This window comes from Dermacentor andersoni, chromosome 1 (assembly GCF_023375885.2).
Source record: "Dermacentor andersoni chromosome 1, qqDerAnde1_hic_scaffold, whole genome shotgun sequence".
Taxonomy (NCBI): Eukaryota; Metazoa; Arthropoda; class Arachnida; order Ixodida; family Ixodidae; genus Dermacentor; species Dermacentor andersoni.
Genome location: NC_092814.1, coordinates 95,708,491 through 95,852,669, shown reverse-complemented (window position 1 = coordinate 95,852,669; position 144,179 = coordinate 95,708,491). Strand labels below are relative to the sequence as shown.

The window sequence follows — 144,179 nt, the reverse complement described above, 5'->3', positions numbered from 1 at the left end:
CGTACGCCGCAACAGAGACTGCCGGGTAGCTGCTCGTAACAGCGCAAGAAAAATGCAGTGGCAAAAGAAGCCGCTGGTGCACGACAGCACTGGTGGTCACATCGAAACGTCGCCAGGATATTTGTGTAATTTCTGTTGAAAAGAAAGGAAGGCCGCCCACCCTCTCGCCCCATTGGAGCCGCCCACGGACATCGCAGCTCGGTGGCATTCAGTCCCCCTCTCCAGTTGCGTTAAGGCCATTGCAGGGGTTAGGTATATTAGCCTTTCAGCGATCCTTCATACATTAATTGTGAATGAGAATTATAGGTAGCCTCCACAATAGTAGTTACGGTTGCTGCAAGAAATCTAGTGCAACACCGGTGACGCACATTCATCCCATTCTGCGTCTACCTCAGATGTATTTCCCGTAAATTAAAAAAATAAAGACAGAAAAAGAAAAGAAAATGATTAAGGCAAGCTGCTTTGGAGCATAGGCGTCCCAATGAGCATCTATAAAGAAGGCGCCACTGATCAGTCATTATCAGTGTTGTCGTCAAGCGCGCGGAGGACGTGTCGAAGGGTGCACACACGCTTGTCGCTCGATATGGCGACGTATACGAAGAGGCCGGGAGTTCACGTACAATGCAGGGTAACGCTGTATAGAACTGCTCGTGGATGTGGCGCATCCGTCACAGGGAAACTGGTACGGGAAGATTCTATCTAGACAGTGACGCCTTTGTCCGCCAGGGTAAAAGGAATGACCGCTTTAACAATCACTGCTGCGACAGAATGGCAGCGGACCCGAGAAGATGGAAAGGTGGCTTTATTTGAATTTATTTATTTATTGATAACTTTTCCATATGTTCCGTTTAGTCAATGTTCGTTTGCCTCGCGCTCTGTATAGACGGTGACAACCTAAGAATGCAATGGTGAAGACAGCGCTGTTATACTCGCAGATAATCTGTATATAGATGCGCCAATCAATTACGCTCGCTCATTTCTGTGACGTCATGGAGGATGCGAAGTTCTTTTAATATCGGCGTCTCTCGGAGAACTACGTTTTGGAGCACGGTGTACAGTGCTGTCATCTCTCCTTACATCTCTTTGTTTTTTTTTCCTCCTCTCCTTGGCCGCGGAAATGTGCAGGTGCCCAAACGAAATGCGAGATAATTACGATGCCAGCAGTTTTTCTTTTCTTCCGCACTATCTCCCCCCTCCCCCTCATTTTTTTTGTTCCCTGGAACAATGAAATCGCCAAGCTTATCTTATATCCTTTGTTTCAAAAATGCAAAACGCGCGAGTGTAAAAGCAGCGATATGCGCCGCGGTGTTTGCATATGCGGATAATGTACTCATATGCTGGTGCTAATGGCACTGTTGATGACGTTAGCGTGAAATGTTGCCCAGGAGAATTTCTTTGACTGTGAACGACACCACGACAATTACGCTCACACCACCGTCTGGAAATCAAGCTTTCAGCCATGCAATCGGGCCAATGTCGTATTTTCCCTAAAGAGGCGGAGACTCCCGATTTATTGTGCCAAATAGGGACAACATGAACCTCTTGGTGAAAACTAGAGCGCCCCTCGCTTAATTATAAGGCGTGCTACTACATTACCGAGCTTCACTACCGACTATAGCTTCAGCTCCGGTAGGCTGCCAAATAAAGATTTTAAAAAAGCAAAGGAAATAAGTGTGTCCTCTTTATTCGGCCAGACGCATAAGGGCATACGCATCGCGGGTAATGAGCTGTACGAGAAGACGAAGCGAATCATTATGAAAACAGTGGAATGTGTATTTCCAATCAGCGGCGTGTTTGCGTTGCCAGGCAACGAAATGCATCCGCGCGGCGCTTGCGAGATTGCGTACGTGCCCGAGGGGCTCCAGCATACCCCGGCCTATACCCCGGAATGTGAGCAGACAGCCACTGCGGAATTGCGGCGTCCCGAGGGAATCGCATAACAAAACGTCGCTGCTTTCGAGCCAGCACCCATCGATTATTAGACTGTGGCTGACGACACAGGAGCAAGTATACTTATCAAGTGAAGTGACACCGACCGTGTTACAATTTTAAGCTATAGAGTGCACTTCAACGTTCAAGCTGTCAGTAGTCGTAGGTCCTCCTCCGAAGGTCCAAGGTTCATTGACTAAATGCAGGCGCATGGCAGGTGGTGATGATCTTGAAGAGGAAATTATGTATCTCGGCTATAGCTAAATGGAATGGGGGGGGGGGGGGGGGGGGGGCATGTTAGCCGAAGAGCGAATTGCAAGTTCTCTCCACTTTGTACGTTCCTGTAAACTTGCCCTGCCAACACTTCGGCTCTAAACGTATCCTCACCTGCTCTTAGAAGTCGGCTCCTGCGTGTCTGCATTCAGCCAGGTTACGTACGAGGGATCTTGATCCTTCTGATAGGAACCTACAACTTTACTCCGGCTGCGAGCCTCAGTGAAGCGTCACGGCACAGACCGTGCGCCGCGCAGCCATGTTCTGATAAGAGGTGCTCGTCCGCATACGGAAAACTAACCTTGATGCTGATGCGATCGCTCGGCCCGTAATAAGCTATGGCTACATGCATAACAATGCTCACCGTGACATTTAGTACACGTTATTCATGTATTAATTACTTGAAGATCTGCGCTTATACTAAATTTTGATTTCGAAGCAACTGTTACTGCATTAATGGGTTTCTTTTCGTTCACTCGCCCATGTTCCGATCACAGTGCACCGAGATTCGGCAACCGAAAAATGATCTGGCGCGGCAGATAAAGTAACTAAGGGAGCCCAATATTTTTCTCCCTGACACATTTAATGATCCGCTCAGCAGGTGGCTCCCACATGGCGCAGAAGGGCTTCGTTATAGGCATTTTTCGGCTTCGTTTACGCCAACGCGCCATGCAGAGCGGATTTCCCTTCGCTTGCTCCTTGTACGTGGGTTCAGGGACGGCCGTAGGCGGAAGTGTCTCCCGGTGCGGCCCCGCAAGGCTTCACACCCCTCTGAACGTGGCCCGCCACAAGCGCCAGTGCATCTTTACGCTGAACCGCAATAACCAATGGTCCGCGTGCGTTCCTCTAACCCAAGTAACCTGCTCCTAATTTGACCTCGCAGAACGGTTCCTCTGCTTTCCTTTCTACGGTGTTACATCTTCTCTCCTAATGAATTTATTTTTGCGACGCAGTGGTAGTAAGCCGTATAGCTCCCGTACCGAGTTAATCTTTTTGTGCCGCTTAGACAATGAAAAAAAAAGTGATTAATTACTCGTTTCGTATTCGGAGCAGTCAGATACAACTATCCATTCCTTCTGTGCCGAATAGGGCGGCAGCGAACAACAGGTTCCCGCGCGGCTCCGAACAGTGGTCCACTGTTGAGGCCGTGCATGCATGCTGGCTGGCGGAAGGTCACCGGCGGAGCGTGGCGCCTCAGAAGCCTTTTGTTTGCCGAAGGCGGCCCACGATTCTTTTCCGGGGGAGCGATACCAAACAGTCGCGACGCTTACCGTTGCTGCGGTGAGCGAGCGCCCTTCGGCCTCGACATTCTGCTACGGTCGCCACATCACGCGCGAACCGCTGCGGTTGGCCCGCACAGCCCCGAATGGAACGACGCGTGGGCTGCCATAAACGCTGCGCTCGGCTGCCCCGGATCGAAACGCCACTTCCTGCTCGCAAACTGAGGCTTTTTGTTGGGCCTCCTGCAACAAACTTGACGCCTGTTCATTTCTTTTCTTTTTTTTTTTATGCGCTTGTCGCAGAGAGACTTACGACTGGTGGGTTATCTCTATTTGTACTATCTCTGCCTCGGCTGCCGAAAGACAGGTGACATTGTATTATATCGTAATGTAAAAACGATATCGCGCAGACGCCTCCGCATTTCGTTGAAAGAGATACTCGACCACCGCTGCACGTAAATGAATGTGCCACTTCGGTTTATGTAATGTTACGTCGTACTGGCCCCGAGGCTGCTTCAACGTACGAAAACGGTGTCTGACACAAAAAAGAAAAAGAAAGGAGAAAGTGAGAGAGAACAAACAAAAATAGCAAAAACGAAATAAATGCCGCGCATATATCGTCCGACGCGCGCACAAAACTTGACTGGTTGGTCCCTGCCTACTTCGGCCAGTAGCACGAACACTTCCACGACCCACCCAGAGTTGCCATCGCATGCGTGACGAGAGGGAGTTGCTTTTCTACGTGTTTTCACTGGACGCAAAATTCCATACCTTGCTAGTCTTCACTCAATGCACTTAAGAAAAAAAAGTCTGACGGGAAATACACAATACTAAACTCGACGGGACGTCTCCATATATATATATATATATATATATATGTGTGTGTGTGTGTGTGTGTGTGTGTGTGTGTGTGTGTGTGTGTGTGTTTGTCGGTTATTGCTACATAAAACATCGCTCACTCACTGAGATCACGAGACCAAAATCGCGCTGCCGTAACTGTCAAATCATCGTCATTAAGCGTTTGATATTGGCCGATGCGGTGACGTCACCGCGAGGGAGTGGTCGTCACACGCGCGCCGGCGCGCGTTTCGGATCACTTCGGGGGCACTGCGAGTCTACGCGGAAACCAAGCCACCGCGCGGTTACTTGGTTTGCACGGATTCCCGCAGCAGAAAGCGCTCGCAACCTCCGCAGGGTCGCTGGACCGGAAGGTGGGCGCCTCTTCTCTGACAGGTGGTCGGCACACGCGCGTCTGCGCCGCCGGAGTAGCGAAATTTCACAGTGGACACCGACATTACAGTAATTTCCTCACCTTGGCGCCGATCTGGTTTCCGCACTGGCCGGCCTGGATGTGCACGATTTCTCGCATTTTGTTTCCTGTCTGTAATGGGCTCGCCGAACGACCTGCTGTACGTGTTGTCGGCCGACTACGGTCACCCAACTGAATCCAGCACCGCCTTCGAATCGCGCTTTTATGCCCTCCTTTCCCGCGGGCGCGCTCAGCGGCGCCACCGTCGGCTTTCCCAAACATGGGCGTCCGCTGAGGCCGGCCCCGCAAACCGGTCCCTGGGGCCCACACACGCCGGCCGGGGTGTCTGCGCCGCTGCTCCCATAGCGAGGCAGCGTGCGCCCTTGTTTTTGTTTTGCCCGTCTGCCTCGGCCCCCAGTCACAGAATGACAAACCAGCAGCTGAGGGTGCTTTCCCCACAAACAAGAATACGCCTGCTCCCGATACTCGCCTCCACTCCGCTCCTTATGAGCAGCATCATTACAATCCCGCTGCACATAGCTAGCCAGACTGGCGTACGAATAAGAAGACAGTCTTCTGACTCTGCGATATGAACTGCTCGAATTCGTACGAGTCAGCGTTGGCCGCTCGCATATGGCATTAAATTATTTACGATGTTCTTTCTTTCTTCCTTTCTTCTTCTTTTCAGAAGGCAGAGAAGAAGACGCGCTTTATGCGCTTTTTTAATTGATTTCAAACGGTAACGTTAGTGCAGCACTCGACTGGGATAACCACACACACACACACACACACACACACACACACACACACACACACACACACACATATATATATATATATATATATATATATATATATAAACGAGAAGAAAGGGGGTTAACCGAGGGGCCCGATTTTTATTAGTCATATCATAAGAAGCCAACAAACACTGACACCAAGGACAACATAGATAAAATTACTTGTGCTTAATAAATGAAATAACGAAACGACATATTAATGGCCATTAAAGTGGATGATAAAACAACTTGCCGCAGGTGGGAACCGAACCCACAAACCGCGAAATGTGAAGGTTGTCGGTTCGGTTCCTACCTGCGGCAAGTTGTTTTTTCATCCACTTTAATTTCCATTAATATATCGTTTCTTTACTTCATTTATTAAGCACAAGTAATTTCCCCTATGTTGTCCTTAGTGTCAGTGTTTGTTGTCTTCTTATGATATGACTATATATATATATATATAAGGTCTCAAGCATACTCCGCAAACACTATAACATTCTCACCCAAAGCGACAGATTAAAGGCCGTTTTTCCTGAGCCACATCGTGTCGTGTATACGCGTTCGAAAAACATAGGAGACATACTAACCTTTTCAAAAAATCGCCACTTCTAACCCGACCGGTTGCAGCCGCTGCAATAAACCACGTTGCAGAGTCTGCCCTCATATAACACCTACATTGACTGCTACCAGCACAGCCAGCCAATTCATGTTCACAATTAAAGGCAGTTTCAACTGTGATTCATGTAACGTAGTGTACTTGCTCGAGTGCGGCACTTGCCAGACTGAAACACACTGAAACACTTTTTAGGATCCGTTTTACCAACCCCAGATCGCATGCCAAATCCCAACCGAACCTACCACTATCGAAACATGTTAACATGCCGGGCCACTCATTTAACAATCTCAAAGTAACCATACTCGAATATTGAGTCCGCACCAGCCATGACCGCGAGCTTCGCGAATCTTACCTGATTCATAAATTTAACACTGTCTCGTCCGGAATAAATGAAAACAAAGGAACCCCCCCCCCTAACCTGTTTAACTTTAGATTGAGTACACATATACACCTCCCACACAGTGTACATGTATGATTTCACCGCTTTCTTTTTTTTTACATGTGGCTTTTTTTACGTATGTGGCTTGAAGTTGTACGCTCAACACCTCAATTTTTAGATAATTCGAGGTTGCACTTAGAGATGCCATGTGCTAAACCTCACGCCTTTGTATCTGCATATGTACGTCATTTTGTTTTCACTACACATAATCATGGTAACCGCTGGCACTTACCTGAGAGTCATGTTTGTATATAATGTATCCTAAACACACCTGCATTTCAGTTTTTGTATTCAAAAATGAGTGTCATTGATATTGGTTTATGATCCGCACTGTAAGGTCTAGTCAGCGCAGATAGTGCGCCCTCTGCTCTTGATACGGTGCTTTTAAAGCTGTGTATGTGTTGTTCATACGTTACTGTACTCTGACGAAGGCTGGTCTCCTTCCTGCGCGCTCACACGCACGCACGCACGCACCCACACACACACACACACACGCACACACACACACACGCACACACACACACACGCACACACACACACGCACACACACACGCGCGCGCACACACACACACACACACACACGCACACACGCACACACGCACAGACACACACACACACACACACACACACGCGCGCACAGTATATTTAAACTGACCACGTTGCGGGCGCCGGGCATACGCCATGCAACACACGTGCTATGTCTATTCGCATGAAATAATGCGTCATGCTCAATGGTAAGCTTCCAGTCAGGAGCTGACAATGTTTGCTGTATTCGATCCAACCCATTTTTATTCTTCTATGAATTTCCTTCTCATGATCAGGGTTCCCAGTAATTAATTGACCTAGGTAAATGTACTCCTCTAGAAGCTGACTGGCGATCCTCAACTCTTGTTCCCTTGCCCGGCTATTCATAATTCTCTTTGTCTTCTGCATATTAATCTTCCACCCAACTCTTGCACTCCCTCTGTTAGGGTCCTCAATCATATGTTCTGATTCGTTCCCAGTGTTGTTCAACACGACAATGTCATCCGCAAACCGAAGGTTGCTGAGTTATTCGCAGTTGATCCTCATTCCCAGCCTTCCCAGTTTAACAGCTTGAATACTTCTTCTAATACTGCAGTGAATCGCATCGGAGAGACTGTTTCATTGCCTGACTTGATAGGTGTCATCCTGCTTTTCTCGTCGAGAACCAAGGTAGCTGTGGAACATTTGTAAATACTTCCCAATATATTCACGTATGCGTCCTGCACTCCTTGATTACGTAATACCTATAGACTGCTGCTTTCTCTCTCTCTCTCTCTCTCCACAGACACACACACACACACACATACACACACACACATATATATATATCTATATATATATACTAGGTGTTTCAGAGGACACTTTGAAAAATCTTTAGAGGTTGCCTATGGCAGACAGATAGCACAATTCTAGTTCATGAGCTGGTCTACTCGAAAAGACGGACATTACTTGCACAAAAAACTTGAAATGCATAATCGACTAATTAACAAAAATCCACGACTTAAGTTTTCAGATATTTACCTTATGGCCCATATTGCAATTTACAAATTTTAGGCGTGAAGTTCGCAAGGCGGATCCACTTGGAACCAATTCTCAGGATGACACCAGTTTCGAGATATTAATTCCCGAACTATGCAGAGAAATGCATTAGCGTTCCAAGTAATTTTGTGCTCCAATGCATAAAATGACGTTATGTTAAGAAAGTGACTCGAAAGAAAGTGACTTGTTTTTTTTAAAGTGACTTGTTTTTTAAAGTGACTTTTAAAGTGGCTTGTTTTTTTTTTTTGAAACACCCTCTATATAGCGTAGGAATCACGCTGGCCTCGGTGGTACAATTTCAGAGAAAAGAGTATATATACCGGGGTTTTTTTTATAGGTCAAAAATTTAAAAAAATTGCCTGGGGCAGATATAGCACAATTTTACCACTTCATCGAAATTGCTCGATGAGGCGGCCATTGCTTCTACGAGAAATCAAAACACTTAATTGAATAATTAACATAATGACGCTAATGAACTTTTAAACAAATTTCGTCGGGCACCTTGAAAATTATTATTTCGAGACTGGTGCAGTCCAGAGAATTCGCTCCAAGTGGATCCGCTGTGTGAACTCAGCGGCTATAATTCGTAGATTGAAATATGTAGAGTAAATAAAGTAATTATAAAGTTAATTCACGTAATTACGTTTATTAATAAATTAACTATTTTGATTTCTCGTAGAAGTAACGGCCGCGTCAGCGAGTAATTTAGATCAAGGATTGTAATTGTATTATTATCTGCCACAGGCAATCTTCGGAAAAAAAAATAGGTGCAGTTAAAAAACCCTGTATGTATCAGGCTACTGACGTCACTCCCCACGTCGCAAGCTGCCGTCGCTGCGGCAGCTTGCGTAACAGTAATCTTTACCGCGAGGCGTATGCGAGGAACGCTACGTACTTCGCATTGTTATCAGGAGCACCTTATTAATGATATGGTTTCGATGCCTGCTTTGTGTTCTTTATTGAAACGAATGCCGTGCTGTATGTTGTATGCGTGATACCAAATGTATGTCCTTCTCGCTTTAGCTGAAGGTATCTCTTCAATCTCTAAAAGTGCTTCTTTTTTTCGCGAGGTCGACGCCGAGAGAAATCCCGACCAACTATAGAGGCTGACAGCTTCGCGGTAAAACATTTTCCTATACAGGGCGTCCCAGCTAACTTTAGCCAAGCTGTTCAACAAAAAGAAAAAGAAAGGAAAAAACGGGAAATATTTAAAAAAAAAACACGGCACAAGTTATTATTTCAAGATGTACGGTGTTCGGTAGTGAGACCTCTGACGACCGAACGCCATAGGTCTTACAATCGTGTCTTGCACTGTGTTTGTTGAATCTGCTGCTGCTGTTGTTGTTGTTGTTGAACAGCTTGGCTAAGTTAGCTTGGACACCATATATATATATATATATATATATACCGACAGTCAGTGTTTTCTCTGCCCATGTAATTATTTGAAGAAAACAACAACAACACAATAATGCATTGAACTTGATGATGCGACGTGCGGCGCCTCTGAAAGATAGGTGCTCGGACGTTGGAACCTGTGGCAACCTGTTGGAAATTTCTTGGATGTTGTTGCACTGTGGTTAACTTAATAAACCCTACGACGGATTGCGCGCTAAATCGTATCGTGTGTCTTCTGCTTTACTCACGAGAAGCCGCGAATCTGACGACAGATACCATGGTGATAGAGGAACGCTATTCTCAAATAATTAGTGACCAGAAACGCTATCGTAATGACGCTCCTTTATAAAAGATCTTGCTCATGTTGTTTTGTCGCTCGCTAGAAAGATTCCGAAATCTGTTCATCGCACAGAAAAAAAAGAAAGAACGGACAATAAGAAAAATACACGTCGGCGTTTTCTTTACGATAATATGCATGTTGCTCTGAATAAACGTTTTTTTTTTTTATTTAGGAGCCATTCCACTCTGTGAAGGTGGATGACCAGCGAAGCTGTAGCATATCTCAGAGAGTTATGCAAGGGTACATGTATTGATTTTCATCATTTTGCAATGGTAGTGACGACGGCTTTGTGAATACTGTGATGTACACTGATTGTTGATTGTGTCTGTTGTTATCAGCTTAATATCTGATACGGGTTGTATTTGGACCCAAGATATTAAACTTCTTTTGCAAGTTGGCGGAGTGTTTGAAGCCTGCTTCACCTCCACCGCGGGTCGGCCCGGTATTGCACTATCTTCGGGATCGGTCCACGGTTTTTGGTCTACGGACATCTGTCTGCTGGAAACTAGCCATATACAGCTTTGTTGTAAAAAAGTGACAGAATGCCTTACTTGCGTGGAATAAACGTGTGTTTAATTCCCGCAGTCTGCCTTCTATTGCATCCAATAATTAACTAAACACGCTTGTATTCGCCGACTCGGCCGTATATAAATTGTAGCGTTAAGAAAAGCGTTAAAGGGAAGCTGAAGCGGTTTTCAATTTCCATGAATTGCTGGGGTTGGGAAGAACAGACCTATTCATTTACGGTTCTGAATTTTTTTCTTTGTTTTGTTAATATAAGGGGCAGAAATAGCTTTCTATATCCCCCCCGCGGACACGCCCCCGTCGCTTCCCGGAGTGCCGGGTGAGGTGGTTGCCAGAGGAGAGAACCGGCGAGAGTGACGTCACTCGCGGGGACCGTACTGCCGGACCGGCGTGCTGGCTTGTGCTGGCATGTTTCTTCCCGTCCTGCGCTTTACTAAACGACGCTACGAGAAATATGCCGCCGCTGACGTTTGTTTTCTTTTGCAATTTTCGTGAACTGGGGGTGCTTCCTTTCTGTGCTGCGTGAGTGCCTACAGCCAAGGGCGCCTAACCTGCCCTCGTTCTGTGCACATTCGGCTGTGCGAACACAAACGGCCACGACGCTGTGGTGTTTCACATGTTCCCGAAGGACAAGAAACTTGCAGCGCAGTGGGTCCGTGCGGTGAGGAGAGATAATTTCGTGCCGACGAAATCAACTGTGCTGTGCTCGGAGCATTTCCGCGACAGTGGTTATCATCGGAGCTTGACAACGATGCGGGCAATCGGTATTCCAATTAAATCCGCGCGACTGAAGCCCGGCGTAGTTCCGTCTATATTCTCCCACAAGACAAACACCTCGCCACCTCCAAGAGCGGCCTTCGCCAAGAGGAGAAAGGGTGAGGTAAGGGTTTTAATGTGCACACGGGCAATGTTTTAAACAGATGATCACCTGAGTGTCGAACAAACGGCCTTACAGCGGCCTTTGACGAAGCGAGGTGGAGGCACAGCCGGGAATATGCACATGCGTGCAAACAGCTTGCCGTTTTCATCCTGTTTTTCCCCTCCGCTGTCACGGAACACTGCACTACGGCTGTTTGTTCGGTGCTGTTTTGATACGGTGAAATAACCGACCGGGGGTACGCTTGTGCATTACATGATATTTGCTATTCGTCCTACCACGCGGTGCCCGCAGGTTTAGCTGTTCAGCATTCGTGTTCAAATCGCACGACATGAGGCGTTACGGTAATACTTTCATGCTCGCGATACAGTAGTTGAACTCGGCGTGTAAAAACTTCGCTCCGTAGATTTCGCACTCACAGCTTGCTACCAGCAGCGAAATGCCGCAAAATCAAGCGTCGGCACAGCCGCGCCCGTGGCAAGGCGAACGGGCTCAAATAATGAAGTAACGTTGTGAGGTATTGAACTTGTCAGCGTTCGACGTCGTCTAGCCCAATACAGGCATCGCTGCTGCACAAAAAATGTTTTCTTGCCTTTGTACCTAGAGAACTAGCTATGTATCAGGCATGACAAAATTATTATTCGAAAGTAATTATATTACATTACTCATTACTTTCTTATTACAATCATCGATTCGAATAACATTACCGATTACCGCTTTCAAAAATGTTATTACTTTGCGACTGCTTCCAAAAAGTTTTCATGCATACAAGAAGCAAAAAGCAAAGTTTAAAGGGACGCCAACCTTTATTCAAGGTAACATACACTTGCCAACATTTCATGCCCCCCCCCCCCCATGTTCCTCCACGACACTTCACGACACTACCAACGTTCTGGCACCGTACACAACTTACTGGTGCATATTTAACGCAATTAATAAATTACTTCAGCCATGAAATTACAGACACCAAATAATTCACATTGCTAAATCACTAGACAACTAATCCATCACAAATTACTGAAAAAGTATTTCAATTACTGGAAGTAATCCAACTGTCGTCATGTTTGCTGATATGCATGATATGCTGAAATTCATGACATCCATGCCTTGCACTCTTTCAGGTTCTAGCAGAGCACCTAGAGAACCGAGCCCCTGATGAACCTGTTCCACTACCATCACCAATCGAAGAGTTTGAAGCAGCCAGTGTGACACACGCAGATAATGTTGAAGAGCTTGAAGTAGCCAAACGCGGCACTTATGTTCGCGATCGTGTATCAAAACGCAAAAAACCACGGGACTTTAGACAAGCAGCGGCAAGGTGCTTGACATCGCGTAATTGCACCCGTGTTTACAATCTAATGAGAAGTTAGTGCTTCGGCATTCTTCCAGCAGCAAGTTCCCAGTGACACTTTAGCGCATTTTTTCTCCCGTCATTGGAACGTGCAGCTACATGAAAAAAAAAAAGCATACATACCAGCTAAGATTTCCAACGCGCGAGAAGGTGCACACATCGCTCTCGCTGTTGGCACACTCAACATCGTCGTTGCCGCCGCTGCCGCCATCGTTTTCCGTATCGGCTGTCGGTTCGAACATGTACGGCGAAAATACAAGCTGTCCGAGAAAGCGAGAACGTTCCGTAATGCTTACAACTCAGCTATGAAGCCAGAACAGAACAGCGTGCTACGCTCTGAAACGGCGGCGCCGACCGGAGACTGCCGCGAAAGACGTCACAGCGGCCCCGACCAATCACGGGCAACAGCGGCGTTCGCGCGATGCCCTGAGGCGCTGGTGCGCGTTTTCTTGGAAAAACAGCCGCTTGCGTTTGTTTCCGCCCTTTTTGAACCAGATATTCGTGTTCAGGGGACTCAAAACTGTAGAATGCCGCAGAGAACTCATTTTTTTCGAAAAGTGTTTCAGCTTCCCTTTAAGAAGCACTCAACGTTAATTTGGTGCCGTAAAGGACGAGGAATCACGGAAGTCGGCGGCTAGGATAACGTTGCACGGCCACCGTCAGCAATGTTAAATATGTGTTGAAGTAACAATGCGGATTGACGCTCTGCTTTCGCCACCAGCATGTGACTTCATTTTTGTGAACCATATTACATCAAGATAGTATAGCCTCTGAAATGTAAGAGAAGAAAAAAGTTTTAAAAATATTACTGCGGGAACTCCCTAGTGGGACCAGTGCATACGCATTCTTTCCAGTCGCTCACCTTGCACACATACGTCTCTGACGCATCCGAACGCGTCTGGTCGAATGATGGCGACGTTTGCTCGGGTTGCTTTCTTCAGTAAAAACTTAATTGATCCTAATTAGGCTTAAGTCGGCTTAAGTCGATCATCTTAATTATGATTAATTAATCATGGTGAGCCTTAATCAGTTTAATGTTAATCAATCGAAATTACCACTGATGAATCTCAAGTACCCTTAATTGATATTGATTATGCTTAATTAATATAAGCTTAATTACCAATTCTTAGGCAAGTTAATTTAACCTAAACTAATCTTCATTAGACTTACTATTCTTAATTACCCTCAACCTTCTGACATTACGCTTAAGTAATTTCATCGTAATTAATCTCCATTAGGCTTCCTCACCCTTCATTAGTCTTAAGGAGTCTTATTTAGGCTTTATTAATTTCGTCGAAATTAATCTTGTTAGTATGTTACTAACTTTAATTACTCTTAATAACTTTTCAGTACTCACTATATACAGTCACGATCATAAATCTCAGTAATCATACATAGTCATAAGGTATTCTCACAAATACCCCCTGTTACGTTTCGCCTACAACGCGCGGTAATGCCGGCGCGGATGCAACGGACGCCGGGGCTTCGTTCAAAGCGGCGGACATTTTGGCCCGTTCGACGCCGCCGCAACGCCTCCCCGCCAAGCGTGTCCAGGCGTGTTTCAGTGCCACGTGTCTTCGTATGTGCGTGTGTGTGTGTGTGCCCACGCTTGTCAAAGCGCGGCAGCCGGGGAGCGGAGCTCCCCAAGTGAGGTGCCAGGAGGTCTGTCCGTCGGCGGGTTGGCGATGCGTCACTACACTCGGCTCACCATGTCTCTCGGCTCGACCGTGCGCGCCGTCGTGGGCTCATGCTCCGCCGTCGCGTGGGCTCATCCCGTGACCTTCCTTCTGGCCCGCGACGCCGAGAGTATAAGAGCAGCTGCCCCCGGACGCCAGGGGAGAGGCTCCGATTTGTACTGTTGAGTTACGTGCTCTCCCGTCTCTCCACTTCGGTCGAACTGACCGGCCGCTCTTTTGCTATGTTAGAATAAACAAGTTGTTCTGTTACCAGTCTTCTCATGCTTTGCCGGGACCTTCGGATGCTTCCAGTGCCCCAGGCCGCCAGGCCAACGCTACCCTTGGGGCTTGCGACCCATTCGCAATAACGGGCGCCAGCACCGAGTCCCCAACAACTGGTTGCCAGCGGTGAGATCGCGACAACGGAGGCCAGCAGCGAAGAGATGCGGTTGACTGTATGCTGAGCAGCACAAACGACCATCCGGGAGCAGTGCAACGAGCCCTGTGTGATGACTGGTTGCCTGCAGCGGAACGACTGCGCTGAAGTCTTGGCTGCGAGGTTTGGTGAGTGCGGGACTTTCTTCTTCTGAGTTTTGCCAGGCTTTTGTTAGTGTCAGAAACAGAGCTGGTAATTGTGGTTGTCGTTGCTGCCGGGTTAGTTTGCGGCAAGACAATAGTAGGCAGTAGAGAAAGCAGCATTCAGAGCAGCCATGGATTTGAAGTCGTTGCGCAAACCGAAATTGCTGGAGCTTGCAAGAGAGTTGGGTCTGGATGTCTCAGACAAACTCAGAAAACCAGAACTGCTAAGGGCTATTCTTGAGTTAGAAGCTGAGGATGACGAGCTGTCGGAATGCCTTGAGACCATTGAGGAGAGGGAGACGGCAAAAAGACAGGAGCGCGAACTTAAAGAGCAAAAAGAGAAAGAAAAAGAAGAGCGCGACCGTCAACACGCTTTGGAAATGAAGCGTCTCGAGTTAGAGATGGAACGCGCTCGTAATGGAAGTCAGGCACACGGTGCAGGAGAACGAGTATTGTTCAAAATGACTGACCTGATGCGGCCGTTTAAGCTTGGAGAGGACATTGGTTTGTTCCTGGTTAACTTTGAGCGAACGTGCGAGAAGCAGGGGTTCTCTCGGGAAACGTGGCCACAGCGCTTGCTCACTTTGCTACCCGGCGAGGCGGCCGACGTAGTCGCTCGCTTGGAGAGAGAGGAGGCAGAGGATTTCGACAAAGTGAAATCGAGTCTGCTAAAAAAGTACCGGCTGTCAGCGGAGGCGTTCCGTCGGAAGTTTCGGGAAAATGAGAAAGGCAAAAGTGAGTCATATACAGAGTTTGCGTACAGGCTTATGTCAAACATGCAGGAGTGGCTCAAAGAAGAGAAAGCGTTTGGTGACCACGAGAAAGTTCTGCAGTGTTTCGGGCTAGAACAGTTTTATAGTCGGTTACCTGAGAACGTGCGGTACTGGGTCTTGGATAGGCCAGACGTTAGTACGGTGGCTCGAGCCGCTGAGCTAGCCGAGGAGTTTGTGACGCGTCGGGCTCGTGGAGCTAAGGACGGTCAAAAGGGTGAATTTGGCTCCAAGTTTGAGAGGCCGAAGTTCACGCCCATGAGAAAGCGGTTCGAGACGAGGCAAGCGCGCGTTTGTTATACGTGCCAGAAGCCGGGTCACTTTTCGGCGCAGTGTCCGACCGAACGTGAGGAGACGGCGGCAGCCGAAGCCGAACGCAGAAAGCGGTTCGAGATGAGGCAAGTGCGCGTGTGTTATACGTGTCAGAAGCCGGGTCACTTTTCGGCGCAGTGTCCAGAAACAAAAACAAAAGTCGTGTTTTTGTCTTTATGCAGCACTGACGAGAACATGAAGCTTCTCGAGCCTTACATGCGAGACCTCCTCGTGAACGGGAAAGAGTGCCGAGTGCTTCGCGATTCCGCAGCTACGATGGATGTCGTTCACCCCTCTTACGTAGAACCTGATATGTTCACGGGCGAGTGCGCATGGATCCAGCAAGCAGTGGAAGCTCATAGCGTGTGTCTGCCGGTAGCAAAAGTGCTTATTGAAGGACCTTTCGGAGCACTTGAGACGGAGGCCGCAGTGTCATCTATGCTGCCCCCCCAGTACCCGTACTTATTTTCGAACAGGTCCGATCACCTCCTGCGCGAGAAGGGGCTTTTGTTTGGTGAGGCTAGCGTTCAGGCCTTAACCAGATCGAAGGTTCGGGAGCTCGCTGCAAAGGCGGTAGTTGCGGGGCCGACGTTGTTGAACGATGAGAAAGGGTCAGAGGCGCAGCAAGCTGGTATTCAGAGCACGCCCGAACTGAATAAAATTGAGCCTGTAGCGTTAAAGGCACCAGATACTGGAGAGGAAATTCCCGATGCGGGAAAGTTAGAAGAGCTTCCGGTCGAGCTTCCGGGACTAGGCTCAGTGACGAACAGGAAAGACACCGATCAAGTCATTAGTGACTTAATAAGTAAAGCATCGCTGTCGCCTGAGCAGAAAACCGAACTACACCAGCTCTTACAAGAGTTTCAAGGTCTGTTCTCTGAGAGGCCTGGTAGGACTTCTGTCCTTACTCATGACATAGAGCTTACCTCCCCAGAGCCAGTACGATCCAAGGCGTACCGGGTGTCACCCCGCCAGAGCGATATTATGGAGGCTGAGGTAAAGAAAATGCTACAGCTCGGTGTTATTGAAGCGGGTGAGAGTGATTATACCTCCCCTTTGATTTTAGTTGAGGTACCGGGCAAGGAACCTCGTCCTTGCGTCGACTACCGCAGGCTTAATTCCATCACTAAGGATCAAATTTATCCGATCCCTAACATCGAGGAGCGCCTTGAGAGAGTGAGTAGCGCTCAGTTTATTTCCACCCTAGATCTTGTCAGGGGTTATTGGCAGGTTCCACTTACAGAAGAGGCTAGTAGGTATGCGGCATTCATTTCACCAATGGGGACATTCCGTCCTAAAGTTTTGAGTTTTGGTTTGAAGAACGCGCCATACTGCTTTTCAAGCCTCATGGATAAAGTGTTGCGGGGACAGCAAGAATTCGCTTTACCGTATCTAGACGACGTAGCGATATTCTCCGCATCCTGGCCTGAGCATATGGCGCACTTGCGGGCAGTGCTAACCCGCCTGCGCGATGCGGGCTTGACAGTCAAGGCTCCCAAGTGCCAGTTAGCACAGGCCGAGGTTGTCTACCTCGGACACGTGATTGGTCGGGGTCGTCGCCGCCCCTCTGAAATAAAGGTGGCCGCTGTGCGAGACTTCCCGCAACCGCGATCGAAGACCGATATTCGGTCGTTCTTAGGTGTCGCCGGCTACTATCAGAGGTACATCCCCAGGTACTCTGATATCGCGTCTCCCCTAACGGATGCTCTAAGAAAGACAGAGCCGCAAACAGTCGTCTGGGATGAGACAAAGGAAAGAGCTTTTAGCGCCCTAAAGAGCGCCCTAACAAGCCAGCCTGTGCTACGATCGCCCGACTACACAAAAGGGTTCGTTGTTCAGTGTGATGCTAGTGAGCGAGGCATGGGCGTTGTACTGTGCCAACGGGAAAATGGAGAAGTAGAACACCCCGTCCTGTATGCTAGTCGTAAGCTGACGAGTCGTGAGCAGGCGTATAGCGCCACCGAGAAAGAGTGTGCGTGTATCGTGTGGGCCGTTCAGAAATTGTCATGTTACCTAGCTGGCTCGAGGTTTATCATTGAAACGGATCACTGCCCTCTCCAATGGCTGCAGACCATCTCTCCCAAAAATGGCCGCCTCCTGCGCTGGAGCCTCGCTTTGCAACAATATTTCTTTGAGGTACGTTACAAAAAGGGGAGTCTAAACGGTAACGCCGATGGCTTAAGTCGAAGCCCCTAACGTGGGAATCAGCCTCAAAATTGCTTGTTACTGATGTTTTTCTTCCTGAGGCAGGATTTTTAACCTATTGCTTTTGTGTAGTGTTTCAAAGTGATGATGTGCTTTCTAGTGCAATTTTCCGATTTGTGGACGCGTTCTGAGTGCTGCTAAACTACTGTAAGGAACTAGGCAGCAGTATAAAAGGGGAAAGAGCCTGGCAGGGCTTAGTGAGGGTTGTGCCGTGCTTGCTGACTGAGCGGTTGACTTTCGGCGTAGTTCTAACGCTTGCCGGAAACGAGAACAAAAATGTCAACTCTCCCGAAGTCACTTTGCAGTGTCCTGTGTGCACCTGAACGCGAGAACGAGGCCTTCTCTGTGCGCTGCGCTCAAGAAACGCCAAAGGACGCCCGACTTCGGTTATGAGCATCATCGAGCGACATCCCTCCGGACAGCGGATGCAGTCCCCTGACCATCGGGATCTCCTTCCCCCGGCGGGGCGGTCTGTTACGTTTCGCCTACAACGCGCGGTAATGCCGGCGCGGATGCAACGGACGCCGGGGCTTCGTTCAAAGCGGCGGACATTTTGGCCCGTTCGACGCCGCCGCAACGCCTCCCCGCCAAGCGTGTCCAGGCGTGTTTCAGTGCCACGTGTCTTCGTATGTGCGTGTGTGTGTGTGTGCCCACGCTTGTCAAAGCGCGGCAGCCGGGGAGCGGAGCTCCCCAAGTGAGGTGCCAGGAGGTCTGTCCGTCGGCGGGTTGGCGATGCGTCACTACACTCGGCTCAGCATGTCTCTCGGCTCGACCGTGCGCGCCGTCGCGTGGGCTCATGCTCCGCCGTCGCGTGGGCTCATCCCGTGACCTTCCTTCTGGCCCGCGACGCCGAGAGTATAAGAGCAGCTGCCCCCGGACGCCAGGAGAGAGGCTCCGATTTCTTCTGTTGAGTTACGTGCTCTCCCGTCTCTCCACTTCGGTCGACCTGACCGGCCGCTCTTTTGCTATGTTAGAATAAACAAGTTGTTCTGTTACCAGTCTTCTCATGCTTTGCCGGGACCTTCGGATGCTTCCAGTGCCCCAGGCCGCCAGGCCAACGCTACCCTTGGGGCTTGCGACCCATTCGCAATAACGGGCGCCAGCACCGAGTCCCCAACACCCCGTAGAGAGAGATCATTTTTAATGGCAGAAAGGTGGAGGGGTCGGCCTCGGTGAAGCACCTTTGTCCTGCTAAACTCCACGCTGGGGACGGGATCTACGAGAATAACAGAGATAGGATGTGAAGAGGAAGGAGAGCGTTGGTATGGTGAAGACGTCGATCATCGGGGCGGCACTGCCTACTGTTTCTGCGCAACGCCGTACGTGTACACTTCAAAGCACAGCAGAGTCACCTTCGCGGGCAGAGGTGGATGTTACCGCAGTGTGACTGTCTATAGCTTGAATAATTGTTGCAGCTGTCAGCGCCACTGGCGTATTTAAACCAGACATTGGCAGCTGCAGCACGGCTTCGATGACAGAGCCGGTGGTGATTTTTTGGTGCACGGTCGTTGCCCGTGCTGGCAGTCCAAGGTCCGTGTGTGTGGTGGCAAGCGTGGCTATGCGTTCGATCCAGGAGTTGTGCTGCTCGCCTGAAGCAATGACTCGGAGAGATCCATCGATGCCGATTCAACTACCTAGACCTGCGTAATTGGAGCCAGGGAGCTCTCGTTTGGGCCCACAGCTCGACAACATCGGCGACGCGACCGTCTCCTCCGGTGCTGCACTGTCGCTGCTGCCTCTTTGTGTGACATACTTGCCTTGCTCATTTGGTTCAGTGTTTTTATCTCCATTTTCTGTTTAGGACAATGCTTGGAGTTGGCCTCGTAGAGAGTCCATCGCAATCCGATCACTTTATAGGACCCCATATGGAGCGCGTCGCGTCAAGCGTTACAGACAGGCTGACGGACGAACATACTTCAAGTAGAATGCTTACGCATTAAAAATAATAAAACGCACCAACAGCGCTTCCGCGCTGCGCATTCGGTCTTGTGGTGTATTCGGTGTATACTGCGCACTCGGCAGCATGCACCGGAATTTGTACATCGCGTGCACATAAAATTGCATACATAGCACACAAAGGAGTTTAAAGCAGTGCAGAAAGGAAAAAAAAAGAACTATATAAAATACTAATAAGAATAATGATACATGCGCGTAACAGGCGAAGGTATTACAAAGTTATTTTCAGTTAGTTTGCACATAAAAAAAAGGTATACCAACTCATTACTAGAAATAATAAACTTAGTAATGACATCCCATAATTACCGAATAGTAATCGTTTGTCGAAGACGAGAAAGGTGTCCGATGACTACGATGCTCAACAATGCGAAATATGAGCGCAGCTCGATACGTGTTTTCATTTCGCGATATATTGAGGCAAAGAAATTTGAGACCGAAATCACCGCAACGACTGGCAGTGGGCCAGTGTCGCCAGGGCAGTATGGGAACGCTGGTATGACGAACGCGCGAGCAGTGGCGCGAGCGTGTCCGCGCGATTACGCCGAGTGACGGCGGTGCTGAACCCAGGAACGGGCGCCTAAGAGCTGTGCTCAAAAAAAGTCAAAACAAACCGAAGAACGTGGCATTTAGGCTCAGTGAAATTAATGTGTAGAGGTAGAAATGGATCGAACAGTCAGCATGGTTTTGAAATAAACTATTCGCGCAACTATTTTTTTAGAAAGAGTGTTCAAATCGGCCCCATTCTTCCGATATTTGTTTAAAAGCTATGGGACATTGAATGACAGTGATTGCTTGCCGTAAGATGTGCGCCATCGCGGTACCAACCATCTCTCATGGCTTCTAATTCGTGGACCGACCATCTTTTTTTCTTTATTTTTTTTTTCAGTCTGGAATTATTGTTTACAATATCTTGTGTTTCTGGTAGCAAAGAAAAACTAGTACAGTAAACGGTGCTTCATCGTATATCAAGCGTGACAGTTATAACCTGATAGTGGATCGAGGTTGGGTGATGATGGGTGTAACGTTAAGGGATAAGAAAAGAGCAGATTGGGTGAGGGAACAAACGCGAGTTAATGTCATCTTAGTTGAAATCAAGAAAAAAATGGGCATTGGCAGGACATGCAATGAGGAAGGAAGATAACCGATGGTCAATAAGGATTAAGGACTGGATTCCAAGGAAAGGGAAGCGTAGCAGGGGTCGGCAGAAAATTAGGTGGGCGGATGAGATTAAGAAGTTTGCAGGGACGACATGGCCACAATTAGTACATGACCGGGGTAGTTGGAGAAATATGGGAGAGGCCTTTGCCCTGCAGTGGGCATAAATATGATGATGATGATGATGATGATGATGATGATTGGATCGAGAATTGCTCGAAGGGGATTCTTTCTCTAAATTTCCGTAAATAACGGCGCATATCTGTGCACTACGGGGCATTGAGCAAGAATCGGATGTAATTAGTAAATGACATTAGTGCTGTATAGAAAGTCTAGTAAAAAATATCGAAAGAAATTCAAGATAACACAATGAACGAATAATGTACTTGAAATAACTACCTTGAAACAAACACACAAGTTCCACAAAGGCAGGGCAAATATTTCAAAGAGTGAAGAGTCCTGGAGAAAGAATGTCAGTGATGAAACATTTAAGTTGAAGTCGACGAAACGGCGTTTCTAAAATACTTATCGGTAAAAAGAAAAAGCAACAATTCAATAATAAATGGTCGATATTAGTTAGAATCACCTGAATACCAGCACGGGATCACTCGGGAATCCAGAGACGCCCTCAAGACATGCTAGCACTTCTGACATACACAGTATGTACGTCGCACAGAAATTTCGCGCGCTGACATAACTGAGCCGGCCCTGACCACCTTCAACTGCAGTCTCTCTCTCTCTCTCTCTCTCTCTCTCTCTCTCTATCTATCTATCTATCTATCTATCTATCTATCTACCTATCTATCTATCTATCTACCTATCTCTCCCCATCCTCTGTGATGAGGCTAGGTGGCGTTGGATGAGGGCTCCCACCATCGTGGATTGGGCTCTGCACACGGGAAACGTTACTATACCAGCCCTAAGAGTGAGTGAGTGAGTGAAACAACTTTATTTGGTCCACTATAGACGTAAGCAAACTCCACGTCACCTGGCTAGGCCCACTCGGGGACCATCAGGTGAAACCTGACGGACCTCTCGCGAGCCCTCTGGACTGCCAGGATTTGAGAGGTCTGATCCTGGGCCCTAATTAGCCTCATCATTTCCTCTTGAGTGAAAGGGGGACCGGCAGAGGCGCAGCCCCACAGGACGTGTTCGAAAGTCCGCATAATCACCACACAGAGGGCAGTCCGGGCTTGGGAACCAGCCCTAAGAAAAAATTTTAACACAGACGCGCCGACAATGCAATCACGCCGAAGAGACTTGAATTCTTCGAGTTCGGTGATCTATCTGCGATGTCGTCTTATTATTGTTGTTATTCGGTATACACGGGCGTTTTCGCATTTCGGTGGGGACGAAATGCAAGAAAAAAAAAAAACGCCCGTGTATACCATGCACTGTGCAAGATTGGGTGCTCGTTCAAGAACGCCAGGTGGCCAAAATTAATCCGGAGCCCCCACAACGACGCGCCTGATAATCATATCGTGCTTTTGGCGCGTAAAACCTGAGAATTAAATTTTTGAAAGCTTTTTTGCTTCTTCATTCACAGTCTATGTTGTGCAGCTCGAGGCTCAGCTAAATAGGGAAAGGTGCTATAGTATATTCTTTTTATGAGCCTCCTCAAATCGCCTAAAAGGAAGCGCGAATTATTTATCTGAGATGCCGTCTTATTATTACTGCTACTCGAAAGGAACAGGTGCATGCTGTTAGCTGGAGACAGGCTCGCAGCGTTCCATATAGTTTGCGCCGTTATTCGTTTTTTACGGGCATGTAACCGCCGACCCAAGTTGGCACTTTGTTACATAAAACTTCCTGTAGCCTGGACTATGGAAGTCTTCACAGGGTAAGACGTAAGGTGTTATTACGCTTGAGAGCTCGGTATGCGTGAGCAAGAGGCGTAACTCGCTTCTCATCAAGATGGCCTCTGCAGGAAACAATGCGATCGAACGCCGAATGCGCCTCGTGCGTGTCTTGCTGACAACCGCGACTGCTCCAATTTCTAGGCATACGCTCAGTAACGCATTCTGCGCGGTAGCTAAGGAAGTGTTGTAGGTCACGCACTGTATAAACGTACCGCGGAACTGGACGACCGAAGAGGTCGCACCTGTCTTCAAGAGCAATAGTTCATTGTTCGAGTTGGGCCCAGGTCGCCCAGCCCGCGGAAAGAACGGGGCCTATTTTACCGCTAGTAAGAACTCCGCGAGCAATTTGGTTATTTCAGAGCGACGCTTCGCTGTGGTCTCATGATGGGGATGGCAGTGCTTTACCGCATGCTTATGAAATCCATGAGTACGTGTTCGAACACAAAGGCAGAGGAAGAAAAAAGTAAGCAGGACAATTATATATATATATATATATATATATTGTGAGCTCTATTTGTACATATTGGCGTCGTCATTTGTACACACGACTCATCATAATCTTTTGGCTCGTGTGGTGCTTCGGCGCTCCCTCGGGCGGCTTCTATCCGCTGTCTGTTGTCACCGAACCTTCTGTAATCTGATTGCATGTATGCGCGACGCGAATAGTGTAGAACTTTCTGGAAGACACGCAGGCACCAGCGATTACTCTGGAACGTTCGATGGCTCGTGTATAAAAGCCGACGCGCTTGACCGGCAGATCAGATTTCGACGATCGCCGACTGTGTTCGCCACTATCGTTGTGCTTTAAGTGTAGCCTGTTTTTGTGGGCACAGGCTCGCCCAATAAAAGTTATTTTCGTCATTCCCAGTATTGCTACTGTGTTCTTACCGTCACTATTAAGTGACATGTGTTGGAGGTGCTTTGCGTTCATGTACCGGACGCCCCCACAAAGCCGTGACCACACATACATACATACATACATACATACATACATACATACATACATACATACATACATACATACATACATACATACATACACTGTTTATGGTGTTAGGCTGCTGAGCACAAGGTCGCGGGATCGAATCCCGGCCACAGCGGCCGCATTTAGATGGGGGCGAAATGCGAAAACACCCGTGTACTTAGCACGTTGAAGAACCCCAGGGGTCGAAATTTCCGGAGTCCTCCACTACGGCGTGCCTCATAATCAGAAAGTGGTTTTGGCACGTAAAACCACATAATTTAATTATTTAATTTAATTTTTAAGCGCACTGTTTGAGATTTGGTTTGTTTCACCCCATCAGTACATTTGTACTGATGTGGTGATCTTCAGCTCTCATCTTCGAATTCGCGCTCACTGATTTTCAACAGCACGGTACACCGTATGAACCAAATACAGCAACTACAGCTATTATAGAAGATCACAAGAGAGCAAAAGATGCTAACCTAACATAACCTGGTAAATGCCATTTTCTAGATACATGCATGCATATATAAGCGCACATGTGCTCAAGTATGGTTCTGTTATGCAATGCTCTTGTCTTCTGGAGTTGGCGCAGAATTAGTTCTGTGATTGTACGGCTGATCCTTCTGTTATTTACTTTTTTTACTTGTAAGTATTCGCTAGTTGTATTTTGCCCTGTCTTGGCTATCGACTATACTCTGAGTGCTATTGCCTTGAGTGCCTAATAAATAAATAAATGAATAAATAAATAAATAAATAAATAAATACAGACGACGAGTAACACTAGTTGATTTTGACAGCAGGGATTTATTTCCCCAGGATTTCTACTGCAGAAGTAAATTTAATATGTTACCTCGGTTGGTGATAAAAGCACTGCTTCAACGTGAAAAAAAAAAAGAATGTTTTCTTCTGTTGATGACGACACGTTCACTAGATCGCAGAAACATTCCCGGGCGAAATCACAGAGGATGTAGCAGGAGCTGCTTGTCTGAAATCAGATCTGGCGCGGCGAGTCTTGAAGCCCGCAGGTCACGTGTCAATGTCTTTCAGCACCAGATCAAGCTGAATGGTTACATTCTGTGTTGAAATGACAAAGGCGCGGGTTCAGACTGCGCCTGTATATTTTTTTTTTTTTTTTTTTTTTTGCGGTTTCAGACGTATATAGTTCTCGCGAAGCCTTTGAAGCCACTTCACTCGGTCCTCGTCTGGAGGTGTCGTCGTGTCGCTCCGTCTGCTTCGGCTGAGCGACACGGGTTCGCCCCTCCCTCGCACTTCAGTTATGCGCCTGATAACCACCCGTCGCGTCGTTCGCGAGCCCGTTTGTCTCGGTTCATTTCCTGGCAAGTCTCCTCCGCCGTCTGCCGAGGGCAGCCCTCGGAAACATGATATATTTCGTCGCACTGAGCACGCACGCACACTTATTCATCCCAAGTGGAGAAATGCACCACTTGTCCGCGGAGGCGACAAGTGGCGCACGAGCGTTTCGCTGCTGCGGGCGCGCCCCAAATCGCGTGGGCGCCGGCGCCCGCGGGGCCACGGCGCACGCCTCCAGCTGCTCCGTCCCACGGAGGCCCATCCCCGAGCGCGCCCACGGCCGCCAAGACGGCAACCCCGAGAACTGCCGCCGGCACCTGCAAAGTCGCCGTGTTTGCACGCGTGCTCGTCTGGGGCGACAGCCGGGGAAGACAGGGACCGTCAGGACACGACCGACACTATAACGAGCACGGACCCAACTGCGCTATGGGCGCTATTTGTGTTGTATTCATTGGCCCGCGTTTAGCAGTTTTCTGGCCAGGCCTGAACCGGCGATCACGTGTTCACCGCCAGTGAGTCCTGCAGTTATTCACCGATATAACAGCTGTTCGTTCTCGCTCAATGCTGGACAAAGCGGCCTGTAAGTTCGTCATGCACTTGCAGTTGCGAAAGGCGTAACTAAGGGGAAGCGGCTCACCGTGAAAAAACTGAGGCAACGCGTAACAAAAAGATGACCACACATGACTGCGATTGTTGCCAAGCGCATGTCAGAACAAAAAAAAAAAAACAAAAAAACACTTTTATGAAGCGCGCATTGAGCAATAACGGCACACACTTTCGCTATCATTAACTTGGTTGTTTTCGTTGCGCCTATTACTTGCTATGAGGAACAGTAGACTTTCAACTTTTCAGGAAATCTCCGACACTGAAGTCCGTTGAGGTTTCCGTATATTTCTTCAACGACGGCGAAGTATACTGCGCATGTACGAAGTCGAATATTGCCGCCTGAACACGTCGTGGGCCGCGAGCCGCGCGTGGAGTGTGGGAGCTGTTTCGGTGTCAGCCTACGAATTACTGCTCACGTTTCACTAAAGCTTAGGCGAACGCTCTCATTAGAAATACAAACTGCTATAGGTCAGCAGGCTGTAAACAACCCATAAATTAACGGCTCATGACTGCGCTCATTTCGCTGGGGAAGTTCTATGTACACAATTGTCACGCAGAACACCGCAAGCGTACCATTTGCTGCCACGCACGAAATGGCTCTCAAGAATTTCACGCAGAGCCCGTCAGAACCACCTCCGATTAGCTTTGCCGGCACGCAGCGCGCAGAGAGACACGCCAGCCGCGATGCGCGCTCGAGAACGGCGACGAAAGCAGAGATGATGAGGAGCAACGAAGGCGCGACAGAGCTCCTGAGTCACGCTTCAGCTAAATCAGCCTTACGCTCAAAATAAAGGTGTTTAGACATTGGACAACGTAACTCAGAGCACATGACACATTTGGAGCAGCTTTTGAAGCAGCAAATCAACCTTTTAGAGCAATTATCAACCACACATTTTCGATGTTGTATTCATTTATATATATATATACTATTCAGCGATAATCGGCGTATACACGTGCGCGTCTATATACGTGTCTCGGATATCCTCGAAGATGACTTTCCGTTCCTAATTTTGCTGTAAAGACCCATAATCATACCCGTGACCGCGACCACCCTACCATACAGACATTCACACTTTACAAAGTGACCGAGCACTGCGCTGCACACCAAAGAGTTGCCACAGCAGCTGCTATGTAGGTTCAAAGGCTGATCGAATGCTGCGTGGCTCGCGCGGTCTTGTCGCTTATTTCCGCTGTTCGCAAGCGCTCTCTCTCAAACAAGCGACGCCAACAGATATCACTTTGCACTGAAGCGCCACGATTCAGCGCTCTATGCGGAAGTGTGGATGACTGTGCACACGCTTTCCGAATACCGTTTATACACTGACAAATTTTGCAACATTGGCAATTTTCGCGATATATATATTCTCTTCTGTTTTCTGTTAGCTCGTTTTTCGGTGATCTCACTAAAATAGTATGTTTATTCTCTTTGCGTGATTTTACTGGAAAAAAAGCTGTTACATAGTTCATTGCATTAAAGGCGTCCTGAACCACCTTGGTGAAAAAACATAGTCCGCGGATAACTTACGTTTCTGTGAACACCTCAGCCAAGTTTTTAGCCAAGTTTTGCAGTCGTGCGCGGCGCGTGGAGCTCGCAAGCGGAGCGCTAAGCGACCTTTCTCTCAAACGCTCTCTTTTCAACAGACGCCTGCTCTTCGCTCTTTTCTGGACGTTTTATTTCGTAATATAGCGGATTTTCATACGCAGCTGCCATTGTCTAATAGCTGACATCAAACAAGAAGGGTGTTCGACTGAGTGCGCTTCTTCCTACTGTTACTGTGTATATTTATCGACAAAGCTTAATTAATAGACTGAAGTAAGCGAAAATCTGCTTTCGAATTTCGATGTAGTTGCGTACTTCAGGAAGAAGCCGACTATCGCCTGCTCACGCTCGGTCGCGGCCGCCCGCGCAAAAATTAAACTTTAACCACCTTGCTCATCGATGCCATGGCCATCGGGTCTCGCCAATTTCGGCTAGTTTTGAACACTCAACTAGCCTCGAACCAGGCGAAAAGTCAGACCATAGGCACACTTGCCAGCATGCGCTCACTCCTGGCTCGACGCCTTGACAGGCGTCGCTTCGTAGTGAGCTATTGGCAGCGCTTCAAAATCCACAAGGTGGATGTGGCTTACTATTCGTCGGTCAAGTTGGTGCAGGAAAAAGCTGATCCACACCATATAGCACGGCCAGACCGGAGCACGAGTGCGCACTCAAGCCCTGTCGTCGTGCACAAAGCAAACGCTGCGCATACGTACTATATATGTATACAGTTGCATGTAGCTGCGGTCTGCTACGCAACGTAGATACCGCAGGCGCAGCGGGGTGCCGCCATGGTGCCGCGACGAGTCCGCTGGCGAAGCGCACTGCGGCACTGCAGCACAACCGCGTTTGGATAAGCTCCCTGAATAAAACAAAGGTAGCGTCATTATTCCTCGCCTGGTCTCTCCTTCTCCTGGTCTCCTCGTCACTCCCCCTCACAATTCGGAGGTCCGAGAGCCCTCCGAAGTTTTTCGGGCGGGTGGGCAGAGCCCCCCCCCCCCCCCCCCCAACGTTCCTGGAGCCAACCCCGTCTCCCTAAAGTGTCATTATCAGAGTTACCTATATCACTTGAGGTTTCTTTTGAGTGGCCTATACTTTGTCACTTAGAATTTTATTATAGCTAAAAGCTTACTGCATCATTGTCGGTGCGCACGTGCGCAACTTCTAATTCACACTTTAGTTGTTGTTTTTCTGCAAATCCTGACAATAAGAGGACAAGCGCATTAGAAGCACCAGCGGCGGCTACCTCGTAGGAATTCTTTAACTTCAACATTTCTTTTACAGTAAACACCATGCACAAATACAATATATTTCAATACAATACATCATGATGATGATGATGATGATGACAAATACAATATATTTGAATATATACACAAGACTAAGTTAAATAAATTTTTTTTTTTATGAGACAATGTAGCCAACTAGCAATTATTTCTAATGGTATGAATAGCCACACCCAGGAATTATGGGTAGTTGTTCAGTTTCCTTTTTTCGCCACCACGTGGCGTATCGACCTTAAGGAATCGAAATTGGCGCCATGACGTATGCTATGACGTACAACTAAAGAAAACACAGTAAAAAGAAGCCCACCCTGAGACTGTTGCTTCACCTCAATACTCGGAAACGAGCGCGCTAATGTATAAGCCTTATCTCATAGACGGCCAGCTACTTGCTCGACTGGCAATGAATCAATGATTTTGCTAGCGACCTGGCCGACAGCTCGTCGGCATACCGGATAGATGTCTGGCCGAGATAACTGCTCTCGCGAAGCCTCCGTTTTTTTCTTTCTTTCCCCTCGATTGCTTTTCTTATTTTTTGTTCACCACGGAGCCGCGGGCTTGCGTATAGTCAGCATTATGTTTCGTAGGTTTCCTGTGGAACGGGCGTGGTGCATTAAGAGGAAGCGTTAGCTCCGGCCAATCTCCGATGCCGGCTGCTCAAATGCATGTAAGACGCAAGAATGCCTTTATGAGGAAACCACTCAGCCGATTTGAATGAGAATTGTTGCACTTACGAGATAAAGTTAAATCACAGTGATTGCAGCAAACAGAAGTTTGATTTAGGCCGTAGCATTCTTTACAATTGCCTAGAATCAGTAAATATGAAAAAAAAATCGAACTACGAAATTTAAAAATATGTAACTCAGCACACACAAAAAAAAGCAAGTATCGCATTCCTACGAACTGCATCCATTGGAGAATCTAAAATGGACAAACTTGATGTATGAATTTACAACTTATGCGAATTTCTCACAATGTTTGAAAAGGCTTTGCAAATGTCATACTCAGAAGTTAGCGGTATATCTCAGGGTGGAGTATGATATATCATTTTTGTACGCTTTAGATTAAATATTAGATGCAGCTTACAGAATTGCGATGTCGTTTTCTTTGCTGAGGTACAGAGTTCTATACTTCGTCTTGTTTCTTGAAATTTTGCAGTTTTTTTTAAGAATTTATGTAAAGAAAAGGTGCCATCCTAAATAAAAAAATTCCCTTTCTGAAGTCACTACGTTTTAATTGTTTCTTTTAAGTTCAACATAGCTCACCAATTTAGGTTCAGTGGTTGTTCAGAAGAAATGATTGCCGGTTTTCCATGTAGGAGCCTCCGAGCTGAAGCTTCCCCTTAAGTTTGATTTTGAATAATATATTTGTTGGTAGGATATGTTTTAAAACAGCTTGGGAAGGAAGAGGAGCAATGAAAGGGAGCAGGCAGGGGTGTTAATCAGAAGGGCGTCTGGTTGGCTAAAAATCACTAAATACTTCTCGAATTCTATAACGGTTAGACTAAATAATTTAGTCGACGCCACTGCCGTGTCCACCAGAAACTTTCAAAGCGCTAGGCTACAAGGTATCTTACAGACGTCCTGTTCTTCTCTAATTATTCTTAGTACACGGCTGAAATATTATCAAGATATACCTGCACAATCTATAAAACGCCCAGCCTTTGTGCGACCTTACAGAATCCAGCAAGATTTCCAGCGAAGCTGATTCTGTTGAGCAGTTGCACTAGGAATCTTAATTGCCTGTAATGTTAACACACAGCTTAAAACTTTGCGGGCATATGATTTTGCAAAGTGTGCACGCTTGAACACCATTTCCTCCGCAGTGAAAGTCAGTGTCACGTCTCGTTATCCAAAGACGCCTTAAAATATGAGTATAGCGCTTGCATAAAGCCGCAAATAACCGACAGTACTTAAACTTTGCACGCACATCTGACATAACCTGCGCTATTTCTAAATATATGAAGTCGTTGCCTATATCAGCTGACCAAGGACAATGGGGATGCCTACAACGTGCGTCGTATTACGTATGAAAATAGGGATAACAGCAGTATTCAACTGGTAATTTCTTTCGTTATTTTAGTGTCATAAACATCCGCCAATTGTACCGCTATCGAAACAGTGCAGGATTTAAATTTATATGAATCAATATTTAAAGTATCTGTTAACAATTTATTGTTTGAAAGACAAAGGATCATGGCTATAAGACGAGAAAAGGCAAAAGGTGGTAAGTGCTAACCGTAGGTTTAAATTCCGAAAGCTTTTGAATTCTTACGAATCCGTCTATTTTTATTTGTTTAACTGCGACTCAAGCAAGCTGGGCTTGAATTTTGTAAGCGCAGCAACACAGTGTGATTACGTAATGATTATTCAGCGTTCATCTGTTCACTGATGATTGAGTTATCAATACAGAAATAAGCAAAAAAAGGCAAAAATATTCTTAGTCCTCTCTTACCTTGACGCCATAACTAATTGGTGTAACGAATGACTCATTCAAATGAACGTAAAACAATATAAATTTATGCGCGTGTCACGGATTACTTGAATTTTATTCTTTATTCATATATGAACCGCAACGCCGTTAAAGCATTATTGCATGCGGCAAACATCAACATTGTTGCGGTACACCACACGCGCATGTAGTGAATTCCAAGAAACAATGGTTTTTTTTTAGAAAAAAGGAACATTAAAAGTAATCAGACCTGGAAAGGTACGGCCTAACTTTAAGTGGATGGACTTCACACGAAGAAACATAATACGGGGTCTTCTGATGGGCAGACTCCCGTATGATTATGGAAGACTGAATGAAACAGCTTAAGTCGTAACCTGCTCTGTCGCTCAAACAAAGGTATCACACCAAGTTCTTTTTTTCATTGCTGTTACACTTGCAAAGAGGCCGTATCTACCCAGGACATACCTTGGAGCGACGGATCAGATTTTTCTAATGCATTAACATGCACACCACAAAACGGATCGCACGCAGGACAAGCATACACCAAAACTGGTAAAACACGTGTTGTATACGCTGCTTCTCATACCCAGGAATTCTGGACACATTCTGTGGTACCTCACGGCAATGCACAAGCGTAATTGAATGGGCAAAATTGAAAAAGAAAATTATGTTTCAAAGTACCAGCCGAGGATGAACAAGTTTCAATTGACTACGCCGAGAGGGTAGCCCCTTCTAACATATGCATTTATGGCACTTAGTCGGAACATTGGTGGTGCATTAAAGGAGTGTTTTGGTCAGGGATGGGCGGTGAAGTCACACGACAGAAGCAAATCGTTTTGCACCCTCCCGGCATAGGAAAAATTAGGGCTTTTTTTTTTATCTACACTTCGTGCAGACTCGTGTGGACGAGTGCAGTGCCGGGCAGAGGCTATGACGTCGTGTGCTGCACTTGAATTGCTGGACTGTAGCCAATTAAAGCAGACTGCGCGTCGTCTTCTGGATAAGCAGACGAAAAGTGACTGACTCCGCACTTACTGGAAGCGTACAAACCCTTGCCTGAAACTAAACACCAATGTACGAGTTTCCTTTCATCAACAAATCTAGATAAACTGCAGCAAAATGCACAGCGAATGCGCAGTGCACGAAGACTTCTCCATGCGTATAATACAGCGCGTATTCTGAAACACTCAGCACCATCCGTGAGTAGATAATTTTATCTTCTTGGAAGATTACCTGACTTTCTTCTGTGATACATTTTCACGCAAGCACTTCGCTACCGTCTTTGCAGTGAATATTCACTATCGTCGCTATATTAGCACCGACAGTATCAGACAAATGGCGCCACGCGTTTGCAACGCCGGCCTGCTTGTTTGTCGTCTGCTGCCTACACTCATCGAAACCGCAGTGTAGGAAGTGTAGTTTTCATACTGCAATACAGCTATAAAAATGGCTTCGTATAGGTAGGCGGAGCTACACTTTTCTACACCAAGTAAAAGAAATGGCACTTTCCTACGCTAGCTACACTAGTGTAGACAGTGAAGGTAAAAAAAAAGAATAGCGCTATTGACATGAAGGAGCGTCTAATTTAAACCATAAAGCGATTTATTCTAGCTGGCATTGGTATGGTTATTGCAGAGCGAGTGTCATTCAGTGTTTGCACGCGCAGGGTTTTGACAGACAGCAGGGAGGGGAGAGGGAGTGTATATGCGTGCGCGCTTGATTTTGTGTGTGCGCGCGTGTTTGTGTCTGCATATTTGAATCTGCGTGCGCACGAGTGCGTTTTTGCGTCTGCGTGCATACGCGCGTGTGTACATTTTTGTGCATGTGTGCATGCGTGGGCACCTGTAAATGTGTATGGGGGCGAACATGTGTGTGTGTGTGTGTGTGTGAGAGAGAGCATTTCCGTGCTTGCACCTAAAACCTAAAGCCCCTTAAACTTCGTAAAGTAGTGCCACTCTCCTCCTCCGCCTTCACTCCTCCTCGTTTCTCCACTCTTTTGCGCTCCCTCCTCGACCGTGGCGCCACCTACATTGCTCGAGCGTAGTAACGGCGCCAACATGCGCTCTTCGTCACTCCGTAGACGCTTCTCGAGCAAAAATGGCGCTGAAGCAAGGCGCGTGGGCCCACGTGATGCTATTAGGCCAATAGCGAGGCGGCGGTGGCCTCGGCCAGAGCGCGCGAGGAGGAGGCGGCCTTCTTCAAAGCGTGGCACTACTTTACGAAGTTTAAGGGGCTTTACTTGCACCTACTCTCGGAGACGGATGGGATATAGAGTTTATTCTAACCCATATTTTATCCGTGAATCAAGAACGAATGCATTTATAGTCTTATCTCTTCCTGAAAGCGAAACCGGCGCGAACATAAAAATAAAACTTAGGAGCTATTCCACTTTGTGAAGGTGGATGACCAGCTAAGCTGTGGCATATCGCACAGGGTTAGACAAGGGGACATGCATTTTTTTTTCATTATTTGGTAATGATAGTGACGACAGCTTTGTGATTACTGTGATGTACACTGATTGGTTTCGATACAACCTTAGAATCTTGGCCAAAGTATAATCCATGCACGACTGTTGTTGAGTGACTTGGATTGGTGCGGCACTTCAAACCAAACTCTTCTAGTGCAAACTCGGTGAACCATTTCTTGTAAGATATTGAAATGCCCACATTGAAATATCCAACGATGATCACAGGTGTAGTGTCATCACAGCTAAGCCATGCAAATTGCCTGGTCATGAACTTCTCGAAATATACAGGGTGTCCCAGCTAACTTTGACCAAGATTTTGAAAAAAACCTATGCGTTCTTCAGAACAGAAATCGCGTGGTTGTTCTTAGCGTTTATCTAAACTTACAGTACGATTTGTTGCGCGTCTTTTTTTTTTGAGTAATTAGCCGAGATAAATGAATTATCTTTTTAAATATAGCTTGAAACGTTAAGACGTCGATAGGAAAGTTGTGGAGCTCCACAAATATTGCCCAACCCAGGCACTTCCAACGAGATAGACCTAGCGTGGCCGTTCTTATTCGGGAAAAACGAAAGCCCGCGGAGTTTAAAAAATACCACGTGACAGCGCGCTCTGTGCGACCGAATGCGCAACGATTACAGCGCTCTCAACCGTGCTTTGTAAAAAACATCGCTCGCTTCGCGCCTTTCGTGCTGCCCACGAAATAGAGTTTCCTACAAAAATGGCCCACGACAGAGCTTCGCGTTGTGCTTGGTTCCGAGACAAACGCCAGTGGGTTCGGGCGGCAGTTGAAATACAGCGCGGCTCCTGTTTCTGCGGCGATAATTGCACTCTCACGCTAGCAGAATGCATGCGGAGGAAAAATGACAAGCTCATGAGTTCGAATTTGTGAGCAAGACCCCAACAAGCAAACACGCATTATAACAAGCTTGAAAACGTCGTGTGAATTACGCTGGTCGTCACAAAAGGAAGAATTGTAAACTGACACGGAAGGTTGCTTTTTAGCTTCCTGTCCATTCCTTGTCGGCAGAGAAATTGTAATTTCATATTACTTACGTGCATTTCCCACGTCGTACAAAAGTTTCACACAGATGGCTCTTTTCACAGGTAACGGTTGTAGAGATTTATTCGCTGTGATGTCTGTCTAAAGAATGTGTTCAAACAAGTCGCCCTCTGCCATAATGCAGCATTGGCACCTTTTCAGCACGTCCGATGTAGCTTTTTTGATGACGCAAGACGGTATCTTGCTGCAGGCCTCACCAATCTCTTGCCTTTCGCGCTTCTGGTGTAGTTGTAGGTTTGCGGCACACTCGGTCTTTCACATGTCCCCACAAGAAGAAGTCAAGAGGTGCCAAGTCCGACGACCTTGCAGGCCATGCCACTGGTCCATGCCGCCCGACCCACTGGCGTTTGAAGGCTTCGTCAAGCCAGGTTCGGGCAAGGCTGCTGCTGTGAGCTGGTGCACCGTCGTGCCGATACCAAGTTCGCTTTAAAAACGCAAGAGGAAGATCACAGCGAAAATCTTCGACTGCGCCTTCCAAGATGTCGTTCACGTACCGCTGAGCAGTGAGCACGTGGTCAAAAAATATAGGGCCAATTATTATTCCGTCAAAGATAGCGCACCACACACTGAATGACCATTGGTACTGGTGTCTCGTTTGCGCCACCCAATGCGGGTTCGTATCGCTCCAGTAATGCAAATTATAGATGTTGACTTGAGAATTTCTGGATAACAGAAAATTGAAGTCTCAATGTATCCTCGCGAATAAAACTTAAAGCACAAAAAACAATAATAAGAACGTAGTCACCTTTGCTGGCTTTAGTGTCTTGACATGGATGCTTTGGCGCACGTCAAAAAAATGTTGATATTCTTTTCTGTGCCTTGACGGCACAAATGGACCACCACCATAACGCTTCGTCTCATCGGACCTCGCTGCGTGCTTTCCGTGCTTTCTCAACTTGTCTGACAGTGTGTTGATTTAGCTTGTTTCGTCGTATGGTGCGATGTACGACTTTAAAAAAGTCAATGTACCTTTGGCGTCAGATGTTTATAAGAATATTAAAGCCACAAAGTTCCGGATTTGAAATTCTAAAGCACGACATTTAAAATGCCAATGCACTTTTCACATCAAAAGTTTGATAACTTTATACCCATAACGTTTCAGAATTTATATCCATGCGCTCCGTAGATTCCGCGGCCTTCCGCGAGATGCCGCGACGAACTCACTCGCGATAAAGTCCCTGAATAATTTAACTCGCCATCAAAACACCCTTGAAACTATGCTCGGATGGGGCGGCTCCTTGCGCTATCCGACTCCCGGGTGCATGGGCATTGCCGCGAAATCCAGCCTGAGTTCGCAATACTCGTGCCCAAATGTCTCTTCAAGCGCGAAAAAAAGACATTTTAGACAAAATACAGCATGATTTTCGGCGCCGGGGGTTGTTTGGATCGGCGGTGAACGACAGCACGAAAAAAATTGCGCAGCGGCGGGGGGGCTGAAGCCATAAGCCTCCCCCCCCCCCGGCTACGCCCTTGGTTGTCACTGACCACCATGCCTCATGCTAGTTATCGTCCTTGAAAGACCCCAATGGCCGCCTCGCTCGTTCGGCTTTACACCTTCAAGAGTATGACATACTGTAATTCATCGCTCTGAACGCAAACATTCAGATGCCGACGCCCTATCCCATTCTCCGCTGCCTTCTGACCCTCATTGCTCACTAACTTCAACCTGCGATTTGTCAGCTCTTGCTTTCAACGACATGCCAGCTCAACAGCGTAAAGATCCCTGAATCTCTACAATGCCGGACTTCCTGTCTCACCGCTCACCTGGGTCTCTCGCACACATTGTTCGTCGTCAAGCACAACACTTTGCATCTGCGAAGATCTGTTGTATTGACAGAATTACCTACCCAACGGCCATTAATGGCTCCTCGTTCCCCGTCATCTGCGCTCACACATCTGCACAGCTTTTCACGATGGCCCCAATGCGGCCACGCTGGTCTTCAAAACACACTCCTGTCTTCGTATCTGATACTACTGGCAAGGCATGTACAGGTTCGTTCGCCAGTACGTCTGCTCATGCCAATGACGCCTCCTGAGTTCCACAAGTCCCGTGCAACCTTTACCCTGCCCCGACAGACCCTTCGATCATTTTGGCACTGATCTTTACGGCCCCCTACCAAGCACTCCTGATGGTAACCGGTGGATCATTGTTGCCGTAAGCCACCTCACACGGTACACCGAAACATCTGCACTACCGGCTTCTACCACGAAAGAAGCTGCTTGCTTCCTTCTTCGCCACCTGATTGACCCAATTCTGTGACACGGTGCACCACGCGAGTTGCTTAGTGACCATGGCCGCATCTTTATCTCCAATGCCATCGAGGCCCTGCTAAAGGAGTGTAACATCGTTCACCGCACCGCTTCCGCCTACCATCCTCAAACTAACGGCATGACGGAATGTTTCAATCGCACGCTCAGTGACATGCTTGTGATGTGTGTCCTGCGCTTTTGTCACTTATGCTTATAACTCTGGCCCACCAACTACCACCGGTTTCTCTCCTTTCTTTCTCTATGTACGAGAACCTTCTTGTTTCATGGGCACCATTCTCCCCTACTGTCCTGACGCTTCTGAAGTGACACGTGTTTCAGAAGCTGCTGCTTATGCTGAAGAATGTCGCCAACTCGCTTGCTCAATCACCTCCCAAGATCAATGGAGCCAAAAATCTCGCCATGACGCATTCACTTCTAGTGCCCGCTATTCCCCCGAAGCACTTGTTTGGCTTCAGGGCCCGGTCACTCCTCATGCTCAATCCACTAAGTTTCTATCAAACTACCACGGCACCTACCGTGTACTGCAGCAAACATCACCTGTGAACTATGTCATCGAGCCACTCGAGCCATCTTTTGGTGACTGCTGCCGAGGGAGCGAAATAGTTCATGTAGCACGGCTTAAACCATGCTAAGACCCGCCAATGCTGTCTTTTCCCTAGGTTGCCAGGATGACTCTTTTCTATGCGGGGGGTTGATAGCACTGGAGATTATCCGCACCAGCACGGTGAAGTGTGGAAGAGGAAGACGACAAACTAGTAGTGTGTGCTCGATCACTGTCCAGCTGAGACTGCCCCATTTTACTGGTCTTCTGTCAGGCAGCCTGCGGACTTTACGTACAAGAACATCCCGTGGCCATATATATATATATATATATATATATATATATATATATATTGTGAGACGCGGTTTAGGCAGCCCGTCTCTTCTTTATTCTCTCGAGTGAGAGCCCCACCACCAGGCCCCAAAACGGTGATGATGAGTATGTACAGGTGAGAATATGAAGCGTATGAATAATGCTCACGCTAATTTCCCGGTACGCGCAAGCGGCCAGCCAGGCCGCGACTTAGCCAGGAGGGGAACGCCGAACGAAGCGTTTTAGGCGCGAAACGTGAACGATCTCCGAACCACGACAACGATGGTCGGAAGAAACGTCTACGGGGGTAACGCGATAGTTCACGGGGGATGTTTGTTCGTTAATAATATAGGGTCCAAGAAAGCGGGATTCAAACTTCTCGCACAAACCGGGTGTACGAATGGGCGTCCAAAGGAGCACTTCCTCTCCAGGACGAAAGGAGACGTCGCGACGAGAGATGTCGTAACGTTGCTTGCGATCTAGCTGACTGACTTCTGTGTTGAAGCGAGCACGTTGACGGCATTCCTCAAGTCTCGAGACGAACTGTTTGGGTATACTGGCCGAGGTGTTAGTTGGGGCATTGAAGAAAGCGGCGTCGATGGTGAATGTCGGTGAACGGCCGTAAACTAGGTAGAAAGGTGAGTATCCCGTAGTTCGTTGGATAGCGGTGTTGTGAGCAAAAGTCACGAAAGGTAAAAGTTTGTCCCAATTGTCGTGGTTTGGCCCGATATACATTGATATCATATCTATTAGTGTGCGATGAAATCGCTCGGTTAAGCCATTTGTTTGTGGGTGATATGCGGATGTTGTCTTATGAACTGTGCCACAAGCTCCGAGTACTTCTGCTAGCATTGTTGACATGAAAGTCTTGCCGCGGTCGCTTAACAGTACACGAGGTGCACCATGGCGCAGCACAATGGCATCTAGAAAGAAGGTGGCAACGTCGGAGGCCGAACTAGAGCGTAGAGGAGCGGTCTCTGCGTAACGTGTGAGCTGGTCAACAGCTGTCACGACCCATCGATGACCCGCTGGCGTTATGGGCAGAGGGCCGACTAGGTCTATCCCAACGATGGCAAACGGTGTCTCGGGACATGGAATGGGCTGTAAAAGCCCAGCAGGAGGCGAAGTCGGTCGTTTCCGCCGTTGACACTGAACGCAAGAAGCGACGTACTTGGCCACAAAGGTAGACATGCCTGGCCAAAAGAAACGGCTCCTAACGCGGTGGTATGTTTTGTGGAATCCCAAATGGCCAGCAGATGGGTCGTCGTGCAAGGCTTCAAGGACTTGTGTGCGCATCGAACGTGGAAGAATAGGTACCCAGTGGTGTCCGTCGGAGTTGTATATGTAGCGGTACAGCACATCGTTGTCAAGCTTAAATAGTCGCAGTTGTCGACGTAATCTGGCATTTGGTGCAGATGCAGTTCCGCACAGGCGTTGGATGATGCTGTTGCAGTAGGGGTCAGAACGTTGACACGAGGCGAGGTGAGCGACGCGATTGGAAGATAACGTGTCAGTAACCGATAGAGGTAATAACGGTAATAACGGGAGTGACGACTTAGTCTCATCATCAAGTGGCGAGCAATGGGGAGGTGTACTCGAAGCTAATAGTGGCAGCGGGCAGCGAGAGAGAGCGTCGGCATCTTGATGCTTTTTCCCAGACTTGTAGACAACGTCAAAATCGTACTCTTGTAAGCGTACCACCCAGCGACCAAGTCGTCCGGACAAATTTTTGATTGACGACAACCAGCATAAGGCGTGGTGGTCAGTTATGACCGTGAAATGGCGTCCGTAAAGATATGGTCGAAATTTTTGGATCGCCCAAACTACTGCGAGACATTCCTGTTCTGTGATCGAGTAATTCTTTTCGGCAGGTGTTAGTGCGCGACTGGCATAGGCAACAACTCTCTCTCGTGAGGTGGTATCACGCTGTAAAAGTACAGCACCGATCCCATGGCCACTAGCGTCGGTGTGCAAGCAAGTTGGTGCGTTCTCATCGAAGTGACAGAGGACAGGGTCGGTGGTTAATGTCTGCTTGAGGGCTTGAAAAGAAAGTTCGCATTCATCTGTCCAAGGGAAAGCAGTGCCCGACGTGAGCAACTTGTGGAGCGGCGACGCCACGGCCGCAAAATGACTGATGAAGCGGCGGAAGTAGGATGTCAGGCCCAAGAAACTTCTTAATTGCTTTTGATTTTCAGGGCGAGGGAAGCGAAGCACGGCAGCAACCTTTTCGGGATCTGGTCGAACGCCATCTTTGCTGATAAGATGGCCCAACACTTTGATGTTCTTTCTGGCAAAATGGCATTTCTTTGTGTTGAGTTGGAGTCCAGCGTTGGAAATGCATGTGAAGACTTCGTCCAAGCGCTGAAGGTGCTGACGGAAAGTTGTAGAAAAAATAACGATGTCATCTAAATAGCACAGACAGGTCTTCCACTTAAGGCCACGTAAAACTGTGTCGATCATGCGTTCAAATGTTGCAGGGGCATTACATAAACCAAATGGCATGACGTTGAACTCATAAAGTCCGTCTGGTGTGGCAAAGGCTGTCTTGTCCTTGTCCGCTTCGTGCATGGGGATTTGCCAGTATCCGGATCGGAGGTCTAGACTAGAGAAATATTCTGCACCCTGGAGGGAGTCAATGGCATCGTCAATTCTTGGCATCGGATATACGTCTTTGCGCGTGATCTTATTAAGGGCTCGATAATCGACGCAGAATCGTACAGAGCCGTCTTTCTTGCGAACTAGCACGACAGGAGACGACCAAGAACTGGAGGATGGCCGAATGATGTCTCTTTTTAGCATGTCATCAACGTTATCCGCAATGATTTTCCGTTCTGCGGAAGACACGCGATACGGGCGGCGGCGTACAACCGAACTGCCTTCGGTTTCGATGCGATGTACTGCGACGGAAGTGCGCCCCAGAAGCTTGGAGTGGACGTCAAATAAGGCTCTGTGTTTGTGCAGGAGTGCCAGAAGGTCTTCTTTCTGCGCAGCGGTCAAATCGGGATTTATCGCGGCCGTTAAAGCAGCGGCAGCAGTGTGATAATCAGTTGTGGTAGACAAAGGTGGTGATTCGGTGTGAAGCGGTACCAGCGAAAGAGGTTCGGTGTCAGTAAAACATGTCACAGTAGAGCCCTGGGAGAGCACAACTGGCGAAGAAGTAGGGTTATGAACAGCGACTAACGCTCTACCGCCCTGAAACCGAACTAGGCTAGGAGTAAGGCTAAGCCCACCAGAAATGCAGTAACCGCTCGGTGCAAGGAACACATCACCATTAATAATAGTGTCGGAAGTCAGCGTCAGAATATGCTCATTGCCCGCGGGAATGAAACAGTCGGTAGACGTGACAAAACGCAGGCTATGATCATTGACAGCGGATGAAGATTCAGTGTCTGTCATATAAATAGTTCGCTGACGGCAAGAGATGAAAGCTGAGGCGGAGGACAGGAAGTCCCATCCCAAAATCATCGCGTAAGTGCACGAAGATAGCACGACGAACTGAATGTGGTGGAGGATGCCATCAATGAAAACGCGCGCAGTGCAAACACTGGAGGGCTGAACAAGAACGGCATTAGCACAACGAAGGGGAGGGCCATTATACGGTGTCTTCACTTTTCGCAATCGAGAACACAAGTCAGCACTAATAACGGAAAGCGATGCACCTGTGTCAACCAAGGCTTCGATTCGGACACCTTCAACACACACCAGAAGTACATTTGACGGGCGCTCCGGAGGAGTTTCACGTTGTCCAAAAGATGCAGCTTTCCCTCCTGAAGCTGCACCATTTAGTTTTCCGGGCGGTGATCGGGGGACGAAGTAGCCGGTCGTAGAGGGGAAGAAGAGCGCCGCATCGGTGATGGAGAGCGATGACGCGGGAAACGCAATGAACCGGCAGTGTTGAAGTCCTGTGGAGATGGGGAACGTCGTGGATAATAATCGTAGTCAGAACGCCGACGTCGTGGTACAGGGCCAGAAAACTGATCCCTTTCAAAGCCGTCATAGCCACGTCTTTCATCTTGTTGACGGCGTCGGCAAAACCTGGAAATGTGGCCACGGATGCCGCAGTAGTAACAAACCGGTCGAGGTGGGCTCCATGCGTTATAAGACGGAACAGGCGATGGTCTTGCAGTGATAGGATTCAGGGACATGTGCGGTGCAGGTGCCTGTTGTGGTGGCTGTTGGGAGGGTGGCGCTATAGAGGCAACCTGAGCGTACGTTGGCGTATGGATAGGGTGCGGGCTCGTGATTTGCGGGCAGGTCACGGCAGCTATCTCTTCCCTCACGATATGGCGTAGGCCGCCACCAGGGGGCGTCAGATGGACCTCAGGACGGTTTGACGAAGCTTGGGCGTGCAGTTCCTCACGGACGATGGAGCGAATCAAAGCACGTAGCTCGCTGTCGTTGGACGCCTTGAAATCAGAAGTGTCCGGGTGTAAGCGGAGCATATGAAGCTCATCGAGACGCTGACACGTAGTGATGATGTCGGCGACGGTAGTGGGATTCAGCACTACAAGAGCATTGAATGCCGCAGTCCCAATACCCTTGAGCAGGTGGCGTACACGGTCACTCTCTGCCATCGAGGTGTTCACGCGGCGGCAGAGGGCGAGGACGTCCTCTATGTACGAAGTGTAGGACTCGCCTGAGTGCTGTACACGCTCAGCAAGCTTCTTCTTAGCGATATCGGAGCGGACAGACGAGTTCGCGAAAATCTGGCGTAGATGGTGTTTAAAGATGCTCCAGTTGACCAAATCGAGCTCATGATTGGAAAACCACGTTTTCGCAACTCCAGTTAGGTAGAAGGCGACGTGGGCAAGTTTTGCTGATTCGTTCCAGTGGTTAAAGTCACTCACGCGCTTGTATAGCTCCAACCAGTCTTCAACGTCGTCGCCTGGAAGCCCAGCAAATACCGGTGGATCCTTCTGAGGGGTGGTGACTGTCCAAGAAGGAGTTCCCGCAGGAGTAGGCAAGGTGGATGTCGTGGTACTGGTCTGCTGGTCTTGCGACATGGTTGAGTGCAGTTGGTAGAGGCGGCGACCCGAGCGGAGCTCCAGGGATGTAGCGTAGGTGAGGCTGGAGAGAGACCTGGGGCGAGAGGGCAAAGGAACCGGACAGCACACTCCACCACTTGTGAGACGCGGTTTAGGCAGCCCGTCTCTTCTTTATTCTCTCGAGTGAGAGCCCCACCACCAGGCCCCAAAACGGTGATGATGAGTATGTACAGGTGAGAATATGAAGCGTATGAATAATGCTCACAATATATATATAGATATATGGGGATCGGAAATCTGGTGGGGCCCCAGCCCCCTAGCTCCCCCCTGGAAAATTTAAAACTTTCCACCTATGCTTACCAGTATCATTGAAAAGAAAGGTGTACAATCACTGCATTCTACCTGTGCTAACATATGGGGCAGAAACTTAACTTTAAGGTTCGCAAGGAAGCTCGAGAGCAAGTATCGTGCAAAGAGTGGCGGAACAAACAATGTTAGGTGTAACGTTAAGAGACAGGAAGAGAACGGTGTGGATCAGAGAGCAAGCAAGGATAGCCGATATTCTAATTGACATTAAGAGAAAAAAAATTAAAGCTGGACAGGCCATGTAATGCATAGGATGGATAACCAGTGGACCATTAGAGTTACAGAATGGGTGTCAAGAGAAGGGAAGCGCAGTCGAGGACGGCAGAAAACTAGGTGGGGTGATGAAATTAGGAAATTTGCAGGCGCAAGTTGGAATCGGTTGGCGCAGGGCAGGGATAATTGGAGATCACAGGGAGAGGCCTTCGTCCTGCATTGGACATACGTAGGCTGATGGTAATATTCAATAGCTTCTTTTGCCTTTTGGGCTAGCTCGTTTCTGAAAAACTGTGCCGTGACTGAATGCTCAGGCTTTATAGCCCGGAATCTTTACTACCAAAATAGTCCAGTCAGTGCAGCCTTTCTGCACAATCAAACAATAAATCACTACGTAAAACCCAGAACTATAACATCTGCTCAGAGGTATCTTTAGTGCACACGGACCTCTTTATGGAATAGCATGATATTCTATGGCTTCTTTGACATATTTCTTACATTCAGTCTACCCCATTCTGGGCTACTAGGTATGTGCCCATTCTTGGCCAATCCTCTAGAATGGGCATGTGCCATTCAGTGTGCCAACGGATATAAACACCTGTATATTTACATGTATGTTGCACCTATCTCTGTGTGCACATCTCATTATTCTTCCCTTGACAAATATCAAAGGTCACCTTCGTCCCCATGACATCGCTGTGTCGACGCCTCACAGTGCACATCTACGTGAACTTCTGTCGGGATTTCAGCATTGTGTCTCTGTGCTACTTATTGCCACTACAGCTCATATTGAGAGTAATAACATTGACACCAGCTCTCTTAAAAACAAACTGCTGTATGTCATACTGCAAAAAATTACTGCAGTAAGCTATTGCAGAGTGCAGTAAAAACACATAGTTTATGACCATTAGCACGGAGGGTATTCTGTAAGAGTCCACCTAGTGGACTGCCCATTTCGGCCGCTGCTGATTGGCTGCAGCTGTACGAGCAAGGAGACGAGCGGCCCTATCCAATCAGCTGCGGCCGAAATGGACAGTCCACTAGGTGCACTCATACAGAATACCGCCCCAGGTTAGGCTGCCTTAGTGCACCCCTAGAAAAAGAAAAAAAATTGTGAGTTGCTTAACACTATTATCATGTGGCACAGCAAGCTCTTCCAGAATTTTTAGTACTTATGCTGCACAGCATGCACAGACATTACTCAATTTTTGCCTGCCTGCAATCTTGCAGTGGCTACTTTTCCCAAAGTCTACAAGCAAAAGTCTCCTGCAGTGAACCACGACCAGAGGTATACCAATGCTGTAGAGATGTCTGAAAACTCTAGGTAAACAACGCCTGTCACTACACAACTTCAATACTGCTTTTCTTGAACCAGTATCCCAAGTTGGATGTGCGCCATGGCTTCATTTTAGGTGGGGTCACCACATTTGTTAAAAGTGAAATTGGATGAAAACTCCAAATTAGTGAAATCTGATTACTTACTTGGCTCCTGCCAAGCCTTTTTTCCAGTGCAGTTAAACTGGTGCAGCAATATGGGCCTCTTTAGCATAACAAGGCTGGTGCCATTTCAAACAGAAAACATGGACTGCACGATATCAACAAAGTGATATTACATGTGTCACCTAATAAAAACAAAAATCAGAAATATTAGCTCCTGTACCATGTACCACTGCTTCTTGTTTATTTGCAGATACGTTCACGCAAAGGGTTCAAGTTATAACTTTAACAACAGCACGTTTTTGAGCACTCGATCTTGACAGGAAGTACCGCCACACACAAACGTGAACCAGTACAGCAACCCAATCTCAAAATTTACCGCAACGCCTCCGACCAGTATATTTTGAGTCAGGCCTTGTCTCCTTGCCCTGCCTTCGACGACGTTCCTTTTTTTCTTGAATCCAGGCAGCTGCGCTCTTTGGGCCCTTGCCACGCAATTTGGTAAGCCGCTGTTTTCGCTCAGTGCACTCAATTTGGTCACGCTGTTCCGACGACGCGCCAAGAGCAGTGGGTAGCTTTTGCGGTCCACCGGTGAAAAGTACGAGGAACATTTTCTTGGCTTTCGAACTGTTTGGGTAGTCCACCACGAGTCCTCCAGTGAAGCCTGCGCGCATGGCCTGCTGAGTGAGAAGCTCCACTTGATCGGCATTCTCCGGGTAAAACTGGAATACTGCGCGTCGGCCGCGTCCCAGACAAGCATATAAGCTGGAGAAGAATGCATGCAGGCGTTTCACGGGGTTATGACTTTTCTTATCAGCGTTGCACAACCACTGCAACGCTGAAATGCTAATTGCACCATCGAAAGTTCCCGCGCGGAAGCCAAGACCTTGGCCGAGGTCCCCCAAAAGCATGTCGCCTGCCGCTTCCCGTTCTTGTGCCACATTCAGCATGGCACGACTGATATCCACGCCGACCCAAACGTGGCCTTGTTCTTCTAGAACGTCGCCACTCAGTCCACTTCCACACCCAAGGTCGAGTATAAGGCATGTCTCGTCATCTGGCAGGGCCAAAAGCTCCACAGCACGCTCCGACATAGCCGTCTGAATCTCCATGATGCGCGAGTTGCTTGTGTACTTCTCCGCTTCTTGTTCGTTATAAAATAGCTCTGGAGGAGCTGAATACTCAGGCCTTCGGGACATTTCAAATCTTAATTTAGATAGAGTCCACAGAGAAGACAAGAACACCAGTCAGCACTGTCCTTCCACGGTTACAACCACGACGATCATAAGAAAACAGTCATAACATGATGCATAACTCGCACGTGCAACTACAGTGGCTAGAGTGCAACCGACTGGATTGGCTGGATTACTGGCTTGGCTTATGCTTGCTTATTGGGGTATGGTAGGCACTAACGTTCTTATATGTGTCATCTTCTGCGTGCTTGAGCGTCGTGTTGTATTCCTTTCATTTTAACCAAACCATATTACCTTTTTTTTCTTTTTCAGCTTTTGTGATGTCAAATTTCTGTCCGCCAGGTGGCTTTTTTGTTTTGGTCACGTGCAACTACGCATGCCCAGTTCGTTCTTTATTCTATGGGCATGCCTGGTGGCAATGCGGTTCTTTATTCTATGGTGTGGACGAGTCTGTGCTGCGGTATGTAAAGATTCAATACGTCTGCTATAAAATAGTGCAATTATTTAAACAGTGGTGTGGCAGCCCGTTCAGCGTTAAAGTTTGAGGGCGAGAAATCGCTCGTGCACAAATGACAAATGTTTTCGAGTCGACAGGGCGTCAGGCTGACCGCTCTCGCGAGGAACGTTTTGTACTCGTCTCAAAGCCGGCATTCAACATGTGCGAATGACTTCCCCCGCATGGCACATAGGTCTGTTCCAAAAACGCTGGTTGAATACAATTGTTTAAGATCTACTGTGCCTGTCCAGCCAAGCAACCCCAAGCTGCTTCGTGTGGCCATCATAGGACAGCCGAATGTGGGTAAATCCACGTTGGTCAACAAACTGATGAATTGGAAGGTCTGCGCCGTATCAAGCAAAGTACACACGACTAGACACAATGCCAAAGCCATTTTAGTGAATGGTGAAACTCAAATTGTGTTTCTGGACACTCCTGGTGTCGTCGACATCTTTCACGGCAGAAAGCACCACCTGGAAGCATCGATGATTGTAGACCCTGAGCATGCACTTCTCAGCGCCGATCTCGTCGCAGTAATGGTGGACGCATCTGATCACTGGCGTCGTCACACGCTCGACGAGGAGACCCTGAGGTTACTCAAGTTCAATGCACAGTTAACTTCAATTTTGATTGTGAACAAAGTAGACCTTTTGAAGTCAAAAAGGCAGATTTTGGAGTTCACGCATTCATTGACTGGTGGGGTGGTTGGAGGAGTAGTCGCCAGCCGCGAGAAAATTGTCAAGAAAAGACTGAGCCCCGACGAATTGTTTGCTAGAGCGGAAGGAACATTAAAAACAGAAACAACAAACCTCCAGAAGGACGCTATGGGCGGAAGGGAAGTTACTGAAAAAAGTCAAGGGGAGAACAAGAACTCCTGGCGTAATTTTTCCCGTATCTTTATGATATCTGCACTAAACAATGATGGTGTAAACGATATCAGAAACTTCCTTCTTGACACGGCAAAACCTTCAGAGTGGATGTATCCATTTGAACTGGTCACTGACCAAAATCCCCATGAGTTGGGAACCCTAATTGTGCGAGAAAAGGTTCTCAATCATTTGCCTCGGGAGGTGCCATACAACCTGCAAGTGAAGGTAGCAGGGTGGGATCTAGACACAGCTGGCGTTCTTCATATTGTTATTGAGATTGTGGGGAAAAATACACGACATGTCAAGTACATCCTAGGTGAAGGTGGAAAAGCAATAAAGGCAGTTGCTGCTGAAGCGCGACAAGATCTTGCAGCGACCTTTAGGTCCGATGTGTCCCTTAAATTGATTGTAAAAACTGATAAATAAGTGCTGCTTTAGTGATATTTGATGCATCATTGTTCACTTAACTGTGCTGCTTGTGGTCATAATGCAGCACAATAAGCACATGAAATGTACAAAAACAAAATCTTCTGTAACCACTTGTTACTAGCATAAGAATAAAGTTTGATCACAGCATAAGTTATGTGTGAGCATTTTGTCATCAGAATCCTGTTTGCGGTACTACTATCATGCACGTGAGTTTGTGTTTGTATGAAGCAGCATGACTGGAGAAGGTGGGTTTATTAATAGGGCCCTGAAACACTTTCTTGAACATAGTCAGAAAACATTGCCGATCTGTTAACAAGGCTTGTGTGAACATGTGAGCCAAGTATTGTTGCACTAACTGGAGTAGAGATGCTTCCGAGAGGTGCACCTAGTTCTTGCAACAACATGGGGGACGTGAGTGAAGCTGTTTAGCTTTGATATCATGCCATGTAACTTTTATCATGAAGCCATGTTGCACTTTGTGGAGGATCTGGTTCTGTTAACTATTTTATCATGCTGTGGAACAATTGAGACTTCATACAAAATTTATGCTGCTCTCAGCTAACCATCAAAAAGGGGAAAATAGGCAAAACACAAATACTTGTTGGTATCGTTTTAAAGGGCTCCTCACCAAGCACCATTGGAAATTTGGTTAGACCCTAGAAGTTGTGACATCTTATCTAGGGAGCATTGCACCACAAGAATTTTCAAGAGTTTAGTAGTAGCCTAGACATAAGCAAATTAAATGTCACAAGGCCATGGCATGTGGAGGTGAGCTGCCATCGGCCCATCACCCGCAAACAACATCCCTCTCCTGCCTTCTCTGAAAGCAGAGCAAAGGGCCCATATGACATTTACATCATCACCTCTCCTTTATTAATATTTTTTCTCCCTTGTTTTGCTGCGCACTGCCATTTATAGGCACTTCTGCACACTCTGCATTTCACAGGAATCCCAGAGTTGTTTGCATGCACTTCTGTTGGCTACCTGTGCACCATTGATGGAAAATATACCTTTGATGAAGAAGCACCACACCAGTGATGTCATTTCTGCTGGTAGGAAAAGTAGCTTCTCTAAGAAGGATGTGCGAGATCTGTTTGAATTTTAAGCTGTTTTTGCAGCACACATACCGAGTGTTTCAGCCAACATTTTCAAATTTTATAAAGAATTGCCTTTGGCAGACAGCACAGTTCTAGTCCATGAGCTCGCCTACTCGAAGAGGCAGATATTGCTTGCACAAAAAATTGAAATGCATAATTGACTAAACAGAAATTTATTAAGTTTTTTAGCCGGGGAGTTGGCAAAGTCGATCCACTTGGAAGGAATTCACAGGATGACACCAGTTTCGAGATATTCTTGACCTTTGGGGAGACATGCATTGGCGTTCCAGGTACTTTTCTGCTTCAATGCATAAAACGACATTTTGTTAAGAAAGTTAAGTGCAACGAGAGTGCATTTTTTACTGCAACTTTGACGGCACATATCTCGTAAATGGTGTCGCCCATGCAATTCTTTTCAAATAGATATGCCTTGCAGTCTCACCCGCTCTAATTTGTAAATTGCAATATGTGCCATAAGGGCATTAGTTAAACACTTAATTAGTGATTTTTTGTTAATTAGTCGATTATGTCAAATGTGTTCTGTGATCTGTAGCTGGGAAGTGCTCTGCATCATAACAAACAAGCTTCCTCTTGCAACATAGCGTCCATGACTGCGGCAAAATCTCGCACTTCCTGACATGCCTTGGTCGCCATTCCTGCCTTCAGGCTTACCCCTGGGCCGTACAAGTAGTACTCAATTTTAGATCTGGTTGGGGTCAAGTGCCTCAATTGGACTGGGGATCCCAAGCAAAAATTCCTATACAGAAACTAGCAACCTACAAGTTTACTGACAAACTATAGCCTAAACTCCAATAGTCTATTTGCTTGTTGACGACTAAATAATGTCAAAACATGTCAACTAAATCAACTGGGATTTCCTATTGTTCCAATTAGTGCAACACATATTTGACACTCAATCGGAGAACTTTGTATGTATACTTCTATGAAAAAACATACAATGGCAATTCAATAACATGTCCACTATTTCACTATGGGCAAGATCTTCCTAAGGCTATATATCATACCTATACGCAAGCAAAACTTGTGTCACCAAGCAGTGGCAGTAGTTGATAACAAATGTGTAAAGATGTATGGCAGACTCTTAACTAGTTAAACGAAAAAATCTAAATGATACTCTTTCCATTGAACATGTCAAACTACAAAGATCTCTCATTTGAGGACCGAGATTATTATTATTATTATTATTATTATTATTCATAGTACTCTAGTGACTTCCTAATGGGACCTATTGGGACAATTTACATATTAAGCGCCATTAAACCAATGTGCATTTAGCTCCAATTCTAACGCAAGTTCCAAAAGAAATGTACATGACCTTAGCCTACTACTTCGACTTACAAGACCAGAGAGCTTTATAATAGTCCTGATGGACTGATAGTGGGCCTAATATGTATTTGTATTAGCCTATCAGTAACCACTATTAATTTTGTATGTGTAGAAATTACCCATAGACTAACCAGTGTACCATTGTAAATGTCTAACGGACTGACAAGAAATGGATAAGCAATTATACTAGACAGCTAGATATAAACTGTCAAACTAATAAATATCCTATACCTCGGAAATATCTACAGAGGTTCTTCAGCTACCTTAATTCTACACAAGAAAAGCAGGAAGATACCTATAAAGAAAGGGATCAGACAGGGAGACACAATCTCTCCAATGCCATTCACTGCATGCTTGGAAGAAGTATTCAAGCTATTAAACTTTGAAGGCTTAGGAGTAAGGATCGATAGCGAATATCTCGGCAACCTTTGGTTTGCTGATGACGTTGTTCTATACAGCAACAATGCAGATGAATTACAACAAATGATTGAGGACTTTACAGAGAGAGTGTAAGAGTGGGGTTGAAAATTAATATGCAGAAGACTAAGATAATGATGAATAGCCGGGCAAGGGAACAAGAGCTCCAGATCGCCAGTCAGCCCCTAAAGTCTGTAAAGGAGTATGTTTACCTAGGTCAACTAATCACAGGGAACCCTGATCATGAGAAGGAAATTCATAGAAGAATAAAAATGGGTTCGATTGCATACGGCAGACATTGTCAGCTCCTGACTGGAAGCTTACCATTATCATTGAAAAGGAAGGTGTACAATCAGTGCATTTTACCGGTGCTGACATATGGGGCAGGAAGACTGACAAAGAAGCTGGAGAACAAGTTGAGGACCGCGCACAGAGCGATGAAATGAAGATTGCTAGGCATAACGTTAAGAGACAGAAAGAGAGAGGTTTGGTTCAGAGAGCAAACAGGTATAGCTGATATTCTAATTTACATTAAGAGAAAAAAATGGAGCTGGGCGGGTCATGTAATGCGCCGGTTAGATGACTGTTGGACCATTAGGGTTACAGAATGGGTACCAAGAGAAGGGAAACGCTGTCAATAATGGCAGAAGACAAGGTGGAGCGATGAAATTGGGAAAATTCGCGGGCACTAGTTGGAATCGGTTGGCGCAGGACAGGGGTAATTGGAGATCGCCGGGAGAGGCCTTCATCTTCATCAGCAGTGGACATAAAACAGGCTGATGATGATGATATCAAATACAAAACTATTAGACTAATACAAATCTGTATTGGAATTTTCGCTAGGAAAAGTAACATACAGCTGCCCACAAGTGTTTTCAGAATGCTCGCACTGCAAGAAAGGCTCAAACACTTGTAGGTAAAGGGGCCCTCACTGGGTAACATTGAAAATTGTTGTTTACTCTGGAAGTTGTAATGTGCCATCCAAGGAACGTTCTGCTGCAAGAATTTTGAAGTACTAGCACAGATAGAACGAGAAAGCAGGCTACCCTATACCGGCAGTTGCGCCTCGGCCAGCACACAGTATCAACATTTCTCTAATGCCTCTAAGAGCCTACCTCGTTCTCTTTTGTAATGATGCCTGCTCATGAAACTGCCGCCTTCTTTGTCTCCCGTCCCTTATTTTCATGCTGTGCAGTGTATATTTAGAGATGATTCTGTGTGCTCCGTATTTCACGGGAATCCCCAGGTTTTCGCACTGCAAGCACTGTGCATGTGACACAGAAGCACCATTGCACATGATGTCACTTGCTTGCTGCCTCACTGATTCATTTGAGGAGGAGAACGCACAGGCTTTTGTTTGAATTTTCAGGTGTTTTTGCAGCATACTAGCAGTGTAATACGTTGCAGAAGTGATCTGTGCACCACAGTTGTCTGTCTGCAACACGCAAACCTGTCGAGAGGCCTTTTAAGAGGTTCTCTTCGTAGGCCTGTAGTTCTCGTGCAAAATTTAACACCGACCTGCACATGCATGCAGAGGCCACAGGTTATATCCACATATCCTGAAATCTCTTGAGGGCATGTCACCTCAGTGTAGTTATAGGGACTGAGGTTAGGTCCACTACAACAATATGTGAGTCAGCAAGCGAAAGGCCCGAGAACTGTTCGGACCGATGGCAAGAGCCGAAAACTCTTCTTTATCCTTCTTTCCTTTTTTCTAACCTCGAAGCTCATGGCATGACGCACGAGACACACGTGCCTGAGTGCACCATATATAAGAGGCGGCCGACTTAGATGACGACGGCTGCTAGATAGTGAATGAGAAAGATGAGATGTTGGCTGCAACATACTAATTTCTCCCCATCACTCCAACCTACAACACTACAGCACATATGGTACACAAGTAACTGCAGTTACACCTGCCTCCACTGCCGCCAAACCACTTAGCTCAAGATCATCCTGCTTTTCAAAGCATGTTCCCCCCTTTTTTTTTTCAAGCACACATTCTGCAGTAGGCAAAGGGGCCCATTCTTTCAGGGAACCAATGCTGACATTCACTTTGCCGACAGCCGTGCCAAACAGTTTGCCAAACAGCAAGTTGTTTCACAGTACTACCTCCCACCACTTGTCTGGAGACAGCTGTCCATCTTCTGCAAAAGGTAAACCTGCATATTTGTCTTGCATGTTAGCACATCATGCGCAGACTGGCAGTGAAACAGCTTTTCACCTCTTGTTGTTCTAAATGTCCCTCATGACAGTCAAGGACATGCAGTATAACTTCATCCTAGCCCTCATTCCATTTCTAATCTATGATAGGTGCTGATGTCATAATGTAGATATTGCAAAATCAAACTGCATAAAAACTACACAATCACCCTGGTGATAAGGGACCTAATTCAAATATTTTAGCAATTTATCAGGAACCTACAAGCAAAAATAAAGTTCCATGATGGAATACATGAGCGTTGCATTTGAAATTTGTCTCCGCCATGGCCACATCATGGCATCATGGGTAACGGGCATGATCTTGCTTTCTATTAAAATGAAATATAACATGTATAGGAAATTAAAAAGGTAACCTTATAACACCTCCTTGAAAGAAAGATACTCTACATATTCGCAAACTCTTAATAGAAAACTTTATGCAACAAAGGAAATTTATTTTAGCAATCACATTGAACAGAACGGGAAGGATTGGAAAAAAAGCTGGTGCCTTCTCAACCGGTTTCTAGGGCAAAACGTAAAACAACATCCCCCAGAAAAAATAATATACAATGACATTGAGTACACTACACTCGAAAGTATCTGTAATGCTTTCAGTGCCTATTTTTCGTCCCACATTAACTCAACTGCGAAGGGTTTTGATGCAATGTTCATTCCACGTACAAATGCTTCTTTTTACCTTTACCATACAGATGAGCTTGAGGTGGCTTCAGTTATTTTTAATTTGCGAAACGCAGCCTCTGTAATTGACAATGTTTCGGCGCATGTCATTAAACTTGTAATTGACGTTGTGTCACCAGTTATCATGCATATCGTCAATACTCTATTTGTCACAGGTGTGTTTCCAGAACGGATGAAAATTGCCAAGGTGTTGCCACTTTACAAGTCAAAGGATAAGCATAGAATAGAAAACTTTCGTCCAATTTCACTGCTACCATTCTTCAGTAAAATGCCCCCAAAAAATATTTGCTAGGCACCTTAATGACTACTTGCACAAGCACAACATTCCTTATCGGCGCCAATTTGGTTTTACAAATGGCCTTTCCACACAAACTACAGTCTCAACATTTACAGACTTAATTAGAAAATCAGTAGACAGTGGTTATCTAGTCGCGGGATTGTTCATAGATATTGCGAGAGCTTCCGATTCTCTCAATCATATTGTATTCAGCGATAAATTGCTTCGTTACGGAATTAATGGAATACCTTTGACGTTAATTTGCAGTTACTTAGAAAATCGGCAACAAATTGTTCAACTAGGCGATTTTCAGTCCAACAGCACCCTTATTATCCTTGCCGTTCCCCAGGGATCCATACTTGGACGTTTATTTTTGTTTACTCTATATAAGTGACTTTCCTTCGCAGCTTGTATGTACTGCCCCTGTACTCTATGCAGACGATACTAACCTTATAATAGCTGATCGTGAGAAATGCAACCTAATTAATAAGCTTAACTCTGAATTACAAATTTTGCACCGTTGGTGTACACTGAATGCCCTTCACCTTGACCCAAGGAACGTTTTTATCTTATTTCACTCTGAAAAAAAGGAAAATGACTATTAATTCAGATGCTGTTTACAATAACAATCCGATGAAACAATCTAGTGAGACAAAATTTCTTGGTGTTATTATCGATAACCATTTAAAATTCCACCTTAATGTGCATTCTGTAGTTCATAAGGCTTCATACGGCTTGCATGTGCTGTCGAAATGTAGAAACTATTTCCCTGCCCACATACTTGTCAATCTTTACTACGGATTTGTTCTCTCTCACATTAATTATTGCTTAGCAATCTGGGGTTGCACATACAAAACTCATGTGTCACCGGCGTTTACACTTCAAAAAAGAGCTCTTCGCATTATAGCGCCCCACAATATGCATATTAAGAGTGAAGATTTATTTAAAACCCTGAACATCCTCAACATTTACGATTTGACAACATACAACGTCGCCTCCGTCATGCATAAAATAGTTAATGAAAAACTAGCCTTGACAACAGTCTCGCTCCATCCCTCACGCAATGTTGGGAATGCATCTCGCTGTCGTTTTTTATTGCCTAAGGTAAATACTAATTATGGTCCCTCTACACTACAGTTTACAGGCACCTCAGTTTGGAATAGGCTTGATAGTGACCTGACCACTCTAAGCACATTGCATAGATTTCTTAAACAATTAAAGCACTCACATATTGACAATGCGTAACACTGCGCTTGCTTGCACGCATCCTCACTTTTCTTTTCCTGTGCCGATGTTTTTGATGATGTAAAAAAGAAAATTGTTAGAAAAATGTATCTCATTTATGAAATTTTCCCTACTACTGTATTTTCTTGTTTTACTTATTTCAGCTATTTCAGTTTTATGTGATTTTACAGTATAACAAACAACTGCCATAGAAGTGTTTTTTTCTAATAACAATCGGTAGGGACCCTTTAACAAATTTCTTGGGTCCCAAAAGTGTGTACTTTGCAATTGTATATGTTATTTATGTTAAATAAACTTTCACACTAGCCACAGTGTTTGGTCTGGCCAAAGAAAACAGCCCTATACATGAGTTCAGTTGTAAACATCCACCTTCTCTGCATACATGTGTACACTGGTATAAAGTTATTAAATTATTCTTTAAAATCACATATACTAAAAATGTAGACAACAACCTTTATTTTTTTTTCAGTTTTTACAAATGTGCATATATGTAATTTGAGTACACGGTTTAATTACTTGAGAGTTAAGACACATCTCTGTTTTGGTCTTCTGGGCATTAAAATGTTTCATGCATTTGCATGTCTGAACTGCAAAGCTCTCTAACCGGCTTTGACTGTCCTAGCTGTGCATATTTGGAAAAGGTTGGGGTGCAAAACACAAGACCACAAGGAAGAGAATACAGATGAGATAGGTGCTACTAACAAGTGTATATGTTTATTCTAAACCTTTTTGCCACAGCAGGACACAGACTGCATGCGCCCAATATTCTCCAAATCCAGCAAGACAGCATACAACACATGCCATCTGCACAAGTTGTCTGCATTTTCTGTTGCTGGATTCAGAGAATGGCATAGGCGACCACTCTGTGATCCACTTCACTGCCAAAGGGCGAATTTTAGCTCGCAAGAAATACAAAATAATCCACAACTACAGCAGAGCAGATGTTGCATCAGTGACGGCTGAAACGGAATTGTTTCTTCTTGATTAGATGAGTGATTTTTCTAAGCACTCATTTGAGCAGAACTGGTGTCTCTACAAGAACAAACTACAATGCAAAGGTTGTGGGTTTGGTCCCCACCGGCGACAAGTTATCTGTTCATCCACTTTCAGTCCTCCCCTTGTCTTCTTTGTTTCTACATTTCCATTTCAACCACACCTGATTACCCCTATGCTTTCCTTGGCTTCATTGCCTGCTGCCTTTATATGGTCATGATTAACAAAAGCCGAGTCCCTCTGTTTCCCTTCTCTTTGTTCATTCATAGCATATGAGAACTTCTTAGCCACATGCCTGCTGTTCTAAGTTCACGTGTTATGGCAAAAAAGGGTGTTCTACATCCGCCTGCCATCGCTTTGAGTGGCACTGGTTAACACTCCCCAGGGATAGATCTAGCACACATAAATACCCAATTTAGTGGATGGATTGATGGCCGTCGCTGTAGCACAGTTACTCCTATGCTCTCCTTGGCATCATTGTCTCCTGGCTTTATATGGTCGTGAGTAACAAAAATCAAGCCTCTTTGTTTCCCTTGTTCTCATTCTTTTCTTAGTCGAGCATTTCATACCACCATGAAAAATACTTTCTAATCCCAGGTTGCCATGGTTTACTCCATCTTTAAGACGGCTATTCAACGAGAAGAAAAGCTTCTTTCTTTGTGCGAAGCGAACCAATGATTTGAATCATTGGAAAGCCTACTTACAAGAATGCTATAGTTAATTAAGAGAAAATCAGACATCTACCCATTTGTGGCAATTGCTACAAAGGAAACCCATACAAGTTCCTCGAATTAAAAGCCTCCCACTTGAAGCCTTTGCTTCGAGTTGTTGACAAACTTGACTTCATCCTGCCATCTGCTAGCCACCTGGTTAGCTCAGATGGTAGAGCAGCTGCCCCAGAAAGGCGGTGGTCCCGGGTTTGAATCCCGGACCAGGACGAATTTTTCTTCAATTGCGAGGCTTTTCTTTCGAGGAACCCGTATGGGTTCCTTTGTAGCGGTTGCTACGAATGGGTGGATGTCTGATTTTCCCTTAATTAATTACTTCCCTCCACCTTACGGGTTTCCGCAGAACTGTTATGTCAAAGAATGCTATAGTGTGTGCCAAAGATGAATTTTTTGGCACTATGTTGCCAGAATTGCTGCAAACAAACCCATGAAAGTTCTGAAACATTATCAGCAGCTCAGACAATAGTCTTATTCACTTGACACATGATGATAACACCACTGCCCCTTCTAACCAGTGTGGTTCTGTGTTGAATGATGCATTTTCGTTTTTCTTGAAAATCACTCCTACTTTTTTTCCAATATTGCATGACTGCAACTTCCTTCCCATGGATCCTATTAGTGTCGGTTCTGTCAGCATTGGTAACCTTAGTAATCCCAAGATTTTTTCATCTGGGTGTGATTCTGTTATACTTCTAAGATATTGAAAATGACCAAAGTGTATTCCTATGTTATCCTTTCTAATATTTCTGTTCAATCTCTAGAGTGTTCCACCATTCTCGGTGATTGGAAGGTAGGAAAAGTGGTTCCTGTCCATAAATGAGGTAACACATATTTTTCCAATAGCTACTGACCCATATCACTAACAAGCATACCATGTAAGCTTTTAGAACATGTTATAGTATACTCGCATCTCATTGAATTCCTAGAAGACCGTTCTTTTTTTCTCTGTCAGCATGGATTCAGGAAAATGTTTTCATGTGAAACACTGGTTATCTTTCACTTATGATCTTAAACATTTACATTGACTTTGATGCTGATTGTATATTTCTTGATTTTGCTAAAGCTTTTGATGGGGTGATGCATAACTTACTTCTCTTTAAACTTATCAAGCTTAATACTATTGTCACCAAAGTAATTGAGTGGATTGAAGACTTCTGTTCTAACCGTGCCTAACATGTAAGTGCTAATGAATGTTCGTCCACTGTCTCCCCGGTTTCGTCTGGCCTCTAACAAGGATCTGTCTTGGGTTCCTTGCTCTTCCTTATTTACATTAACGACCTTCCCGCCTGTACTTCTCAACAAAACATTTTGCTGCCAATTGCATTATATATAGGAAAATAACCAACTCCTCCTGCAGATGATAGGTGGAGAGTTTTCATTTTGGGGGGAGGGGGGCTGAGGCCTGATGAGCTTTATGAGCTCGTGTACCTAGCCGAGTTCACAGATGCCTGCATACGTGAGATTCTATAACTACGAGGTCAGAACCATTTAGACAACCTCTGCACTGAAATTCTCCACCATAAGACAGCCTCACAGCCTGCAAGGTTATCTGACTGAGCTAACTTGTATGCTCGGTAAGTCGGAAGTTTGAATCCTCGGTTTTTTTTTCTTTCTTTTTTTAAAAATCTGAATGTGGTAATCTTGAATTCACCACCTCCAGTACTCAAACATCACCAGGCTTGGAGTAGCGCCTGACACCGGCTAAAATGCCAAGAACCAATGGGGCTATACTAATCCAATCAGGAAGGCCCACTAAGCTTCAACAAAGACACTCCCTCACCAGAACAGAAATTGGCCTTCCTGGTGCAGTATTCGACCATTACGTCCCTCATGATTCCTACAATTAAACCATGGCCTTCAGTCCCCAGCAGCTGCAGAGCATCTAACCAAGGTAGGGGTCAGACCTGTAATGCAGTAGAGGGTGCTAAGAATCTCTGGACCTGGACAGGCTGCCAGTGGAAACTGACCCTTGCAACCTTTAATACCCTTTAAGGCTAACTTAGCAGAACTCTTTGAGGAACTATCAGGCATTTTTTGGGATATCATTGGCTTTAGTGAGGTTAGAAGAACTGGTGAGGCTTATACAGTGCTGACTAACAGCCACATCCTCTGCTGTAGAGGACTCCCAGCTAGGAACACATTGCTAGGAACAGCGCCAACATTCGCGCGTGCGAATGTTGGCAGTCCGATGTTTGTATCTGATCATCGATGTATGACCGGGCGCATGCGTGCCCAGTTTTGTACGTATAAATGTTGACTTCTTACTTCAAATAAATCAGTTGTAAGTTCAGCGCCGTGTTTGTCTTCTCCTCTTTCTGGTCCTGTCGTTTAGCGCTGTTTGAATTTTATAGTTACCATGCAACACCAACTCGCCCGATCCGCTGCCCTTCTGAAACATTTGGCAACTATAGCATCAGTTCTAGAAACACTAGAGGAGAGATGTTGGTAGAATTCACGAAAAGGAATAAGCTACGAATGATGAACACCTTCTTCAGAAAGTGTAGCAACATAAAGTGTAACTAGAAAAGCCCTAATAGGGAAACAAGGAATGAAATCGATTTCATACTTTCTGTTGATTCCAGCATAGTGCAGGATTTAAAGTGTTAGGCAGGGTAAAGTGAAGTGATCATAAGTTAGTGAAGTCTAGGATTCACCTGAATTTGAAGAGAGAAAGAGTAAAATTGGTCAAGAAGAAACAGGTCAGCCTAGACGCAGTAAGGATAAAAGCGGACCAATTCAGGCTGGTACTTGCAAACAAAGATGCAGCTTTAGAATACCGAGACGTAGATGACACAGAGGTAATGAATGAAACTGTAACTAGGCTGGCTTAAGAAGCAGCACTTTAAGTGGGAGGCAATGCCCCAAGGCAACCAGTAGGTAAGCTCTACCAAGTAGCAAAGGACCTAATAAGGAAACGACAAAGAATGAAACAGTCCAGCTCAAGAGGTCAGATAATTCATGGAATTGTCAAAACTGATAAACAAGGAGAAAGTAAAGGATATTCGAAATTGTAATGTAAGAAAGACTGAGGAAGCAGTAATAAATGGACACAGCATGAAATCAGTGAAAAGAAAACTTGGCATAGGACAAGCCAAGAAGTATGCACTGAAAGATAAGCAGGGTAATATCATCAGCAATTTCAAAGATATAGTAAAAGCAGTGGAAGAATTCTGTGCTGACCTGTACAACACCCAGAGCAGCCAGGATACCTCCATTGAAAATAGTAACGAACAGGTTACAGAGGCTCCTTCTATAACTTGCGATGAAGTTAGAAGGGCTTTAGAAGACATGAAACGAGGAAAGGCGGCAGGAGAAGATGGAATAACAGTTGATTTAATCAAAGATGGAGGAGACGTGATGTCTGAAAAGCTTGCGGCCCTTTATACAAAATGTCTCATGACTTCAAAGGTCCCAGAGAACTGGCAGAATGTCACCATTATACTAATCCACAAAAAGGGAGACGTTAAAGAATTGAAAAATTATAGGCCCAATAGCTTACTTCCAGTATTGTATTATATTTTCACCAAGATCATTTCCAATAGATAAAGGGCAACACTTGACTTTCAGTCAACCAAGGGAACAGGCGGACTTCAGGAAGGGATACTCTACATACAATGGATCACATCCATGTAATCAATCAGGTAATCGAGAAATCTGCAGAGTACAATCAGCCTCTCTATATGGCTTTCATAGATTACAAGAAGGCATTTGATTCAGCAGAGATATGAGCAGTCATACAGGCATTATGTAATCAAGGAGTACAGGAGGCTTACGTGACTATCTTGGAAAATATCTACAGAGATTCCACAGCTACCTTAATTCTGCACAAGAAAAGTAGTAAGATACCTATAAAGAAAGGGGTCAGACAAGGAGACACAATCTCTCCAATGCTATTCACTGCATGCTTGGAAGAAGTATTCAAGCTGTTAAATTGGGACGGCTTAAGCGTAAGGATCAATGGCGAATATCTCTGCAACCTTCAGTTTGCAGATGACATTGTTCTGTTTAGCAACACTGGAGACGAGTTACAACAAATGATTTAGGATCTTAACTGAGAAAGTGTAAGAGTGGTGTTGAAGTTTAATATGCAGATGACAAAGATAATTATCAATAGCCTGGCAAGGGAACAAGAGTTCAGGATCACCAGTCAGCCTCTGGAGTCTGCGAAGGAATACGTTTACCTAGGTCCATTAGTCACAGGGGACCCTGATCATGAGAAGGAAATTTATAGAAGAATAAAATTGGGTTGGAGTGCATGTGGCAGACATACTCAGATCCTTACTGGAAGCTTACCATTATCGCTAAGGAGAAAGGTGTACAATCAGTGCATTCTGCCGGTGCTAACACATGGGGCAGAAACTTGGAGACTGAGAAAGAAGCTCGAAAACATGTTAAGGACCACACAAAGTGTGATGGAATGAAGAATGATAGGCATAACGTTAAGAGACAGGAAGAGACCAGCGTAGATCAGAGAACAAACGGGCATAGCCGATATTCTAATTGACATTAAGAGAAAGAAATAGAGCTGGGCAGGTCATGTAATGTGTAGGTTAGATAACCGGTGAACCATTAGGGTTACAGAATGGGTGCTAAGAGAAGGCAAACGCAGTCGAGGGCGGCAAAAGACTAGGTAGGGTAATGAAATTAAAAAATTCGCAGGCGCAAGTTGAAATCGGTTGGTGCAGCACAGGGATAATTGGAGATCAGAGGGACAGGCCTTCATCCTGCCGTGGACTTAAAATAGGTTGATGATTATATATACATATGTATATATATATTATTTGAACACATTTTACTGCATGTGTCCTCTTATTAAAGAATACTCCAGGAATACATTCTATGGATATACGAGGGTGAATCAGAACGTCCTTGCCCCCCCCCCCCCTTCTTTTTGACGAATTACGGCAGTAAACGCAAAGTCAACATATCCGTTGGACCTTTCTTGGACCTGTCCAGCCTTATCTGCCGTTAGCCACACGGCACAGCGCTGCTGTCATTTGGTGAAAATGGCAATTGCGCTTCACACGTCCACAGAGTGATTAATTTTCTATGGAGCAAGGGACGAACACCTATTGAAATCCACAGGGAAATGCAGCCCACGTATGAGGAAAAGTGTCTTGCTTTGAGAAGTGTGACGTGGTGGTGTTGTGAATTCACAAAAGGCTGTGAAGACTTGCATGACAATGAGCGTTCAGGGAGGTCGTGTGCGTCGCTGACTGACAACAACAGCATCTGAAATTTCGTGCTGCGATGGGACAAATGTCTGAACCAGTGCGGGGTAATAAACAGAAAAAAAAAATGTTCTGTGCATTACCGCTAATACTCCCCACATTCCCTCTAAATATAGCTTAGCATCTTGAAAAAACACGGACACAAAAAAATGAAGCGCTGAGAAAATTCAGCGCTTCATTTTTTTGTGTCCGTGGATACCCGTGTTCTCAGGTATCCTTATTTATTAAATCCGTGTTTTTTCAAGTGTGATGCTATAATGAGTCATCAATTGCCAACTAGCTTATCAAGACATCTGAAGGTATAAATATGAACTCCATGAAGGAGCTAGTTTTCCCAGGACACCATTAAAACAAACGTATAATGTTTTCGAGCACTTTTATATAGTTGCACTAGTTCCTTTGCTGTAACAACTTGCAGAGCAATGTTGGAAGCAATGTGAACATTTAGCACCATACTGTTACGGGAAAATATTAACTCAGACTGGTAACATGGCCCACCCCTGCAACCAAAGCCAAGGTCAGCACGAGCTCAGCACACTTGCCAAAATCATTGTCATCGTCTTTGTTGATGAACAAAGCACCTGTCACACAACTCCTGGCGGCAAAAGCACCGTCGTGGTGCCTTCTATGGCGAAGAGCAAGCAGCGGCATAGTACAGCTTGAGATGGGAGATATTAATGATTTCAGCCATAGGTCCCATAGATCACGATGTGGGGACCAGGGAGGAGACCTCATGTCATGTTGGTGACTTGATGCAAGAGGCGGTCCCTCGTACCCTCTTTGAGAAACTTCGGAGGGCGCCTGAGCCTCCGAGCCTCACCGCAACACCTCCCTTCCCCCCATCCTAACAATCGGTGCCTATGCCTCGAAGTCAAAGTTTATTTGACATCACACGTGCAGATATACATGATGCGATGTCAGGGACACAGGCAAAAAGCCCTGAAAATTGACTTGACAAAGATCTGTGCCCTCTAAAAAGGCAGAAGACTGAAATTAGCTATCAGAGGTATAATATATACAAATAGAGTCACATTTTCTCTTTTTCAGTGCAGTGGCCTTATACAATTTCTAGCAACATAGAAAATACATTTACAATAATGTTATACAACTTAAAGGAAGATTGCATAGTGAACAGGGCAGTTGCATAGTATACATATAGCAGAATTAAATGAACATGTCAACAAGAAATGAATATATCATAAATTGGTGAATAGTAAGAAATTAGTTTTACATTTTAAGGACACAGTGAGTTCAGAAGGGATAGCAGTGTGTATTGTAACATTTGAGTGTCATAGGTTCGTATGTGACAGTGACGTGTTGGGCAATTGATTTTTTGTTAGGCTCAACAGGTGCTCAAAGAAAGGGTTGTCTTTGCGGTTTCCCAACATATAACGTTTCCATAAAGCATGATTGTACAGTGAATCAACTTGCTGCAAGCCAATTTTAGTAAATAGTGGTTCTGTATGAGCATGAAATGGTGAGTTTGTAATAGTGTGCATGGCTTTTTTCTGAAGTGCTTGAAGTTTCTGAAGATTTGATGCAGTCGTTTTCCCCCAAACCAAGAAACAATAGTTAGTATGGGTAAGAAAATGTGCATTATAAATCAATAATGTTATGTATGTTGGTAGTAATCAATGCAATCTTGTTAGCACTCCGACCGCATGAACATAGTTTGTTAGTAACCATATCTACATGCTGATTCCAAGCCAGGTGATACAACTTCAAAAATTGTATTCCCAATAATAAGGGCACTACTAACAATATTACACTGATTCTTTGGATTAAACAGCACTGCTTTAGTTTCATTAGTGTTTATAGGGCGTAAGTCTTGATGAGTAAATCTTGATGGCATGTCACTAGATCCTGTAACATCTTACAAATACATTGGCATCCACATCATTAGCAATCTTTCTTCATGCATTCATGTTGACTATGTTGCGAAGAACATTAACCGCATACTGGGTTACTTACGTCATAATTTTTCCCGATAACGATCGTCGCTGATACTACATCTGTATAAAACACTTGTTCGCCCTAAACTAGAATATGCATGTGCTATCTGGGATCCTAATCACATAATGCTTTTCGCTGCCCTTGAATCCATTCAGAACTGCACTGCTAATTTTATTCTATAATATTACTCCTGCCATACCAATCCAAAATTAAGATGGGGCGTTCAGACACAGTAGCACATTGTGGTACAGAAGTTACATAAACAGGGATTAAGTGCCTCAGAAAGGTTGGCCTATATTTTGATAGGTGGACCTATCTTTGTTGAAGGTAGCCTTGTCATTCTCAGTGAGTTAGTTTCAATGGGTTAAAACTAATTCGTTGAGGATGACAAAGCCGCCTTTGACAAAGATAGGTCCACCTATCGAAACACAGGTGAGTTAGGTTTTATGGGTTAAAACTAACCCTCCGCGGCCATATCAGCCATGTTGTTCCCCCATCCACCTAATTTGATATCAGTGGCTTATAGTTCTCCCAGGATAGCAGGCTAAATTCTACGCTGTAACTGAACGACACACTTCACACTTTGCTTACACGTCACCCATAACCTTCACCCTACATTCACAAAATATAAACAGGGCGACTAACTTATTCATTACAGGCATCTTACTTAATGCATGAAAATAAGGAGACTCTCCATTTTCAGAAAGTGCAAACTCTTGCGACAATGGGGAATAGCTGATAATGACCATATAACAATTTTAAGCACTTATGAAATTTTTCACAAAGGGTGCAATTACCTGGCTACACTCAATGATCTGACTGAAAATTTGCCCATGCATCACGCATAATATACCCCCTATTCCCTCAGAATGTCAACTTTGTGGCACATTGAGTTTTTTCAGGACATTGGGTAAACCCAATGTCCTAATGGGGCTTTTGCTAGTAGTGCTTTTGCTGCCAGGAGTTGTTTTAAGACGCGCTGTAAACAAAGCATGCTCTCACTTTTCTTTGCTTCCAAAATCTTGTCATTATACTCCAATTATTAAAGCTGTTTCTTTTCTTCTCCCATGTATGTATTATTGTGCTGGAACCACAACTTCAAGGTTTGCATGCCATCTTACCATACAAATGTGTAACGATTCTTTCGTCCCCAAAACTAGCACAAAATGGAACTGCCTTCTCACCTCCATCGCCACCATCACAGACACCAAGAGCTTCAAGGGTATCATTAATGATGCCTTTTGTTAATGTTACTTGTTTTGAAGTTGCTTTTTTATCTGCACAATCCTTATAAATTCAGTCTCCTTCCTGTAATGCCCTTGGAGCGAGGAGATATGTTGAACAAATTTTGCTAAATAGATAAATAGATAAATAAATAAATAAATAAATTAGTAAACGTGCCTGTGTTCTGCCTAATTCATACTCTTAGCTTTTCATCCCTCCACATGTTCAAATAAATATGGATTAGAACTCCATCACAATAGAGACACATAAGCTATGAAAAAAGTAATATCAATTCATGGGGTTTAAAGTCCCAAAGCAACACTAGGGGTGCAAGAGATGCCATGATGTAGGGCTTCGGATTTTGACCACTGGGTTTGTTAATGCGCACCTAAATCTAAGCACACAATCATTTTTGCGTTTTGCCCTCATCAAAATGCAGCTACCACAGCTGGGAATCATACCTGCGACCTCGTGCTCAGCAGCAGAACACCATGGCCACTGTGCCACTATAGCGAATGTATATGAAAACAGTGCCTTTCTTTATTTTAAATGTATAAAAATGAGAAGGGACAAAATCCACTGTCAACCATGCTGTGGAGCAAGCTATTACAGCAACCAGGGCACCACCACCATAACACCTGTGCAACTTAGCATAGGATTCCAAGAGCTGCCAAGCTAAGAAAGGATCAGACCAAGAAAGGCCATTCAATTTTCCCCATGCTTCGTGAACTAACCTCTCCTTTCGCGAGTGCGAGTACAGTGCTAGCTCCTGCTTATGCAGAACTAGCCTAGCACTTGCACGAGCCGTGCCCTACCTCTCTGACAATTGCAGGGAATGCGGTGAAGCCTGCATAAAGCCTACACAGTGCAGAACAAATATCGAAGTGCAATACCCCCTGAACTAGTTAAGTAAGTGCAGACGAATCAGATGGATGTTAAAACATTGGCTAATGAAAGTTCCTTCAGCCACTATACTGCAATTTCTATTTAAGGGCCATATCTAATTAAGTACATACCTATGCTACTGGGCAAGCTGTACGAGAAAAGTATTTTCGCGCTTTTTCTACGATTGTTGATGCACCCATACAAACTCCCTAACTATTTATGCTTAGACTTTTTGAAGAGGAAGCACTCAGTAGAAGTGTAGCATTATGAATTCTCGGAAAGCTCAGCTCAGACAAGAGGACAAGCATCCAACACATTTGTGAAGCCTGCTGGCTATTACAGAAGTGCATATATATGCTGCGCACAAATGAAGCAGTTTCACAAGGCAGCTTTGTTGAACACAAGCTTTCAGCATGCAAGTGGTTAGCAAGCTGCAAACTCAGGATCAAATTAACGATGGAGAGATACTGCATAAGACTGCAACTGCAATGCCACCTCTCAATGCAGACCAGAAAAGAGACCATAACATTTATCATAATAAAAGATATTCTCAAGAACTTTGGAAGCACAATGCTTCACAAAGGCACTTGTAACCTTGCCAACCACGAAACCAGAGCATTCAAGCATGTACGATTTCAGGTGAATGTAAATAACTGATGCACTGTGCCAAATTTACAATCAAATTCAAATGCCTCTAAAAGAAAGTGTGTGGACCAAATCTAGCAAAAAGTGGCTTGTCATCCTCTGACAGCTGTCATTCTAGCGTAGTCTGTTGATGTGCCAAACTATTGGCAAAAACTGCACTGCACCCAGATATACAAGGTGTCCTAACCAGACAAACTGAGTAGTGTACAAGAACATGGTGTGTTCTCCACACGAAGCACTGGTGTAACCACATTGCTGGCAATGTTATAAAATGACCAGAGTGTTAAATAAACACTTTATTTCAAGTAAAAAGAAAAACCACCAAGCTAAAAAAAGAAGGCTTATTTCACTGCTTGGTCCTCTTCATCTTCAAACTCTCCCTTGTCATCAGATGTCACCTCCTAGTACTGCTGGTACTCAGACAATAGGTTGTTCATGTTTGATTCGGCCTCTATCAACTCCACCTCCTCCATGCCTTTCCCGGTGTACCAGTAAAGGAAGGCCTTGCGACAGAACATGGCTGTAATAGAAAACAAACGACCTCACGGAGAAGGAAAAACCCTTACACTTCCATACACGGTGGAAACAAGTCCCAAATCATTACCAATATAGTGTATGATGGTGACTGAACATCAGACAGAAAATTTTTCAAAGCGAAGCTTTCTTTGCGAACCCTCCCAGACTTTTCCGAACATGGCTGCTGGCTGGGTGCTGCTGCTGTATTGCTGAATAAGTCGCACAAAAAAATTGAATTACATGCCAGTGTGGGGGTTGGTACGTATACTTCTAGCTCTTCTATATTATTGCCGCATGTTAATTATGATGATGATTTCCACACAATGGCACATACCCACAATGGGTGATTGGCCAAGAAGTTGGTGGTACATTTAAAATAAATAAGAAATTAAGAAATACAAGCCAATATAACAGTTGTCACATTGCATAGCACAGGTACACGCGTCAGTTTCCCTAACGCCAAAGACGCAGGAATGAAATACGCAAAGCTTCGCTTCACACAGATTCCAACATGTGAATTGGATCTGTATAATTTTCGGGGATGAAGTGCCATATTTATCAAGTAGCTTATTTATCACTTCGTGCGAGATCTCTTACCACCAAAGAGATCTCGCTTCACAACTGCTGTATACTCACACCAGCACATGCACCTGGAGATACTTGTCTGCATGCTCTCCCATATGCAAGCAATGACTTCGCTTACAGCCAGGTGGGCACTCACTAACACACAATACAGCCACGTGTGCATTTCATTTCACAAGATGCATGATAACTGACTATCTCGTACACAGAATTGATCCAAGTAATCACAATCACAAGCCACCATTTAGTTTGCGCCTTACTTTTGCTATGGCAAAGCAAGCCAGTTGTGTCAAAGCTATTACAAAGATAAATATACAGTCAAACCTCATTATACCAAAATGTGATAAAATAATCACTATAACTAAGTAAGGTAAGTGAAAAAGTAAGACTCGCAGATTCCTATTACAGTACATGTAACAATGGATAAAACGAAGCAATGGATATAACAAAGTAATTCTGGCTCATCCGTCAACTTCGTTAGAACAAATTTCTACTGTATTAACTTTATCATATTGAAAAAGAAATGCCACCAAAAGGCTGGCATTGTAGGGTTCAACAACAGTCTTCAGAACAACTTTTGCCAAAATTTTTTAGAAAACTCTACTCTCGAAGGGATAATGAGATGAGGACTGACCACTAAACTGTTTGGAAATTCTCTTGAACAACTCCTGGATGGCAGTGGTGTTCGCAATGAATGCTGCAGACATCTTGAGGCCACGGGGTGGAATGTCGCACACTGCAGTCTTCACATTGTATGGGATCCACTCTACAAAGTAGCGGGGATCTTTGTTCTGCACATTAAGCATCTGCTCGTCAACTTCTTGCATACTTATCCGGCCCCTGAATATAGCAGTAACTGTCATGTAGGTCATGTAGCGGTCATAGCATGGATCACAGGCAACCATCATGTTCTTTGCATCAAAAATCTGCTGTGTCAGTTCTGGCACAGTCAGCACGCTGTACTGCTGGCTGTCGCGTGAAGTCAGAGGAGCGAAACCAGGCACGAAGTGGAGACGTGGGAAGGGCACCATGTTGACAGCCAGTTTACGCAGGTCAGCATTCAGCTGGCCAGGAAGCCTGAGGACAAAATTTTAACAAGACACTGCAATGCACTCGAAGGAAATCAAACTACTATGGTTATGGGCTAAAACATGCAGTAGTCAAAACAGCCATATAGGGTACAAAAATTTGTAGGGAATGCAGAGGAATCATGCATGCATACCTCAGACAAGTTGTGACGCCAGACATTGTTGCCGAGACTAGGTGGTTGAGATCGTTGTATGTAGGAGTGGTGATCTTGAGGGCTCTGAAGCAAATGTCATAGAGAGTCTCATTGTCGATGCAGTAAGTTTCATCAGTGTTTTCCACCAGCTGGTGCATGGAAAGGGTGGCATTGTAGGGCTCAACAACAGTGTCTGAAACCTGCATAAAGGATGGGTAATGTACCTTGAGCACAACTTGCAGAAATTGAAAAACTGGATGGAAACAATTGAAGGGCATGGAAGAATGAAAAGTGAGGCACACAAAGAGTATTCATAAACCTTAGGCGATGGAACAATATTGAATGTGTTCATGATGCGGTCAGGGTACTCTTCACGAATTTTGGAGGTAAGAAGTGTACCCAGTACCTCCACCGAGAGAATGCATAAGCTGGAATCCTTGCAGACAGTCACAGCCTTCTGCTTCCTTTCGAACAACATCAAGAACCGAGTTCACCAATTCAGCTCCTTCAGTGTAGTGACCTTTTGCCCAGTTGTTGCCAGCCCCACTCTGGCCTGAAAACGTAGGTGAACAGGAGGTGTAAGATCTGGGGGTCAAATTCAATGACAAACAACTGTGACACTCAAGAATACAGCTGGGACCAGTATCAGAGGAACATATTGTGTTGCCATTAAATTTAATGCAGCGAGGGTGTGCTCAAGAGCATGTACATATACTTATGCATGGAATTCAATGTGTCCGCAAGTGTTTACACAAAATGATGATTGTTGGTGCATCACTACTCTCTACAGCAAGGTGTGAAATATATGTAGGGTTCTTCATTTTTAAGTAAAACATGATAATTTCAGATTTCCACACCCAGAAAAAGAATGATGAAAGTCAGGTCAAGCTCAATTTTTCCTTGAATTTTGCCATTTCGTAAAGAATAATACATAGAGATGTTACAAAACTATTGAATGCAGCCCACCTATTGTGAGCAGGTGGCAAAATATATCATTATTATTATATAAATATGGTATATGCCTCATTCCCGCTTAAGATTGAAACGAGAACTGGCATATATATAAAGGCATAATATATTCAGTACATACACGCCTTCAGTGAACAATATCTTGTTGCTTTTTTTCCAAATAGCAGTGTTTAAATGAATATGACAATGGTGCATTACTACATCACATTCCCTGCACATCGCATAATATAAACAGCGGTAATGTGTTCGCAATGCAGAGTGCTGTTTTAATTTGCTAATCATAGCTGCGACGTTGAGACAATGTTTACCTTACTTTATATTCAAAGAAACGACAATTTGTTTAATGTGGTATTTCATTAATTTAGTTCCAAGAGTGTATCGGAACCCAGTAAAACAGGGAAGCAGACAGGGACAAAAAGCCCAATAGGTCACCCTAGGAGGAACATAAATGCTACCAATATATACGATATGTCTACGTCAACAAGTGCTTGTAATATAAAGAGAAAAGCATCACAGCGACTTTTTTTTTAATGTGTTAAAAAAGTGCTGCAAATTAACTATGTATATACTGAACTAATACTGAACTAGCCAAAATTGCCGATTGGTTTACTGCTAACAAGCTTACCATTAATCCTAATAAAACTAAACGCATGGTATTCCATTCCCAAAATAATAGTACTCCACATAATGATATAATACTATGTCTTAATAATTGCCCCCTCCATCGATCGCACTGACTCGTTCTCCTACCTTGGTGTCCTTCTGGACAGCTGCTTAAATTGGCAGTTTCAGCTAGATGCTGTCTGCTCTAAATTAGCTTGAAGTTGTTATGCCCTTGTGCAAGCTCGTGAATGATTTGACATTTCAATACTCTGCATTTTATACTTTACTCTGGGGAACTGCCACCTTTTGTATTGTGTATAATCCTGGGGTTTGACATATAACTCCTACCTTTAACCAGTACAAAGGTTGCAAAAACGAGCTATATGTACGATAACTTTCTTGCGATACTATGATGCAAGCAAACCCCTGTTTTCGATGCTAAAAATCTTGCCTTCTGATTTCATACAGGGAATTACAATTAGCCACATGTATTAACAATGTTATAAGATACAACGAGCAATTCCCTATTTCGTTACTCTACACCCCACAATGCCACACTAGGAACCAAACTTTTGGTAACATATATATCCCGCCAATAAAAACGCCTATGGCAAATGACTGCTACAGTATGCTGGAGCGAAGGTATGGAATGCTATTCCGCATTATACAGAGTGTCCCGCATAACTTGAGCCAAACATTTAAAAATGGAAGGCGCGTCAGAAGCGAATGGAACCCAACACATACTATTCGCAGTAGCCTATAGTAACTCGGACAATTTTTTGTTTTCCCCATAACTCACTAATTAATTATGTTTAATTACCCGACTTTTCAATTATTGGCTGAGGACCCCAAGTATTTTTTGTATTCTTAGTTAATATATTTGAAACTCTTTACTAGCATTATTTTATAACAGTTTCGTATAAGTATATATTGAAATGGGCCCCGTACTAGCCATTGGCTATGGGACCGTACAGATTGTGCGTATCTTGTGTAATTAAATATATGTGTGTGTAATAAAGAAAGGAAGAAAGATGTCCGTTAGCCTACTTTTAGCATCATGTTAATAGGGCTTACTGAATTACGTCTTGTAAGTATGTCGGAACAAACACTCTTTAATAAAACAAAGAGAAATACATCACAAACACAGTCGCAGCATGCACACACATGCACACTGCAGCATTCCGCGCCTACTTCCCTGCGTAGTTTCTTTTTCAATGATGGTAATAGGTTTGGCAGCGCTAAGTAACACTGACACTCGGCCGTTCTGGTGCAGTGGCTGTCCTCAGTCATTCAGTCAGTAACATAGTCTTGGAGATGTAGTGGTATCATTCGTCATCGCTCACTTTGTCTTGGCCTAGGTAATTCCAGAGCGGTGCTACCCTCATCACTGTTGACTTGTTACATGGGCACATTAGGGAATAGCTTCAACTGAATTGCATGTGCCGTCATGGAATACAGACCGGCATTCTCGGCATGGAAGTTCATGTCAGTGAGTGAATTGTGCACCCCAGTCCCGATGGGTCATGTACGTACTCCATGGCGCTCGATATTGCAGGTACTCTGTTGATGCATTCCACCTGGCAATTTGCTGTGGGCGTTGCATTGACGTGAATGACCCACAGTCAGAGATTATTCTGTAAGGAGCTCTATAACTCATCAATAAATTCAACAAGAACTAACAACACCCGATTCCTGAGTGAGCTCTTGATGAATTGCCCTAAATGGTCCAGGTGCATGATCTCAAATGGCCTGTGTGCTGACAGAATTGGGTTAAGAGGTCCCTGAACTTTGCCACCTGGAGTCTTGAGGAATATGCATTCTACACACTGTCATACATGCTGCTTCACATAGGTCGCTTTTGGGAACCAAAACTTCTGTCTAGTCCATGCGACAGTCTTGTCCATAGCGAAATATCCCCCAAAGTAGTGGTGCTTTACCACAATGACCATCATGCTCTTTGGCAGTACAAATTGCTCTTTCTTTGCATCACCATCTTTGTTCCGATGCTGATCATTCAGTTTGTGGATTTCGTAGTATGTCAATCTTCTGGCGCAATTCAGAGTAAGGTTCGTTACAGCACAACACAAGACAAGGACAAAAGAAGGTGTCAAACGATGACACAGCGCTCACTCTCAACTGATATTTTATTGAAGATATGTCTAACATATATATAGGTGCCAGTTGATAACCATGACATGCATGAGACACACTTTCGAAATCCTTAAGGACCATCAACTGCAGTTTCTAGACCTGAGATTATTCTTTGGTAAAAATCATGTGTGCTGGAAATATGATCCCAGGTCGGTTAAGCCCATTTTGAACTCCAAATCCGGTCGTTCTAAAGTAGTTCTAAAGAAGTAGTTACTGGACGCTGGTTACCCCGAAGCGATTATTTCATCTGTGAGTGAAAGTATGGTTCGCAGCGTCAAGAGCATAAATGACCAAGGTATTAAAACTAAATTAGAAGAAAAAACACAGTAGTACTGTATGTACACAAGTTAGCGCACGGGCTTAAGAATGTTGGTTCAAGATATAGCATTGATGTTCATTTTTCTGCGTAACATAAGATAGGTCGCATATGCCCGTTAGTCGGTAATTTGCTGAAGGATAAGCAAGTGAAGGGAAAATGCACTGTCAAACATGTGAACAGGTACATCACTTGTGCTAAGCAGGTAAAAAAAACTAGTGTCATTTTTAAACATGCGAGCCAATTGACAAGGGAAATCGCCGAGGCTTACAATATAAAGATTAGGGACAAAGCACCTATCAGCGAACCGTCTATCACTCTTCATGACAAGGAACCGCGTTACCTATGTCAATTTTGATTATGCGTCAGTTTGTCACAGTTGCCTTGATGCATCTCTATGTCTCGTGCATGTCATGGTTATCAACTGGCACCTATATATATATTAAACATATCTTTAATAAAATATCAGTTGAGAGTCAGCACCGTGTCGTCGTTTTATACCTTCTTTTGTCCTTGTCTTGTGTTGCACTGTAACGAACCTTACTATGAATCGCAACCAACATGCCGTCTTGATGCAATTCAGAGTGTTGCATCTTGATCATGGAATCTGTCTTCTAGAGGCACAGTGTGATGGACTACAGCACTACACAACTCGAATTGTTACACAGACTCGAACTCTTCAGCAGGAGCCTCATCATGCTTTTCGATTGATGCACGACTCAGAGCATCCACATGCATCATTTGGGCACCTGATCGAAGCTTAATTGTGTAGTTATACTCATTAAAAAAAACTTGGTCAAACCACCTCCTAACTTGTGGTTTCACAGACTTCCACGTGTCCAGGTGAACTGTAGCACTGCAGTCTGCCACTATGGTGAACTTCAATCCCGACAGAAAGCATCTCACCCTTTCCACAACCCACACAACAGCCAGTAAGCCGGCTCTGAGTGGTATATTGTTCTACTTCCTGCCTCACTGACTTTCACAGTACACTAGATGCCATGCATTCGTGTCGTCCTTCTGTAGGAGCTTACTAGCTAATCCCTTAGGACTTGAATCAGTATGCACTTCAGTTTCACGCCTTGGGTCAAAGAACAGTGAGATGGGCTTTGACACAAGTTTGCTCTGCAACTTGTTGAAGGCATGTTGGCATCTTCTGACCACTTGAAGTCTGTCTGAGCCTTGAGAAGAAGGCGTAGGGGGGCTGCAGTGATTGCATGGCTCAGCGCGAACTGCCTGAAAAAGTTAATCAGTCCAAGGACCCTTTGCAGCTCACTCACATTGGTTGGCACTCTGACAAAAAAATCTGCAAGTGCTGCCAACTTTCATGCACCTGGTTCGATTCCTTTAGTCATGAGCACAAAGTCCAGGCACTCCACCTCAGTTCTTGAAAATTCATGTTTGGAAAAACATAATGTCAATCTTGCCTTGGAGATGGCATCAAGCACGTGTTGCAGCTTGGTCAGCATGGACTGAAATCTTGTGCTGGGAAAAGTACATTGTCCAAGTAACATGTTGCTACACTTCACCCAATTGGATCAAAGACTTTTGAAATAATTCTTTGGTAAACAGGTGGGCCATTAGTTTAACCAAAGAACATACATGGTGGTTCAAAGTTCTGGAGTGCTGAATGCTGCCTTCTGCATGCTCGGCTCATCCAGAGAAATCTGAAAGTAACCATGTGCCACGTCCAGCACGGGGAACAAGTTACTTCCCGCAAGACGATCCAACACATCAATGATTCACACTGAAAAGTGATCTCTCATGGTTTGCATGTTCAAGTAGCAATAGTCCACTACTATTCTATATTCACCATTTTTCTTTCCGACTCAAATAACTGGACTGCTGTACTAAGACTCACCATCTTAGATCAGTCCACAAGCCTTGAGCTCGTCAGTGATTTGCTGAAGCACCTGTCGTTATGCCTATGAAGCTCGGTAAGGGGGCCGACTCACTCGTATGCTTTCCGGTTTTTCCTGAATGGTCATGGTCACTACAGGCATGCATCAGAGTTCCTTGGTGTGCACTGCAAAGCACTTTCGGTTTCGGTTCAACAACTCGCACAGCTCTTCTTGCTGTGTTTGTCACAGATGGACCGACCTTGATTTCCTCAGCCTTTATTGGTGATATTGTCTTTGTTCTCTGTTCAATGTAGTTAACCACTTGCAGAGAAGATGCTGGCCCACCAGGATTCTCAAGCTCAACACGATCCCCAAGCTTGACTATGTGACCTTCCTTTAAGGTGATGTCTGGGCGCAATGGATTCATGACCGAGAGGCTTGTCTTCCCATGTTTCAGTTCACACAAGCAGTCCACCTCATTTGCTCCAGAGAAAAGCACAAGACCGTTTGGTTCCACACAATCTGCGACCACGGTAACACACTCCACCGTGTTACCTACAAGCTTGACCTTCTCACTGGTAGAGAGGGCAACACCTCCTCTATTTTTTCAATGCCAGTAGAATCGCTCGCTCCACAATGAGAGTCATTGGTGCTCCTTAGTTTAGTAAGTTGCCGCGATGCGACGCTACCCAGATGGTACGACTATTGCGTCACAAGTGCGTCTGAGCTCGCGGCACTGCCATTCCGCTGGAGTTAGCTGGAGTAGCAGTAGATGTTCTATCCCTGCGTCTGTCAGGTTATCACGCGTCAGGTTATTCCACCGCGAGGTGCCACCCAGATGGTACTCTCCCCCACTACACTCTAAGAACAGTTTACACCCTTTGGCTTGCCCCTTCTGCCACACAAAAATAATCGTCATCTGCCTTGATGCGTTTCCTTTCTTTATCGCTGCAAGCCCGGAACTTTCCAGTGACGAACGGCACGCGCGTTATCAGAAGGGGCACTCCAAAGGGTGTAAATTGTTCTATGCTGATAACGCGCGTGCCGTTCGTTACTGGAAAGTTCCGGGCTCGCAGCGATAAAGAAAGGAAACGAATCAAGGCAGATGACGATTATTTTTGTGTGGCAGAAGGGGCAACCAAAGGGTGTAAACTGTTCTTAGAGTGTACCATAAAGCAGGTGCGAACACTAGCCGATGGAAGAGAGTAGGAAAGGACGATAGTAGAGGGTGGTGAACGGTCAGATCAGCCGCATCTGGCTGGCATTGAAAAAAATAGAGAAGGCTGCCCTGAGTAACGGAGCATCTCACTCATCCAGCAGTATGGTGGTGTCTTCTTTTCTCAGCAGCACAACATTGGGCGAGTCAATGATGTCTCTTGCCATGATAACGCCAGGCCCTGTAAAGGCATTGTCTGGAACTACGGGCATCCCCACACCCTTTAAGAGGTCACTGTCAACTTCTAAAGCAGCCCCAATCTCGTCCACTGTTTCACAAGTTCCACCAATACCGTGTATCTGCTCACAGTGGATTGGGTTGGCTACTCCTTTGCCTATCTGAATGGCACATTTTGACTTGATCAAGGTAATCTGTGTGCCAGTGTCCAGAAGAGTGGCTGTCGGTTCGTTATTGATGGTTACAGCTTTCAATGACTGTGACAATCTGAGCCTTTCATCCTCATTCTTGCATTTTACATGGACCACATGAAGTGTGTTTCCTTTGAGCTCGGGACAGACCTTCGTGCCGTGCCCTTGTTTCCCAGAAGTTGTGGACTTGGGCCATCTCGCACATCTTTGCCGGTGTGTCTGCTCCGCAGCGTTCTCATCCTGTCGTGATGGCAGTTCACTTGTCTTCGAAACTTGCACAGGCTTCTCGTCCCTGTGTCTTCGATCTGGCATGAACCTCGCTTCGTTGTTTCTCTCAAAGCACTCATAACTGTTAATAAGAAGCCAACAAACACTGACACCGAGGACAACAAAGGCGAAGTTACTTGTGCTTAATAAATGAAATAAAGAAACGATAAGTTAATGGAAATGAAAGTGGATGAAAAAACTTGCCGCAGGTGGGGAACGATCCCACAACCTTTGCATTTCGCGTGCGATGCGAAGGTTGTGGGATCGTTTCCCACCTGCGGCAAGTGACAACGTGGCTTTTCAGCCTGGGTGTTGGCAGACATGCATGTTCTAGGCAGCCTGCTACACCAAGTTATACCATCATTACTCACGTGCAGCCTGCTTCAGCTGCCACACAGTTTTCCAAATATGCAGCATCAGTGGCTTTGCTTCCTATATGCCCAACTGCAATAAAGTCTGAGATTGAGTAAAGAAGGGGACACCTCGTAATAAACACAGGCTGAGTAAAGAAGGGGACACCAGAGAGTGCCGTGTGGTGTCCCCTGCTTTTACTCAGTGTATGCCCAGTTGCACTCTCGCCCAATTTTCCATCCTACTGAAAATGCAAAGGACGTGCCCTGCACACACCTAAGCATAAACAACACAAGTGACACACAACTGAATGTGCAGCTCCTTGGCATGATCTCCGAGATTGGGAACAGCCTGTGGCGCACTGAAATATCCATGAGGCAATGTGGCGGGAAGTCGATATCCGCTAATCACCAGGTGCACATGTCATCTGCTTATGTGCTATTTAGATTAGATTAGATTATGGGGTTTTACGTGCCAAAACCACTTTCTGATTATGAGGCACGCCGTAGTGGAGGACTCCGGAAATTTCGACCACCTGGGGATCTTTAACGTGCACCAAAATCTAAGTACCCAGGTAGCACAAAAGAGATACGTAACGTTTTCGTAGCGTTTATCCAAGACGATAAAAACGGGTTAAAGAAGACACGAATGAGAGAACTTCGGCGGGAAAACGTCGTATATCTCTGCTAATGTCCGGCTTAATTACTTTCTTGAGACGATCTAGAACAGGTCTGCAAGACGTATTCGAAAAGCTGGTCTAGAAATAGGATTGGGAAAGACACAAGTAATCCCTTTGGCAAAACTATTCGTAACCAATTTCTAAACGTTTTTAGGACGTTATCAAAAAGCTGGTCTAGAAGCGGTCTTGAAAGGTTTACGATCATCTGAAGCTAATTTTCGTGGGTGACGGGCGCGATCAGACATCGTTGTTCAAAACACGCGTTTAGTTTAGCCTCACGCGACTGGCCTATGCCGCGCAGACGTCATCAGCCGCACCCGTTGGCACGGCCTAGGCCAATCGCGTGAGGTGAAACTGATCGGGCGTTTCGAACAACGATCTCCAATCGCGCCCCAGATGAGTAGAAGCGTCGGTGTTGACTGTAAGAGCCACGGCGCAGTGCCAAGCACTGTTCCCCGCATGGCCGGCGCATCCTCTACCAAGTCGCACGAAAATGAGCCTGTTAGGAATAATAAATCCTTAATACCGCCTTTAGTAAGCTACGATGCTTACAACCACAATGGGAATGACATCCTGCAAAGAACAAATGGCCACGTCTTGGCAGGTGGCCAGACCAAGCCCTTCATGCCAAGAGTACATGAAATGAGAACATTGTGACAAAGCAAAAACACTTTATTAAAATGTAATGCTTATGCAAGGTTCGAACAAACTGTGTGAGAAATGCAAATAGAAGTAAAGGTACATCAACAATGACAAAAGTCGCAGAAAGGATTCGTAATGAACTCGAAAGTGAACATTCACTAGCACATAAACAAAATTCCAAGTACACATACAAAAATGAACAGAAGAACCTGGAGTGTACTAAAGTGTCTAATTTATCATAGTAAAGTGCACGTGCTATTAGATGGACTAGAGTTATGCAGAAGTGACATCGGAGCGAATGGAAGAAGTAGACTGAAAAATGCAAGAGTATGAATCGGATGGTAACTGCCTCCAAGTAATGTTACCTATCAGCTAGAAGCTTGAAAAGAGCACAAAAAGAAATACCACCGCATACCGTACCTGTGACAGAAATAAAAAAAAAAATGGGAACAATGCAAAATTGGAAATATTGCCTTTAGGATATATCAAAGAAGGTAATGGCGAGAAAAAATAACCATACAACAAAAAAGCAAAAAGTGAAATTAGTACAGAATACTTAAACGGGGGATTCAGTGTAACAAGTGAACACTACTGTAGTACAGCGAACGATGAGACAGTAATGCTGCATCTTGCCACTCCAGAACGTTAGAAATGAATATGCAAGCCTCATATTAGAAACTTACATAAACATGGAAATAAACTGGAATGCACTGGAAGCTGCATTTGTGTAACAAAGGAAGCAATGGTCATAATAAATAGTATGTGTTTTATCTAAAAAGCCCTTTACAAGAGGCAAAGTTGTACCTCTCTGGCAAAAACAAAGTTGCAACGAATAATTTGCAAACCAGCAAATACATTAATTAGCACACTGACATGTCACACTTTGCGCACATCTCCAGTCTCCTAAAGTAAAAAAAAGCACTCTGAATGAGAAAAACGTTTAACACATGTAGCCCAGAGCAAATTCCTTGCCAGTTCACTCACACTTTCACATCCAAAAACATTTGCCACAAAGTCCAGGCACAGTTCCACTTATGTTTACCAATTCACCCCCACTTTCACGTCCAAAAATATTTGGCACACAGTCCAGGCAGAGCTTCATAGATAAACAGCTTGAGAGCACCCTACTGATTATTGTGCAGTCCCGCTGCTGGAAATAGAACTGCCGCACATGCTGGTAGTGGTTTCAATGTAGACACACTTGCTGCCCTGGACAGGTATGCTCAGATATCTGCACTGGTGCTCCATTTTGTCGAAGTAGACACATTGATGCACTACGCTGGTAATTGTATTGAATGCACAAGTATTGGCTTCACTAGAGAGACTTGCCCACATACCACCACTGGCATATATATGCACTTGCTCTTCACTCAGTAGCATTGAACTTAAAGTGTTCCCTATGTGGGAGCCATGTGTAAAACCGGTGTCACACGACCACTCTCGATCGCGATCACGCCCGATCCGGATCGAAATTATCGATGCGACTGGCTCACTCTCGTAGCTTGCGCAGAGGAGCCAATCACGACCGAGAAATTCGATTTGTAACGGACTGGATAGCGGCTAAAAGAGCCCCGTGTGAAACCGGTATCAAATAATGCACAGACGTACGCTAGGAAAATGTGTTGCACAAGGACAAAGAACTGCGACATGCCCTGTTGTGCGAAGCGCGCGAACAGAACACATGCATATATATATATAAAAAAAAACTGCGAGAGCGCTTCGCGAACTCCATGCGCACACATGGCACCCGCACGAACTCGGCAGGCCGCCGTAAAGCGCGAAGGGCGCACAGCGTACATTCCGACACATGTCCCAAACTGCAAACAATCGTACTACCTAAAGCATACAAGTTATTTTATACCAAGGGCATACTCGACTCACGTATGCAGTATCCACAAGCGAGTTATGCAGCGTACATGCTGTATCCATTCGCCAAATAGTAAAATTGATAACAAGCACAAAGATACAAGGGACTCAATACATTAATACCATTTGAGGCGTCAAATAAAATCGAATTTGGCCGTTTCATATATTGGACACCATATATGGACACATGTGGTACCCGGTAATACCATGAAATACCCATCACGTGGGTAAAGGGGGCGAAAACACAATCGAGAACCTGAAGCGCAAACGATAAAAGCACGGTATGGTGCACGCAAAATTCTGTCAGTGCGCTGTAGCGCGAGGGAAGAAAATAGGGCGAGCACTTGACCTCACCTTTTGGGATACCGCACTAGTACTGAATCATTAAAAAAAAAAGCCTGTTTGAACCAGTTCCCTTGTCTGCAACACTCTTGCTAAACGGGAGACTAAAATACCACGATGACGGCTCTATTGCGGAGATCGGCAAGGTGCGCACAGACAGAAATTTTGCCGCCTTTCTTCGCATTCTGCAAAATGCTTTCTTGTTAGGATCACGCATAGCGGCCGATCCCGACGCTAGGGACACACAGGCACGATTTCGTCCCTCTAACTTTCGTCCTTATACTGCCCTTAACGCCTTAATTACAGCGTCAGTGAAAAGGCGCCTCACATAACATGACAATGAACTTGAAGAGCTGATTAGTGCCCTCCACTCCGCGCCCTCCAATTGAAAACACTACTGATTTCCAAATTAAACTACACAAACAGATCGCACAACCCAAACTAATCACAGAACGTCGTTTTCTTGACGGCAAAACCCTGCAACACTTACATGACAAAGGGCAGCGGCAGCACATTCAGAACAGCCGCTATCATACCACAGCGCAATGCAAGTGCGATAACGCTATTATGCCCGGCTCAAATAGATCGCACAACCCAAACTAATCACAGAATGTCATTTTCTTGACAGCAAAGCACTGCAACACTTACATGACAAAGGGCAGCGGCAGCACATTCAGAACAGTCGCAAACAGACCATAGTGCCATGCGAGTGCGATAACGCAACTATGCCCGGCTTCACGAATAACATGGCCGCCTTGGTCACATAACAATTGAAAACACTACTGATTTTCAAATTAAAACCACACAAACATATCGCACAACCCAAACTGATCACAGAATATCGTTTTCTTGACAGCAAAACACTGCAACACTTACATAGCAAAGGGCAGCGGCAGCACATTCAGAACAGCCGCAAACACACCACAGCGCAATGCGAGTGCGGTGACGCGACGACGCCATGACGACGCGACTATGCCCGGCTCGCCCGGCATCACGAATCACGTGGCCACCTTGGTCACATGATTTGACGACGGTATCGCCACCTTGCGCAAGGTTGGATCGCGTTGATGGGTTGTTGAATATTGTAGAAGCCGCTAAAGAGGCTGACGCGCCGTGGCGTGGCGGTGGCGCCTTGAGTCGTTTTCAAAACGTATTCACCCCTCGTTTTTAAGCTGCCTGGCTTCCAACGTTATCAAAACGTATTCACCCCTCGTTTTTAAGCTATCTTGTTTGGAACGTCTTTGATGCGTCGATTTTGGTCAAAAATCCGTTTCAGACGTTGAATCCCTTAATACGACGTTTTCAAGACTTTGTGTGCTACCTGGGTACACGGGTGTTTTCGCATTTCGCCCCCATCGAAATGCAGCCGCCATGGCCGTATGTGCTATTTAGAGGAGCTGCTAATAAGAAAATTAAACAATTGCCATTCCTGCAAGTTTGCTTTAGTAGTATGTACTAAATCAATTATTACTAATTTCACCAAAGTGAAATTTCATTGCAGTTGACCTTTAAGGAAGCAAGCAAGGCTTCTCAACACAGTTGAACTGCAACTACTTAGCTTTAAAACATTTTGCGCAAGAAAATGCACCACTTTAATAACCTTCTCCTGCTAGAACATTTTTTAAACGTGTTTTGTATCAGTCACATTTACACGAACTTTCGAGCCACTAAGGGTGAGTAGACATGCGATTGCAGGTGACTACACACCAGAAAAAATATTGGCAACTGTGCACTTAGTTTGCCAATCTAGGATGTGCAAGGCATGTGCTTACCAAAGACGAAGTTGTCTGGACGAAAATTCTGTCCATGTGGTCCTGAATGCACAGCATCGAGTGTACCAGGTTGTAAGTCAATAAGGATGGCACGCGGTACATATTTGGCCACTAAAAGGAAATGCACCATTTCACGTTTGGTCAGATGCAGCTGGGTGAGAATAATCGCATAATATGCAAATAAAACACCTTACCCTTAATAGTGGCTGCCTAGTGCTATTGAAGTCTTCAGACAAGTGCCAAATATATGGCTTCAAGATTCTCAAGCCAATTACAAAACAAGTAAATTTCATTACGAAAAGGGCAGAAAGCATGAGCTATGTCATATCCCACAAGCAGTGAAAAACAAAAGCAAAAATTAAGAGTTAATGTGACAGATGCATTGGTGAGACATTTCGGGGCAGCTCGAAGCAGCTGAAGGACGATCCCGAACTGTAAAACGAGCTGCGACCACATTTTGTAACTCATTTTCCATTCCTTCTACCCGTTGTCACTGGATCAGACCATAGCCGCGCATTACCTATCCAAATCGGCCACAGGGCGTGATTTACTGGGAAACATGCAGGAAGCGCAACATGCTGCGAATTGTTATCAAGAGCACCTTACCATCGATTATGTGGTTCGGATTATTGTTTTGTGTTTGTTCTTTATTGAAACATATGCTGTTCTGTATGCTGTATCCATGATTCCAAAGAATGTATGCACTATTCGCTTCACTTTGCTGACTACTTGAAGCTTCTGCCTTACGGGGGTACGAGCCACTGCTCTTGGCCCTGCACTGACACCGGGATTGGGCCACATTTTTTACTGATGGATGCGGACACAAAAATGCTGGCCAACTAGAGGCTAACAGCTTTGTTGTAAAATACATTTTCTGTTTGTTTTTGTTGGCCACAACAAAAAGAGTAGACGACTCCATAGACAAGTTACCCAAGATACTTTAGTTATTTAGTGCCGGGACAATAGACAAGCTTTTGATGTGAAAGCATCAAATGGCCCATTGAGCGAAAAAGCCGGTGTAGCCTTGAAATGGCACCTAAAGTTCCATTGGCTCCGATGTCACATCACGTGCACCCCTCGATGGAGCAGAGCGGGTGAAGGGGAACACCTGCTGTCGCAGTGGTGCACCAGGTGTTGTGTGAGAGGAGAAGTCATCACTGCGACACAATGTCACGCTCGCTATCAGAGGGCTGCATTCTTTCTAACTTCGCCTCGCTAATCGCTATAAAGAAATTGTATTAAAGAAACAGAATAAATTTGAAAGGAAGAATGTTGGTGGTATCGAGTTTCAAACCTACGACCCCATGCTCAGAAGCCGAGTGTCTTGCCCACTGGGCTAAACCAGCCCATCCTAGATATCAGGCCTGTGCACTCTGCTTTATGACTTCAAGTTACTTGGACTGAAATTTCCATTGCCAAGCTTGGCGCAACGAAAGCGGTGACTTCAAAATCACCGCAGCTTACTTGGGAGCATCCCATTAGATTCTATGGCGGTCGGGCAAGGTAGCATGACGTCACTGGTCGAAGTGCACCGGATTTGTACTTTCTAGGAGGTGTTGGCCAAGCATTTCAACATGCTTGCTTGTCCGTGAGGATGTCATAACTCGAAGGATCGCTCAACAGCGTTCAATTGGCCATTAATGCTTTCACATTCACAACTCATTTGAAGTGCTTAGGTTTTTTTTTTCATTCCTACTCAACAAACCAAGAAGGAACCTGCTGTATAAAAGCTAGACAAATGCAATATCTGCATCAAATTTCAACGTTACACTGCAGAATTGTATCTTAAGGTGTCAGAATAAATACACACAGTGATTTGCAGACATAATACAAATATATACCTGAAGGACAGGCTATATACTTCGTTGAAGTAGACATTTATTTTTTCTAACTGTATCACTTGGTTGGAGCTTTCACCATTGAACTTTCCCGTCGGCTCCATGCCATGTTCATCTGATATAACCTGCCAGAACTGCAAGGATAACAAGGTACATATGAGCATTGAGTATTTGTATAAAAGCACGCTAACCGTGATCAGCATGCATTGAGAAATAGTGGAAATTAAAATATTGTTACTCAAGCACAAGATTGGCTATTGAGGCAAACATTAATTTCCAATTGATCGGATATCTGAGCAAGGCAATAAGTTCTTAATAAGTCTATAAATCTGTTTTCAGTCCCTTTGATGCTCACACTGTGAAGTACAGTGCACAAATGTTCGTATATAGTTTAAGTGTTCTGATTCATGCCCCAAATTGAAATTCTGGGGTTTAATCCCGAAATTGCACAACAGCTTATAAGAGATGCCATAGTGGAGGGCTCAGAGAAATCGTGCCCTGCAGCACAACATAGCCACTGAGCCACCACATCCAATTAATGGCATCAATGGCAGGCCAACATGTAATTTCCTGCCTACAAGAAACTACACCCCATGCACCGAACTCCAAGCATTAATGAGTCACGCCAGAAAAAAAATTGTTGACAACATGCAGACAGGTTACTGAAATGAGAACCACTGCCACAGTATCCTTGCCCTTAATTAATTAGGTAAATGTTATAATCATGCCGTTGAGCACTCCATCACTTTGACAACTCACAGCAGATTTTTTTTAAGTTCGAACATACTGTATTGTTCAAAAGCGAGTGTGCTGCTGGGCACGAAGTGTGAACTGCAGTTTGTTGCAACAATATTCAATAAGGTTATCTACTCATAATCGCTAAAAGGCTGTGAGCCACCAGTGCTAGTAGTCAATGCTAATAAGAGTCTATAGAGCTCTGTCTATGCGGAAGATATGTTGGGAACCAACAATTGAAACCCAGGTAGCACAAAAGAGATATATAACGTTTTTATATCGTTTATCCGAGACGGAAGAAACGGTTTAAAGAAGAGACAAGTAAGACTACTTCGTTGGTAAAACGTGGTATATTCCTGCTAATGTCCGGCTTAATTAGATTTTTCAGATGATCTAGAACAGCTCTTCAAAACGTATTCGAAAAGCTGGTCTTGAAATAGGGTTGGGAAAGACACAAATAATGCCTTTGCCAGGGCTCTTCATATATGGTTTCTAAACGCTTTTAAGACGTTATCTAAAGGCTGGTCTAGAAGTAATCTTGAAAGGTTTACGATAATCTGAAGCTCGTTTTCGCGGTTTCCAAATGAGTCAAAGCGTCGGTGTCTAGTGCTACTCAGCTCCTGGCGCAGTGCCAAGCACTGTTGCCTATAGAGGCCGACGCATTCTCGACCAAGTCGCCTGAAAAGGCACATGTCCACGAAAATGAATTTGCAATGCCGCTTTTGGTATCCGGCAATGATGTTTATAAACAAAATGGGGATGACATCCCGCTAAGAAATGGGCACGTCTTGACAATCGGTCAGGCCAGGATTTTTGCGCCAAGAGCAAATGAAACGAGCCAATCACAAACCAACACTTTATTGCAAAAACAGTACTTATGCAAGGTTTGTGCAAAATATATGAGAAATGCAAGGTAAATCGAATTAAAAGCACATCAAGAATCACTAAAGCTACCAGAAACAATCTTTAATGAACTATAAATTGACCAACAATGGCTAGAACATGCATAAACGAAATTCGTAAGTACGCATACAATGACAAACAGCAAGAATGCGAAGTGTGATAAAGTTTCTTATTTTGCACAGTAAGGAGCACATGCTGTCAGATGAACAGACTTGAGTTATTTAGAAATTGATATCACAGCAACTGTTAAGTAGCATGTAAATGCGAGATTTAATCGCATGGTATCTGCCTACAAGCTATGTTACCAATAATCTAGGAGCTTGAAAAGAACACAAAAGGGAATAACGACACATACGATCAAAAATCAATCCTGTGATAAAAACCAAACAACGGGAGCATGTTAAGCTTGAAAATATTGCCCTGTATGGTACATCAAATATAGTAATGGTGAGAGAATTAAAAGAACCTTAAAACTAAAAAACAATCTTGTGAATGACCACAAAGAATACTCAAATAAGGAAATCTGTGTAACAATTATTAAGTGAGCAGCACTGTAATGCAGAGTACGGTGACACTGAGTAACGCTATACATAACTAAAATAATCATACTACTCTAGTACACGAGAAATGAATGTGCAAGCCTTATTATTACAAAATTGTATAAACCTGGAAATCTCCCGGCCGCGGCGGCCGCATCTCGATGGTGGCTAAATGCGAAAACACCCATGGTACTTAGATTTAGGTGCACGTTAAGGAACCCCAGGTGGTCCAAATTTCCTGAGTCCCCCACTATGGCGTGCCTCATAATCAGGTAGTGGTTTTTGGCACGTAAAACCCCATAATTGAATGTTTTGAGCCTGGAAATTAACTGGAATGCACAGGAAGCTGCGCTTCAGTAACGAAGGGAGCAATGGTCATAATAAGTATGATTCCGTTTATATAAACAGCATCGTACAAAAGGCACATATGTACAACTTTCGCAAAAACAGGCATAAGGTACGTTGCAATGAATCATGTGCAAACACATGAATACATTAGTACACCTTGCACACATCTCCAATCTCCTAAAGTAAATAAAACAAATTGGCTCGCCATCCCGGCCCTGTGAAAGTGGATGTCCAGCAAAGCTGTTTGATACCACCACTACAACTGCAGTGGGGGTATTCAGCGCTTTACTGCTTTAGAGTGATGGTAATTTTGACAGCATGCCGCAGCCCATAGCGGTGCTGCAACAACACTGAAATCAGGTGCTAGGCTGGTTATTCAATATACGCAAGGCTAGGGACGTCACTTCGCAAGCAGTCATCGCCGCGGCAGCTTGCGCAGCGGTAATCGCTATCGGGAAACGTATGCGGGGAGCGCTACGTGCTTCGCATTGTTACCACTGCAGGCGCACCTTATCAATTATGTCGCTTGGATGCTTGTTTTGCGCTTGTTCTTTATTGAAAGGTACGCTGTTCTATATGTTGCATCCGTGCTTCCAAAGAATGTATGCACTGTGCACTTCACTTTGCTGAAGCCTCTGCCTTACGAGGGTACGAGCCATCGCTTCTGGCCCTGCACTGCCGCCGCGATCGGCCCACATTTTCGGTAACGGACACGGACACAAAAATGCCGACCAAGTAGGAGCTAACAGCTTCGCTGTAAAAAGCACTCCGAATGACAAAAACCTTTCAACCAGGCTGTGTTTGATATAACTGCATTTATCTTAGCACAGAGAGCTTCCATAACATACCACCAATTTTCGCTAAATTTTATCTTTGTGGATTTTATAGTTCTGCCAGAGCAGCGGGCTCAACTCTTCCCGGCTCGTTAGACACGCTCATAACACCCTAGAATGCTTGCATACGTTATTGTGAAAGCCCCAATTCCTTATCTATTTTGAGCCTCACCTGCACATGACCCATTAACTTGTTCTTTGACACCAAACATAACGAAGCGGCCTCCTTTTGTTTATTGAGGACACCAGGTGACACTGATATATCACGCATGAAAAAGTAAAAGGAAAAACCTTGAGGGTACAATAATTAGTCGTAACGCTTCAAAATGAACTAGAAACGTTAAAGCTACGCGTCACATTGCACTGAAAGTGCTGCCTGTTCTTGTAAAGTATAAAATATCTGAAACACAGAGTTCTCTTGGAACATTGGGGCTAATACCAGCAGCGTGATACTTTCGTACACTTGCTTACAATTTTTTTTTACCTTGTAGTTGATCAACACTCATTTACCATCGCAAATAAAGTTGGCGTATTGTTCTCTTTGTGTTCGCAAAATATCACCTCAGTTGTAATTATGCATCGCAGCCGTCCAAGTTTTACAGCTTTCGTAAAACAGATTAATAACGATATGTACCACTTGCGTACATATTCTGCTAGAAAATGCGCATTTAACACCCACCCATTTGGAACATTGCCTACACATTGACCATACCATGCCCCTCATTTTTCCGAGATATAAACAGGATACCTTGTTTAGCTCACCGAGGACACCGGAGAAACAAACTACGAATCTCGTAAAATACATGAAAGAACGGGGGATTAGTAATTATCTGCAACACTTGCATTTAAAGCAGGAAAGTAAAAGTTTCGCAACGCATTGCGCTTAAAATGCTTTCTGTTTTCACGGGGATTCAACCGTCTTCCTTGCTCTTGATTTAGGAGTCTGGGAAACATTTCTGTTAGCGGCAGTACAACACCCTGGAACGCTTCAATGAGTAACTTTGCACAAAGGCTGTAATGAACCTACGCAGAACAGACATATCTCGCTGGTCTATCATAAAGCCCCTCCATCCACGCGTCAACGCCGCTTTGTCAGCACCACCTGTTAGGCGAAAACGTGTATGGAGGGGCTTTAGTCTATCAGAACATTGCTTCGTACTTCGAATACACTGTGCCACGCATATTTTACTGAGGATACCGTGAGAGAAAACTAAATGACATGTATAACGCATAAAAATTGGTAGAAAACGATTATTCAGTAACGATTTTCAGAGCACATAAGCAACCGACACAGTGCAAATTTTGACTACACGTCACCAAAAAGTGGCCTTCATTTTTTCAAAATACTAAATATCTGCTTTTTTCCTCCTGTCGGGAAACATGTAATAGTCTAACTCGTATTTAGAAACAGCCTGAAAATGAAATCGTCAAAGTAAGAAGTGACACTTGCCTTTTAAAAAAAAATGGTACTGAAACGGCTTAATTTGCACGTTAGACCAACGTCATTTTCACGAGCCTATCTACGATACGTTGTGATAACACGATTAAATTCGACAGTTATAGCTGTAGGAGATTGATTAGGCTTTTCATGACGATTCTATACTGAGACTGCAACGCTTTGTAGGCTATCTCTGGACAGAGATAAATAGTTCCGGCATTCCATTGATAATCCTATGATTTCGTGCCGTAAGGCACACAATCACTGGGCGCGGCTAATTATAGTGCTTTATCCGAACCTCCCCCTCGCCCGCAGGTTAAATGTAGCCAGCTGATTCGAATACGGATATAGCGGTCCCAAAAAACTGGACATGATACAAGTTGCGCAAGCTGACATTTTGTTACGGCGGGAACTGCCCAGCGCCAGGCGTTCTGCGCAATGCAAACGTGTGTGGTCAATCCCGTGCGTCGTCCGCTACAGGGCGTCCCGAGAAGGCATAAAAGACAATCCTCGCTGTCCAAGCAGAGAATGCGTAGTGAAGAAAAGCATCACTTGTGTGGTGGCTCTGCCTTTCCTCTCTCTCTCTATTAAGAAAAGTTAGGTTCAGCTAACATACAGCAGAACAGTCCTAACAATACAAACTTTTATGACGATATATGCATCACCACAGAGGAGATCACAATATGTTTTCGTTAATGAACCGGCCTCATTTTTTTAACTATCAATGGTATCGATCATGTTGCCCTCAAGTTGGTTTCGGTCAAGAACTATTGGAGCCATTAAATGTTCACCTATGCGAGGTGGTCTTACTAAATTCCTTGGTTCCACATGCTAAAATTGAATTTGATGATATTTTTCCAAATAATGATAAGCATCTTATCTGAATAGTATTCTGGAAGACCACCTTGCGCACCTGGATACAAATACCGTTATAGCAACTGATGCTACCGTCTGTGAAGAAAAGGCAGGTGTAGGCATTGTATCACCACATCTAAACTGGTCTTTTTCGATTCGGCTACCTGACTTCATTCCTATCTTTCAGGTGGAATTATTGACAATTGTCTTAGCTTTACGCAAATTACCACCATCTATATGTAATCAGCCATGATCTTAACTGAGTGCCTGTCTGTCTGTTCGTCACTAACCACACCCAAATTGTCAGATTCATTAAAAAATTTCTATTCTCTTCTCCCAAGACACTTACGTCTCGTTCGTTTAGTGTGGGTGCCAGGCCACAAACGCGTAGCCTTAAATGAATATGCAGATACTCTCGCAGTAGCATCCCACGATGGTCCTATAATCCCCATTTTACCTGTGTTAGCTTTCATCACTGCGGCGCGATTCAGAAAATATACTACTACAAATAAGTTCGCGCAATCATCATTGGCAACATCTGATTTCCCGCATCTCAGTTTTCCTTGGAACAACAAATGGTGCTCTTCTAGAAAAATTGAAGTAACGATTACAAGACTACGGTGCCGAGTGCCCCCACTGAACTTTTACATCCATAGGTCTGGTCTGGCTATATCGCCATTGTGCCCTTTATGCAATAAGAGTGAACCTCTGGAACACTTCTTTTTGACATGCCGTCGTTTCATTATTCAACGGAAAAGATTTTTAAAAGAACCCTTCCAAAAGCTTGGCTTGAATTTGACTATTCCTGTAACTCTTTCCTTTGGGGCTACCGTACTGGGTTACAGCCGCAGGAACGTTTGTGAAGCCCTCTGCATCTTTCTGCGTGAGACAAAACGAATCGCATGTTAGAATTCTTCTAAATAATTATGTTCACAAAATTCACAAAATATCTAGATAATTGATTATTCATACCTGTAACAGTAGACACTTTAAATCCCGTTTGCAAGATACTTATTTCATTTCACCCTAAATTATTTTTTAAAATGCTAACTGTTCCTTCACCGCCCGATTCATGGCCGATCCCCCAGTGTGGGTTGCGCCAGTTCACTAGGGAACAAGAACAAGATCGCAGCGGCGTTCGACCAGTACGCTCTCGGCAGCTTCGTTGACCTGCAGTGGTGTTTTGGCTCGGGTGGTTTCAGGTGTCTCACTAACCTTATTTTAGTCTCTGATTTATTGGCATTCCTTACGTCAGCCGTCTTGGCCTGATGTCGACCAATTCTTCTGGCCAGGCGCGATCCGCCTGGTCAGCATCCCTGCCACCAAATGAGCCTCTAGATTTATGTTTTCGCAGTGGCGTCATCACCATTCTTGTTGTACTTGTGCCTACCGATGGAGGTTCCATCAGTCTCACGAATCCACAAGCTGTACAGAAGGAACTTAAGACCATGTCCAACCACTTCCAGACCATCACTGACGTGCGAGCGTTCGGACGGGGAGGTATAGTGTGTCGATCACTCAACCAGACCTGTGTTGAAGACCCGCTGAAGTGCTCTTTATTCGCTTCCCCCCCGGTGAGTGCTTTTATTCCGCCTCACCTTGCGTGCACCAAGGGTCTCGTACGGGGCGTAGACTCCCGATTAAGTTCAACTGAAACCCTGGACAAGCTCTCCGCAGCAGGCGTCATTGCTATTTACCGTTGCAACCGACTGGTAAATGACGAGAGGATTCCGACGGAATCAGTCATTGCATCGTTTGTGAGCACATCATGTCCGTCAGAAATAAAGGTGTGGCCTCTTGTATTACATGTAGAACCACTCGCGTCACGTCCAATCCAATGTCAGAATTGCTGGAGATTCGGGCACAACGCAGGAGGATGTAAGTCGAGCTTGCGCTGCGGCACCTGTGGAGATCGTCATCCTTCAAGTGAATGCTCTGCACAATCTCAAAAGTGCTGCCTCTGTGGGGGAACACACCCAGCAGACTATTCTAACTGCTCAGCTCGCGCTCAAGCAATACAAATTCTTGAAGTTATCGACCGCCGTCGCTGCTCCCGAAGAGATGCAATTGCAGTTATTAACGACAGGGACTTCGGATACTATGGTGTTACAGCACGCAACACTCCAAGCACGGATCTTAATCTCTCGGAAGCACTTGACCCTGCTGTGGAAAAAGCAATGGCTAAAGCTATGGATAAATTGATATACAGCCTATCTGATTGCTTAGCGCAGATCATTTCCAGTCAGAATATGCAAATAATGCAGACCACTAAGACACCAATTCAACCATCAGTATCTAACGTCACACCTCGAATGCCTATAGCTACGAGGCAGAGACGCCTTCTACCATTTGTAGATCAGGGGATAAACACTACTCCGCTAGTCCAACAAGGCGAGGATGAGCCCTCTTATTCAGATGCCGTTAGTATCACAGATATGGAACTTGACAGTCGAGCTCAAACGCATGGGATCCCCAATTTCTACAATTATGAAACCAAAATAAAAAAAGAGCCAACCATCTTCTATGATTAAAGAAAGTATTCTAAAGGCGGCAGTTGCCGCTGCTGTGCGATCAACATCATTGGACAGCTGAAAGTACTGCAGTAGAATTGCCGCTCTATATTCTCAGCTTTAACAGATTATCTTGCTTACCTATTCAACTTAATCCAGATGTCATACTTCTCCAAGAAACTTGTCTTTCACCAGAGAAAAATTTTCATTTGAAAGGTTTTCGGCCTTTCCGATTAGATCGACACTCGCGAGGTGTAGGATTACTGATACTTGTTTCCAGTAAAACTTGTCACAACGTAAAACTTTTTTTTCAAGTCATGGATTCTGGCTGCGAAATTTTGGCAATAGATATATGTCGCCCAGAGTATCATCCATTTTCAATTATAAATGCTTATTTCCTTACCGTTGTGCAAAGTACGCGTCAACTTGATAGAGCTGTGGCTGCCTGTAGAAAAGAAATTTTGTTTACAGGGGATTTTAATTCGCAGCACGTGTCGTGGGGGCTAAAAACAGATTTGTGTGGTGAGCGACTATGGGTGTGGACTATTGATAGTCACCTTTCATGTCAGAACACAGGACAAGTAACGTTTGCTAATGGTCACTTTTGTTCGGTGTTACATCTAACGTTTTGTAGCGCTGGAATCAAAGTTTCGTCGTGGGTAGTGGTTGAGTCAGCAACCAACAGTGACCATCATCCTGTGTCATTCGAAATCATTTGTCTGAGTTAAATGAGACTGCACTATGCTTGCCGAATACAGCCCCTAGCCCTGATGATGTCACAAATGCAATGCTAAAAATATTCTTGCAGGAATCGCCTAACGTTCTTTTAGACCTGGTAAATTATTCAATTAAATATGCTAGGATCCGTTGCAATGGAAGCTTGCCAAAGTAATAATGGTGCTTGAGAAACAAGGGGCAAGGTATGTATTGAAGAACATTAGGCCTATTGCGCTTACATCAAACGTAGTAAAATTAATTGAGAGGCTTCTTCATCTTCGTATCATGAAATTTATTAACGATAATTCCATTCTTAGTCCCTGTCAGATTGGTTTCAGGGCCGGCTGCTCCATCTGACATGCCCACGTCGACTAGAAAGCCGAATACAATTCGCTCGACGTCATTTAAGCAATACGCTTAAATACGATATTGTCACGTGGTGGTGACGTTGAAGAATACAGTAGCAGTACTGTGAACGACAAAACTAACTTTTATTGGGCGAACCTGTGCCCACAAGACAGGCTACACTTATAGCACAACGATAGCGGCGAACACAGTCGGCGATCGTCGAAAATCTGATCAGCAGGTCAAGCGCGTCGGCTTTTATACAGCAGTCGTCGAATGTTCCAGACTAATCGTTGGGACCCGCGTGCCTTACACAAAGTTCTACACCATTCGCGTCACGCGATGAAATCTGATAACACAAGGTTCGGCGACAACAGACAGCCGAATAGAAGCATCGATAACTTTCCAGAAACTTCGGATACATGCAGGCGCGTCCCGCGCTGTGCGATAACATTTGTAGGCGGCGAAACGTGGTCGCCCGATAAAGATAAGTACAGTCGCGATCAATTTGAAGGTGATCGCGCGAGCATCGACTGGCGGGCCTTTCAAGCAGCATAGCGGCCGATTTCGGACGGACGGACGGAAAAAACTTTAATGGAAAAAGGACCTGCGAGGTTGCCAGCCCGGGCTCAGGCCACCCGGGCATTGCGGTGAGGCATAGCCTTTCCACCGCTGCCCGGGCCCGCTGGATAGCCCATAATTGGTCGTGTAGTTCTGAGCTAGTCAGAGCGCTTAGCCATCGCTCCTCGAGAAGGTCCGGTTCTATCTTGTCCTCTACGTATACTGAACTGATCTGTGTGCACTTCCACAAGATGTGTGCCATGTCTGCGTGTTCGTGTTTGCAGAGCTTGCAGCTTGCGTCTGGATATTGTGTTGAATTTATTCTGTTTAAGTGTACTGGGTTTCGGAACGTTCTGGTTTGCAATCTTCTCCAATCTGTTTCTTGAGACCTGTCAAGTTGTTTGTGGGGTTGTGGGTATGCTTCTCTTTGTTTCGTGTAGTGTGTCAGTATGTCGTGGTACGTGACCAGTCTGTCCCTGTCGTCTTTTATCGCTTCTTCGTCGTCGTCGCCTCCTCCGTCTTCTCCATCGCCTCCGCCGCAGTCCTTCCCCCTTCCCCGGGGGTTGCGGGGTGTTGGGCCGTCACTGTCCGTGCCGCGGTGGGTTAGTTTTCGCGCGACTCGGTGGGCCTTCTCGTTGAGGTTGGGAGGGGCATTCATGGTAACTTCTCCCATATGTGCCGGGATCCATTTGAGGTATTTGGGTGTAATTGTGCCGTTCTTAATGTCTTCTGCTCTGTGGTTCAGGATTTTGGCCGCCTCGGTGGAGACCTAGCCCTTTGTGAAATTCCTAATAGCCGTCTTGGAGTCGCTGATTATTGTTCTGTATTGTTGCCGACCGCTGATTATAGCCAATGCGATTGCCGTTTCTTCCGCTGCCTCCGACGATCTAGTCCTTACGAAGCCCGCAGTCACGGTCTTTCCTTTCGTGCATACGACCGCCATTGCGAAGAGGGAGTTACCTTTGTCAGCGCCGACACCACCATTGTCGTCCCTGTTTCGGGGGTACCGCGCGGCGTCTACGAAGAGCACCCCCTCCCGCGCGCCGTGGTTTTTGAGAATAGTTTTCGTGCGGCATTTTCTTCTCTCGACATTGTGCACGGGGTGCATGTTCTTCGGGATATTTTCCGTGCTAATTGCGGCTCGGACGTCTGGGTAAATCTGCATCTTGGGGCCATTCATTCCGTGGTAGTTTATGCCGATCTTTTCCATGATTTCTCTGCCCGCCTTGGTTCCGGAGAGTCTTTCGAGCTGCGCTATTCTCTGTGCTTCTGCGATCTCCTCCAGCGTGTTATGCACCCCGAGTTGTAGTAACCTTTCGTTTCTTGTGTATTGGGGGAGACCCAGTGCTGTTCTGTACGCTTTTCTAATGAGCGCGTCGATCCTGTCTTTCTCGGCCTTGTTCCAGTGGACGAATGCCGCCACGTACACGACGTGGCTGATCGCGAAGGCCTGAACGAGCCGTACGACGTTTCTTTCTTTAATGCCCCTCCTGTTGTTGGAGACTCTCTGTATTAGCCGAATGGCCGCCGTGACTTTCTTTTCCAGGCGTGTTATAGTTTCCGTGTTTGTTTTCCTGGCTTCGATCCAGAGACCCAGGACTCTAATCTTTTGGACCATGGGTATCTCCGTGCCTTTGCTCGTGGTTAATCTGATTCCCCTTTTGTGTAGTTCCGCTACGTCTCTGGACGGTTTGCCGAACCTCCTGGGGCGGTAGAGCAGCAATTCCGATTTTTCCGGCGAGCATTCAAGTCCGGTGCCCTCTAGATGATTTTCGATTGCCTCCACCGCCCCTTGAAGTCTGTTCTCCATATCGCCCTCGCTTGCGTCTTTCGTGGTCCAAATCGTAATGTCGTCTGCATAAACGGTGTGATTAATGCCTTCTATTCGGTCCAGTTTTTCCGATAGTCCGATCATGACGAGGTTGAAGAGCATCGGTGACACGACGGACCCTTGCGGCGTGCCAGCGCTGCCCGTGTCCACCTGGATACTCTCCTCCTCGTCCAGTCTGATTCTGGCTGTTCTTCCCGTAAGGAAATTTCGGATAAAATTATACGTTCGTTCGCCCAGGCAGAGTTGCACGATTCTGTCGAGTATGGCCGTGTGCTTGACCCTGTCGAAGGCCTTCTTTAGATCAAGTCCAAGTATTGCCCTCAAGCCCCGCCCCGTGGTATCTATGACTTGCTCCTTTAGTTGTATCATGCGTCTTGTGTAGAGAGCCCTCTTCTGCAGCCAATCGTGTTGCTGTGGTACAGGTCGTTTGACTCCAGGTAGCCGTTAACTCTACTCAGGCAAGCGTGCTCCATCACTTTACCAACGCAGGAAGTGAGAGAGATCGGCCGCATGTTCTGTATTTCTAAGGGTTTACCCGGCTTCGGGATGAGGATCACGTCGGACCTCTTCCATTCGTCGGGTATCCCGCCGTTCCGCCAGCACTCGTTGATGTAGTCTGTCAAGCGGCTCGTTGCCTGGTCGTCCAGGTTCCGGAGCATCTTGTTGGTCACTTTGTCGGGGCCTGGAGCCGACTTGGTCTTGATGGTCTGCAGGACCGCCTTGATTTCTTGCTGGGAGAAATCTCTGTCGAGGTCTTCGTTGGGAGAGCCCGAGTAGTTCCGGTGTTCAACGGCTGGATGTCTCTAAAGGTAGAGCTTGACGATTTCATCACCCATTTCACGGATGTTTCCTTTGTACTTGTGTCTGAGCTTGGTCATTTCCGCTTTCGCCGCTGTCTTCGTTCCCGACGGGTCGAGCAGGTGCTTGAGGATCTTCCACGTCCTGCCCGTGTTGATGTGGCCGTCCATGGCGTCGCATACCTCGTCCCAATCCTGATTGCATAACTGGGCGCAGTGTGCTTCGATGGTCTTGTTTAGTTCCGCGATTTTGCGCCTTAGATTTCTATTGTGTTTTTGCCCTTGCAGCCGTTTCTGGATGGATTTTTTGGCTTGTACGAGGTGCGCGAGCCTGCTGTCCATCCGCGGAGAGTGACCACCATCGTTGTCGTCGTCTTCATGTTCGCGTCGAGCCTCCCAGTCGTCCCACTCCATCTCGGTCGTGGCCTTTTCTACGTCTCGTAGCAGCTCTCCGTTCCATTCCTCTATGTTTCTTATGGGTCCCTGTTCTTCTTCGTCTCTGATTTTGCGGAATTTGTCCCAGTCTACTAGCCGGAACTTATGTTTTATTCCCTTCGTGACGCGGGCCTCTCCTAGGGCCCGCGTCACTTCGGAATTTCGGAACTGCGAAGATAAAAATTGCGCTACCTTCTTCCCCTATTATGCTCTTCCAGGCTGCAACCATCACCCCCAAGACCAACTCGCCACATTCTTGTGTTTGTTTCCCTTTCATGGCAATGATCTGTGTGCGTCGCTTCCTCATGCATATCTTGGCTAACAATGACGCCTCTGTGCAAAAGCTCATAACGCAATCGAAATGAATTCGCAGGTTATGCCATGAACGGTGACGGGAGTGACAGCTTTTCAGGGAACACCAAAAGAGAGAGAGGGGAGCTATCTGATGTTTCCCTCTCGACCGACGGTGATGACGTAACGTGGCGCTACTCCTAGTTTTGGTCGCCGCTCGAGCGATCACCTTCAAATTGATCGCGACTGTACACATGTCAATACCCCCCTCTTAGAAAGCATCGACCCGATGCTGCATACAAACGAAAGTAATAAAGAAAAACACCCGTAGCAAAGAAAACAACAAAATAATGGAAGTTCGTCAGCGTCCGTAAAAGAGTTTCAGACGCACCACGTGGACCACTTCAGATCGTGCGCGGCGCCGCTGTGAATGCGAAATTCCGTCTGGCACGACCTCATAGTCCAGTGCGCCAATACGTCGAATGACCTTGTAGGGTCCGAAATAGCGGCGCAATAGTTTCTCACTCAGTCCTCGTCGGCGTATCGGGGTCCAAACCCAAACACGGTCGCCGGGCTGGTACTCGACGAAGCGTCGTCGGAGGTTCTAGTGTCGGCTGTCGGTCCTCTGTTGGTTCTTGATCCGTAGGCGGGCGAGCTGTCGGGCTTCTTCGGCGCGCTGGAGATAGGTAGCGACGTCAAGATTCTCCTCGTCAGTGACGTGCGGCAGCATGGCGTCGAGCGTCGTCGTCGGGTTCCTGCCGTAGACCAGCTTAAACGGCGTGATCTGTGTTGTTTCTTGCACCGCCGTATTGTAAGCGAAGGTTACATATGGCAGGACCGTGTCCCACGTCTTGTGCTCGACGTCGACGTACACGTACATTGCTATAGCATGTCGGCGAGGGTCTTGTTCAGGCGCTCCGTGAGACCATTCGTCTGCGGATGGTAGGCAGTTGTCCTCCTGTGGCTTGTCTGGCTGTACTGCAGAATGGCTTGGATGAGCTCTGCTGTAAAAGCCGTTCCTCTGTCGGTGATGAGGACTTCTGGGGCACCATGTCGCAGCAGGATGTCCTCGACGAAAAATTTCGCCACTTCCGCTGCGCTGCATTTTGGTAGAGCTTTAGTTTCAGCAAAGCGGGTGAGATATATAGTCCGTCGCCACGACGATCCACTTATTCCCGGATGTTGACATCGGAAACGGCCCCAACAAATCCATCCCAATCTGCTGGAATGGTCGGCGAGGAGGTTCGATCGGCTGTAGTAATCCTGCTGGCCTTGTCGGTGGTGTCTTGCGTCGTTGACGGTCTCGGCATGTCTTGACGTAACGGGCGACGTCGGAGGTCAGACGCGGCCAGTAATACCTTTCCTGTATTCTCGACAGCGTCCGAGAGAACCCGAGGTGCCCAGCGGTTGGATCGTCGTATAGGGCGTGCAGTATTTCTGGACGCAGCGCTGACGGTACAACAAGAAGGTAGCTGGCGCGGACGGGTGAGAAGTTCTTCACGAGCAGGTTGTTTTGTAGCGTGAACGAAGACAACCCGCGCTTAAATGCCCTAGGGAAAACGTCGGTGTTCCCTTCCAAATGCTCGACGAGGCCTTTTAGCTCCGGGTCTGCTCGTTGCTGTTTAGTGAAGTCTTCCGCGCTGATTATCCCAAGGAAGGCGTCGTCGTCCTCGTCGTCTTGCGGCGGGGGATCGATGGGGGCGCGTGATAAGCAGTCGGCGTCGGAGTGTTTTCTTCCGGACTTGTATATTACCGTGACGTCATATTCTTGCAGTCTGAGGCTCCACCGCGCCAGCCGTCCTGAAGGGTCCTTTAAGTTAGCTAGCCAACACAACGCGTGATGGTCGCTGACGACTTTGAATGGCCTGCCATAGAGGTAAGGGCGGAATTTAGCTGTAGCCCAAATGATGGCGAGGCATTCCTTTTCAGTCGTAGAATAATTGCTTTCCGCTTTTGACAGCGACCGGCTAGCATACGATATCACGCGTTCAAGTCCTTCTTTTCTCTGGACTAGGACGGCACCGAGGACTAGGCTACTGGCGTCAGTGTGGATTTCGGTATCGGCGTCCTCGTCGAAGTGTGCAAGTACCGGCGGCGACTGCATGCGTCTGAGTTCTTGAAATGCTTCGGCCTGCGGCGTTTCCCACTTGAACTCGACATCACATTTGGTTAGATGTGTTAGCGGCTCCGCGATGCGTGAAAAGTCCTTGGCTGGCCGGAATTGTCAGAAAGGCTAGGTGCACATAGCCCTTTGTCTTTTGAGGAGTATGCCGCCTCTGACACCATGTTGGAGACATGCGCTACACTCACTACGGAAGATATTGTAGCAAGTGCATTACCTGAAGAAGGCGAAGACAAGGAAGATTCTACCAGTGATGACGAAGCGCCACATATATCTGCCAAAGAGGCACTAATCGCCCTGGAAAAAGTTAAAGCATTTGCTGCCCAGCAGCCCGCTGTGCCAGAGAAGGTTCTCGAGTGCTTAGACACAGTGACTCAGTTCACAACTGCTGCAGTGCTATATAAGTGCTAAAGTGCAGCAGAAGATCACAGTGTTCTTTGCAAAGTGCTAATTAGCGGAACTTGAGCAGAGTGACAAATAAATGCGTTGATAAACAATTTGACCACCAGTTCATTTGTTTTTACATAACGGCAACAAGCTGTCGCACGCTTGCTTATTTCAGTTTAGTGAACTTTCACTTTAACAAACTTTTCCCTGGGGTCCCTTGAAGTTCGTTCAAGTGAAGTTTCACTGTATAAGAAAACGACTACTCGACATCCCGCTTCGCAATATTGGCCTAAATTTATCAGTGCCTGTGATCTTATATTTTGGAGCCTCCATTATTGGGTTCAGTCACAGAAATGTTTGCTTGGCAATCCAAAATTACATAATTTGAAACCAATCGATGGCCATGTTAGACTGATCGCCCTCCCTCCCACCATATCTTTCTTTTATTTATTATCTATTATTAGATTTTTATACACGGTTTTCTTCTGATTGTATTTTTCCCACACACAAAAAGTTTACTTTTTTAGGCTCCAACGTTCAAATTGTTAACTCCCTTGGTTTTTTTATACACCTAATTTAACCACCCGCTTCATGGCCAATCCCCCACTATGGTATGTGCCACAGCCACTCAGGACAACAACAACAACAACAAAAAGAAGACTGGTTCGACACGGCGTTCGAGCAGCCGGGGTTCGAGAGGGCTACCCGTGTGGACAGCTGGGCAGCCTCCTGACCGTTCACGCTCCTGCGGATGTCGGTGTCCAGTGCGGCTATACCACCTGACCGCGACTGTCCCCGGCTAGTACTGTTCCTGGTCGACGCGATCTCTCGCCGTTCCTGAACGTTCGGGCCGCCGCCACCGCTCACCCAGAATTTCAGCAAGTCGACGCGCTACGTCCTGCTCAGGGACCAAATCGTCCCGTCACGGGCGCGACATGCTGAAGACGACGAGGACGTGAGCGCGAGCAAGAACTTGTAGCGTAGGGACAGCATAAATGTGTAGCATGCATTTTAATTAATGTGTGACGTGCGCACCGTTCTGTTCGTATAGCGTATGATAGAGTGCTTATAGTCCTAATATATGTTGTTTACCAACCTAAACGTCCACGGCTCCATCCTCCACCGCACCGCACGTCAACAGACGTGACGGTCTGCAATATTTATATTTATGTATAAATATATATATATATATATATATTCCCCGTCTCGAGCAGCTCAAGATATATTTTTTACTAACGTAATAAATTAATTACCATAACTTAATTACCAAACATTTAAGGTATTGATTGGAACGCTCAACCTTCATTATAAAAGTTGTGCAGCGCATTGAAAAATATACAATTGAATTATTCTCAGGAAGACAGCGCCGTGGTCTATATCACATGCTCTAGTTTCAGATTTCGCGCACTTCAGTCTGCAGAAAGAGTAAAACCACTACAGCTACCTTCATGGACATAAATTGGATACGTCTGGACACCCTCTGCATGTTTCTCCTTCAAATACTATATATATATATATATATATATATATATATATGCTTAGAGAAAGAGAGAGCATCGCACGCGTAATACTAAGACGTGGGTTCGGATCGCACTTGCGGCAAGTTATATTTTCGTTCCCTTTCTTTCTCCTTGAATTTATCATTTCTACAATCTAGAAAACAAAGAAGAAGAACAACAACACAAACAACAGTATAATTTAGTCTAAGCTTTCCTTGGTTACATTGTTTGTTTACTGCATAAGATGGATGGTTGCTAAAAAAATATCGGTCCCCATCGGTTGCCCTTGTTCTAGTTTATATATATATGTATATATATATATATTGTGCTATTGTTTGTTACCGAAGCTTTCCCTCAAGTCTAAATATTTTAAGGCAGTGTCAGGATTGGGGGCTCAATCCCATCGCTCGAGATCCGTTGCCAAGATTGGAGTCCGGCATGAATTCGAAGGTAGCTGGCCCATGCCGTCGTCCAACTTAAACACGCTGAGGACGTTGATGAAGGGAAGAACTGCTTCACATCGAGAACGAGGAAAATGGGTTTATTTACAGAATTTAAATCAGTCTAACATGACTGCTTAAGAAAAAGAGTGTCAGTCCAACATGACTGCTCAAGAGAAAAGTGTGTCAGTCCAACCTGACTGCACGAGAGAAGTGTGTCGAGCCTCCGCCCAACAGCCGTTTTTAAACACTCGGTCCTCCGGCGATACAAGGCAGCGAATGATCGTTTCGTCATCGCAAAACTAGCCGCCTCCCGCGAGCGAAGGTCTGGAGCCGACGACAGAGGGGCGTCGTTCCGCAGTATCGTTTACGCCCACACACACGCAAACACACAGGTGCGAAGGACTGGAGCCGACGACAGAGGGGCGCCGTTCCGGGAAGCTCGGAGACAGTCTGGGTAGCTCGTTGACCCGCTGCGGCTTGCTCATGCGTAGCAAAATCAGGTTCGCGCCGGGGACCTCGGGCACAATAGTTCGTCCGTCGAACCCGTTTCGTCACAACGGCGATGGGGCTGGTGGATGGAGGCGGTTTTCAGCACAAAGCCCGCTTCTTCGAACGCAGTCTAGCTGCAGCGACGGAGAGTGGGGGATGCGCGCCTTGTCCCCCAGTCGTAATTGGGTGGCAATTTTTCCTTGCAGCTCGCCATTCTTAACAGCGCCTCCATGGCCCGAAAAATCTCGACTGTCTAGCGCTGACAACCGCTAGGCAGGAAGAGAACGGCAGGTGGTCAGGGGGTGGGGTTGATGTCTTGGCTTGCAGCGACCACTTGTGTATTGATGTCACCGCCCCAAAACATCCAACAAGGACAGGCAACTGCAAAATGAACCCCACAACACGGCTCTGCGCCGAGATGACGTGCATTGGCTCTCACTTTAGACTCGCTAGGCTTCAAAAAAAAAAAAAAAAAAAACAGAAGTGCAGAAACAAAACATGCTGCATTTCGCTATGCCAATTTCTGAAGCAAATTCCTGCTGACAAATTCAGCAATCATGGAGGGAATCCTGCTAAATGAGAGGGGATCTTCTTCGCTTAATAAAATTAGCACTAGTAACCCTAAAATTTAGGCGGGACCCTCAAACGCAGAATTCAAATTAGCCTGCTCAATCCATCCGCATTGCTATGCAACTTTCCCTTCTTATATCTAACGGAGAAGTTGTACTCTTGGAGAGTGAGGCTCCATCGGAGCAAGCGGCCATTTTTGTGTGACATTTGATTGAGCCACGTCAGAGGACAGTGGTCGGTCTCGAAGATGAACTTCGCTCCGTACAAGTAACACGACAACTTCTGTGCGGCCCAAACTAAACAAGCACATTCCTTCTCTGAAGCGCTGTAGGCTTCCTCTCTTACATTTAGTTTACGGCTGGCATAGAGGATAGGATGCTCCTCGTTATCGTCGCCGACCTGACTAAGTACCACGCCCATACCTCTGTCGCTTGCGTAGCATTGAACTATGAATTCCTTTGTGTAGTCTGGCGCGCGAAGCACAGGGCGAGAAACCAATAGCGTTTTCAAACTTTGGAAAGCGTTCTCCTTGTCCTTATCCCAGTGTACGTTACTCGGTGCTCCCTTTCGGAGGGCGTCTGTTAATGGACTTGCCATTTGCGAGTAATTCGGAATGTACCGTTGATAGTACCCCACAAGTCCCAAAAATGAACGAAGGTCCGTTTTTGTGCGCGGCTGAGAAAATCCTCCAATCGTAGCTATTTTCAGCTCCGCCGGCCGTCTCATGCCCTGACCGACAACATGGCCCAGATAAGTAACCTGCGAACAACCAAACCTACACTTTTCCGCTTTCATCGTCAAGCCGGCTTCCCTCAACCGTGAGAACACCTGTTTGAGGTGCGATACGTGTTGTTCCCAGCTGTCCGAAAAAATTGCCACATCATCAAGATAGGGCAAGGCGAACTCCTGCAAGTCTTTTAGGACAATATCCATTAACTTAGAGAAGCTAAACGGCGCGTTCTTCAGCCCGAAGCTGAGTGCGAGAGGGCGAAAAGTGCCTACAGGCGAGATGAATGCGGCATAGCGGCTGGCACTTTCTGAAAGGGGAACTTGCCAGTACCCCCGCACGAGATCTATAGTTTAAACGTATTTAGCAGCGGTAACTCTTTCAATTCGTTCCTCAATGTTGGATATCGGGTACAGCTGATCCCTAGTGATGGCATTTAACTTCCTGTAGTCAACACACGAACGAGGGTCCTTGTTAGCAGTATTAGCGGTGACGTGTAGTCACTCTCAGCGGGCTCAATAACTCCCAACTCTAGCATGCGCTGTATCTCTGCCTCCATAATCTCTCTCTGTCTTGGAGACACCCTGTAAGGCTTTGATCTTACTGGTTCGGTTGATGTCAGCTCAATTTCATGCGTTATCAGTTCGGTTCTACCCGGCCGATCGCTGAATCTGTCGAGATATTCCCCTAACACCTCTTTTAGCTCATCTAGCTGCTCGGGTCTTAGAGCGTGCGAGCTTACCGAGTGCTCGACTACTTCTTCTAGACCGATTTCAGAGTTGGAGGTCGCCCTATACTCCTTAAACTTGGTACTAATGCCATCCGGCTCTTTGATGGTATAGTTAACGACTCCGCTCCGCTCTACATACGGCTTCATCAAATTACAGTGATATATCCTCACTTCCTTCCTGCGACCGGGCATTCTCAAAGCATAGTTAGTGTCTGAAAGTTTGTGCAACACTTTAACGGGCCCGTCCCAGTGAACTTCAAGCTTGTTCTTTCTTGAAGGTTTGAGGATCATTACCTGGTCTCCGGCGTTAAACGTACGAAGCCTCGCATTCTTGTCGTAATAGAATTTGGCGTTCTTTTGAGCTACTCCCATGTTCTTTCCGACTAGTTCTTGGGTTGCGCTTAGCCGTTCCAGTAAATTTAGCACGTATTCAACCACTGTTGGACTCTCACCTCTTTCCTCCCACATCTCTCTTAACATTCTCAGTGGAGAACGGAGTGTCCTCCCATACACTAGTTCTGCTGGTGAGAACCCTGTCGCTTCATGTGGAACCGTTCGCAAAGCAAACAAAGTTGCCGGCAGACAGTTCTCCCAGTCCTCCTTATGCTCGTAACAGAGCGCACGCAAAACTCGCTTAAGCACCAAATGCCACCTCTCTACACTGTTTGACTGAGGGTGATAGACAGAACTGTGTATTAACTTTACCCCGCACTTTTGCAAGAATGTGGAAGTCAGTGCGCTCGTGAATACTGACCCTTGATCTGCCTGAATTTCGGCTGGAAACCCAACTCGTGCAAACACTGTTAAAAGCGCGTCTACTACTTCGGTGGAACTGAGCTCTTTCAAAGGGATTGCTTCTGGAAACTTGGTAGCCGGACACAGCATGGTAAACAAGTACCTGTAGCCCGATTTTGTTTTTGGAAGAGGCCCTACCGTGTCTATTACAAGTCGTCTGAAAGGCTCTGTTATTAAGGGCACTACCTTCAGTGGAGCTTTCCATGTCTCTCCTGGTTTACCAGAACGCTGGCAGGCGTCGCATGATCTTACAAAGTTTTCTACGTCTTTGAAACAGCCAGGCCAGTAGTATTCCATAAGCAATCTTTCCTTTGATTTGTTTATGCCTAGGTGGCCGGACCACCCATTTCCATGACAGAGACTCAAAAGGTCCTCCCTATACTTAGTAGGTACGACTAACTGATCTAAAATCCTACCCTTTCGATCTCTGTAGTACCGATACAACAAACCTCCTCTCTCATGTATCGTCACATTGCGCCTAGCAATGCCTTCTTTAGCTGTGTCATGTAATTTAGCTAAGCTCTGATCATTCTTTTGCTCAGCTGCCAGTGACTCTTTATCCACACGTAAGAGCTGATCAAAGTTCTTTGAGGCCGGTGATAATAACGACCCTGTCTCGCTTGTGAGTGCGTCAGCTTGCTCTTCCTGCAGGCTAGAACTTTGACACTCAAGTGCTACGCTCTCATTGAGCTGGTCAGCTGGCAGGCTCTCCTCAACTGTTCTTTTGTCCCTCGGGCCTAGCTCGGATTCGGGTATTGAAGTTATCCCCTTTTCTGCTTCCGCTGGAGGAGCGTGTGCATTTTCCACCGAAAGCGCCGCGATCTTACGAGCTTGGCCTCGGGTCAATGCTTGTACTATGCCCTCTCCCAGTTTGAGCCCTTTGTCACACAGTAACTGATTCGAACGATTCGAAAAGATGTAAGGATACTGCAGTGACAAAAATTTGGAAACTGCAGCCTCAGTCTCTAGCTCCCCGAATGGTCCATTGATTTTGACTTTGGCCATGGGCAGACACACGCTGTGTTCTTCTACAACCTGTTTTATCCATGCTACTTCTCCGGTGAAGTCATCTACCGTCACGTAAGACGGATGGACAATGTCCATCGTGGCGGCACTGTCTCTTAGCACTCGGCATGGTTTTCCATTAACTTGCAGGTCGTGAAGATATGGACTTAAAAGTTCCATATTCTCATCCTTTTCCTCCACGTAGGAGAAAGCTACGCTAGACTTCTCGCAGTTTACAGCTATATGTCCCAGTTTGTGGCATTTGTAACAGCGCATTGGTCTAAAAGATTCGAATTTTCTTTTCTGTTCTTTTTGTGCGGTTTCTCCGTTAAGTTTCTCCTCGCTCTTTTCTGCGGGCTTTTCCTCCACGTCTACAGGCTCCGATCGTCTAGTCTGCGAACCATTTTTGAACGGAAATGGTTTCCGCGGTCCATTTCAACCGTCCCAATTTCCGCCCTCGACGTTCAACTTTCTACGGGTTGCGTACTCTTCGGCTAATTCAGCCGCCCTTTCCACAGTGTTTACATTCCCTCTGTCTTGCACCCACAGTTTCACAGCTTGGGAGATGGTTTTGTAAAACTGCTCTAGACACATGCATTCAATGATCATGTCTCTGCTGTCGTACGCTTCCGCGCTTTTAAGCCACTCGACTAGGTTGGCCTTTAAGCTATATGCAAACTCCGGATATCCCTCGCTATCTTTCTTGCCTGTGCTCCTAAACCTTTGCCGAAAAGCTTCGGCTGAAAGGCGGTATTTCTTCAGGAGACTCGCCTTAACTTTTGCATAATCATATGCATCCTGTGCACTCAATCTGGCGGTTACTTCCGCCGCCTCACACGGCAACATAGACAGCAACCGCTGTGGCCATGTATTCGGGCCGAAGTTCATCTTCTCGCAAGTCCTTTCAAAATTGCTTAGGAACAAGCCTATGTCGGTCCCGACCTCGAATGGCTTTAATAGCCTGTCCATGCGGTACGATTCTGCCTCACTTGATCGTCCCAGAGCGCCTTCACTTCCTTGAGACAACTCCAAACGTTTGCTTTCAAGTTCAAGTTGCATTTTTGTTAACTCGCGATCTTTATCGCGTTCCTCTCTCTCCCTGTTCCGTTCTTCTCTTTCCCGTTCTTCTCTTTCTCTTTCCCGTTCTTCTCTTTCTCTTTCTTCTCTTTCTCTTTCCCGTTCTTCTCTTTCTCTTTCCCGTTCTGCTCTTTCTCTTTCCCGTTTCTCTCTCTTTTTGAGAAGTTCCAATCCCATTTCAATATCTTCCTCACTGGCCTGTTCGGAAATGATATGCAATAATTCTGATCTTAGCATTTCCTCGCGTACATCTAGGCCCAGTTCCTCACCAACAATCAACAACTCGTCTCTCAGCAGTGTCCTTAACCCCATGACTGCTGCTTTACTGCCTTGATTCTGCTCTCTAAATCTAGCTAGGAAAACACAACCTAGCTAACACACAACAATCTAGCTTCCCTACAGTTCTAAACAGAACAACCACAAAATGAAGCCTAGAGAGTCAAAGCAAGAATCAAGCACTCACCGCAGATACAGCACCATGTCGCAAAGTCCATCTCACCGCTGTCAGCCAGTTGTCATGATTGGGGGCTCAATCCCATCGCTCGAGATCCGTTGCCAAGATTGGAGTCCGGCATGAATTCGAAGGTAGCTGGCCCATGCCGTCGTCCAACTTAAACACGCTGAGGACGTTGATGAAGGGAAGAACTGCTTCTCATCGAGAACGAGGAAAATGGGTTTATTTACAGAATTTAAATCAGTCTAATATGACTGCTTAAGAAAAAGAGTGTCAGTCCAACATGACTGCTCAAGAGAAAAGTGTGTCAGTCCAACCTGACTGCACGAGAGAAGTGTGTCGAGCCTCCGCCCAACAGCCGTTTTTAAACACTCGGTCCTCCGGCGATACAAGGCAGCGAATGATCGTTTCGTCATCGCAAAACTAGCCGCCTCCCGCGAGCGAAGGTCTGGAGCCGACGACAGAGGGGCGTCGTTCCGCAGTATCGTTTACGCCCACACACACGCAAACACACAGGTGCGAAGGACTGGAGCCGACGACAGAGGGGAGTCGTTCCGGGAAGCTCGGAGACAGTCTGGGTAGCTCGTTGTCCCGCTGCGGCTTGCTCATGCGTAGCAAAATCAGGTTCGCGCCGGGGACCTCGGGCACAATAGTTCGTCCGTCGAACCCGTTTCGTCACAACGGCGATGGGGCTGGTGGATGGAGGCGGTTTTCAGCACAAAGCCCGCTTCTTCGAACGCAGTCTAGCTGCAACGACGGAGAGTGGGGGATGCGCGCCTTGTCCCCCAGTCGTAATTGGGTGGCAATTTTTCCTTGCAGCTCGCCATTCTTAACAGCAGTTTGTCGTGTGCGTATCATGGCTACGCACGCTTATATCGTCTTCCGTTTCTCTACCACGGGTGCGCTTTAAAACCACGGCGCTGCAGTTTTTGCTTTCCTTTCCTTCCTTCTTCTCCGCCCTTAAACTGGCTCTCTTAACTACTGCACGCAGAGACAAAGCAACAGCGCGCGCATGCGATCCCATAGATGAGATGAATATATATATATATATATATATATATATATATATATATAGAAAACTATCAGTCATAGCTCTCGTAGTATAGCCCTCTGGGCCGTTTCCTTTTTTTTCTTTCGAAAGTAGTCCTATTAGGGTTATTATAATTACACGAAGGTATTTCGCCCTCGTCAGCAGCAGTCCTTGAGATTGTTATTCTGGCGGCTAGCTTCCCACGCTATGCGTGCCGCCATCGCACCTGGTTAAGCTTCTCCTTGACGCTAGAGTTATACTATGTCCGCGCAACCTTGAGCGATCGGAAAGCGCGTTTCCCCCTCTTGGCCGGCGGGGACGGGAGGCTTTGTTCCGGCCGCAAAGCTCTCCACGTCTCAGTAAGGTGCCTGGTGGTGGTCTCGTACGGACGATGCCCTCTCGGTGAGCGCAAATTTCCCCTCATCTTTTAAGAGGTTCAATACTTACAAGCATTTGTCTCGCAAACCATATTTGTTTCAAGGATATTTTCCACGTCTCAATAATTTCTCTCGTCGTATTCGAGTTCTGATTGCCGTGTTATAGTTTGTTAACGAAGCTTTCCCTCAAGTCTAAATATCTAATGGCAGTTTTCCTAGTCTCTAAAGCCGCTCGAGTTCGCTCTTCTCCTCGCGCAGACATTTTTCCAAAAAAGTATGCCTTCCAACCACTCGCAAAAACCAAAAACCGACTATCGCGGACAACATGAGTCCCTTTCCACGTAAGTGTGAGGCTCGTAGCAGGAGATGTGGCGCTTGAAAGTAGCCTGAGGCCTGACGAACCAACCGACTGAGCTATCTTTCCGGGCAACATCGAAGGGTCACGAGTTCAAATCACCTGTTATGTGCCTTTTTTTTCGCCCCTTTTTCTTTCTTTTCTTTTCTTTCTTTTAATGCCTTTTCCTTTATTTTATCACGGTACGGGAACCCTCCTAAAATAACAAAAAAGAAAGATATATATCTTCAAATATGTATGGCCTCACATGTGCAGGTCATAAACACCAGGTTCTCTGACCGAGTGCCATCCGTGCGGTATAACCGAACTCAGATTGGTCCACCTTGACTGATCAAATAGGGCACCACTGTATATTAAATGAGGCGTACAACTCCTGCGGGACCCGCCGTGGTTACTCAGTGGCTATGGTGTTAGACTGCTGAGCACGAGGTCGCGGGATCGGATCCCGGCCACGGCGGCCGCATTTCAATGGGGGCGAAATGCGAAAACACCCGTGTACTTAGATTTAGGTGCACGTTAAAGAACCCCAGGTGGTCGAAATTTCCGGAGTCCTCCACTACGGCGTGCCTCATAATCAGAAAGTGGTTTTGTCACGTAAAATCCCACAATTTATTTTTAAATTTAACTCCTGCGGGGACGGTACAGTATCCGCCTCCCGTGCAAGAGGACCGTGATTCAAATCCCGGGCCGCACAATTCTCCACCGGAAAATACCAGAAAAAAAACAACAGCCGTGTGTTGAGAAAATTGCACAAACAGGCCTGGAGTGCGGCCTGATCCCGGTGACCAGAACCGGTAACACACTCTCTCACCAGAGCAGGATTGGCCTCCCTGGTGCAGTACTTGGCCACAACCTCCTATATGAACACAACAATCAAACCCCGGCCCTCAGTCCCCAGCAGCTGCGAAGCAACTGACCACGGCGGCGGTCAGACCTGCGACGCTGCAGAGGGTGCTAAGAATGCCTGGCTCCGGACAGGCCGCCATTGGAATATGAACCTGGCAACGTTTAACGCTAGAACGTTATCTAGTGAGGCGAGTCTAGCAGTGCTATTGGAGGAATTAGAGGGCAGTAAATGGGATATAATAGGGCTCAGTGAAGTTAGGAGGCCAAAAGAAGCATATACAGTGCTAAAAAGCGGGCACGTCTTGTGCTACCGGGGCTTAGCAGAGAGACGAGAACTAGGAGTCGGATTCCTGATTAATAAGAACATAGCTGGTAACATACAGGAATTCTATAGCATTAACGAGAGGGTGGCATGTCTTGTTGTGAAACTTAATAAGAGGTACAAAATGAAGGTTGTACAGGTCTACGCCCCTACATCTAGTCATGATGACCAGGAAGTCGAAAGCTTCTATGAAGACGTGGAATCGGCGATGGGTAAAGTCAAAACAAAATACAGTATACTGATGGGCGATTTCAATGCCAGGGTAGGCAAGAAGCAGGCCGGAGACAAGTCAGTGGGGGAATATGGCATAGGCTCTAGGAATAGCAGAGGAGAGTTATTAGTAGAGTTTGCAGAACAGAATAATATGCGGATAATGAATACCTTTTTCCGCAAGCGGGTTAGCCGAAAGTGGACGTGGAGGAGCCCGAATGGTGAGACTAGAAATGAAATCGACTTTATACTCTGCGCGAACTCTGGCATCATACAAGATGTAGACGTGCTCGGCAAGGTGCGCTGCAGTGACCATAGGATGGTAAGAACTCGAATTAGCCTTGACTTGAGGAGGGAACGGAAGAAACTGGTACATAAGAAAGCAATCAATGAGTTAGCGGTAAGAGGGAAACTAGAGGAATTCCGGATCAAGCTACAGAACAGGTATTCGGCTTTAACCCAGGAAGAGGACCATAGTGTTGAAGCAATGAACGACAATCTTATGGGCGTCATTAAGGAGTGCGCAATAGAAGTCGGTGGTAACGCCGTTAAACAGGAAACCAGTAAGCTATCGCAGGAGACGAAAGATCTGATCAAGAAACGCCAATGTATGAAAGCCTCTAACCCTACAGCTAGAATAGAACTGGCAGAACTTTCTAAGTTAATCAACAAGCGTAAGACAGCGGACATAAGGAACTATAATATGGATAGAATTGAACAGGCTCTCAGGAACGGAGGAAGCCTAAAAGCAGTAAAGAAGAAACTAGGAATAGGCAAGAATCAGATGTGTGCGTTAAGAGACAAAGCCGGCAATATCGTTACTAATATGGATGAGATAGTTCAAGTGGCTGAAGAGTTTTATAGAGATTTATACAGTACCAGTAACACCCACGACGATAAGGTGAGAGAGAATAGTCTAGAGGAACTTGAAATCCCACAAGTAACACTGGAAGAGGTAAAGAACGCCTTGGGAGCTATGCAAAGGGGGAAGGCAGCTGGGGAGGATCAGGTAACAGCAGATTTGTTGAAGGATGGTGGGAACACTGTCCTAGAAAGGTTGGCCGCCCTATATACACAATGCCTCATGACCTCGAACGTACCGGAATCTTGGAAGAACGCTAACATAATCCTAATCCATAAGAAAGGGGACGCCAAAGACTTGAAAAATTATAGACCGATCAGCTTACTGTCCGTTGCCTACAAAGTATTTACTAAGGTAATCGCAAATAGAATCAGGAATACCTTAGACTTCTGTCAACCAAAGGACCAGGCAGGATTCCGTAAAGGCTACTCAACAATAGACCATATTCACACTATCAATCAGGTGATAGAGAAATGTGCGGAATATAACCAACCCTTATATATAGCCTTCATTGATTACGAAAAAGCATTTGATTCAGTCGAAACCTTAGCAGTCATGGAGGCACTACGGAATCAGGGTGTAGATGAGCCATATGTAAAGATACTGGAAGCTATCTATAGCGGTTCCACAGCCACCGTAATCCTCCACAAAGAAAGCAACAAAATCCCAATAAAGAAAGGCGTCAGACAGGGAGATACGATATCTCCAATGCTATTCACAGCGTGTTTACAGGAGGTATTCAGAGACCTGGAGTGGGAAGAATTGGGGATAAAAGTTGATGGAGAATACCTTAGCAACTTGCGATTCGCTGATGATATTGCCTTGCTTAGTAACTCAGGAGACCAATTGCAATGCATGCTCACTGACCTGGAGAGGCAAAGCAGAAGGGTGGGTCTGAAAATTAATCTACAGAAAACTAAAGTAATGTTTAACAGTCTCGGAAGAGAACAGCAGTTTACGATAGGTAGCGAGGCACTGGAAGTGATAAGGGAATACATCTACTTAGGGCAGGTAGTGACCACGGATCCGGATCATGAGACTGAAATAACCAGAAGAATAAGAATGGGCTGGGGTGCGTTTGGCAGGCATTCTCAAATCATGAACAGCAGGTTGCCACTATCCCTCAAGAGGAAAGTGTATAACAGCTGTGTCTTACCAGTACTCACCTACGGGGCAGAAACCTGGAGGCTTACGAAAAGGGTTCTGCTGAAATTGAGGACGACGCAACGAGCCATGGAAAGAAGAATGATAGGTGTAACGTTAAGGGATAAGAAAAGAGCAGATTGGGTGAGGGAACAAACGCGGGTAAATGACATCTTAGTTGAAATCAAGAAAAAGAAATGGGCATGGGCCGGACATTTAATGAGGAGGGAAGATAACCGATGGTCATTAAGGGTTACGGACTGGATTCCAAGGGAAGGAAAGCGTAGTAGGGGGCGCAGAAAGTTAGGTGGGCGGATGACATTAAGACGTTTGCAGGGACAACATGGCCACAATTAGTACATGACCGGGGTAGTTGGAGAAGTATGGGAGAGGCCTTTGCCCTGCAGTGGGCGTAACTAGGCTGATGATGATATATATATATATATATATATATATATATATATATATATACATTACTGGGTAGTCTACTTTACTGGAAAATATATTTTCGTTGGGTTTAACCGATGCGATGATGCTATTCGCTATTCGTTTTTTTCAGCATCACGGACACCAAATGATCGAGCATTAGTATACTAGTTTGTTCGCTTATTAACCACGATTGGTTATATAACTTTATTAGTAAAGGATTTAACGCCAGCATTGCAATTCTAGTATCGTATTAAGGAGGACACAGCAGGAGGCAAAAGCAGTTTACGCGATGTTAAAGAACTGCCCGCACGCTTGCAACGCATTTCACCGGTATACTGCGCTGCGCTCAGCCAATCAGCGCATCCGCGCGTTGGTTGTCTCAGAGCACTGTTGCGCGTATATGTATATATATTGTAACGAAGCGACAAGAGGCCGTTCCTCCGAACGCGTGGTTTACTCGTTCACTTAGTTCATACTCTTCGTATTCGCTCTCTCATTTTCGCGCTGCCCTGCGCCTTTTATCTTTACAGTCGGCCACGCTGCAAGTTTCCGGCGCGACTTCATGACCACTCTGCATGATGGCCGAAGGTGGCTCTGGCGGACGGCATTGGCTGTTTCGGGGTGGTCGCAGGTCTATCCCGTCGCAGTTGGGAAAGCGCGTCAGAAAATCATGGACTATAGCCACCATACCTGCTGGACACAACAGCGGCCTGCCACACTGACGCGCGCCGTGCCAACAGCGAATCCGTCTGCTCGACCGTCGGGTGCGTCTTCGCTGCGTTGACGCTGCGAAGACGCCTGACAGATAAAAATTTAGCATAGAACGCTTTAATTGGAAAAAGAGAAGCAGAAGAAAATGTCCCTAATAACCTGTTAGAGAGTTTTAGTATAGCGTAAAATCCTTGCGTTAGCGTTAGCGTGCGACGCAACGCTAACGCAAAGAAAGACTGCACTGCGCGGCACAAGGTAGTGTTTTAGAATAGCGGAACGGAGAAAAGCGTTAACGTTAACGCAAACAAATACAGCGCCATCTAGATGTAAAAACCTAAGTACTGGAAAGCCAAATCCACACGAAATGTCGAGCTTATCCAATGCCGAATCCGCAAGTGTGTCCCTAAGTCAAGCTTATCGAAAGCCACAGTCGCTGCGTTAATTACGCATGTAGATGTTTGGTTTGAGCGTTGTTTTGTCGAGAGTCGCGAAACACACCGATTAATCTTGGCATGCCGCGATCGAGTGTTCTGTGGGACCCATATTACGTGAACTTTTTAAGTTGGGATGACATAGACGCCCTCATGCTTCGGGAATGAGAGCGACCGCGCAGGTTATACGTGTCCTCAAGATCCACTCAACGTCGAAGCTATACCGGAGGGGACGTTTCGCCGGCAATTTCGCTTCCAGAAAGCGGATTTCCCACTTCTTTCCAATTTTTTGCAACGGACGCCCACCTTGACGTCCATCCGAATGGGTTCAAGGCGAAAACCTCCCTCACGAGGTTCATATCGTCGTCGTTGGTAAAACGCACACGCATTGTGACCACAGCACCGACCACACTACTGTGTGTTGCCACGGAAAACATGACATGCATCGGCTTCACATGCGGCTTTACACCAAGCGAACGAGCGAAATACACTTGGGCGCCATCTCGAGGCGGATACAGCAAACCCCACGGAGGAAGGAAACTAAGGAGAGGCCCTAACCCCTCCGCGCGCTAGGAGAAAAGTGTGGCGGAAATGACGTAGTAGGTTCTCATTTTTTTGCTGCTTTTTTATTTATTTTTTTGTTGTATGGCCACGCCTATTGGGCCACAATGGCGGCGTTGTTATGGTTTTGAGCGCTCACACGTGTTGCTCTAGTAGGTTTCGGGCCGTGGCAAAGGCGCTGAGTGGGCGGATTTGCGTTAGTCACCGTGTCTTGTTGCGCTGTGTTACCTGCACCGTGCTCTGCCAGATGTTGCGCGAGCGCGCGCGCTCCGCGCGCGACACCACGCGCAGCGCGGCGTGGTTTCGCGAAAGATGTAAACATGAGAGGAGGGTGGCCCAAAAGGCGGAGCATCGCCATGAGCAACGCCAAATTCCGGCTTCACTTTTGCTTCACAAAGAGTGACGTCAGGGCCTCTCCTTAGTTTCCTTCCTCCGTGAGCAAACCCTCTAGTTAAGCCTACTGCCCGGCTAATCGAGGACGTATATCGCAAACAACGCCCATTTGTCACCTGTGCGCCGCTGCCGAAGCATCATCACACAAATCTAAGGCGAACACGAGCATTAGTGGGGAAGGATAGAGCCTAGCAGTGCAGGTAGACGACTCGATAGATCCGAAGCGGGCTGCTCTCACTTCGACTGGCGCTGCCATCTTGCCGTACGTAAGGCTCCCCTTGCGTGCGTTAGCGTTCAACGCTAAATCCTGAAAAGACTTTTAGCGTGTCCGGTATTCGGGCAAGCGCGGGCGGTTTTCCGGTTTAGCGGGGGCGTCAACGTGAGCGGCCAGATTGGTGGCGCCAGCTGGTGGCGCAAAGCTCAACCACACAAACACAGAGCTAATTACTATATTCTGCTTAGCTGCTGGCGTAAATTTTCGACAGTGGCGTAATCGTGTTCACAATTACGCCGCTGCCAAAAATTTGCACGAGTGGCGAAGCAGGATATGGTGAGTTACTGCAGTTTTAGCTATGCGTTTGTCTGGTTGAGCTCTACAACACCAGGCGGCTTCACCGCTCACGTTTACGCCCCAACCATCCGGTAATCCGCCCAAACCGCTCCCGTTTACCGGAATAGCGTACAAGCTAAAAGTCTCTAAATAGCGTACGTACGTAAGAGCTCCAGCAGCGTTTACGTATAGCGCAGTGTAGTGCACGCAACGCTAACGCTAACTCTTTGCGTTTGCTGCTTTACGCTATACTAAAACTCTCTGTTTTATGGCAGCAGGACCCGATGAAATCCCCCAAAACTGTAGGACGCTTAAGCTTAGCCTTTAAGAGTGGAACGTGATAGCATTCAAAAATCCTTGGCTTTCTGATAGAAACGCGGCCTCTTGCGTGGGCCGATCTCCTGTTATTGTTTCGCGCTTTTAATATTTCAGTCTGAGAAGGTCCAACATAAAAGGTATGCGCTGTCGGTGTTTTTTTTTTTTTTTCATGACATTCGTTTGTAAGCTGTCATTCTCAAAATTTCGAGGAATAATTCTGTCAAGAATGTAAGGCAACGCGTGAGCAACTTTTGTGATAGAAGAGGCGTTGGGTATGCGTGGTTCGGAAGACGGTCGACGCTGGACACCGGACGCGGGACGTCGACGGCGGATTTTCTGCGAAATGAGGCCCTTAATACTATCGCGTTAATACAGCTAAACAAAAACCTCGGTCCTAAGTGCGTGGCACTGCTGACTAATGCCATAGAGCAAGCGGTGAGAACGAAGAAAATTCCGGTTTGATAGCGTGAAAGCAAGATGAACCTCATCTACAAAGACAAAGGTGATAAGGATAAGACGAGCTCATACAGGCCAGTTACAGTAACGTCGGTGATATACAGTATATAATGGCAATGCAAGCCATAAAATTGGAACTGTCGAAGTGGGTGGAGAAAAATGACGTACTGGAGGAACTGCAGAATGGGTTCAGGGCAGGCAGACGTTTAGAGGATAGGTTTGTACTAACTTAGTGCATATAGATTTCAGTACCTCAGAATAGTCCTTTATCAATAGAATTTCTAGATATTAAAGGAGCCTATGACAACGTAGACAGGGAAATTGTTATGGGATATTCTTAAGCACAAAAGCAGAGAGGACGATTTCGTGGAGCTGCTGAGGGAGATGCATGCAGGGTGTTCCATCGAATGTTTTCAAATTAAAAAAAAAAAAAAACTGCCTGCGGCAGACAGCACAATTCTAGTCCATGAGCTGGTCTACTCGAACAGACGGACATTATTTTCGCAAAAAAAAAAAATGAAATGAATAATCGACTAACAAAAATTCACTAATCAGTTTTAACTAATTACCTTATGACACATATTGCAGTTTGCAAGTTCTAACGGGTGAGACTGCAAGATATGTCCACTTGAAGAGAATTTTGTGGATGACACCACTTAGGAGATATGCACTGTCAAACTTGCAGTAAAAATGCATTGTTCTACTTGCTTTCTTTTAAAAAAAAAAAAAAAACGTCGTTTTATGCATTGAAGCACAATATTAACTGGAATACCAATGGATTTCTCCGCAAAGTTTGGGAATTAATGTTGCGAAACAAACTTTCATTCTAAAGCACGCGCACCACTTCATCGCCCGCTGAGAGAGAGAGATTGTTGAGACGCCATTGCGTTCTTCAGTCGTCAGACCTTTCCCTCCGCCTCCCCACTCGAGAAAGTTTCGGTTCAGGACCTGTAAGGACTTTCCATCCACACGTTGTTTAGCCACCCTAACGTTGTCGTTGTTGGGATGCCATGGTGTCTCGTAAAGTACCCAGTCACTGACTTGAAGGTCAGGCAGAAAAATTTTCTATATCTTACTGTGGTGGGCGAACGAGTTCTTAAGCGCAGTTTTCTTTGCGTCCTCAACAGTTTCACTTCGCCGCTTCAATATGGCCAGGTAAGATAGAATTCCGTGCATCAGGTAGGAATTAAGCTGCGTAACCACACTGTAAAAATATGTGTAAAAAAACAAAGCAAAAAAACGGAAGATGTATATTTTTACTACGGACAATTTCTTTCAATTGAAAGAGATTATTTTATTTTCAAACCGAATTTTTATGCTTATGGGCAGAGACAGAATTTTTCTTGATTTTAACAGACTTGTTCCTCATACAGTAAATTGAGAAACTTTGCATCAGTACTGTGAGCGAAATGAGATTTGTCTCTTTACTATCCTCAATTAGCATTTGTGTGCAACTTTACCAGCCACGCTAGTATACGCAGACAGATCTCGTATGTACGAGCCAATTGGTCTGTTTCTGTATAATGTACAGCTGCAATCTGGACGAGTCATACGCCACTAAGATCATGGCTAGATGAACTCGTAGAGAGGATGCTTGGTTGTGTCGCGTAGTGTCGAGTGCCTCGGCGCCAGGTCTCGGGCTGTGGTCACACCTCGTATGGACGTCAGACTCTGGAGTTTTGCAAGACGCCTAGCGCCACCTGCCGTTGCGAAGAGGCAGTAATTGAGTAGTGCGAAGCCCGACTCCCTTGCTAAGTTGCCTATGCAGCTAGCGACTGCGAAACAACGATTTAACTAGATTTTGGTCCATATTGCGAGTGTTTTGCGCATTTGACACCCAGACAAGGAGCTATGAATTTCTACGCTAGTCGGACGCGCCGCTGAACTGCCATAAAGCGCTTGCTGGCAGTCTGATGGCCGAAACGACGGCAACCGCGATAGCTCCGCGCGCTACGAAGAAACGCCGCAATCCACGCTACTGTTGTGTAGCAAATTGCCATAAACGTGAAGGTCGCAATAATAACGTTCAGTTTTACCGATTTCCATCGCGATCGTATGAAGAGGAAAGGCGAGAGCGCTGGATACGGGCCGTTCAACCTGTTGTGTAATCGGATTACTTGCATTCCCCACAACACAGCGGCTCGCATGAGAAAGTGCGACAATTTTGTTCTGTAATTGTGTTGCGTGGCTCTGACGGAGGACCGTGGTAACCAAGCGAAAACTCAAGAATCTGCAGTCGCCACTTCGTTGGTAACAGAAAAAACAACGTTGCGAACCATCCTGCTTATGTGCCATCGATCTCCACCTTTTAACAGACGTCCGTCCCCGCTTGACTCAACAAGTGGAACGGAGAGATTTGGCAGGTCAGCTTAACCAAACATTTTGGTTCGTTTATGAATTCAAAATCCTGTTCTAGAGCATCTTTGTATCGCGAGCTCATTTCTACTTTCGGTATTTTGTATGTCCTGCGCCGATACAACAAGCACGCTTCGCAACGTGCTCAGCCTGCTCGACTGCGTTTTTCAGATGTGAGCAATAAGGTTGCTATAGGAGCACTGGATGAGTAATTGAGAAGTAACGCACGTGTGTAAAGAAAAAAATGTCGCATTTATTTACATTTATTTGTGCGCGCTTGTTGCTTGAAGCGTCTGCGAAAACTTCAAATTAAGGTACTGAGCGATGCTGAAGCTCCTGAGAGAAAGAAAGGTGCAGCGCGTATGCACTGTAGGAAGCTTACTTACGCTATTCGCTGCCTTGGAAAACGTTTTCTGTTACTACCCTGGAAAAGGCTATGAAAGGATTTACTCTGTAAATAATTGCGAGACAAAACATTATGATAAAATACATAAATATATAGGAGATACTTAAGTCTTGTGTTCAGGACATATTCAATATGAACCAATTTGAAATGCTGCCTATAGACAAACCTGATGCTCTCTGTACTTGCGAGTAGCAGCACGCCGAAATAATACTTGAGACTTTATTTTATATTGTACACGTACTTCGCCCTGCTGAGCTTCCTTTCCGAGGCGTGGATGGGCGGAAGAAGCTTTCCAGGTCCTTGATTTTTAGGAAACCGTGCCTCAACACAAACGAAAGAGAAGGGTCCATTGTGGCCTATGCACGTTCGCTTGCGGACAGCTCTCCTTGCACTACTCAGTTCGCGCCAAGGCTCCGATGGGGGCGCTGGTGACGGGTTTTTCCGCAGCGCCGCCTGGGCAGAGTCTGAGGTCTATATGGCTCACGTAGTGCTTGTCTGTATGTGTATAATCTGTTACAACCGCATCCCATGACTAATTGAAAGCTGTAGTCATTAACGGAGCAAAAGTGGCTCCCTTAATATTCCATTAAGACCCATATAAAAAAGAACTCTTCCAAATTATGGAAAAACGATGAAACAGTTTATTTTGGTAAAATCCCAGAATAGAGAACTAAGAATTAACTGATACTTTTTCTGTCTTATTTTTTCACATAATTTTTTTACAGTACAGTAACTTCGTGAGCAGACCTATCGTACTCATCGACGACGTTCCAGGGCTCCTGTGGTTCATCATTGATCTTGCATTTAAAGGGACCGACAACTGGCCAGAATGTGTTGCGAGACGTTGATGGGAATGAAATGACCATGATTTATAGTAATAGAATCCAGTGCACTGTTCGCGACTTAAGTAGGAATTACAATGAGATTACTGTACGTAAGTCGACTGTTACTAAGTGCAGCATAATTATTGCTTAAAATTTGCAGTTGGTATATTATTAGACACTCGCGCATTATTCTATGCTTCGGAAATCAAAATCACACGCGTGGCTACGGCGGCATGCTGAACTCCGTATCACCTGTAAATGCGTCGTTTCGTTTTCGATCCCATTGGTTTCGTTTTGACCGAAGGAGTTGGACAGGAAACCACATAAACGCAGGAACATCGACTTGATAAACAAAATCATACTTTGTCACAGCTGCAACCACACGTACCCGCCGCGGTTGCTTAGTGGCTATGGGGTTGCGCTGCTAAGCACGAGGTCGCAGAATCGAATCCCGGCCACGGCGGCCGCATTTCGACAGGAGCGAAATGCGCAAACGCCCGTGTTCTTAGATTTAGTTGCGCGTTAAAGAACCCCAGGTGGTCCAAATGTCCGGAATCCCCCACTACGGCGTGCCTCATAATCAGATCGTGGTTTTTGCACGTGAAACCCCGTAATTCTTTTTTTTTCTTTTTTTACGGCCACACGTGTCGTCTTCCTTCCACTAATGCCGGCGCATAATCGTTATCGCGCTCATCTGTTACCGTTTTCAGCATGCTTCCAGTGAACTACATCCTCACTAGAGATCGAAAAATTCTGATAAAAAATTTTCCACGGCGTTTACCGCGTTAGCACTTCATGATTAGACACTCCGACCGGTAAGATTTCCATTGCAATAAAAAAAAAAACTGGTACCATGAAAATTGGTTGTCAGTCCCTTTAAGTCTGGTGACTACGGTTTGATTCGTCCGCTCGTTTATACCGTGGCATTGTGGATGATGAGATGACGTAAACAGTTGGTGTACTTGGAAGAACTCGCTCCCCGACTCTGAGCCGTCGAGCAGGTCCACGACGCCGCCAGGAAACTCAACCTCCCGGTTCCATCGTGGGAGACGCCCACTCCATGAGAGCCCAAAGCTCTCGTGGCCTGCAGGACCTTGAATAAAGTTGATTTCCTTCCTTCCTTGGTTGTGTTTTCGAAACTGCTTAAATTTTGATGCTGCGACCACTGTTATACGATCTTATAGCAACTTCCGCGGTTACCAGCTGCGAAAATGCTTTTTAAACAGGAAATGTAGACGCGGCTCTTTTCACTTCTGTGAGTGAACGCCCATGCACAACGAGTGGTATCAAGTGGATGAATGTTTTTGATGAACTATATCCACAACATTATCCAGTTGTGTCCATTGCAAGGTCTTAGGATTCTTCAGCTGCAAGGAGTGACTCGAGCTATCCGTACTTTTTTGCTTTCCTCTTGCAATTCTGGCATGTATCACAATGTCGAATGTAATTTGCGACGTCGGTTATTTATCTATTTATTTATTTATTTATTTATTAGATAATACCTGTGTCACCTCGAAGGCATTATCACAGGGGGAACAGTTCGAGAAAGATGTATTAAATCGTTCCTAGAAATAAGTAAAGAATGTATATTGCAAAATAACATCAAGATATCAAGGTATGGAGCACACAGTATACGCGAGCATTTTCAAGCGTCACAGAAAATTAAAACAAAATTAAGACAGTAATGCATTGTCACAAACACAGGCGGGAATAAAAATCGTAATTATCAGGTATTGAAACACATTCCTCCAGTAACAAATTCCAGTCTGTCAGAGTTTGTGGGGAAGAAAAAAGATTTGGCAAAACGGTGGGAATTACAGCTGCATTCGCACACCTGCTCCGAGTGGTCGAGTCGAGTCGAGACATAAGTTGGATCCGACAGGTAGTTGCGGCTATCAATGCCTGTTTTATTGTAGAAAATATGGTAGAGAAGAATTTCGTAATTAACGTTTCCCAGCCTAGCAATGCTTTTATTTCAGTGATACTTTCGAAAGGGTTGTAATTATTGGAGACGAAGCGTGCAGCCTGATTTTGAAGTTTTTCTATTACTTGTATCAAATAGCCCTGATATGGGTCCGAAATCATAGAGGCGTAATCGAGGATACATCTGACATGCAAAAAATAAAGTGTTTCTTTAACTTCTTTGGACGCTTATTTGAAATTTCTACGAATAAAAAAAAACATTTTGCTTGCCTTAGATACTGACTGCTGGACGTGCGCGTTCCATTTAAGTTTCGGCGTGAAATAAACACCAAGGTACTTGCACTCTGAGATAATCTTTATTGTTGTGTTTTCAGCTTTGTCTTGTGTTTGAGGTTCGGATTTTTTATTGGAAAAACAGACGTGATTACATGTATTAATATTCAGATTCATTTGCCAGCGTAGACACCAATTTGCTATTTTATCGAGGTCCCTCTGCAAGATTGTTACATCTGATCGTGAATTTTTTTATCTCTCAAGAACACAGTCATCTGCAAATAATTTCAAGGGGGACTGTATGTCATCTACAACGTCATCAATATATATATGAATAATAGTGGCCACAGAACGCTGCCCTGGGGCAATCCTGAAGATACGGTTATGTGTGATGAAGTACACCCGTTAAGAACCACGTACTGTTTACCATTTAGATAGTTACAAATCCAGTTTCGGGTTTTACTATGTATGTTCAAAGACGTTTAACTTAATATTCAGCAAGTGATGAGATACTGTGTCAAACGCTTTTTTAATGTCAAGGAATAGTGCATCTACGCGTTAATTCTTATTAAGGGAGTCACCTATAAAGTGTTGGAATTCAACTAATTGTGTGTTGCATGAGCAACCGTCACGAAAACCATGCTGTGAGGCAGTAAAGAAGTCAATGGATTCAAGGTATTTAAATAATTGACTGTACAATATATTGTCACGAAAAGACAATGTAAGATGTGCCCGGCGTCGGCGAGGCAGACAGTTGTACAAGATGGCGTGCAATAAATTCAAGCCGGCGTCCTCAGCTTCTACTTCTTCAACTCCAGCGCCCGTCTCTTGCTGAGCGCGCGTTCTAGTCCCAACTTCTTTCTCAGCGCTGGCTCGTGACACCTAGCGGCAATACGCTCAAGAACCTTGCAGGATACTGAAGCATATAGGCCTGTAATTTTCCACCAGTCTCTTGCATTAAAGATGGGATTAACAGCCGCGATTTTCCAGTCCTGTGGAACCAACCCAGTCGCGTACGAGATTTGAAATATAATGCAGAGATATTATGCAACAATGCCGTGACATTTCTTTAGAATATAGGATGGAATTCTATCAGAACCCATAGATTTAAAGGTGTCGAATTCCCGCAGAAGACGGTTGTTACGTTTCGCCTACGACGCGCGGTATAGCCGGCGCGGATGCAACGGACGCCGGGGCTTCGTTCAAAGCGGCGGACATTTTGGCCCGTTCAGCGCCGCCGATACGCCTCCCCGCCAAGCGCGTCCAGGCGTGTTTCAGTGCCACGTGTCTTCGTGTGTGCGTGTGTGTGCCCACGCTTGTCAAAGCACGGCAGCCGGGGAGAGGAGCTCCCCAAGTGTGAAGCGAGGAGGTCTGACAGGCGCCAGCTTGGCGATGCGTCACTACACTCGTCTCAACGTGTCTCTCAGTCTGTCCGTACCCGCCGTCACGTGGTCTCGTCACGAGGCCTTCCTTCTTGCCCTCAACTGCGAAAGTATAAGAGCAGCTGCCCCCGGACGCCAAGAGAGAGGCTCCGATTTCATCCGTTGAGTTACGTGCTCTCCCGTCTCTCCACTTCGGTCGACCTGACCGCGCGCTCTTTTGCGATGTTAGAATAAACCAGTTGTTCTGTTACCAGTCGACTCATGCTTTGCCGGGACCTTCGGATGCTTCCAGTGCCCCAGGCCGCCAGGCCAACGCTACCCTTGGGGCTTGCGACCCATTGGCAATAACGGGCGTCAGCACTGAGGTTCCAACAACTCGTGCCAGCGGTGCGATTCTTACACGGTCTATACCATGTACATCGATGCTTATTTCAGGCATGCAATGGCTAGAAGCATAGTTAGGAGAAAGTGATGTGGTGGCATCAGTCACTGGTTCCTTCGAAAACACCGATTTAAAATAAAGGTTAAACAGTTCAACCTTTTCAGCGTTCTTAGCTATAGTATAGTGCCGTTCGATTTTCTGGCGGAAACTAAAATGTCATCGGTTCTACTGGTTTTTATATATTTCCAAATAGCTTTAGGTTTCTCTTTTTTTTTTAGGTCTGTGTTTAATCGGGCAAAAAATAATTGCTTCCCTTTCTTGATTCCCAGTTTCAGCGTCCAGTTTGCATTCTTTAAGTGTTGGCGGTTGAGTGAAGCGTTATTATTACAGCATTTTTTGTACGCGCTTCTAGCTATCCGGATCAGTCTACGGACTTCAAGATTAAACCACAGTTTATTTCTTTTTTTTTTTAGCGCAGGAGTTTTACAGGAACATGTTTGTCTTGTAGTTGTCATTTTTGTTGCGAAGGGTGGACCATAAATGCTCTGCATCACTACTCTCTGACAGACGCCGAAAGGTTGGCAAATATAATACTGATTCTGCCTGGATGGTGTCAAAATTGCCTTTCTCCTATAAGAGTACTCGTCGTGATAATTCCAGCCGTATTGGAACCACTGAAATCTTTAAGTTTGTAATGACCGTGTCGTGGTCACTGAGGCCAGGTTGCGTTGAGACTGGTCACAATGTTGGGGTCGTTACAAAGGACAAGATCTAATGTAGCCTGTTGTCTAGTAGGCCAATAAGTAGTATATAGCAGTATATAAGGCCAATAGTATTGTGGGGACAGGAGTAATAATGTCTTCTTCACGCCGACATGCCAAAAATGTTGATGAGCGTTCTTAAGAATCGTTGGGCACAGTTTATAAGGCGCGTATATCTTTTTTAGTCATTTTTGACGACGACTATGCCGTTTTCTAGCGAGTGCGTCCCTTTGGGATGCTCGTTGTTACATTCCTGAATATCGGTGGGTGACAGAACTTGAACCACTGGAGCTCGAGAGAGTGCATCAGCTTGAAGGTTGCTTATGCCCTTCTGGTGGTTAATGGTCGTCTCGCACATTGACAACTTTAACGACCACCTGAAAAAGACAATCTTGAGGATTATTGACATTCTTCAGCCACTGGAACACAGAATGATCCGCTACAACCATGAACGGCTGCTCTTGAAATAACGATGCCATTTATCGATCCCATCCACGATGGTAAGACATTCTATTTCTGTGATGGCGCCATCAGTGGTTTATACTCACCCTCATAACACCCACCCCCCGCCTCTTTCTCCTGCGCTAGGTACTGCAAAATTAATGTCTTAATTAATCAAATTCTCAAATGTTAAAGTTAGATGAAAAGTGGCAATGAGAAAATTGTAGAGCAACATGAAAATTCCATACAGCTTTCTGTTGCTCAATATACGTGCTACATAAAAGTGTTTTTCCGAGCGTGAAAGAAGCCCGCGAATACACACAAAATTGCCGCGCGACTGGCCGCTCGAGACACTCTGCGAGGCAATTCTTGGACGTTTCACTATCGTTATTTTTCAGGGTGTCTACCAAGTCGACATTTCCAAATTCCCTGAGTTTTCCAGGTTTTCCCTCAGTGCCTTTGCAATATTCCCTGGGTGATGAAGAACTATGTTTTATGTCAAGACGGGCTGAAACCATATCGCCCGATGCTGTCACTCTCTAGTAAGCATATGGAAAAAAAATTTAAAAAACGACTTAATCCAATTTGAATACTAAGGAGTAGCGTTTATGTTATTCAAAAAGAGAATAAAAGGGTGGGGGGTTAGTAAAATGCACAGCAAATAAAATGTCTTCGAAAAAATTGCAAATGCAGTCGGACATTCTCAAATACGAATAAAAAGAAGCATACAGAAGCAAATATTTTCGAATATGAACTATTTCTATCAACTGATAGCAAGCTCAGTGGTATGAGGCCCGAAATTTGTCACAATTGAGATTTTCGCTAAAAGCTCGTAAGTCAACCTCAACTGTCCTGACATATATGTCAGGACAGTTGAGGTATACTCTCCGCCCGCGCACGACGCCTCAGTGTTGTGTTTCACTGCTTTAAAGAGTTTATTTTGGTTTGGATGAGGGACAGCTGCATCACGGCATCAGCCAACACTTTGTTTTTGGAGCTCAAGCTCCTTCAAAACGGCGGCAGCACGCTTCCTTTCCCGTTGATTCCTCAATACGTAGGCCCTTTCTGTTCTTGTCCTTGTTGTAATCGTACCGCTGGCACGAGTTGTTGGGGTCTCGGTGCTGACGCCCGTTATTGCCAATGGGTCGCAAGCCCCAAGGGTAGCGTTGGCCTGGCGGCCTGGGGCACTGGAAGCATCCGAAGGTCCCGGCAAAGCATGAGAAGACTGGTAACAGAACAACTTGTTTATTCTAACATAGCAAAAGAGCGGCCGGTCAGGTCGACCGAAGTGGAGAGACGGGAGAGCACGTAACTCAACAGTACAAATCGGAGCCTCTCCTCTGGCGTCCGGGGCAGCTGCTCTTATACCCTCGGCGTCGCGGTCCAAAAGGGAAGGAGGGAAGGTCACGGGATGAAGGTCACGGGACGGCGCAGCAGGAGCCCACGACGGCGCGAGCGGTTGAGCCGAGAGACCCCCAGGCTCCTCATTCGGGGAACTCCGCTCCCCGGCTGCCGCGCTTTGACAAGCGAGGGCACACACACACACACGCACACACGAAGACACGTGGCACTGAAACACGCCTGGACACGCTTGGCGGGTAGGCGTCGCGGCGGCGTCGGACGGGCCAAAATGTCCGCCGCTTTGAACAAAGCCCCGGCGTCCGTTGCATCCGCGCCGGCATTACCGCGCGTTGTAGGCGAAACGTAACAGACCGCCCCGCCGGGGGAAGGAGATCCCGATGGTCAGGGGACTGCATCCGCTGTCCGGAGGGATGTCGCTCGATGATGCTCATAACCGAAGTTGGGCGTCCCTGGGCGTTTCTTGAGCGCAGCGCACAGAGAAGGCCTCGTTCTCACGTTCAGGTGCACACAGGACACTGCAAAGTGACTTCGGGAGAGTTGACATTTTTGTTCTCGTTTCCGGCAAGCGTTAGAACCACGCCAAAAGTCAACCGCTCAGTCAGCAAGCACGGCACAACCCTCACTAAGCCCTGCCAGGCTCTTTCCCCTTTTATACTGCTGCCTAGTTCCTTACAGTAGTTTAGCAGCACTCAGAACGCGTCCACAAATCGGAAAATTTCCATTAAAAAGCACATCATCACTTTGAAACACTACACAAAAGCAATAGGTTAAAAATCCTGCCTCAGGAAGAAAAACATCAGTAACAAGCAATTTTGAGGCTGATTCCCACGTTAGGGGCTTCGACTTAAGCCATCGGCGTTACCGTTCAGACTCCCCTTTTTGTAACGCACCTCAAAGGAATATTGTTGCAAAGCGAGGCTCCAGCGCAGGAGGCGGCCATTTTTGGGAGAGATGGTCTGCAGCCATTGGAGAGGGCAGTGATCCGTTTCAATGATAAACCTCGAGCCAGCTAGGTAACATGACAATTTCTGAACGGCCCACACGATACACGCACACTCTTTCTCGGTGGCGCTATACGCCTGCTCACGACTCGTCAGCTTACGACTAGCATACAGGACGGGGTGTTCTACTTCTCCATTTTCCCGTTGGCACAGTACAACGCCCATGCCTCGCTCACTAGCATCACACTGAACAACGAACCCTTTTGTGTAGTCGGGCGATCGTAGCACAGGCTGGCTTGTTAGGGCGCTCTTTAGGGCGCTAAAAGCTCTTTCCTTCGTCTCATCCCAGACGACTGTTTGCGGCTCTGTCTTTCTTAGAGCATCCGTCAAGGGAGCCGCGATATCAGAGTACCTGGGGATGTACCTCTGATAGTAGCCGGCGACACCTAAGAACGACCGAATATCGGTCTTCGTGCGCGGTTGCGGGAAGTCTCGCACAGCGGCCACTTTTATTTCAGAGGGGCGGCGACGACCCCGACCAATCACGTGTCCGAGGTAGACAACCTCGGCCTGTGCTAACTGGCACTTGGGAGCCTTGACTGTCAAGCCCGCATCGCGCAGGCGGGTTAGCACTGCCCGCAAGTGCGCCATATGTTCCGGCCAGGATGCGGAGAATATCGCTACGTCGTCTAGATACGGTAAAGCGAATTCTTGCTGTCCCCGCAACACTTTATCCATGAGGCTTGAAAAGCAGTATGGCGCGTTCTTCAAACCAAAACTCAAAACTTTAGGACGGAATGTCCCCATTGGTGAAATGAACGCCGCATACCTACTAGCCTCTTCTGTAAGTGGAACCTGCCAATAACCCCTGACAAGATCTAGGGTGGAAATAAACTGAGCGCTACTCACTCTCTCAAGGCGCTCCTCGATGTTAGGGATCGGATAAATTTGATCCTTAGTGATGGAATTAAGCCTGCGGTAGTCGACGCAAGGACGAGGTTCCTTGCCCGGTACCTCAACTAAAATCAAAGGGGAGGTATAATCACTCTCACCCGCTTCAATAACACCGAGCTGTAGCATTTTCTTTACCTCAGCCTCCATAATATCGCTCTGGCGGGGTGACACCCGGTACGCCTTGGATCGTACTGGCTCTGGGGAGGTAAGTTCTATTTCATGAGTAAGGACAGAAGTCCTACCAGGCCTCTCAGAGAACTGACCTTGAAACTCTTGTAAGAGCTGGTGTAGTTCGGTTTTCTGCTCAGGCGACAGCGATGCTTTACTTATTAAGTCACTAATGACTTGATCGGTGTCTTTCCTGTTCGTCACTGAGCCTAGTCCCGGAAGCTCGACCGGAAGCTCTTCTAACTTTCCCGCATCGGGAATTTCCTCTCCAGTATCTGGTGCCTTTAACGCTACAGGCTCAATTTTATCCCGTTCGGGCGTGCTCTGAATACCAGCTTGCTGCGCCTCTGACCCTTTCTCATCGTTCAACAACGTCGGTCCCGCATCTACCGCCTTTGCAGCGAGCTCCCGAACCTTCGATCTGGTTAAGGCCTGAACGCTAGCCTCACCAAACAAAAGCCCCTTCTCGCGCAGGAGGTGATTGGACCTGTTCGAAAATAAGTACGGGTACTGGGGGGGCAGCATAGATGACACTGCGGCCTCCGTCTCAAGTGCTCCGAAAGGTCCTTCAATAAGCACTTTTGCTACCGGCAGACACACGCTATGAGCTTCCACTGCTTGCTTGATCCATGCGCACTCGCCCGTGAACATATCGGGTTCTACGCAAGAGGGATGAACTACATCCATCGTAGCTGCGGTATCGCGAAGCACTCGGCACTCTTTCCCGTTCACGAGGAGGTCTCGCATGTAAGGCTCGAGAAGCTTGATGTTCTCGTCAGTGCTGCCTAATGAAAAAAACACGACTTTTGGTTTTGTTTCTGGGCACTGCGCCGAAAAGTGACCCGGCTTCTGGCACGTATAACACAGGCGCGCTTGCCTCGCCTCGAACCGCTTTCTGCGTTCGGCTTCGGCTGCCGCCGTCTCCTTACGTTCGGTCGGACACTGCGCCGAAAAGTGACCCGGCTTCTGGCACGTATAACAAACGCGCGCTTGCCTCATCTCGAACCGCTTTCTGCGTTCGGCTTCGGTTGCCGCCGTCTCCTTACGTTCGGTCGGACTGCTTTCACTCGCATCCGAACTACGTGTATCCCCCTTTGCTCTCATGGGTGTGAACTTTGGCCTCTCAAACTTGGAGCCAAATTCACCCTTTTGACCGTCCTTAGCTCCACGAGCCCGACGCGTCACAAACTCCTCGGCTAACTCAGCGGCTCTAGCCACCGTACTAACGTCTGGCCTATCCAAGACCCAGTACCGCACGTTCTCAGGTAACCGACTATAAAACTGTTCTAGCCCGAAACACTGCAGAACTTTCTCGTGGTCACCAAACGCTTTCTCTTCTTTGAGCCACTCCTGCATGTTTGACATAAGCCTGTACGCAAACTCTGTATATGACTCACTTTTGCCTTTCTCATTTTCCCGAAACTTCCGACGGAACGCCTCCGCTGACAGCCGGTACTTTTTTAGCAGACTCGATTTCACTTTGTCGAAATCCTCTGCCTCCTCTCTCTCCAAGCGAGCGACTACGTCGGCCGCCTCGCCGGGTAGCAAAGTGAGCAAGCGCTGTGGCCACGTTTCCCGAGAGAACCCCTGCTTCTCGCACGTTCGCTCAAAGTTAACCAGGAACAAACCAATGTCCTCTCCAAGCTTAAACGGCCGCATCAGGTCAGTCATTTTGAACAATACTCGTTCTCCTGCACCGTGTGCCTGACTTCCATTACGAGCGCGTTCCATCTCTAACTCGAGACGTTTCATTTCCAAAGCGTGTTGACGGTCGCGCTCTTCTTTTTCTTTCTCTTTTTGTTCTTTAAGTTCGCGCTCATCTTTCTCTTTCTGTTCTTTTCGTTCACGCTCATCTTTCTCTTTCTGTTCTTTAAGTTCACGCTCCTGTCTTTTTGCCGTCTCCCTCTCCTCAATGGTCTCAAGGCATTCCGACAGCTCGTCATCCTCAGCTTCTAACTCAAGAATAGCCCTTAGCAGTTCTGGTTTTCTGAGTTTGTCTGAGACATCCAGACCCAACTCTCTCGCAAGCTCCAACAATTTCGGTTTGCGCAACGACTTCAAATCCATGGCTGCTCTGAATGCTGCTTTCTCTACTGCCTACTATTGTCTTGCCGCAAACTAACCCGGTAGCAACGACAACCACAATTACCAGCTCTGTTTCTAACACTAACAAAAGCCTGGCAAAACTCAGAAGAAGAAAGTCCCGCACTCACCAAACCTTGCAGCCAAGACTTCAGCGCAGTCGTTCCGCTGCAGGCAACCAGTCGTCACACAGGGCTCGTTGCACTGCTCCCGGATGATCGTTGTGCTGCTCAGCATACAGTCAACCGCATCTCTTCGCTGCTGGCCTCCGTTGTCGCGATCTCACCGCTGGCAACCAGATGTTGGAAATCGTACCGCTGGCACGAGTTGTTGGGGTCTCGGTGCTGACGCCCGTTATTGCCAATGGGTCGCAAGCCCCAAGGGTAGCGTTGGCCTGGCGGCCTGGGGCACTGGAAGCATCCGAAGGTCCCGGCAAAGCATGAGAAGACTGGTAACAGAACAACTTGTTTATTCTAACATAGCAAAAGAGCGGCCGGTCAGGTCGACCGAAGTGGAGAGACGGGAGAGCACGTAACTCAACAGTACAAATCGGAGCCTCTCCTCTGGCGTCCGGGGCAGCTGCTCTTATACCCTCGGCGTCGCGGTCCAAAAGGGAAGGAGGGAAGGTCACGGGATGAAGGTCACGGGACGGCGCAGCAGGAGCCCACGACGGCGCGAGCGGTTGAGCCGAGAGACCCCCAGGCTCCTCATTCGGGGAACTCCGCTCCCCGGCTGCCGCGCTTTGACAAGCGAGGGCACACACACACACACGCACACACGAAGACACGTGGCACTGAAACACGCCTGGACACGCTTGGCGGGTAGGCGTCGCGGCGGCGTCGGACGGGCCAAAATGTCCGCCGCTTTGAACAAAGCCCCGGCGTCCGTTGCATCCGCGCCGGCATTACCGCGCGTTGTAGGCGAAACGTAACATCCTCCTTCAGCCACTCGTTCGCCCCACGGACCATTTGAAGCATCTTCTTAGTCAGTTGCACAGTCCACGTCCGATTTTTCAAACTCCCTAGGAGCCGCGGAAACGTTCTGAAAATCGGCCAGTTGTAAAAAATAAATGCATGTCATTTACTACCCTTAGGGGCTCAAACCGCCACAGGCACATTCAAAAACGCTTTGGAGACCTGTCGGTACACGTATTAGGCATATCGGTGCTCGTACTGTGACAGGCAATACCGGTGCCCGCGTGTATAATTAAGGAATACATACTGTGTCCCGTGGCAACAGCCTCTTCCCATGCTTGTTATACTTCACTGCAATACTTTTGCGTACGCTTCACCAAGTAACATTTCTGTAAAGAGACGAAGCTGACTTTCGGGAACTGGCATTATGCAACGCGCCGTGCTTTCCAAGCTTCTAAGCCAGTCGCGAGGACCACAAAGGCGGAGTCCGTGACATTGCTGACAGCAGCGAATTCTTTCAATAAAAAACACGGCATCCAACGGCAAGAAGCTTCATACCGAACGTCGAAGCAGCTAGGCCTAGCGTTGCCGCAGTGGTGGCTACGGCTGCCAGCGGATCTGCGTGGTAGAGCGCCCGTTCGAGGCGGCGAGGTAATCAAAATGGCAGCGGTGGTGGCTTTGATTAATGCCGTTTCGGACCTGCGGACATGGCAAACCGTCCGGAAAATCGGACGGCGAAGAGTCCTTGTGTCCGAAATTTCAGACGTTCTGACACATTGACTCTATGGGGTACGTGGCGGGCCGTGCCGCGAAGCCGTACAAATTATCGGGAATCCGGAAAGTCGGTCGTTGACTGTACACTGGCAACTCCTCCAGCCAGCGACAGGGCTTGGCGACAGGGCCTATGTTCTTGGCGCATTATAGTCTGCACGGCTGCTGCGCCATAAAAATCCCAAATCATCATCATCATCAACGACAGGGCGTCAAAGACGATTCATTACAATTCCTGTCCGATACTCGAGCCAGCATTACCGCGACTTTCGCCCCTTTCAATAATATTACAGCTAATTTTCCCTGAAAGAGGCACAAATTCCCTGAGTTTTTCCAGACTACTCAAAATCTGAGAATTCCTGGTTTTCTCGGTTGGCAGACACCCTGTTTCTCAAATTGCATCGCACTGTATGTTTATCGGTCTTCTCGGCAAGAAATTTCCCGCTACTCGTTTTTCTTAATCCTGTACATTTATTGTTTTGTGCTTATATGCCATGCCTTTTAATGTGCTTCTACCGTTCCCTTTACATTCCAGTGAACTTACAAGTATCTAGCATCAACAAGTTCATAGATCAAAGCTTCACGACATTAGCCGGGTAGCACGCGCAGGCGAGCGTCAGTGCGCGCTTTCTGCTACTCGCTGAACATCGCAGCCCCGACGCCGTAGCAGAAACCTTCCTCGCGGAAGTGCTTGCTGCACACCCGAGTTGCAGCCGATGGCTGCTTGCGGGTTCTAAATTTCGCCATCATGGTTCACGCAGCTTCTTGTCCTGCGGATACGTGTGAATTAAGGCTGACACCGTGCACCGTTGCGTACGTCCGGCACTGCGGCATCGAGCAGTAGCCTACCATGCTGGACGCCTCCAAAGGCAGCCACTACCTATTATAGTGCTTTCAAGTGTTGTCAAGCAGAACACTCGAAGCGGGAAAACCTCCCCACTTAATCAGGACCGCAGCGCAAGTGAGACTTTACGAGGTGAGCGATTCCTGGAGCTGTGCAGCAGCACTTCCGACATTGGCATGCTCGTCCAGCCGTTAGTACTAGCGCGGACCGCACCTTGGCGACGTCTGCGGAGGGCAGTGGCGGCACCGCTACGCGTGGCGCATGTTGTAAAGCAACAACTCTGCAGCGGGGACGCCTAAATCACTTTGTTATACAAGCAAATACGTTGTAGTGTTCTTCTTTGTAGCGGCGTTCACAATACATTGCGACGTTCAAGACGACGCACGCTTCTGGCTTATGCAACAATGTCAAACAAAGCCACAAAAGTCAAAGTAGTAATAAACACATAATGCAGGCTTATTTAAGCATGACCTGTGCCATGCTTTAGTGCTTCTATGCCTCGACAGTTAAGCTACATTCCCCACTAGCCTAACATACCTTCAAATCACACAACTGTCCCCATAGAAGAAGCCAGCGTTGAAGCAAGGGTGAAATTTCCAAAAAAACACAGAACTAAGGGGTATATATTTGGAACTTTCAAACACCTCAAGCATCTCTAAAGCAATTACAAATGTTTATTACTGGCAGCACCTGCATTGGATCATAGTTGCTTCTGTGTGCAAGAACTACCCCAAGCAGTCTGGGCAAAAGCGGGGTCCTCTGTACAAAAGATAGCGGTTAAAACCATGACACCTGTAGTGTAAAGAAAGAACAATATTAAATAAAAAAACTTTATTGTGGAGAAAAATAAAAGCACCATTATCTCCAATTCTTTAAAAATTGGCTTGCTTATGCCTCTGCTTGGGCCTCCTCTTCATCTTCAAACTCTCCCTCCTCATCAGCTGTGGCCTCCTGGTACTGCTGGTACTCAGACACCAGGTCATTCATATTCGACTCGGCCTCTGTGAACTCCATCTCGTCCATACCTTCCCCAGTGTACCAGTGAAGGAAGGCCTTGCGCCTGAACATGGCTGCAAAAAGAAATAACACACATTCAGCGTAGTGAGTGAATGCACATAAGAATACCAATAAATGCAGTCCGAAGATTCTCTTTCAAAAGAAAGGCGAGACTGACCAGTGAATTGTTCAGAGATTCTCTTAAACAGCTCCTGGATGGCAGTGCTGTTGCCAATGAATGTGGCAGACATCTTGAGACCACGAGGTGGAATGTCGCACACTGCAGTCTTCACATTGTTTGGGATCCACTCTACAAAGTAGCTAGAGTTCTTGTTCTGCACGTTGAGCATCTGCTCGTCAACTTCTCGCATACTCATTCGGCCCCTGAAAACAGCAGCAACTGTGAGGTAGCGGCCGTGGCGCGGATCACAGGCAGCCATCATGTTCTTTGCATCAAACATCTGCTGTGTCAGTTCCGGCACAGTCAGCGCTCTGTACTGCTGGCTGCCACGCGATGTCAGTGGAGCAAAGCCAGGCATGAAGAAGTGGAGACGTGGGAAGGGCACCATGTTGACAGCCAGTTTACGCAGGTCGGCATTCAGTTGGCCAGGGAACCTGAGAGCAAACAATTTTAACAGTAAGGCACTGCAATGCACTCGAAGGAAACCAAACTCCTAGGGTTATGGGCTAAAACATGCAGTAGTGAAAACAGCAATGTAGGGCACAGAATTTTGTAGCAATGCAAAGGAATCATGCATGCATACCTCAGACAAGTTGTGACACCAGACATTGTTGCTGAAACTAGGTGGTTGAGATCGCCATATGTAGGAGTGGTGAGCTTGAGGGTTCTGAAGCAAATGTCATAGAGAGCCTCATTGTCGATGCAGTAAGTTTCATCAGTGTTTTCCACCAGCTGGTGCACGGAAAGGGTGGCATTGTAGGGCTCAACAACAGTGTCTGAAACCTGCATAAAGGATGGGTAATGTACCATGAGCACAACTTGCAGAAATTGAAAATCTGGATAGAAACAATTGAAGGGCATGGAGGAATGAAAAGCGAGGCACACAAAGAGTATTCACAAACCTTAGGCGATGGAACAACACTGAAGGTGTTCATGATGCGGTCTGGGTACTCTTCACGAATTTTGGAGATAAGAAGTGTGCCCATGCCAGACCCAGTACCTCCACCGAGAGAATGGGTAAGCTGGAATCCTTGCAGACAGTCACAGCCTTCTGCTTCCTTGCGAACAACATCAAGAACCGAGTCCACCAATTCGGCGCCTTCCGTGTAGTGACCCTTTGCCCAGTTGTTGCCAGCACCACTCTGGCCTGAAAAGGTAGATGAAAAGGAGGTGCAGACTTGGGAGTTAAATTCAATGGCAGCTGTAGTGACAACATTCACATCCCAAGGATAGTGCAGGCAGCAATGTCAGAGGCACACACTAAGTTGCCATAAAAGCAAGCAGGGTGCACACAAGCGAAGAGCATATAAGAATACTTCAGCAAGAAATGCAATACACGTACACAAATAAAAAGGCTTGCTGGTGCTGCGTAACACTATTCAAAAAGTTCCTGACTCTACAGTAAATTAGGCTGTCCAATTGGGGTTGTCCAACTGCCCCAAAGCAGCACAAGGGCTATGAGAAATCATGCGTGGGGCCCTGGTTTAGTTTGGACTATATGTGGTGTATACAATATGTTCCTGAAGCTTGGTACACAAACATATTTACATTCATGCTAAGGGAATTGCAGCTGCCGAGGTTGCAAATCGAACCCACTGTCTCATGCCCAGCAGCAGAGCATCAAAACTCTGGCAGGTAGTAAATTGCTGTGTGTAGAGAAAAATTCTCACCGAACACAAAGTTGTCTGGTCGGAAGAGTTGTCCGAAAGGCCCAGACCGCACAGAGTCCATGGTACCAGGCTCCAAGTCCACAAGAATGGCACGAGGCACGTATTTACCTCCTCAAGCAAAAAGAAAATCGCCACTTAGTGGCAGTTCACATGCACTGGGGACAATAATTTGCACAGTAGTGTGGCCCTTAAATGTGGCAACACTTAGCCAAGTGCAGTTAGAAGTTTAAGAAGAAACTCCCAACTGCGCAGCTTCACATAAGTTGCATTTTAATTTAAAGCTACAAGACATGCCCTTTCAACATCCAGTAACATAAGAAAGCAAAATATATTCTGTAATGAGAAAACATCAAAACTAAACTACATCGCAAAATCAGCAAGAAAAACGAAAATGTGCGACAACAAATTGTGAACGGCGACACATATGATGGGCGCAGGCGGGCCGCCCTTCGCTGTTCCGGCATTGGTCAGACGTGAGCAGCCCAAAGCAACGGAAGGGCGGGCCCAAGATGCACGCCATGTTATAGACGAAAGCAACAAATAAGCAAGTACCAGAGGCTTCATTGTAGTATACATTGATCCGTTCTAACTGAAGGTCCGAGTCCCCATGGTAAGTTCCGGTGGGGTCGATGCCATGTTCGTCCGAGATAACCTCCCAAAACTGCAAGCAAAGCACATAACAACATGCATAGTCTCGCACTGAAGAAAAAATATATACAGAGAGAGCACAACCATTAGTTGATACGCGCCCACAATTGTCGAATTGCGCGCCACGAGATTTCATTGAAACGACTGGGGCCGCTTGGTGGCAACTGGCTATCTTTGTTAAGCTATTAATAATAATAATAAACGCCGAGTGCGATACAAATTCGGGATAGCTTATATTAAATGTCAGAGCCTGCGCGTCCGCCAAGATGGGAACCGGCCTCTGCCGGTTGAAAAATCTGCGATACCAAAATGCATAGAAATGTTGAATCACACAACACACACAACCTAAATGACACACAGCTCTGCAAGAATTGGTCTCGTAAAAGATATCCTAATCGTTGTATCTGTGTCGGATCGCACTAGGTGGAGCCACACCCCGTACAAAAAGCCAAGCTCGGATAATTGAACGTTAACATGTAACAATGCATCTCATGTCGAACTCTCGTCATGTCTAGAAGTAGCCAGTTGTGCTAGTGTACTACAATTATGTATGGGTGTTAAGAATATGTTATGTTAACAGCTAGGATTTAATGACGCCAGAGCGGTCACTCTAAACAGGAACCGGCAAAGGAGACAGGCGCACATGTGGTGGATTTCTTCGCGTAGAGCAACTTCTTTACTCTTGAGGTTTTATGCACGTCGCCAAGAATGCAGTCCCCATGTATGTTCAAAACACTGATTAGATTTCCGCCGATCAAAATTAACGGACACACCCGAGCACGAAGAAATCGCTGGAATGCAATTAAGGAAAAGTTGACAAATTTGAGGAACAAGAACAATTCGAGTCAACAACGAAGTCAAAGCAGCTTCCACGTTACCTTCGCTCCGATTTGATTTCCGCACTGCCCGGCCTGAATGTGGACTATCTCACGCATCCTGAGACTTGAATATGACACTACACCTCCAACGCCGAGATGATGACTGCCCGCGCGGCACAGGGGAAAGGGAATTTATAGCAGCGCTCGCTGCACGGTTGGCCGTTGTGAGTTCTGCTCAAACGTGTTCCTACGCGTAGGTGTGGCAATTTGTTGACAGACAAAAGCGTGATAAAATAGGCTTAATAGGCACGAAATAAAATTTCAAACGCCGACAAACTTCTTTGCTGCGCGTGAAACTTCGTAGTTTGGGAAAATTATTGCAATGCGGCGAGAACTATTTCTCCATCGTACCTCTCGATGTCAGCGCCGCCTTACGTAGTGGTGAGAGATCCGGTCCGTGCGCCTCGCCCTGCGCGCCGGCGGCTGCGCCGTGAACAATCGAGGCTGGGCCAGCTGGGCAGGCTGGGTGTGCAGGGAGCGCTGGGCCTCTAGAGCGCTACGCCCCGAGGCAAAAGCACTTCGAGACGCGCGGATGCCTAAAGAAGGCTATGCATTCTGTGCCTACTTTAGTTCACTTTGAGCCTATCTATCTAACCCCTTATGCCGTCGTGGTCGTTTAATCAGGATATGCCTGACATGCATGCAGACAAGATATTCATGATATCAACCTCATGATCTATTCTATCACGCCGTTGTGGTCATTTCTTTAACTATATTATCTCAGGATACGTAGCAAATGACATGAGTGACAAGTATGCATGTCCTTACATGACAGGAATGACATGTATTGTGACGTGAATGCCATGACATAAATGACGTGTCATCACGTGAATTACATGTTATGCCATGACCGAATGGCTTGATTGACGTGACATGTCACACCACGAAATGCATGACATAACATAATGTCGGCGCCTTGCTTCCTTAGTGACACGTAGACTCGCATAACACACATAATTGCTTACTTTACACAAAGACGTTCGCCCATCTGGTAAATGTTTGAAAAAGCACCGAGCGGTGCTGGATAGCCAGCTGCCTGCAAGATGCTTCGCATAACGTCGATTCCCACACTTCGTGGGATGTGAATTATTTATTCTTTTATTTATTTATTTATTTCCTTTTTTTCTGGTTGCACGTGTTACCTGCCGCGTCTGCGATATCTGGTACTTGCGGCAATATGTGGGAACTACTTTGGTGCGAGCTAGATTCTGTACTCCTATCAAGGTTCCTATTGATCTCTTATTTCATCTCTCTCACACAAACGCACAAGGATGTTCCGCTGTACGCTCGGCAAGGTCGCGTTGCAGTCAGCCGCTTGGTTGAGTAGCGTAGCAAATAATAATAATAATAATAATAAAACGCCAAGTGGGATACAAATTTGGGATAGCTTATACTAAATGTCAGAGCCTGCGCGTCCGTTTTGCGTTTTTGCTTTGGAATGGATGGCGCTGCTTGGTGGTAAACCCACACACATATTTCTGCTGCCTTCAGTGTCTGTGCGCAGTGTTTTCACTCAGAGACGATGCCGCTCGAGTCGGGTAGTGCAATGTAATTAGCTTTGTGTTTCAGTTACGAACGTTACGTTCGTAACGTGTCATACATAATTATCAGGTTTACTCTCTCTCTTTTTCCCCCCGCTTTGCAATATGTTATTCCCATCGCCCCTCCCTATGCAGAGTAACGTGTCAGCAGTCATATTCACCCCAGCAAAAATATCTGCGTTCCAATTTTCTCCAGACAACGAAAATGCAAACGTACGGCTTTTGCTGACATGCCATGAGCCACATTACGACTTAACAACAGAAGAATGGATCTGTTAATTTGGCATCTGATCTTTTTTATACCCTCCACCGAGACGTCACCGCTCGATGTCATGCATAAAAGAGCATGAAAGTTATCATTGTCGGCGACTGCCTTACACAACAACTGCCACGGGAAACGCTTGTCCATCATCTGAACAATAAAGAGATAGAGAGAGACAGAAAACAAGGAGAGGAAAGAGTTCTATAGGAAACCCTCTGTGATCCGCACAGCTAGGACCAAACTTGCTTCATTGTGGTGTACTGAAAGTGCCGCGTGGGCTCGACACGCAACGAGTGAACAGTAGTGTAATTTTGATTCTTTGTTTTGAGCGTATGCTTACAACTTTAGCTACAGTATAGATGTAGCTATGCTGTATCCCTAGCCGTTACTTCGATTTTTTTTTTTTTTTTTTTTTTTTTTACGGCGTAACGTGTGCTATACTCGAGCTCGGAAAGCTTTATGGTATGCCTTACGTCGAAATGAATGTTGGCAGATTTCTAAATGCCAAGATCTCTTTCGGTCGGGCTCCTGCATCATCATCATCATCATCATCCTGGTTACGCCCTCTGCAGGGCAAAGGCCTCTCCCATACTACTCCAACTACCCCGGTCATGTACTAATTGTGGCCATGTTGTCCCTCCAAACTTCTTAATCTCATCCGCCCACCTAACTTTCTGCCGGCCCCTGCTACGCTTCCCTTCCCTTGGAATCCAGTCCGTAACCCTTAATGACCGTCGGTTATTTTCCCTCCTCATTATATGTCCTGCCCATGCCCATTTCTTTTTCTTGATTTCAACTAAGATGTCATTAACTCGCGTTTGTTCCCTCACCCAATCTGCTCTTTTCTTATCCCTTAACGTTACACCTATCAATCTTCTTTCCATAGCTCGTTGCGTAGTCCTCAATTTAAGTAGAACCCTTTTCGTAAGTCTCCAGGTTTCTGCCCTGTACGTGAGTACTGGTAAGACACAGCTGTTATACACTTTTCTCTTGAGGGATAATGACAACCTGCTGTTCATGATCTGAGAATGCCTGCCAAATGCACCCCAGCCCATTCTTATTCTTCTGATTATTTCAGTCTCATGATCCGGATCCGCGGTCACTACCTGCCCTAAGTAGATGTATTCCCTTACCACTTCTAGTGCTTCGCTACCTATCGTAAACTGCTGTTCTCTTCCGAGACTGTTAAACATTACGTTAGTTTTCTGTAGATTAATTTTTAGACCCACCCTTCTGCTTTGCCTCTCCAGGTTAGTGAGCATGCATTGCAGTTGGTCCCCTGAGTTAATAAGCAAGGCAATATCATCAGCGAATCGCAAGTTACTAAGGTATTCTCCATTAACTCTTATCCCCAATTCTTCCCAATCCAGGTCTCTGAATACCTCCTGTAAACACGCTGTGAATAGCATTGGAGAGATTGTATCTCCCTGCCTGGCGCTATTCTTTATTGGAAATTTGTTGCTTTCTTTATGGAGGACTACGGTGGCTGTGGAACAGCTATAGATATCTTTCAGTATTTTTACATACGGCTTGTCTACACCCTGATTCCGTAATGCCTCCATGACTGCTGAGGTTTCGACTGAATCAAACGCTTTCTCGTAATCAATGAAAGCTATATATAAGGGTTGGTTATATTCCGCACATTTCTCAATCACCTGATTGATAGTGTGAATATATCTATTGTTGAGACTATAGCCTTTACGGAATCCTGCCTGGTCCTTTGGTTGACGGAAGTCTAAGGTGTTCCTGATTCTATTTGCAATTACCTTAGTAAATACTTTGTAGGCAACGGACAGTAAGCTGATCGGTCTATAATTTTTCAAGTCTTTGGCGTCCCCTTTCTTATGGATTAGGATTATGTTAGCGTTCTTCCAAGATTCCGGTACGCTCGAAGTCATGACGCATTGTTTATACAGGGTGGCCAGTTTTTCTAGAACAATCTGCCCACCATCCTTCAACAAATCTGCTGTTACCTGATCCTCCCCAGGTGCCTTCCCCCTTTGCATAGCTCCCAAGGCTTTCTTTATTTCTTCCGGCGTTACTTGTGGGATTTCAAATTCCTCTAGACTATTCTCTCTTCCATTATCGTCGTGGGTGCCACTGGTACTGTATAAATCTCTATGGAACTCCTCAGCCACTTGAACGATGTCATCCATATTAGTAATGATATTGCCGGCTTTGTCTTTTAACGCATACATCTGATTCTTGCCTATTCCTAGTTTCCTCTTCACTGCTTTTAGGCTTCCTCCGTTCCTGAGAGCATGTTCAATTCTATTCATATTATACTTCCTTATGTCAGCTGTCTTACGCTTGTTGATTAACTTCGAAAGTTCTTCCAGGTCTGTTCTAGCTGTAGGGTTAGAGGCTTTCATTCATTGGCGTTTCTTAATCAGATCTTTCGTCTCCTGCGATAGCTTGCTGGCATCCTGTCTAACGGAGTTTCCACCGACTTCTATTGTACATTCCTTAATGATGCCCATAATATTGTCGTTCATATCTTCAACACTGAGGTCCTTTTCTTGAGTTAAGACCGAATACCTGTTCTGTAGCTTGATCCGGAATTCCTCTATTTTCCCTCTTACCGCTAACTCATTGATCGGCTTCTTATGCACCAGTTTCTTCCGTTCCCTCCTCAAGTCTAGGCTAATTCGAGTTCTTACCATCCTATGGTCACTGCAGCGCACCTTGCCGAGCACGTCCACATCTTGTATGATGCCAGGGTTAGCGCAGAGTATGAAGTCTATTTCATTTCTAGTCACGCTGTTCGGGCTCCTCCACGTCCACTTTCGGCTATCTCGCTTGCGGAAGAAGGTATTCATTATCTGCATATTATTCTGTTCCGCAAACTCTACTAATAACTCTCCCCTGCTATTCCTAGTGCCTATGCCATATTCCCCCACTGCCTTGTCTCCAGCCTGCTTCTTGCCTACCTTGGCATTGAAGTCGCCCATCAGTATAGTGTATTTTGTTTTGACTTTACCCATCGCCGATTCCACGTCTTCATAGAAGCTTTTGACTTCCTTGTCATCATGACTGGATGTAGGGGCGTAGACCGGTATAACCTTCATTTTGTAGCTCTAATTAAGTTTCGCAACAAGGCCTGCCACCCTCTCGTTAATGCTATAGAATTCCTGTATGTTACCAGCTATGTTCTTATTAATCAGGAATCCGACTCCTAGTTCTCGTCTCTCCGCTAAGCCCCGGTAGCACAGGACGTGCCCGCTTTTCAGCACTGTATATGCTTCTTTCGTCCTCCTAACTTCACTGAGCTCTATTATATCCCATTTACTGCCCTCTAATTCCTCCAATAGCACTGCTAGACTCGCGTCACTAGATAACGTTCTAGCGTTAAACGTTGCCAGGTTCAGATTCCAATGGCGGCCTGTCCGGAGCCAGGGATTCTTAGCACCCTCTGCTGCGTCGCAGGTCTGACCGCCGCCGTGGTCAGTTGCTTCGCAGCTGCTGGGGACTGAGGGCCGGGGGTTTGATTGTTGTGTTCATATAGGAGGTTGCGGCCAAGTAGTACACCAGGGTGGCCAATCCTGCTCTGGTGAGGGAGTGCGTTACCGGTTCTGGTCACCGGGATCAGGCCACACTCCAGGCCTGTTTATGCAATTTTATCAACACGCGGATTTTTTTTTAATCTGGTGGAAAATTGCGTGGCACCGGGATTCGAACCACGGTCCTCTTGCACGCGCGGCGGATGTTCTACCTCTACGCCACCGCTGCACTCTCTGCAGGGTGCTGCCAAATACAGCTCGTTACACTGATGGACTATAGCGCATTTGTTTTTTTCGAGCCAGCAGAGGTTAGCTCTAAACATCTCTAAAAGCAAGTTTACAATATTTAGCGCAAAAAATAAATGCGCATTACTCCTCAGAGACCTGATGATGAACGACAGCCCTCTCCAGCATGTGCACCGCACCAAATCGCCTGGAGTCATGTATACTAGGCAAGTGCGTTCATGCGCAGCTTCACGTATGTTCTAAATATACCTGTCCTTTACAAAGCGCGACACATCTTTCCATTGAACACACTTCTGACGGTATATCGTTAATTCGTATACGCTGTCGTATAACAATGTATCAGTGTCTACAAACTAACATACTATACTGCACTACAGCCCATCCAAGTTATAGAACACGGCAGGATCTTGTTTCTACGAATGCGAGATTCAGTAAACTTTGCTTTTCCGGTCCTACACATACTGGTAAATACGGTGCGCTTCCCGGTCATTTCGTTTTGGTAACGTAACACACACCCCTCAAAACCAGATCATTCCACATACAAGTCCCACGCACCAGAGCCAACTGCTGGGAGCTTCTTGCCAACATAACTATAGTCACACTCATTTTAAACTAGGCACAGTTAATTCTCGCAAATGTGGACTTACCGGAGCCACCGCGGCGCATCGTATATCACGAACAGCTGTTATCGACACATCCT

General features: G+C 46.1%; 4 protein-coding genes, 1 long non-coding RNA gene, 1 other non-coding gene and 1 pseudogene across 9 annotated transcripts in view; 3 read left to right on the top strand and 4 right to left on the bottom strand.

Moving 5' to 3' along the window:
- LOC126545801 (tubulin beta-4B chain-like) overlaps window positions 1-4,882 on the bottom strand; it is a 16,245-nt gene extending 11,363 nt beyond the window's left edge. The window contains exon 1 of the mRNA XM_050193805.3: window positions 4,735-4,882. Within this exon, the coding sequence (XP_050049762.1) occupies window positions 4,735-4,791 (57 nt within the window). The 5' untranslated portion in view covers window positions 4,792-4,882. The remainder of the gene's footprint in view (window positions 1-4,734) is intronic.
- A 5,211-nt stretch (window positions 4,883-10,093) lies between these two features.
- Window positions 10,094-10,276, top strand: LOC126546369 (U2 spliceosomal RNA). The gene has a single exon (XR_007602579.1). It is a non-coding gene; the product is annotated as a U2 spliceosomal RNA (small nuclear RNA).
- A 34,805-nt stretch (window positions 10,277-45,081) lies between these two features.
- Window positions 45,082-46,229, bottom strand: LOC126545808 (18S rRNA (guanine-N(7))-methyltransferase). The gene has a single exon (XM_050193812.3). It carries the CDS (start codon window positions 46,070-46,072, stop codon window positions 45,242-45,244), a length of 831 nt encoding a protein of 276 aa, XP_050049769.1. The 5' UTR covers window positions 46,073-46,229; the 3' UTR covers window positions 45,082-45,241.
- Window positions 46,230-46,453: 224 nt separating this feature from the next.
- On the top strand, window positions 46,454-48,010 carry LOC126545802 (GTPase Era, mitochondrial). Its single transcript, XM_050193806.3, has one exon. It carries the CDS (start codon window positions 46,643-46,645, stop codon window positions 47,855-47,857), a length of 1,215 nt encoding a protein of 404 aa, XP_050049763.1. The 5' UTR covers window positions 46,454-46,642; the 3' UTR covers window positions 47,858-48,010.
- Window positions 48,011-48,097: 87 nt separating this feature from the next.
- LOC129380537 (uncharacterized) lies at window positions 48,098-121,186 on the top strand. Of its 3 annotated transcripts, none has more exons than XR_011892785.1 (4): window positions 48,098-48,912; window positions 52,731-52,877; window positions 113,885-114,118; window positions 120,261-121,186. It is a non-coding gene; the product is annotated as an uncharacterized lncRNA (long non-coding RNA). The 3 variants fall into 3 exon arrangements; XR_011892786.1 differs by lacking the exon at window positions 48,098-48,912 and adding an exon at window positions 100,616-100,946 and having other exon boundaries at window positions 50,803-52,877; XR_011892783.1 differs by lacking the exon at window positions 48,098-48,912 and having other exon boundaries at window positions 50,839-52,877.
- On the bottom strand, window positions 67,085-75,841 carry LOC129380536 (tubulin beta-2 chain-like; annotated as a pseudogene).
- Window positions 121,187-134,373: 13,187 nt separating the features above from the next.
- LOC126545800 (tubulin beta chain) lies at window positions 134,374-138,051 on the bottom strand. Of its 2 annotated transcripts, none has more exons than XM_050193801.3 (7): window positions 137,931-138,051; window positions 136,957-137,065; window positions 136,405-136,515; window positions 135,637-135,881; window positions 135,318-135,517; window positions 134,732-135,168; window positions 134,374-134,627 (listed from the first exon to the last, which is right to left on the bottom strand). In XM_050193801.3, exons 1-7 carry the CDS (start codon window positions 137,985-137,987, stop codon window positions 134,446-134,448), a joined length of 1,341 nt encoding a protein of 446 aa, XP_050049758.1. In that variant the 5' UTR covers window positions 137,988-138,051; the 3' UTR covers window positions 134,374-134,445. The 2 variants fall into 2 exon arrangements, with proteins under 2 accessions (XP_050049758.1, XP_050049759.1); XM_050193802.3 differs by having other exon boundaries at window positions 136,405-136,512.
- Between the last annotated feature and the right edge of the window lie 6,128 nt (window positions 138,052-144,179).

What these genes read in the sequence shown, in the direction of transcription:
- LOC126545808 (XM_050193812.3), bottom strand. Translation starts at nt 46,072, where the DNA reads ATGTCCCGAAGGCCTGAGTATTCAGCTCCTCCAGAGCTATTTTATAAC.
- LOC126545802 (XM_050193806.3), top strand. Translation starts at nt 46,643, where the DNA reads ATGTTTTCGAGTCGACAGGGCGTCAGGCTGACCGCTCTCGCGAGGAAC.
- LOC126545800 (XM_050193801.3), bottom strand. Translation starts at nt 137,987, where the DNA reads ATGCGTGAGATAGTCCACATTCAGGCCGGGCAGTGCGGAAATCAAATC. An exon ending in ATACTACAATGAAGCCTCTG is followed by an intron (nt 136,516 to 136,956) that starts GTACTTGCTTAT and finishes TTTTTGCTTGAG; the next exon opens with GAGGTAAATACGTGCCTCGT. An exon ending in GTGTTGTTCCATCGCCTAAG is followed by an intron (nt 135,518 to 135,636) that starts GTTTGTGAATAC and finishes TCCTTTATGCAG; the next exon opens with GTTTCAGACACTGTTGTTGA.